Source organism: Coloeus monedula (assembly GCF_965178545.1).
Source record: "Coloeus monedula genome assembly, chromosome: 1".
NCBI classification, from domain to species: domain Eukaryota; kingdom Metazoa; phylum Chordata; class Aves; order Passeriformes; family Corvidae; genus Coloeus; species Coloeus monedula.
This window is the reverse complement of record NC_138781.1, coordinates 124130511-124267994: the sequence shown is the minus strand read 5'-3', so window position 1 is coordinate 124267994 and position 137484 is coordinate 124130511. Positions and strand designations below refer to the sequence as shown.

At 43.9% G+C, this 137484-nt stretch overlaps 3 protein-coding genes across 4 annotated transcripts; 1 reads left to right on the top strand and 2 right to left on the bottom strand.

Annotated features, from left to right (window-relative positions):
* The first annotated feature begins 15991 nt into the window (after window positions 1-15991).
* CRH (corticotropin releasing hormone) lies at window positions 15992-17203 on the top strand. Its single transcript, XM_082279481.1, has 2 exons — window positions 15992-16111; window positions 16659-17203. The coding sequence occupies exon 2, from the start codon at window positions 16674-16676 to the stop codon at window positions 17196-17198; it is 525 nt and encodes a 174-aa protein (XP_082135607.1). The 5' UTR covers window positions 15992-16111; window positions 16659-16673; the 3' UTR covers window positions 17199-17203.
* A 1616-nt stretch (window positions 17204-18819) lies between these two features.
* Window positions 18820-54982, bottom strand: TRIM55 (tripartite motif containing 55). 2 transcript variants are annotated; one of them, XM_082279460.1, is made up of 10 exons: window positions 54665-54982; window positions 54092-54264; window positions 45698-45863; window positions 43903-43998; window positions 39828-40061; window positions 38720-38742; window positions 38499-38623; window positions 37462-37685; window positions 35299-35586; window positions 18820-19927 (listed from the first exon to the last, which is right to left on the bottom strand). In XM_082279460.1, the coding sequence occupies exons 1-10, from the start codon at window positions 54851-54853 to the stop codon at window positions 19808-19810; spliced, it is 1638 nt and encodes a 545-aa protein (XP_082135586.1). In that variant the 5' UTR covers window positions 54854-54982; the 3' UTR covers window positions 18820-19807. The 2 variants fall into 2 exon arrangements, with proteins under 2 accessions (XP_082135586.1, XP_082135587.1); XM_082279461.1 differs by having other exon boundaries at window positions 35334-35586.
* Window positions 54983-76837: 21855 nt separating this feature from the next.
* On the bottom strand, window positions 76838-123266 carry DNAJC5B (DnaJ heat shock protein family (Hsp40) member C5 beta; the record flags this gene model as incomplete). The annotated part of the gene is made up of 4 exons (XM_082282022.1): window positions 76838-76932; window positions 82663-82837; window positions 87072-87285; window positions 123160-123266. The coding sequence occupies 4 exons, from the start codon at window positions 123264-123266 to the stop codon at window positions 76838-76840; spliced, it is 591 nt and encodes a 196-aa protein (XP_082138148.1).
* Window positions 123267-137484: the final 14218 nt, after the last annotated feature.

The following is a 137484-nucleotide window of genomic DNA, read 5'->3' as shown; positions in this document are numbered from 1 at the left end:
TCCTTGCTGTTTAAATGTTTATTTATTAGGCAACTCAAAGCATCCCTCTAGGTCTGACCTTGACCCACTAACGTCTGTTAAAATCATAGCTTACCTTATTTCCCTACTGAAAAACACCTGTTTCCCTACAGAACATCTCAACAAATGAATGGCTGTGCTCTAGCAATCTGACCTTGATTCTGTAGCTTTGTTTTCTGATCCTAAAATATTGTTATTGCTTGCTTCCTTTGCTAATTAGTTAGGGATTAATTTTCCACCTAATCTGCTTCTGTAGCTTTTTGAATATAAAGTGCTTATAAGTGCCAAATATTGCTGTTACTGCTGATTAGGTTATTAGGTAATAATCAGTAGCCGAAATAGGACTTCCCAGGATAAGAAGCAAGCATGGCACTCTTCCATCTTCTTTCCCATCTGTGGAACGGCTGACTCGCTCTGACACACCCCCACAACACTCTTGTGAACACCTTGTTGAGGTGTCTGTAGCTAAGTGACACAGATGAATTCACAGGTGCATTTTAATACCCCATCACAAAATTAACTTTTGGATGCAGTGGCAGCTATGGCTTTCAGTGGCTAGTCACATGTGCCACTCTATAGCTGTCCTTTAGGACAATAGTCCAGACATGTGAGAGCCCGAAAAGGGTTTGGTTCACATGGCCTGACTTTTGACCCACTTTCTGTGCCCAATATTTCCTTTTGGCTGGCTGTAGGGCTTCAGAGGTGCTAATTGAAAACACCAGGCAGGAGGAATTAGGTGGAAGCTGGACCGAGTGAACCTGGGCATGGGCTGTCTCCGGTAGCATGTGAACGTCAGAGAAATGTCTAATTACAAAAGCTGTCATCTTCCTCAGTAGTGATGGGCTGACAACTAGCATGGGCATGAGAGGAAATTCTTGTTCTGGATACATTTTGTATTGATTTTTCTGTCAGGATCTAAGTCAGGAAGTCATCCCCAACTCTACCCATCAAGACTGGGTCTGCAGCCTCTTTTATATCTGGGCTGATGTTACTCTGCTGAGCCGTGTGAGAGAAGAAGCTGGCTTTATGTTGTCAAGTGTAATAAACCCAAATGTTAGTATGAATTTGCTAACAAATGAAGGTAATTGGGCTCTTTAGGAGGGAATGAGATGACAGCTTTTACTGTACTTCAAATATCAGTCCCAATTACTGTAAATACGATCATGATGCAAAACATTAATTAGGAAAATCTGAACTGTTTGAAAAGTAGAGTCCCATATGAATGATTAACTACATGCAAAATATTGTGCCTGATTAGAGGCATTCTACTGAGACATCCATCTGTGAGCTCAGACAAACCTGGTAGAAGGCGAGGAGAGATCACAGTGCTCAGGGACTGCCATGGGTGAGATGACCTAGGAAGGGACTGTACCACATGTATCTCACGTAGGGTCATCAGGTTTCTGGGACAGGAACATCTGTGTACCCTCTATTCTTCACTGTAAGCAGAAAGAATATTTCAGGTTTAAATAAGGCACTGAAAGAGCACATGGCTTGCTCACTGTCACTTAGGACAACAGGACCAGAGAGGAAATGAGCATGGATCTTCTAAGTCTTAGCCTGAATCTGGTTCTTATTCCTTACACAAGAGTTGAAGTGGCTGTCCACAAAAAGATGGGAAATAAAACTTCTCAAAAAACACAATGGTGAGCAGAAAGCCCAGGAACTACAAAATTTCCCCTAGATCACCCCAAGTGCTCTTTCTGGAGCTGGTGGTTGGTTCTCGGGATCGTGCGTTAGCAAGCATGCATCAATTGCTGGTTAAAGAACTCACCTGGAAATGCTAGCTGAGGCATTTGTGATAGAATAAACACATCCACCAGTTGTCTCCACTTAGTCATGGGCAAACCCTAAATGGTGAAGGACAGTCTACTGTAATAATACCTTCTATATCTATATCTATATTTATATCAATATCATCTATATCTATATCTTTATCTATGGCCTTTCGGACATAGCTCAGTAACAGAATTAATTTAGGGAAAAAAAAGAAAGAAATAATCTCCTAATCTTGTGACTTAGTTTTATTCATGTGTTCTTTGGCAGAGAGAGGGACCATGAGAGCTCAAAACACTTTATCTGTTGTTTTGTGTCTTATTTGAAATGCATTGGTCTTCTCAGTTAATTAAAAATACTAAATAACTATGCTATTGCTGTTTTATTATGAAACTTGGGTATATGTTGCCAGATGGGCTATTTTAAGCAAAATATTCAGTTGTAGTCTAAATGTACTATTGTTCCCCATTTGGACAGGAGTCCATATCCAATGAAACATAAAAGCTGACAAAATGGTGTTTCTTTGTCAAAACCTTGGTGAAAGAATAAAGCAACAAAGGATAATTGTTCGTACTTTGGACTCCTTTTTCAGGCAGTTCTCAGTCTGAAAGTCCCCTCTCTTTTTTTGGTGATGGTGCCACATTTATTGCTGGTAGGACTGCTCACCACCAGATCACCCACTGATCCAGCTGGAGCATGAATATACGCTCCCATTTCTGTCAAATTACTCACATCACGTGCCTTGGTATTTATACTGCCTCCATCTTCTGTGCCAGCTTTTGGGGGAACAGATGATACCCAGCGCAGCACAAACCTCGCTGGTACAAAATTAACTTGCTTTTGAAGAATTTTGATCCAGCAGCACTTTGCACCAGGTGGCTGCAGCACTTTTGATCCAACACTGGCAGGCGCCAGGTCAGATTTGCAGTACTTGGAGCTGGGTGCCCAGAGCTTGCTCTGATCATGGCATGGGCTTTTCTGCTTTTCTTTCTGAGCAGCTTTAGTCTTCTCAGACTCTTTCAGAAGGATAGCCTTCCAAAACCAATGTCCAGTAAATTTCCCTTGCTTGTTTTACTGATGTACGGCATTATTGGTGAGCATTTTGGGGACAGAAAATAGTATCACTCATTGTCTGGTTCCCTAGAATACGATAAATGATGCTTACATTTATCCCAAAATGGAAGGTGGGCATTTGTCCCAAAGAAAATGGATCTAGTGCATAACAATGCAATATTGTACAAATGATATAAGACTATAATAATGACAAACTATGTAATTTCTTAGCATTTGGATTTGTATCTCAGTATGCTCTTTGTATGATGAAATGAAACCAGGTTTATTCATGAACAGCTTATGAAAATTTCACTTCAAGTGTTCTATCAGCTAGTTGTTTAGGAGCTCTTCAAGAAATTCCCTAACCATTGACCAAGATACTATATTTTATTAGCTACCTCTTGTTGATTCAGAAGTAAGTCTTTTGTGGTCTATTTTCGTAGATTAAAGTTGATGAAGGAGGCATAATTACCCAGATTTTAATGGAATTAAATAATGAAAACACACTGTGAGCTGCAAGAGGAGGGTTCTTTTGGGGGCCTTTTAAAATCAGTTGCTAAAGGGTGGTGCAGGTAACAAGTCATAAGTACTGTAAGTTGATAATAAAAATAGTTGTTCACTGCTCTCGTGGTCTCTTTGTTTGATTTGGAGAGGTCTGCGCTACGAACCTGCCACTGAAACCTCATTCTGTGGTTCTCTCAGACAAGATGTTCCTGCTCTTCCTGTCATTGCTCAGATTTCCACCACAGCACAGAAGTTTCCCTTTGAGGATGGTGCATAGAGGGACCAGTTCCCAGAGGATTGATTTCTCAGTTCAGCCATTCACCAGCAGGTCAAGAAAAGCCTCAGCTGTGGCAGATGCTCCCGTCAGTGATGCAGTAACTCACTCTGGCATTGTTCTTGCCATCTTACTCAAGGTCCTTATCCTGAAATATAGTGCAGTTCACTGTCACTGGAAGAGCTTCTGGTACTTCATCCCTAAAGTAGGACATTGTCACTGATGAAAGGCCTGGTGTTAGTTTTAGGCGCTATTTGACTCATGCATATTTGGTAGTGTGTGGATCTAGTGCTCAGTTTAGGGACAATGAGATGAGATTAACTCATGAATATTTGCATTTTGAGGTAGTTGTTCTCATTATATTGATAATGAGTGCTTCTGGATGTACAGCGTCAAGAACTTTTAGAAATGAGGAGGAAGAATTGAGGGTGATTGCTTTCCAGAACAGCTAGCCCCCAAAACTACAAAACAGGTTGTAGTCTTCCTAAAAGCACAGATAGGTGACAGAGACTAAAGCACAAGGACTCCAGCCATCTTCTACCTGAAAACCAGATGGAATAGATGTTTGCTGGGTACAAGACAGCTGAGTTCTAGCACCACCTCTTGGCTCCCACCTGCAGGTATGGGATGGTTCCAGCTAAATTAATGAAGAATGGGAAATCATGAAGCTTAGCCTTTTTTTTTTTTAATAAAAAAATTCCATTCCTCTCTTTTTGGAGAGATGTTATTTCCTCAGCTAGAGGCACAAAACAAGTAACCTACCAGCCTACAAACACTGCTGGAATTTCTGGTATTTTCAATGGAAATCTGAGCTGTGGATGATTGTCTGTATTGTTTATGTTGTGGAAGAATCAAGACTTCCACAATCACTTACAAAATCAGTTCCTTCCTTTTTCAATGTAAGGGCAGCAATGTCAGATGCAAAGATATCTTTCCTAGGAAAAAAGGGATCTTGCCAGTTTTACAGATGGGTTGTATAGTTTCAGTTCTCTTTTTCCTATCACAGTCATGTACGTGTTAGAATCTGGGGCTTGTTTATTTTTAATGCAGATGTCATTCACAGACAGAGCACTTCTCAATCAATCTTTGTTCACACAGGTTCACAAAACAACATTCTATACTATCCTATTAAAATTCTATTGTATTAAACACAAAACGTGTCTCTGGATTACCAAGTCCCTAAGCCGCAGACTGCTTCCCACCTGAGCCCCTGAGCACAGAGCTGCCTGATCAGGCCCTAGGACATGGAGTAGGAGGCAGAGAGAGATGTTTGATGGAAGGCTCTGGCAAGTAAATGACAGACCCATGCTGTATTTGTGAGATATGGTAAGCACTGTAATAGCTGTTATTTCTTCAGCACTCAGAAGCATGGTACACTTGAAGACACATCTAGTTTATGGCTATTAAATGAAGCATCTGTTAGATGCTTCATGCATCTAACATGCTCTGAGAGAAAATGCACTTGGGAGAGACAGTCTGACACTGGCATCCTGGGTAGTGAATGGCATGATACCGAAGCTGTGCTTGGCACACTGGAGAGGGCCAGGTTATTTAGAGTTATTTAAAATCTGTATGTGCCCCATCTGAAACTGTGCTATCAAAATATTTCTTTATTTCTCCAAAACCACTAGGAATTATACATGTCATGGTATCACAGCATTTACTGTCAGAAGAGAGAAGTCACTGGAAGATTTACTTCAGCTTAGATTCTTGAAAACATCTTAGTCTGTCTCAACCTACACCCTAGCCATAACTGAAGAATGAAGGATAAGTAGATAATTTGGTTTTGTTATTGAACAGAGGCAGGTTATCAGTAGGTGTCATTGGGCATGAAGAGATTCACCAGACTGTTGTCTGCAACTCCTTTGCAGTTGGCATCATTGCTGTCCAAATCTTGGAAGACTGAAGTCAAACTGAACAGGACCTTTGGGATGCTGTGGTGGAAGTATATGCAAAAAAATAGGAAAACCTATTTCTCATGGCTCCAGTCATAATGACAGATAGTGTGTAAAGATATCTAAGCTATGGCATTTGTTCTTTGGAGCATGAGGCACCCTCAAGCTCCATGTGTTACCTCAAGCAAAGTCATGCAGAGAGACAAGGTTGCACTTCAGGATGGTATTCAAGATTTAAAATCTGGCCTTGATCCCAAACTGGGATTTCGTTTTCATTCTCTACAAAAGAAGACTCAGATAATGCCTTGTTTTCCATCAGCACATTTGATTCTGCTAGGTGTTGACTTTAATGGATTTATTAAGGGACTATCATGTAGCTCATTTTTTGAAAAGAGGACCTGTTATGAGGGCACAAAAATGGGATATCTACCCCTTAGATAGGGGTAGATAGTATGTAGGACATGGTTTTTATTAGAAGTTTGGCCTCACATGTTGCTAAACAGCTGAAGGAGGGAGGATAGTCCTGCGTCTGCAGCAAGAGACATAATACCCAGTTATAACACAAAAAATCCCCCATGTGGAACAATTCCTTCTGTCTCAGAGTGGATAAACACCTTCTTTCCTTGCTCCCTGGAGGACCTACTTGAGTGTTTCCTGGGTCTAAATAGAGCTATGCTGGAAATGTCGGTTGGTTGTGAATCTCACAATATTTCTTCTTGTTAATTTCTTAAATTTGAGATTTATTTGTTAATAGAAATAGCAAAAGGATCCAGAGAGAAATCCTGCCTTTTAGACACAGTCACTGTAGTAGCGAAATTGAAGGGTATAGTGAATCACAGCTATGAGCCTACTGCATTGCTCCTGCTGACATGATAAAGACATGATGATGCAGTTCAATCACCTGTTGCCATTTAGAAGCCAGTTCATTTACTGCGGCCCTTGTTTTCCAGTTCACCAGTTTCTTCTTATTGGCATCTCCTTCCCATTGCTATTCTGCAACAGTCAGCCAGCCTCCATCACACAGCTCTGCCAAAAGCTCTGCCAAGACAAATAGGAGGAGAGCGTGTGCTTTTCACTTTGAGGCCAAAAAAAGTTTAATTACAGTCAGTGTCAAACCCCTAGGTTTCAGGATGCAAAATTTCACCCCATCTGAGTCAAAACCAGTACCATTTTCCCTTCAGGATCATTAATACAGACAAACAAGGAACTGAGATGAACTCCCTATACTATACCCAGGGATCCTGTTCCTTCCCCTACCAGCAAAGAGAGAGACCCTTCTCACTCTCAAGCCTAAGAGCAATCCTGACTAAGCTCCAAGTGCTTTTGTGACAACACTTTTACTGGATGTGTTTCCAGGTTCCTCGGAATCCAAGTCTCATGGCAGAGACATAGCTGAGCCCCGTCCTGGGGTGGCACCCCTTGGAGATTCAGACGAGCTGTCTTGTTGAACCACAAACTTTTTAAATGTTCTCTGGGGACAAGATGCTCATAGAAAACTGAAGAGAGACAACCTTAGGGAGTTTATTATTGTTATTCACGCTGCTGTCTTACAGCAACACTCAAAGGTCAATGGCACTCACTGTTAACACCTTAAATTTGGCTCCTCTAAAATTACATTTCACACAGCTTTCACTAAAGGAACTGAAAAAGCCTTATAGGGAGATTCCCAACCTTTGTATGCCCATATATGTGACTGACTCAAAAGATATACTATCAACTCAAGTACTGCCTAAAATTAGACTTTATTTACTGATACAGTTCTGAAGTTATTTTTTAAGTTTAAAAAAAGCTTTGGGCCCTCTGGTAGCAGTTATCTTCTCCTGTTTGAAAGCATCCTAGGAGAAGCTGTGAACTTGTAGCTCCTAATGTCTTTGAGGTCAACCTGTGACTCTCCCCTTTAGTAACTAACTCAAAGATTTCATCCTTTCTCTGTCCTTTAGGATGAGCTAGGTTGTGTCAGAGATGGGTGTTGAAGAGCTCTTGGCATTTACCCCAATAGTTTTAGCCAAGTTTCAGTTTAACTGGTGATCCCAGGGCATCACAGTGGGAGAGTGCTGAGCCACTGCTGCTCCAAACCCATGTACTTGCTCTTGCACAGAAATGTGAGGAGCCACCAGCCTTCAGCAAGACTCTTACACGAGATGCAGCACTACATTGTCAGAGCAGTGTGAAACAGACTTAGATAGTCCAAGCATCTCTGTGCCCATTACCTGGGCTAGGCTTGCCTGTAACACCCCTATCCTGCAGCCTTGCTTGGATGCAGGATTCAAACGTGTCCTGGTGCTAGTTCTAGCCCAGTCTGTGGGCCTAGATTCTGGGTAGTGCTGGACTGTCTCAGTACAGAAGGCATTTCATTGCTACACAAAATCTGTTGTATATGGCTATTCATTAACTTCAGTGGTAGTATTTGCAAAGCAGTTTGAGATCTGCTTCTTATCAAGTGGCTGGATATCAGGCCTGATGTCAGGCCACTGGCACCAGTGTATTCAGGTGAAAAAGAAGCCAAAAACTTAGCGCTTAGGAATATTAATAATCTATCTTACTTGATTTTCATATCCACTAGGATAGAACAGGAGGGTTTTTCATGACATCCTCAGGTCAAAGATATGCCTGCTTCTAAGCTTCTTGGAAAGTCCTAGTTGTAAAGAGGCAGCTACAACACCTCATTGCTACATGCCTTTGCTGTTCCAGTATCAGGAGTTAAGAATAAAGTCAGTATTTCCCTTCAGACTAAAACAGAATAATATATGGTGATGTGTGTGTGGCAGTGCCACCCATAGCCCCTGTCACGACATCTGTAATGATGAAAAAGCAGAAGAATGATGAAGGGAACCATCCAGTGAATAAATTCATTAAGTGCATTCTTTGCAATTACAGCAACCCACAGTGAGATGGGGAATGGCTGAGAAATCTGGGTATTTTGTCTGGTGGAGACTCATAATTTCTTCATTTATTGGCTGGCAGGATTTACATTTTTATTCTGTACTTTGATTCCTTCACCCAGTCTTTCATCTTGGCTGTATGAAAACCTACTCCAGACACTGCAGCCCTGAATTAGAGGGACCAGACAAAAAGTTCTGCCAAAATCCTAAGAGTAAACTGTAGCTTTGTATTAGCATTGTCTTCTCATAAAAATGAAGTGTTTTCAAATAAAACTCCATTGGCCTCTGGCTTAGAGAAATGTTTGTTGATCCTGTACACCAGAGATGCTGATGAAAACCAACTTCATGTTCCCAGCTAATTTAATACTACTATTTACTATAATGTACTGCTTGAATTGCAGTAGCACTTAGGATTCCTAGTCACAGACTAGGGCGCTGCTGTGCTAGACACCAGGCAGGCATGGTACAAAAAAGAAAGTCCCTTCCCTAAAGAATTTGCAGTCTCTGGTGTGAGTATGGTCATTATAAAGACAACAATCTTTTTTCCAAGAAACGCCTCATCTTGTTCATTATCCCTTGCAATTAGTCTCATGGGGCTCCACTTCCAGCAACATGCACCTGTTAAGTGCAGCCTAGTCAGAGCTTAAAGAGACTTTGATTCTTCCATTTTTTAATGAACAACAAATGGTGCATTAGAGATGTTTGCTACTTCAAATATTCAGACATCTGAATTTCTAATTGTTTAGCATTAGTCATAACTTAAGTAGGACAGAGCAGGTTCTATATATAGCTCGTTGCCCAGTCATTCAAGATAGATAGTGTTTGTATTTCTTCCCATATTTCCTCACTTGAAAGGAGTGAGAAGGCAGTTGCAACATCTCAAGTACTCCAAAATTGTTCTGCCCTCATCTCCTTTCCCCCCAGATATTGAGATGTTTTCAGAATCATAAGATTTTAAAAGAAGATTAATTCTCAGTTCTTCTGGTGTTTATTTGGGGATTCTCAGCCCTGATGATATGGCTGGATGATGTCTTCAAGCTTGAAAATTAATTTTTTTTTTTTTTAGCAACAGTTGAAGTCATAACAAGATTCCAGGAGCAGGAGTTGCCCTTGGTATCACAGAAGTCCTTTAGTTTCTCTGATCATTTCCCCCCTCTACTCAGTTTTCATTTTTCAGTCTCATTCCCATGTTGTATGTACTCTTACATGTGAATATATAAAGTGTTTTACATTGCTGCATCCAGCTCGGGAGTCCTCAGCACAGGAAAGATATGGACCTGTTGGAGTGGGTCCAGAGGAGGGACACAAAGCTGATTGAAGGGCTGGAAGAGCCCTCCTATGAGGAAAGGCTGAGAGAGTTGGGGTTGTTCAGCTTGGAGAAGAGAACGCTCTGGGGAAACCTTAGGGCACCTTCCAGTATCTAAAGGGGGCTGATGAGAAAGATGGGGAAAAACTTCTTCGCAGGGCCCGTTGCAATAGGACAAGGGGTAGTGGTTTTAAACTAAAAGAGGGTTGATTTAGATTAGATATATGGAAGAATTATTTTATGATGAGGGTGGTAGAACTGGAACAGGTTGCCCAGAGGGATGGATGCCCCCTCCATGCCTGGAAACCTTCAAGATCAGTTTGGATGGGGCTCTGATTCAGCTGAAGGTGTCCCTGCTTGTTGTGGGGTGGCTGGACTAGGTGACCTTTAAAGGTCCCTTCCAACCCAAACTATTCTGTGATTCTATGACTATGAAGAAGATCTTGGCTCACAACTAGCACACATGGTGGATGTTTTGCAGCTGAATGAGGGTTTCATTTCCTGCAAATTAAAACTTAAGCATTTATTTCATTACCTTCTTCTCCAACAGGAAAACAATGGGTTGGCCATTGAAAAGAACATTGATCCAGCAGTTTGCTCAAATGTCTTCTGCTTGGATGCTGGAAAATGCCACACCAGCCCAGCTGTGCTCAAATGTTTCTCTTGAATTTTCTGGTAGTGCTCAGATCTGTTACCCTGGCTGCCTGGTTCCCCCATGCTTGTGACACAGCTACAACTTCAGAGCAAACGGCACTAAATCTTGCTGCTGACACTAATGGCTGATGACAGGCCTGGTGCTGCACATGGTAAGATCAAGGCAGGGTCCCTGGTGTCAGTGGTGTGTCTGAAAGCTGAATCCATCGCTGGCCCAGTGGTCTTTCCCATAGGGACATCCTAGCTAGGCAGACAGGCTCTCATCTGCTCCTGGCCTTTGTGGACAGTTCCTCACAGACTTCCTGGAACAAAGCTGCCAACAGCCATCCATAATACGGTTAGAGCACTCTTGGCTCTCCTCTGTGCCCCTCTCCCAGCACCAAGTTAAGGGTCAGTTCTGGGCTCTAACCTCTCAGGACAGAGATGTTCCTGGTGAGAGGCACTGTGGAATTGCCCCCCTGCCCTTCCCTGAAGGTCCACCCTGATTTCCTCTACTTCCCCTTGGCCAGTGGTGTGCCCAGTGCCTGCCTTCCCCTGGCTCAGCATCCCCTGTTTTGCTCACTGCAGCCATACCCTGCTGTCCATCGTGTCTGCGTGTGTCCATATCTCTGCCGCTCTGAACTAGGGTGAACATGGCTATCTCAGCAGCTTGTTCCAGATGCATGCCAGATGCAAACCCAAATTCTTGTCCTTGCCTCAGTCTGTGCCAAGGACAGACAGGCAAATTGGATACTCAGCTAACCAGCAAAATTTCTTTCATGGCCAAATGTACCCAGACACCAAGACAACCAGGAACACCAATCACTCTGCACTCCTGGGGCATGCCTGCTTGATGGATTTCCTTGTTGCTACCAATAACTGCGAGATTAGTTCCTGCAGCTTTATCATTAACAGCATAGAGGGCTCATGCATGTGCCTGTGCAGCCTTCTCCAGCCCTTGTTTGAAAGCAAGAATAGCAGCTGACAAGTCTTGTGAGGTAAATATAAAGGTCAGCTGTTGTATCCCTGGATGAGGGCTGTCAGGAGGAGAGAGACACAGCACTTTGCCGCCTGCACACTTCTTCCAGCTTCTGCAACTCCCTTCCCTGCTCAGAAGAGAGCAATGCTGTGAGGCCTCCAGAAGTGCTTTTTGGTGTTGTCCAAGAGGGTATAGGAACAGCTCCTCCCTGTGTTACACTTGCTGGTGGGACTATCCCCATGAACAGGCAGGGATTTGGGCAAAGGGAAGGCTCTGGCTGGGGCAGTAGGTCCATGCTTGGGATTCCTGAGCAGAGCACACTGGCCCCTGCTCAACTGGGGATCAGGCTTTGGGATGAAAACTGTCCCTGCAAATCCACCTGTGTATGAGCTGCTGGGAACGGCTGTGTTCTTCCCAGACATGGTGGAACAAAGAGGATATTCCTCAGGATTTTTTCCTTCTGCTGGGACCCCCAAACCCATAAAATTATGTCTTGTGGGCAGATGTCTGGGATCAAGAGTATGAATATGAAGTGGTGAATGAAAATAGTCCTCTGGTCAAGCTAATGAACTTGGTCTCACATGGTGCAATATTCCCTCCTGCTTCTTACACAATTCCTGGAGGGATACCTGATAAATTTCTTCACCCTCTCATGCTGTTTTCCACACTAGAAAGTTTGGGAAATTAAGGTGCTTTCCTTTCTCTCTCACAGGACTGTAGGAAAATCTGTTACAAGTTATAGGTGGAGCTCTGCTATAAGACTGAAGTGTACCACAGAAAGTCTCTGTGACAGGAGCATGCGACTTCCTTCCTGGAGGAAGGTGATTGAAAAATGAAAGAGAAATTAAAAGTGAATGAGAGAATTTTGAAGACTTCTGTGGTCAGAAGCAAGGACAGATAGCTGAAATCCTTGTCAGTTTTGTTTTTCGTCCTGACCTACAACATACATTTTTGTATTTAATTGATTAGTTTTGATTGATTTTTATAACTCACTTTAATTGAGGTTCTCTGTGTGTATTCCAGCAAATTCAGTCTGCTGAGGAATAATAGGAAAAGGTAGTTTGTTCTTAAAGTGATTTATCACCTTCAGGCATAGTAAGATACCCTGATTTTTTCTTTACTTTTTCTCTCAGTGGTCCTAGAACCCATAATATTTATGACTATCAGATACAAAGTTCTTTGTATCAGGACTACAAAAAGGTGAAATGGAAGCGTGACATATACATGTGTCAGTGCATGACTGCTGGCATCTCAGAGTGGGCAAGATGAGCTGAGTTCACCTGAAATAGTCACTAACTGCAAGATCCCGTGTTAGAGAGCTGATCACAGGGATCAAGAATGATGGGGATAACGTGAAGGGTGTGGAGTACTGTGAGATGTGGAAATGTTTGCTGAACTCAGCAATGCAAAAAATCCTTACTGCCTTCTGACAAAGGCTGGAGGGGTAACGAAATATTGCACTGTGGTAGAAAGTTGATCTACATCTAGTGTGTGTCCTTCTATGTGTGTAGTTGGACTTCTTCAAAAATACCTGGGGTAAGAGCCATGCCCTCAGTTTAACATCACCCTCTCTGTATCACTATATTTAGAACTGTGTGATCTCTCTGCTATGGTCAATCAGTGGGGACGGGATTCTTCTCGCCTCACATTGCTGTCTAAGGATTCAGTGACCAGGCAAAGGTGGTTGTCTGCACTCCCTTTACAGACAAGGGAACAAGGTGAACTTCTCCAGAAACCTGAAGGTGCTCTTTTGCTGTGGGGTGCATCAGGCTCTGGGCACGCTTTTTCTTTCCCTTAGCTACCTCAGAGTAGCTGTAATTGCTTTTCAGTAGGTGCCTGAGTTTGAGATCACCAAGGCTAAAGGGCAGAAACACTCAACCCAAGTCAGAGGAGAGGAAATGGGCTTCAATAGTGCTTTTTGTTTCTAGACAATGTTATTTTGTGATTCACTAAAAATTCTGTTTGCTCCTGATGTTTGCAAAGTGAGTCAAATATGAACACTTTTCTTATGAAGGGTATGCTAATCTCAAACTATATCACAAAACAAAAATCTCTAATCCAGATGTACCTGATATCCTCCTAGTCTTTCACCCCTCTGGTGAGAAGCCAAGACTACTTCTGTTGCAATCTCCTTCAGGAGTGACAGCTGAGATTTCACTCAAAAACTAGTGATTCTGGAGAAAGGACTTTTATATTCCTAGGCAGTCAGTTCTGCATTTTAACTGCTGAGGGAAGTACTTTTTGGTTTATGTACCTGTGATATTTTATATTCCTCATTATCAAGAGATCCAACTGTCTCACAGTCTTCCTTGCACTGCTGCAAGCCCTCTCACACATCACTCAGGAGCTATGAGGAAAGTGGGGTAATAAGACCATGTTGGCTTAGAAACAAGCTTGTGTGAGACACTGCAGACCCTGCTCAGAGCCAAGGTGAGGAATAAAAAGGAGGAGAGGAAACTGGCAGGTTGTACAGCTCTTGTGAAAGCTTGAGGACCCTAGCCTGCTTCTATGTTGCATTTGCTATACCTGGATTTCCTCAAGGGACAAAACTATCTGCCTAAAGAGACCTAATTTAAATTTAATTTAAATTATTAAAAACATAACATAACCTGGGCCAGTTCTCACTGGCATCAATCTTTTGAAGAAAGGCAGCTCTGTCTTATCCAGATCTCAGCCCTAACACCAAAAAATATATATATTATTTGGATCAAAATTCTTCCTTCTTTACATTTATGGTCACATTATTTTAAGAGGTTTCTGTGTCTTTAAAGAGTATGTTAAACCTAAAAATGGAGACACTGTGATAAAATCCACCCCAGAGTGCATCTGAAGGGTTTGAGTTTAATAAGTGCCTCTTACATTTTCCATCAAATGATTGAATTTAGCTCCTGTTTCTTTGAACCTCTTGTTCTCACTGAAAGCTGTGCTGACATGCTTTAAAAGCGTACAAATAGCTGCTGCTGTGACTAGCTACACAACATATTCTGTTCTGTAATACACATTTCAGTTCATGAATGCCTGAGCAAAAAGTGGTAATGAAGAGCTAAACCTCTGGTATTATTATTTATTTTTCCATGTGTTCCTTCATGCTACACAAGATCTGATTTTTGGCACTTTGCCAAAAGCATCTGAGGCTGGAGCTAGGTATAACTAAAATTGAAGTGTAGAGCATCTCTAAGGAGATACTCAGAACTGGACTGGGGCCAACCTCATACATTAAGTGGGTTTAACTTTGTTATTTTATTAAGGAAATGGATTTCAGATTTATCACTTACTTCACCTCAATAGCATATGACCACCTGTTCTGTCCCAACTCCTCATTATGATGGGAGACACTCAGGTGCATGACCCCAGCAGTTTCTTGTCTAGGCAAGATAAAACCAGCAGGTTTTCTGTAAAGTTCTCCATTTTAAGGGGAGGGATATAACTGATGCTGCAACTGAGGCAGTGGAGAAGGAGGACTGAGAGGCAAAGATGATGGGATGCAAAAATGGAAGAACACACATTACACGTGGAATGGGTATTGGGCAGAAGTTATTTCTATAGCCAGCACTACCTCTTGAAGAGATAAAAGGGCAAGAAACCCAGGTGAAGACATTGGTGTAGTATGGTCTGGAGCCGGAAGACATAATGGTCATGGGAGAACACTTGGGAAAAAGCTCCACGTGGGATTGGGACAGGTTGGAGTGGAGTGCCTTAGCTGGGGAGGGCACAGGGAAAGCACACGGCCACGGCGTTGAAGAGGTGGGAACGATCAGCTAGTGGAGTCGAGAAGGGGAAAAAAGAGCAGTTGTTGCCTTCTCGGAAACAGTGGGAAAGCAATGGAGAGGAACACGGGCCGGACCGGGGGAGCGGGTGCCGGCAGCGCGGAGCCAGGACCGGGGCGAGCAGCAGGGGCAGGGGAGAAGGAGCGGGCGGAGCGCTGCCCGGGCGACGCTCCCTGCCCCGGCAGATGCTCCCGGGCGGCCCCGGCGGCTGTCCCGGGCTTCTCCGCCACCCCCGGGGGCTTTGCGCCCCCTCTCCCGCTGGCGGGGTCCCTGGCAGCGCCGGTGCCAGCGCTGCCGTGGGTCCCTCCTGGCAGTGGCACCTGCTCTGCCTCTTCCCCGCGGGCTCGGCTAGGTCGCGGAGCAAAGACGGGACCCACGCAAAACACGCGTCCCGCGGAGCCTCCTGCGCCGACCCGCCACTGTCGCCCCGTGCGGGCGGGCTCGGAGGCGGCGGAGGCCGGGGGGCCGGGAAAGAGCGGGGATAGAGGAGATCGCTCGGGATAGCAGTCCCGGCCCCGCTCGGGTCGGGTCCCTCCCCGCGGGCCGGCCCATGAGTGGAAAGTTTCCCCGGAGTGACCTCTCATAGTACGCGCCCGCTAGGAAATCTCATTCAAGTATTTTTGTCAATGGGGTGGGGGGGGCATCCTGCTCCCCGGCCCCCGGCCCGGCTGACGTCACTGCAGAGGCGATAAATATCTGTTGATATAATTGGACGTGAGATTTGGGGTTGCGATAGCGAAACTCGGCCCATCGCCGCTCCGACGGGCCCCCATGATTTATTCAGCAGTAGATCGGGGCACGCAATCGGGCTGTCAGGAGAGCGTCAGCTTATTAGGCAAGTTCTGCGTGATTCCAGGAGAGGGTCTAAGCTATAAAAATCCCGCGCCCCGGCTCTGATTACTACCAAATCTGATCCCAAGTTCGCCAGGAGCCGGCTCCGAGGGAGAGCGAGAGGAAGGGACGCCGGGCACCGCCAAGTCCCGCCGCCGCCCGCCCTGCCCCACCGCCGCCACCGCCGCCCCAGGTAGGTGCGGGGCCGCGCCCGGGTGCGCAGCGGATGCGCTGCCCTGCGCTGAGCGGGGCTGAGCGCGGTGTCCCGCGGGATACGGGGATCTGTCCTGGCCGGGCAAGGAGTGGGGAGGTGGGGAACGGGCGCTCGAACCCCGCAGCTCGTGGCGAGAGCCGCACCGCCAAAGGCCCCCCACGTTCCCCCTCGCCCCGGGTGGGTGAAGAGGCGCGGGTCGAGAACACGCGTGGACTCTCCGCAGGGGCTCAGCCCAGCCTGGTCCCCGGGAGCCGCTGCCGGGGCTGCCCGGAGCCGCCCCGCCGGGCTGTTCTGCGGGCTTGTTCTGCGGGGAGCGGCCGCCTCGACGGCGCGGGTGGACGGGCCGGGGTGAGCGTGGCCGGGGGTGGTGTGCGGAACGCGGAGCGGCGCGGAGGGGCGCGGAGCGGCGCGTTTCAGCACCGGGACAGCGGCGGCGGGGACGCCCCCTCCCCGGCTGCTCGCTGCCCTCCCCGCCGCCGCGACTCGGCTTTGTAACCCAAACCCCGTCTCCCGTCTGCCCCCGCAGGTTTGGGCCCCGATCATGAAGATCCCGCTGCTGGTCTCCACGGGAATCCTGCTGGTCGCCCTCCTGCCCTGCCAGGAGTGCAGAGCTCTCAGCAAGAGCCCGGCACCCGCCCCCGGGGCTCTGCACCAGCCAGATTTCTTCCAGCAACAACAGCAGCAGCAGCAGCAAACTCTGCCCGTCCTGCTCCGCATGGGAGAAGAGTATTTCCTGCGCCTGGGCAACCATCACAAGAGACCCGTTGGCTCTTTCTCCGCCTCCTCCAGCAGCACCAGCCACCTACACCCCGAAGCCTCCGCCAGCAACTTTTTCCGGGCGGCGGTTCAACAGCTGCAGCAGCTGCCCGAGCGCTCGCCGGGAAGCCGAGAGGAGGGCGAAGCCGAGGGTGAGGCCGTGGAGAGGGAGAAGCGATCCGAGGAGCCTCCTATTTCTCTGGATCTGACTTTCCACCTCCTGCGAGAAGTCTTGGAGATGGCCCGAGCCGAGCAGTTAGCGCAGCAAGCTCACAGCAACAGGAAACTGATGGAGATAATCGGGAAGTGAAACGGCCCCTCCCCGCCTTGCCAAAGAGATTCCGCAGTTAGCACAAGAATAATTACACCGTCCGATGTACCATAGTGCTGCTCTGATGTCATCTCTTTATTTTTATATAGCTTTAAACCTAGAAGGGTGTACTCCGAACAGCCTCTGTCCCTTGACTAGCATGCACAACCGTGTACCAAGTGCAGAAATACGAGTGTCGTTCGTAACCTCCCCTACCTTTATTTATTTCTCCATTTCCCAGTTATTCTAGTGCCATCGCTACGTAGGGATGTGTGAGCATTGGAAAAAATGGTGCCAAGAAGACAGAAAACTTTTCTGCTGGGGGCAGGGAGGTGGGAGGGGGAATCTCTGTAAGCTACTTTCAATCCACTTTTTTTCCTGTAAACATTTTCACAATAAAACATCTTTTCAGCGCTCGGTCGATTTGGTTGTGTAAGAGAATGTTTAATATTTATATTTTTAATAAAAGCTGCAAAGTAAAGATGACTTGATAGACTTTCTTGCCTAGACGCCTGAGGGCTGCTCCGCCTCCCTCAGAGCTTACCAGGGCGGGGAGGGCACCCGCGGCCGTGGACACCCAGAGCCGCGGGGAGCCCTGTATCTCCCCAGGGATGTTCCCCCCCCCGCCCCGGGGAGCCCGGTCTCCGCGGGCTCTCCCACAGGCGCGCCTCGACGCCGCCGGCCCTGCACGGGGGCTGCCCCACGCCGCCGCCCTCGGCGCAGGCTGCTCCCGGGAACGGGCTGTCGAGGTCAAATCGGTGCCCCCCAGCGCTGCCGAATCCCACCTCAGCAGCCCCCCGAAGGGGCTTCCTGGCTCCTGCCGCTGTGGCCGGGATCGGGCAGCCTCCTCCCGCCGGGGAGCGGCGGTGGGGAAGCGGTGAGGCGCTCCCGCATCTCTTTTGCGTTTTCGTTCTGGCTCTGCGTATTTTCCCCGCACCCCAAAAGGGCAGGTTCCTTCCTGCATCGGCTTCCCCCGTCCCGACGGCGGTGCCCAAGCGGGGTCCCCCCCAGGGGCTCTAGGGAGGCGGCAGTGGGTGTGGAAAAACTTTCCGGGAGGAGCTGGGGGAAATCTCCAGGACGACTGGGAGAAAATAGTAAATCCCTCACCCCGAACCAAAATCCTAGGGAAAAGCTGCTCCAGCAGCCGGAGGCGATGCGGTGGCGGTGCTGGGAGGCGCTCGTTCTGGGCTGTGACAGTTCCAAAGCTTTGCGCGGAGCTTGCCTGTGCAGCCCTCCAAAACTCTCGCAGGAGAGTTTTCCAGGGAACGTTCTCCAGGGAAAACAGATACCAGTGAGGGTTGATGTCACTCGGGCCGGTAGCGACGGGTGTCCAGGACGGGGGCTGACCCCACACAGCCTGCTAACCAGTCTGCACTGCCAGCTCACCAGTCCTGCTGGGGCACAGCGCAGCCTTATGGCCCCACGCAGGCTCCTGCCAAAACAGTGCATTGAGGGCCTGGCTCGGGGATTTGGGAAAGATCCACATGTAACCCAGTGCAGAGCTTGACACCTGGTCCCCTATGGCACCAAGCACTCCCGGCAGCCTGCCAGTCTCTCTTAAACACTACTGAGTGTTGACATCCTGCTCCCAGTGACAAAAATCACAGAGTGTCGCCTTCAGTACAACTTGTAAATCTTCTTTTAAGACACAAATTTGATTTCATTTGATGGCTCAACATCTGCAATGCACACGGAACAGGACAGACAGCATCTGCCTTTTCTACAGCACAGCACAGGGGCTTCAGATTAAACCTTGAGTGAATACCTGTGACCACCTAATCACACTCTGGTTTCATGTAAGAACATGTCCCCTTTTGTACACACACCGATGGCTGAGAAGACACAGACACAGGTTACGGCTGGACAGACTGGGCAGCACTTCAGCAACTGCCCGAGAGCCCTACTCAGAGCTGTGTGGGGGTCTTGGCCAGTGCTTTTGATGTGTGCATCTTCCTCATTCCTGCCACTGGGAATCTTCCTTACAAATAACGTGTTTCTGTAAGCGTCATCTGTTGTGGTTTAGTAGGAAGAGCAAGTGCAAAGGAAGAAATGGCAGCTTCCTTCTTCCCTCCCGTGTTCAGCCTCCGCAGCCTGGGAGGCACCAGTACTGTTAGACACAACCCTGACTCGGGGCTGCCAAGGACATGATAGTGTCACTGAAGTCACCAGCACCAACAAGCAGGGATGCAGGAGGATACTGAGGAGAAGCACTCTTTTGGCAAAGGATGCTACTAGAGAATATCATACCAGCATTTTAGCTAAGAACATTGGTGAAGTGTTTACACCTACATGGGGATGTGCCATCCAGTGAGTTACAAAACACTAGCAGTGCTCAGCCTAAAGCTGTAGTGATGCTTCTTTCCCCTTGGAAGCAAGAAATTATTGGAAAACACTCTGACTACAATACATATAGTAATCTGTCCCCATGCTCCCCTCCCTCTCAGGTCTGTCATCTCAAGGGTACGATGTGGAGGTCAGCTGAGTTCCTAGGAATGAAACCTGCGTGGATGTCCCTTTCCAGGCCAGTTTCTTTGCTGACTGCAGCCAGGCTGCCTGTGCTCACGGTCTTTCCGAGGAGAAGCACACCAGAAGCCAGCCAAAGTGAGTCATCATTCATTCAGTGAGTTCAACCAGGAGAAGGAGAAGACATGACGAGCCGGCTCGTCACCCCTCTCACTGCTCACGGGAGCTTCCTCCACTCGTCCTTGAGGGTATGGTTCAGAACCAGTCTGCAAAGGAAGGAAAGGTTGATAAATGGAAGAAGAAAATATGCATTGCATTAAGATCCATAAGATTTCACAACATGCAGGGAAACAGAATGAAGTGGGAAAGAAGGCAAAAGGCAGGGAGCATGGAAATTTGGGAAGCTAAGACAGACTTTTAACGCCAAAGAAGCCAGAGAGATTTTTGCCATGATCAGTGGCTGAGTAGGATTATGCTGGGTGAGCGTGTTGCATCTGTGGAAAGGGTTTAGTCCTGAATTGACCTCTGGAATATTATTGCACCGAAGGTGATAAATGCCGGTTCAGAAGGGATCCTGAGCCAGCTTGGCTTGTGTAGCTGGGCCTCCAGATTGATGTGAACCAGAGCCAAATGCTATTGCCAGTGCATTGCCACTCAAAATGATACTTGTTCTGCTGTTATGAAATCTGCCTTGGAAGTGTTTTCTTTTTTTTTTTTCTTTAAAGTCTTCTAATATTTATTTCACTTCAATTTAACTCAGATGAGGAACAGGAAATAAATAATACAGAGATATAAACTTCCGTTTATATCCCTCTTTTGTTTGCATAGGTATCCTACACTTAGAGTAGAAAAGGGAATCTGGACATGATATACTGTAGCTGCTAATAAAAGGAATTTCTAAAATTAGTTGAATATTTAACAGACCAGTGTAATAGGCAGAAATATTTTACTAGTTCCAGATCCCTTTGGCAAAGAATGAAGACTGCTTTGTGATAGTATCAGAAATCCTATTAAAGATAAAATATATAAAAATGGGTGATTTGCTAGCTAAGGAAAGCCTCGTGTCTTCATCATTAAAACCACAATTTAACTTGAAATATACAGGATATTTTTGCCCTCTATGCTCCTAGATGCACACACATTATTGTACATTCTTAAAATTAAACCAGCCTTGATGCCAGTCTTCTTTGTGCAGGGTTTTAGCTTACTTTGGAAACTTCAGCATGATCTCAGGTGAACTATTTGATGTCAACATACTACTCAATAGAGGGAAAATGACAAAGTAGTATACTCTGAATTTTAACATCTCAATCATTTGTAGAATTGTCCTAAAGCAGAAAGTTACCAAAGCAGTGTTGCTAATAGACACATCCAGCAACAAACATCGAAGCAGGGTTGCCTGTGAGGAACTGAAGCATGGGATGGATGATTTTCCTAAGCATTTTTGTAAGTACTTACTGTTAAATTGTACTACAGGAATAAGTAAGAACTAGTGGTGTGCTAAGCAGAAATTGGCTATTGGGCTTCATTCCAGTTACTACCTATTTAAGTGTCACCAACAAACAAGACAGCATGAAGGTATGAAGAGAAATTGATCCCAATTTCTTTATTTATATCTAATTAGAGTTCACAGTGCCATTTTAATCAAGATCCCTGGTTGCTCTAAATTGAAACAGCCCTATTTATTTCAGTGAAATATTACCTGAGAAATTGCTTTACTATTTGAAATGTGGACCAATCTTTGACTTAGATTCTTTGCTACTCACTGCAACATACAGGACCCAGAAAAAATTTTTATGGAGAGGGATCTTGCAGACAAAAATAGATTTGCTTGCTAACTTTATAATGTACTTTATTGAGAGCACAAGCATGGTGAAAATCATGGGAGAAACAGCTGCCTACTTGAATGCAAAAGTCCATTTCCAGCAATGCTGGTGAGAAGGGCTGTCTCCCAGGCTTATGCAAAAGTATGGTAAAGAATTGGGCCCAGGGGGCCAGATCTTCAGCTGAAAGGCAGGTAGCTAATTGAGTCCTGATTATAGAAGATCTGCCTCTCAGCCCTGGAAAGTGCTGATTGCAAATCTTTCAACCTGATTACAAAAGTCAGGTATCAGCAGTAAATACACAGCCAGACTTTCTGAGTTATAAGGCATTTGGCACTCTCTTGATCTTGGTAGATGCAGGAGCGTAGGTGGTTTATTAGCCTTTTGTGATGCTGAAAATTTTGCCTTTATTTTTGGAAGGGCAGTCAGAATGCCTGTACTAGCTTAGAGTAATTTTGAAACTGGTTGTGCAATTTTGTGCACCAAGCCCTCAGCAGTGTGTGTAAGCAGGCATGGGAAAACCCTCCTCACTTCTCACCCTGTAAAGGACTAGGACTGGCAAGAAGTTTAAAACACAATTCCTGCTTTTTTTTTTTTTTCCTTTTTTTTCTTTAACCCACACTGTTACCTTGTAATTTCTCTTCCTATGCAAGGCAGGCTTCCTTCAGCACTTCCACCTGCTCTTCCAACCAGCCACTATCCAGAAATTTACATTAAATCAAGATTAACTTTGAAGCAAAGAACTACCTACAAGTTTAAAGTTACGCTGGGTGCTTCATAGGCTTTGGAGCCAATATATAAGAAGAAAGAAAGCACAATGTAATGAGTTAGACTGGCAAGCTGACTACATTACCCTGTTAACCAGTGGTGCTGGTACTGCACTTCAAGCACAACAATCTTTGTCTGCATCACTGCCAAAACTGTATTTCATAATGTGTTAACTCCTTCATATTTTGTTGTGATGACATCTTTCTGTGTCAGCAAAACAATGCTGGAACGCCAACGCATTCCCACTGGGTTTGGCTGGATGAAGCATTTGCTCCCTGCACCTTGCTGGACTCAGCAGGCTGCCAGTCTGCAATACCTTGATGTGCCTTTCCACGACCAATCATTTTCCATCACACCCAGCCAGGAGTGAAGCAAGCACAAAACTGACAGTAGGGCCATTACTTGGCTCTTAGGCTTGTGTTTTCACACCTGTGACACTTTAGTGTTTGTCTCTGAATCATACAGTGACTGAGGTATGCTCTCTTCATGTAAGACAAGAAACCATCAAAAGGCGCCAGCAACAACTTTGTCCAGGTTATTAAATCCATTCTTCCCTTCCAACAGCAGCCCACACAACTCAGAGTTATACAGTGTGCTGGAATTGTCTGAGACAAAGATTTCAGCTGTAGATTTTACAGAAAAAGACCTGTTTGGAACCAGGCTGTGATTGTGAAAGACAGAATGCAGAAGCAGGTCTACTCAGTGTCACTGGGATTCAGGCATCTGACCGCTCTGTAGGTCCTCATAATCTCATGCTGGATTATCTTGATTTCCCTGTTACTGCAACCCTACTCTGCTGCCAGAGGAAAGCTCTGTGCTGAGCATGGCACAACCCTTGCCACATGCCTGTAAGACAGTCCAGATTCAACACTTTATTGTGTTTGTCCATTGCTATTAGGTAACTGTTGTCAAGCTTCTACCTGAGCTTTATCTTTGCCTTGGAGATCTCACGGATAGGGCTCGGTTTTCACATTACCTAAAATAACAAGTCCCAACCCTTTGGGTCCCTAAAAGTAATAAGGAATAACTAAAGTGTTTACCTCAGATTACATTAATTACATTAGGCCAATGCTGAGAGAGTGCTGAATACTTACACTTTGATTTATGTTTTCCCCTGTGGTGTTGAGTGACATCAGATGGTGCTTTCAATAAGCACCAGGAATTTTCACCAGGCCAGCTCATGAAGTGGGGAGGGAAGCACACTGTGCATGACTGATGGCTGGTTTTGTTTTTCCCATAAGCAAAGTCCAGGCTGGAGTTTACATGTCAATTATTTGGAGGTGCTGAGTAACCACAACTCCCACTGAGCAGCCATTCAGCACTCCTCAGCATCTGGCACACTAGAATTTGCATGAATAAACAGTATAAGGATCTCAGAGTTGAGCCTGATGAGTCGTTTCAAAGTTGCAGATATTCAGCATCTTTCATTTGCTTCCTTAAGCAGGACTCTGCTTAAATCTGTATAAAGTTCTTGTAAAAAGGTGTGGACATGAGGAAAGAGGTCAATGGGATGGTTTATCATAACATTTTCATTTATTAGGTCCCAGAAGTTATCCTATTTATGCTGGGGAAAAATAGGCAGTCTAGGCCCTTTAGGTATTTGAAATACAATGAAGTCTACACATTGTTTTCTGCTTTACCAGCACGAATCTCCATAGCTTTTAGGTACCAAGGCTGGGATCTATACTGATAAACTTTAGTCATCCAGAAACCAGATATCCACTCAAGCAAACTCTATTCATCCCCTCTAATGGGAGTGATTAGAGAAAGGCACAACCAGAGGGTGATTTGTGCCATCCTCAAAGAAGTGGATTGCCCTCTGGAGGTACTTGTTTCTTTCTACTGACTCTAGAGACACTCCAGGTGACTGGGTTAGACTAGATCTGGCTTTTAAGCAATTACACGAGAAAGATTCCAGCCAAGTATTTCAGGATATTCGAAAACTCCTGGATAGGAATTCAGAACTTTGCACTATTACTTTTACAAGATCACAAACTCTTAAATTTAGGAAGTGGGGAGGAAAGGTGAAGGGCTGAATGGCTTCATAATCTACTTTAACACAGATGGATGAGGCAGTTGGTTACAATTTATATGAATGTTTTCTGGAGCAATAATGCTAACCAAAGCAGGTTCTGCCCCTTGGGTCCCCATTTACCTCTTCCTGCTTTGGTTCCATGGTTCACTGCCCATTTGCATTGCTACAGCTCTTTGAAGGGCTGTGCTAAGAATGGGAATGTCACTGGAATGACATTAATTTTTTTTGTTGGTTTTTTTGAGGTGAAGGAAGATATTTTTAAACCTGGATCATTTGAATGATTTGATTTCAGCACAGCTCAACAAACAGCTGCCTCAGCACAAATGCCCTGTAAGTGATGGCATCTGGGCAGCAATAAGAAGCAGGGCCATTTGGCCAGAAACTCCTGAATCACCTTTGCTTCCAGAGGAAAAAATTGATCCCCACCCTTAGAGGCACATGAACTACCCAGTGCCTTCACTGCCTCCTCTTGATCCGGCAGGAGAGCAAGGGTGTGAATTTGTTAGGAAGTGTGGGTCTTGGAGAGAGAAGCTGTGAAAATACAGGTTCCTTGCTTCTAGGGTTTCTTTAGCCTCAGAAAATGAGCAAGAAATTAAATTTAATTCCCATTTTTAGCTGGCTTGTTTAGAAACAACCCCCAGTGTTGACAAGAACAGGCATGATTAAAAAATGCTAGCTGGTTGCAAAGCAATCACAGAATCTGTAGGCTATGTTTGTCTGCCTCAAATGTCAAGTGTTACACTTCTGGCACTCAACACTTCCAGGCAGCGGAAACAAAGGGAGCACAACAGGTTATTTTTAAATGGTTTAAACTTTAGTTCAAGCATTTTGTTTTCATATTTTTATGCAGTCTAGCTCCTTCAGCATAACACCTGGCAGCTGTCACGTATATCACAACAATATTGTGTCAAAGCTAAGAGGCTGCTTATTTTGCATGGATCTTTTTTATCAGTGGGAATCAACAGAGCATTCTCCAAAATAATTGCTACAATTACCTGCCACAGAAATACATAAGGTAGCAGACAAAATTATATGCACAGACAAGCTCCATCAGTCACAGAACGAGATATATCACTCTCTTAATTGTGGTCAGTAATGGACTTTAAAAGTCCATTGGGAAGAAATGCCTTTCTTCAATAGATCATCATTATACTACAATTAACATTATGTGGATAATGCCTAATGCAGAGTCTCTTACATAATGATCTCAAAGACATCAAATATATTTCAGAGGAAAACAGCACAACTGGCTTATTTTGGTATAGGTTCCACACACCTCTGATGGGACAGGGAGGTCCAGACACTTGAACCTGTGGTGGAAACTGCATTAGAGTATGGTGTGGGAAAGCAGCTTTCTTCTCAATATTACTTGGGACAAATGAAATACAGTTCCCTTATGTAAGTCACCTATTTTTTTCATGACTCGAAGAAAAGGCAGAAATAACATACTTGTGTAATATTTGACTGATTGCTGCACATCATTGGTCCAACTTTTTGTTGAGAGTAATTAACTACACATTTGCATAAAACCTAGTCCTGCCACTGTCCTGGAAAATGAAGGAAACCCAAGAGGAGAGTCTTAAAAACACGTGAATGTTAGGGCTGCATGATCAGACAGTCTGTCCTGCATCTATCCACATCATTCTTCATTCCTCTTGGAGTGAAGGTTTTTTGGGTCCTCCTGATCAATCAGCCTTCTACCCTTCTGCTCGCTCCCAGCCCTGCTGGAGAACTGTCTAGCAAAGGAAGGATCATACTGAGAGGCTGCAGGAGTAAGTGCTGGTCACGTGGTACCCGCTGGTCACCAGTGCCACTCATGGCTACCAGTTCTTCCCTCTTCCTCCTACTGCTGCTTTGTCAGACAAATAGATATGACTTCAGATTAACAAGTTAAAAGTGAAGTAAAGACCTTCCAAGAACTTCTCCATGGCAGTAACCAATCTAATCCATGTTCTAGAAAATTTGCTATTAGCTTTCAGGGAGAAGTGGCAAAAATAGTAATGGTTTAATGTCCTGTCTGTCTCTGTCAGGCAGTCTTTCCTTTGACTAATATGGACTTTTGTATATCAAAGTTTTTTCTTCCTCTGCAAATGGCACTTTTGTAAATCTAATGAATGACACAGAGTGATAGTTCAGACTGTGATTCACACTGGAGCTCCATTCATGGGATCAGATAACAGAGCCAGCATAGCTTTGAGGTGTGTAGACATGCACATCCCATGCTTGCAGGCTCATCCCGTGCCGCTCACATTGTGAGTGAGTGACTGACTTGGGCTCTTGTAAGTGTGCAAGGAGTGAGAGTGGTGTACGTGAGCTGTGGGCACAGCACAGCTCCTCTGAGAGACAAATCCAGTGGAGGTGCAGGACAAAAAGCTGGATTGTCAGCAAAAGCAACCTGTTGCCATTCCTTAAAGCCACCACATAACAGAAAAAGAAAGTCTCAGCCACGGTTACAACATTTTTTCTCTCATCAGCTGTTGCTGCTACCACTTTTCCTTTGTGTGCTCATTTTTCCATGTCTCCAGTTGTCTGAATCTTCTCCTTACTGCAACCACAGCAACTGAAGCTGTTATCCAAGCTACGACTCTGCTCCACAACTCCAAGATTGCTCAGTGAGTAGCCCCGTGACTTCCCAGATGGATGTCTGTCACGTCAAATCTCACACTGTAATCTCTGCTTGCCTGTTAGCAATGCCTGCCTGCTTGCACAGCACTCAGCCAAGTGATGGGCAAGATATTAATTCAATCTTCCTTCTGTCCATCTCACACTGTTCCCAGGTGAAGTCCAAGGAAGCTGTGATAAATTCTGCTTTTAGAGCTTTGGATTCAATTACAGTTATTGACCAGGTATTGACAGGGTATAGAGTACAGATTGCAGTCACTGTCACCAGAAGCAAGCTTGGAACTGACCTGCATTTTGGCAGGCACCAGCTCAATTTTTTTAAAAATAAAATTATTTATTTTATCAAATTAAATTTTGAAATTCTGCATAAATATAAAAATGAGTTTATTTTAAAAACAAATCTTTGCCAGACGTTGAAGAGGCTCATCAGCACTGATGGGGGAAATGACAGCTGTATTTTCTGGGTAAGGCATTTTGTAATAGAATAAGTCATACAGCAAGTGTTTCATCATGAACAAAAACCACTTCTGTGTACAGAAGTGCTGAGCCAGGAGTGCTCTGAGTGACTGATCTGTATTTCAATCACCACCTTCAGTGGCTGAGATAGACTCAGGCAGATTTTATAGGGTGCTCTCTAAATTGAAAAGGGCAATGAGAAATTCAGATCACGTATCCTTCAGGATTATGAGATCCCCATTCTCTGCTCAGTCAAAGGCATGATGTCTGTGTTGGACATCTGTAGCATGGTTTGAACATCGCAGCACCTCTGGGCTGGCAGCCAGGGATAACAGGCTTTTTTAATTAGTCACCGGTCTCTTACTTAATGACCTGAAGATTATTGCAAAGATGCCAGGAATACATATCACCTGGAAAGAGATATAAGACTGAACCATCATCATTTGATATGTCTGTCTCCCTTTTTTCCATTTAATTTTGGCTGCGCATGCAGCCCCCCTGGTCTTTATCTCTGTTTTAAATGTGCGGTAGGTGGGCACTGCAGGGTGCTGCAGTCCAGCCCCTCATCTGCTCACAAGCCTGGAAGGCCTGCAAGTGGAATGATACACTATCCAAACATAGGGGCTCAGGCCCAGTTAACTAATTACCACCACTGGGATTTTCAGTCAGATAGGCTGGCATTTAAATATTGATCCATCTCTAATGGTTACAGGACTACCAGTGCTGCTTTCCAGAGGGGAGTGAATGGCTACCCTGAAAACCTGGGCTGTCTCAAAGCAGTAAGATAACTAACCAAATATTCCACAAACAGATGGTTTGTGTAGTTATGACATACATCTATTGTAATGTGATGTAAACCAGCAACAGTTCATCCGTGATTAAGAAATATTTTTTGTTTACATTCTATTTTCCTTTCCAAACACCTTAACAATGAGCAGAATGAATGATGCTTGAAGGAGGAGGTTGAATGGAGGTAAAAGTCAGTGTTTAAATGAGCTAGTAACAGAAAGACAATGTCTAGGTGAGCCTGGCTTTGTATTAATTTCAACAGGAAAAATAATTTTGTCCAAACTGTCATTGTGGAGATCCTTTTACTAGTAATAGACTGAAAAAAAAGAAATATCCATAAATCAGATGGTATCTATGACTCACCAGACAAATAGCAGAGCAGACTATTTGAGGTAAAACTTCAGGTGAAGTATTTGCCACTCATATTAATTATGAGAAACTATTGTCTGAAAGCTGGTCTTAATGCATTGCCCTCACGACTCATCACGGCTGCCTCTGAATCACCCAGATAATTCTCAGAATTAAGGGAGACAGAGGTGTTAAAAAAGGAACAATCAAGACTTTCCTGATTTCCTCTGCATGTATTGCCAAACCAAGGGGAAAAAATGCACCTGAAGCACAAAGTCAAGATACAAAATGGAAATTTACAGGCAAAATTTGCCACCAACTGAACATCAGCCAGTGGCCACTGATGTAGCTGCTATCACTGAGTCCCAACTCTCTGAGTCTGACTACAGAGAAGCAAAGGCAGAATTTCTTGACTGTTAACTGAGTTTCTTACATCTAGTGTTTGCCCTATAGTTCAGGTACAGGCTGAACGCCTTTTTTTCCCCCAGGTGAAATTTAAGAGATGTTTAGGAAGAAGATTGAAACAGAGCTTGATTTGGGCTTCTGCACCAGCTGATTCAATGGTCTCCTACAAAAAGCTCAGCTTCATGAAGAATAGGTGACCCATTTTCATTCAGTCAAACCTTGCAGATCTTTTAATGGTACAGAAATAAACCTATCACTTTTCTATCTAAGGAAAGGTGAAATACAGGTATATCAAGACCTAGATTGCAAATATCAAGCTGATTTTTGCTGTCTACATTTCTGGATCCTTCATTAGCACTAAACACGCTTGTTGCAGGGAGCAGTGAGCCTTTGGAGCAGCAGCTGGTGTCTTGGAAGAGAGCTACCTGGGCCATGCCTGTGGCTGATGCTAACTTCCTGTTCTGCCCTGGGGAAACTGAGGGAAGGCTGAGTCGGATGCGCCAGAGGGAATGAAGACCCTTTCTTAGCACCATTCCTTCAAGATCCAGTCTTGAAAGACTGCCTTCTCTTGAGCAAGAAATCCCTCTTGGAACAGCTGGCTTAAAGTGGGTACTTGTCTTCCTTACCTGAGCAGATTGGCAATACTGAGTTTCCAATTTGGTGAAGAGAAAATTATTCATTTATGTTCTGGTGCCATGCCTGTGCAAACATTCCAGAGCAGTACTGTGCTAAAATGTGGGACCACGCCTTTTATACCCTGATGGAAAAGTGGAGGTATGTGGGCAAAGAGGACAGTGTAATCTCTTGGCCTTACTTTGGTTTTCAATGATCTTATTTTGTCCATGTTGTCTGCATATGGACATGAAAACCAATCAGCTAAAACTTAGCTAAATACTGACCTCTCTGATACGATTTAAAGCTGTCTTGTGGAAAAAAATTTGAAGGATCACCAGCTGAAATTAAAGTATTCAGCAGCAGGGCAAAGTGAACTACAGTACATGAATACAGAGAGGACTATCCTTATGGTAATTCTGGCAGATGGCATAAGGTTGCAAGCAAATAATAGAAAATTTTAAAACTAACGATACAAGATTAGCATAGGCCATTCCATTAGTATTTCCCCTCCCAAACAGTTCAGTCCTGATTATATTTTATATCCTCATGGAATTAAAGCACTGTACTTACTGGCTGCAAAGGGAAATTAGATCAGGCTACTGTTTGTGGATGATTAACTCGCACTTCCTTTTGGACTAAATGTATGCACTGGAGTCCTCTGGAGCCACAGACTGACTCTTTTCTTGTGGGGAATTTGAGCAATGGAATACAGGGTCCAGTACTTCGTCTTAGGTGAAATAAACTGGGTAACTACAGACACAGACAAACCAAGATTTTGATGAACTCTCACAAATTTATATGGTTTCACTGTATGAGAGATGTTGCCAACAAAACATGATTAGGGAAATTTGTGGGACTCCAAGACCTGTTTCTCCCATGCACTGGAAAGGCCTGCTTGCTAATGTCTGTGTCACCCTCCACTAATACATCCCTCCCCATGGTGACAAGGCAGTTCATTGACACTATTCCTGCTCCCCGTGTTGTAATCATTTGCTGCTGGTTGTCATCTCCAGAGGCTCAGATGCCCCCGACTTTAGACACAGAACAGAGGCAGTTGGGTTGGGAGCAATGTCACCTCACACTCAGCAGGCAGGTGGAAGAGGTGCCAAGTGAGAAGCAGCAGCAGCTGCTGAACTCTCTCTTGCTGGAGATGCCTCTCGTTCTCCGTCAGAGGCAGAAGCTGCCCGTGGTGACCACACTTCTGACTTAGGCACTCCCTGAAGAAGGATGAGGCTCTCTAATGCAGAGTTATCTATTTTGTTCCTGCTGAATCATCTTCTTCTGTCCCTTCTTACAGTAAGCAGTCTGTATACCTGTGGGCTGCAACTCTTGTTGCCTTATCCCTGCTGCTACACCTTCCTGCACTCTGGAGGAAATTTATAGATACATCAATACAATTTCTTAGAGTGAAACAACCCTTAAATAAAGGAAATATTTAGAATTAATAGGGGAACTTATCTCTTTTTGCTGCTGAAAAACAAGGAAATCCCTATTGGGAAATTCTATTAAAACAGCCTGAAAATAAATTATATGCTGCTCTTATTATGACAGTCATACAGATTTATACTATTATTGTAAATAATTATACAGTTATTCAGAGTAATTTTGTTATTTGACTTTCAGGGGCTTATCCCACAAAGGAACAAGGGCAGTGACCTGAGATCTCCCATGAAAGATAAAGACACATAAACTGTCTAACCAGCCAGTTCACTATGCATGGAGAATAAAACCATTTTTATGCAAATAGAATCTGAGACCAAAATGTCTTTTTCCTTCACCTCCTTTCTACTTCATTATTAAATAAATCATAAAGATGTCACTGGAGACCACATAGAGTAGAAATAAGAGCTTTCTGCATTTGTCTATTTTTAATTTCAAAAGGTATTCTGAATTAAAAACAAAAAGAGAGGGGGAAAAAAGCACAGTGCTCTTCAGATGCCTGATTTCCCAGGAGTACAAACAACCTCTATGTCTTATTGTAATAATACAACAAATTTTCAAAAACAAACACAAATAAATGAAAATTAAACCATGATCCATAAACTTAATTGAGATTCACAGTGTCCAGTGCTCTTCAAATTCAAATTACTGCCAGATAGTGAATCTTTTTGCCTAATTTATTCAACTAAAGTGTAGATGATAACTTCTTCCCTCTCCCTTTTTATTCTTTTAATGGAGAGATATTCTTCAGTCATAGTGCTGGAAGTTCTGCACATAAAAGCTGAATAATAATTTGCCATTTTCCATAGATGCTCCATATCATGTACAGTGCTGAGAGTACAGTGCAGGAAGTGAGCAGGGAAAACCAAGCATTTTTGTGTTGAGGAATACATCAAAATTGAATTTGTCTGTCATTTGAGCAAATACCCAAAGGTAACTACAGTTGTTTGGTGTCACAAGTTTTTAGTCTTCAGTAAATAACATTAAACATCCCAGTCGTAATACAGAATTCTCTGTAGGTCAGTCATATCACACTGAAAATTGAACACACATGTATGTCTTACCTAAGAGGACCATGAATTCAGAGCTGGAAGAACTAAGTAATGGATCTTGTCTACCAAGAAAGGGGTTACTCCAGAAGAGATGTTGTGGAATAGTTAAGGTTTAGATTACAGAGTTTGTATTTGGGACAACTTCACTTGGTAGTGAAGTTCTTAGTCCTTGATCTTGTGGATATTTCAGCTCTTAATGTGACCTAAGGAAAAAAGCCTTTGTCTAAACCGGTTGGGATTCCTGCAAATGCTGAATTTTAATGGCCATTATTGGTACTCCATGCTCACTGGGAATGTGGGAGGGATAGTTTTGAATGCCTGTGGGGACCTGAAGGGAATGTGGGGTGTGCTGTGTGAGCTGGGGTGTGAGGGGACCCCTTTCCACTATCTCTGTGGGGACCTCTGGGGAGTGGGGCTTGAGCCATCCACCCAAGGGGGCACAGGTGATTTGCTTGCCATAACAATCCTGGCAGCAGGATTATTCAATGGATTTGTTTTCCTGACCTTTACCCATCTGATGGCAATAATTACTCTCCAGCTCTTCCTCCCCTGCTTGTTGGACTGAACAAGCTTGGTGTTCTTCACATCTGTCAACCAACAGGTTCTCCATCCTGCTGGTCATCTGAACAGCAACTGAAATAAGAGCCCATATGTCTGCAAGAGTAAATGTCTCTTTTCATTTTGAACCAGGGAGATGCAATGTTTAACCATGCAGGAGTAAGCTGAAGGATGGCATTTGTGAGGAGGAAGAAATGTTTTAGGCAGCTCATATTGTGAACTAGCATGATGTTTTTGGATGGGAAGAAAGGAAAAAAAATCCTTTAAAGCTATGTAGGAACATCACCAGATGCACAATTTGAACTGTTAGTTAATGGTAAAATGAAGTATTTCCTACCCATGAAAGTACAAATCATGTATTGAATCAGATTCCAAAGACGGTGTAGTATGATAAGAAATGCCAAAAGTGTTAGGCAGAATGCTAACTCCTGTGAGAAAATAAGAAGAGTGCTTCACCAGTGTTGTCATCACATGAACTAGTCATTATCACTATGTTCTGTGAAAAAGTTCTGTTTCCACAGCACTTTTCCATGATATACTTTAATTAGAGGAATGGAGTAAATACAGTGGTGTGAAGAACATCAGCTGGGGTTTAAAGAAAAGTAAGGGAATACAGCATTTCAGAGTGGGTTGTGTAAAACCACATGCAGGAAAAAGACAAAGTTGAAGTTCACAGAGTTGAAAATAATCACTGCCACACAACAGCAGCCATTTCCTTTGTGACATAGACACATCTCAGCTCAGATCCTTAAACCTGACTACAGCATCATCTCACGGCATCACTCTCACTTGGTCACTCTGCTTTTCCTATTCTTCTGCAATTTACTGCTTCTTGAGCTTTCCTATCCTTTGCCCTGTCTCCAGCCCAGCAGCAATCCCATCCTCAGCTGTTTCCCCTGCTGCATTCTCCCACATCACCAGAACCATGAGCTACTCTTCTTGACAGCCTCCTCCTCCTCCCAAAATGTCAGTGTCACCTGTGATCTGGGAAAATACCAAGATGCAGCACCCCCAAACTCACATGCCAACAGGAACTGACATCTTTCCTATGTGCCTGTTTTTGCTCGTAGTACTCAATGAAGAAAGCTGGGTACCCAACTGCTGTTGTTTTTCAGACAGCTGCCCACATCAAATGCAAGTTTTGTTCCTTTTCTTGTTGTTGGGGCTGAGGGATGCAGACCACACTTAGGCAAGCTCCCAGGAAGTAAACCTAGTACAGAATTTACCTACCTATGGTGAAGTTAGGCTGCCTGGTCATCAGTGTAACTGATAAGAAGAAACAGCACCAATAAATTTCACTGTGAATTTACTTTTTGCCAGCTCATTTTGAATATACTTAAGAAGACAATGTCATAGTAGATTTGATAATTTTAAAGTACTTTGGTTTTTAATTCCACTCAAATATTCTCCAATCAAACCCTGACTTGAAAAATAGCCACTGAAATTTGGTGGTCAAATGTTGCTTTTGTTAAGAAAGCCAGAGAAGTCAGCCACCAAACTCAAGTGTCACTGACTGAGACCTGTAGTAGAAGATAAGAGCCCCTTTTATCACATCTCTGTGAACTCCTTCTCCTAACTTTGTGCCTGATTGTTTACCTATTGTCATACAGTCTGTAATTGTTGACTATATAGCTGCTTATGTATGCTATGTAGTCATCTCTAGACTTAAAGGAAAAAGCATGAAATACTTACTACCTCCTTGTGCTTTCTCTCACACACACACAGACACACACACAGATAATCTCCTCTCATTGCACACATACAGGTAATTGCTTTGTTAAAACATGCAGCTGGAACCTGTGAATTATGATGGTTTTATTTATGGAGTGCTGCTCATGGGCTGATCACCAGATACTGGAGCAGGAGTTGGTATAGTGTCCAAATCCTTGCACAGCTCTCTCAATTCTGTTTGTTGTATCTTTGGCCCATGTGGAGTTTGTATACACATGCTGAAGGAGGATTATTCAAATTCAGGTTATACCAACTCTAATATTGTAATTTTAAGGAAAACATCCTCCTGTACTCAACACATCAGTATCTGTTATCCCATCATGCTGCTGAGTGTCTAACACTGAACTGAAATGTATTATCTTCATGCTCTCTTTTAATCAAGTCTCAAGAATTGTTGGAGCAAACCCTCTGCCACAGATCTGAACCCAGGAAATCACACTGCTTACTGAGAGGCAATCAAACACACAAGAGGGCTCTGGGTGTTTGCATAGCTTCATGTTCACGTGGGGAAACACTCCAGGTGCAGCCATAGAGCTGCAGAAGGCAAAGCCAAGCCACAGCTGCTCAACCAGCCATGGTAGGACAGCACAAACACAGACTTTCAGCAGGTGATGAGAGTAATCTCATGCACAGGATTTCTCTTCCACTAACACATGCAAATATCTGATGTGCAGAGACATCACCATCCTTTCCACAACACCTCCTGTGCGTGAGTAATTTGAGTAACAGCTGGCACAAGCAAGGTACACTGGCAGGTAAGCACAAGCAACCACCAGCATGCTGCTCTGAAGCTATAGAGTCAGCCTGTCACATACTGAAACCATCTATAAATCCAGTGGCTTTGCTGAAATGAAAATTTGTGCTGTTTTCATATCTTTGAAATTATCCTTATTCTTTTGCATGCAGAGGAAAATGAAGTCACATTTTCCTTAACAATTGCTGTTCCCGCCTTGCTGCACGTCACAGCCCTCTGGGGTGACTTCGGAAGCACTGACCTTGGACGTTGCTGCAGTGGCATTGCTTTCCTTACCACTCCCTGGTGCACTCTCCTCGATTGTTGCTGCTTTCGGGGCTTCTGCCTTCTTTGCACTTGTTTCCAGAGAAACAGGAGTCCCTACTTTTCCCAGCCCACTCACTGGGGTTGAGCTCGGACTGCTTGGTTGCCGTGACTGGGACTTATACCAGCTAGGGTAAAACAAGGGATCGATGGTTTCTGCTGTGGCCGGCACTTGAGTGTCAGACTTGGGAGTCTGTTGAGAACCACTTGGTGTCACAACAACATCCTTAATCAGGACAGATAAAGAGAAGAACAAGCAGAGTGCACCACATTACCTTCCTGCTGTAGTCACATTGTGCTGCATGTTGTGTTTGTTACATATCACTGCAAGGCATAGATTTGTCCTACTATATGATCTGAAATAATTGCAATCAAAATGTGAAGCAAAAGCAACTATCCTTTGAATAACACAGACAAGAGAAAGAAAATAAATGAACCGAAAAATAGAACAGGAGGGTAGAACTAGCTGGGAAGGGAGAGCTAACTGAGAAAGGAGTGAGCAAGGGGTTCCTTAATTCAGATAAACCCTCAATTCAATTCAATTCTAAAAACTTAAGAAAATATGCATAAGAGCCTCGTGAACCCGTATCAGCCATGAATGACAGGTGTAGGTACCTTCAAATGGCTGGTTGGATTTTAGGTTAAGAACAACGCGTTTGCCAATGAGTCTGTTGATATGAGCAGTCAGAATAAGTAGAGAAGCATTTGCCCACCAGCCTTGCCATCAATGCTGTAAGCCAAGCACTGTTGCTCTGCCAAGAAGAGGAGCAGCCAGATGAACTGCACCTCTCTACCTGCATCAAGCTCTCGGGGTTCCTACACACACAACCTGCTATCACCACAGCATTTCTGCTTTGCCTTTTTACACCAGAAAGCAAAAACTGAAATACAGGTATCCCCCACACCACAGCACCCACATGCCATGTCTGACTCCATGCCTGACTATCTCCTAATGGCATTTTACAACTGCTAAAGCAGCATGCTGTACCTTCTCACTTTAGCCTTAAAAATTAGACAATTCATGTTGCTGGGCAGAATTGGTTATGTCTGGTTCTTGTTTGTATAAAACCCTACATCAGTTAGGGAACACAAGTTTAGTTAAGTCAGTGCAAATCTTCAAACTTTGATTAAATCAATAAAGCCTGATTTAAGAACATCTTCACATGACTGGTGAAAACTCACACATGTTTTTAGATCTATAAATTTATATTTATAGATTCATAAGGAATGAATCTATAGTATTTCTTTTCACTTGTTTTATGTGGGGAGCTTGCTACAATCAAAGATCCTTTGTGTGCTTTCTTGTTTTCACATAGGCCTCCTCAAATATATTCAGAGCAGCCTTAACCCCTCAGCAACTTCACTGAGTAGATTGTGTAAGAGGAGAATTTGCTAAGTTAATGGTATGCAAGGCAAACTAAAGTAGCACATGAAATATATTTTTTAATGTACATCTTTTAGAATATGAAGCAATTATGGTCTCATTTTAATCACATTCCCTGAGAAAAGTGTTGGCCTAAAATATTCACACCCTGAACCTATTTGCTGTTAGGTTGTAAGAGGCAGTTTCCTTTGCTGTTTGGTGTATGATACTCCTGCATCTACCTAGACATATCCAAGGATGATCAGAGCAGAAGGCAGCAAGCGCCATTCACAGAAAACTGATTAGAAGTATAATCTAAAAACTGGTGGTGGAAAGCTTCCTAAATCCAGAGGGAATACCAAATTCTCTTAGTATAAATATTTTAAGGATCATTTCATTTATAACAGTTAGTCTGAGTTAAATCACAGCAAGCAGAACATTCCTTTTAATGCACTTAACTCCCAAATGGAGTCTTTTTTATTTATAACTTACGTATCCCATAAATATCTTAATTTATCTAGCAGCTAATTTTTTCCTTATCAAGTGATACATGCACAGGTCAAAGTAAAGTTGCATATATGTGTACAAGGGCAATAAATAATTTTGCCCTCCAGTACATCAACTCCCTTAGCCCTTCTCCTGACTTATGGTGCCCACAGGACACAGGGGAGCATTTTCTGGCTCTGCCAGGTACACTCAGCATAGCTGGCAGGGCAGCAGGGCAGCAGAGGCATTTACCTGACCAGCTGGGGCAGCCAGCACTGGTGCTGGAGTGGGTTCAGCCAGAGGCTCTACCCCTGCACTCTGTGCTTCAGGCTCCTGCTGAGGTGGCTGTGGTGCACTCTCCATGCCTTCCTCTTCCACCTCTTCCTCTTCTTCCTCCTCTCCTGATGACTCTGTGTGGACTTCACCCAAGCCTTCGCCATCCTCTGTCTCCTCCTCTTCTTCTTCTCCCTCCTCCTCTGATAGGAAACGTGTAAAAGGACAGGTTGAGCACCATGTGAAGATGGCTTCAGCCTTTACATAATTAAAAAGCCATTTGCAATCGCATATCAAACTCACTGACAATCTGCTGTCTGGCAGAGAGGGTGTTGGTGAGGAGCCTGCTCCCACCAGCCTGGACTGGGCACTACCATGGAGCAGGAGCTTTGGGGCAGGGAAGACACTGAACACACATGCTGGTTAAAATCTTAAGCTGGCCCTTTTGATGGGAAGGAGGACAGAAAGTCCTGTCAATGCAGTTACCCTCATGAGGGATGTGCAGCACAGCCCTGCACATTTTGGGGAGAGGCTACCTGGGATCTGGCACAATCTGTCATGATTCAGCTCTAGGTATATGTTTGTTTTAATGCCATTGAAGCTGTCATTATAATTCTTTACCAGATCAGTGCTTTGCAGTGCATGACTGGAGGCTTGAGGTACCAACACGCCTAAACCAGACAGTCAGACTTGGTCACACCATTGCTTTTGTGCCATCTGACACATCCTGTGGTCTGGAGTCATGGTCCAGGTTGTTTCCAGAGGGAGGCCTCTAGCACTGGATTTTCTTTTGTATAATCACATTAGTTATACTAAGAAATGTTGGATGTTGTTCAGGGCCATCTTAGCACTTCAGAGAAATAAGCCTGGATTTGATTATAATTGATACATAATGCTCTGATTACATTTTGGGATAGAGAGAAATATCTGATTCAAGGTTTCCTACTCAGTATCATCATGTGAATCACACACAGCTGATATATAAGAAAGAAATTTTGGTGAAATAAATTACATACCTCTGTCAAAATCAATTTCTCGTATTATTTTTTCTTCTCTACTGAGGTTCACTGTGAATTGGTTCATATTTTCATACCCATCCTCTATTTTTTCCATTTGAAATCCTTTAGAAGCTTCAGTAATTCTAAAGTAGAGATGGGTTATTAGCACTGGATTTGAAGATAAATTTATAAATTGTAAGTGATTATAAAAAACAAGAGTCTCATGTTTAAATACTTACTTTTGTAGCAATGTTTTGGCATTCTGTGGAAACAAAAAATAAATAACTGACTTCTTAAATGATTCTATTTTTTCAGCGATTTTATGCATTGAGAAATAATTCTTACACAGGCAGCATCTAAAAGCACTAATAAGGATTTCATAAGTGACAGCCATGACATCTATGAATGAGATGAAATTTGGATGGTAATTAGTATACAGCTGAGTAAACCTTTCAGTTCTTCAAAGATGTTTTAATTAAAATGTGAATATGATGGGAAATATACACGGTTAAAAAAACCTGCAAATGGAAATATTTTTCCTCGTTTTTTTGGTTGTGTTTACGGTGAAAAGCATTTGGTCCGTTACCCCCTTTAGTCACAGTAATTACATCTTTGACTATCCATAAGGGCATCCTTTTGGAGAGACAAAATTCTCTTTGTCTCGGAAGAATATTGTACTCTTCAAAGGCAACTCTTTGATGAAAGTAAGTGGGGGTTGTTTTATTTTGTTTTTATTTATTTGTGGGGTTGTTTTGTTTTGTTTGGTAGAAAATGCCCTTCCAGCCTTTAGTATAGAGGAATTGTAAACTTGCAGGACAGAAATTCTACACCAGTGAATTCATTGGACAGGATGCTAATGGTTCCCTACTCATCTCTCTTAAATTTATAGTGAGAAAACAGAAGAAAAAAAATTAAGTAAAGGCATACAAATGTAACTTAGCACACAAATTATTGAAAAGTTAATAATTTTGTCAATTTGCAAGTGAAACCTATAATTCTCAGAAGTTCATGTATACATGAACATATTGTCCCACCATGATATTGGTGGGAAAATAAAGATTAGGTGGAATATGTTTAAATTCCTGTTTCTTCTATGGGGACCAGAAATTCATATACAGGATAGTATATTTTGGTGCAAATAGCAAATACTCATGTTCTTGATTTGGATACTATTCACAAGAAGAGTAGTTACTTGTCTGAGTTGATTCAAGTGTTTAAAAAATGAATTTGTATAAATGGTCACTTGAAGATAACCAAGCTCTGAATGGGCCTACAATTGAGAAATGCTTAAATAATATATCAATAAACCCATCATTCTTTTTCTATCTCTATTTACAGACTTTATACCTGCAAAAACACAGCCATTTCTGGTTCTTCCATGAACTGGATTCCTGATTCAACCAGTTTTGACACAGCTTCCAAGTGATCCGCATACTTCTTCATCAGGGAGCGGACATGTTCCAGTTTCTCCTCTTGGGTTCTAGTGATTATTTGTGTCATCTCATTTTTTCTTTCTTCCAGTACAGAATAGAGATAGTCAAATTTTTCACACAACTGTTCTTTCTGTCGTCTGCAGCATTCCTGTGAATCATTTGGTTTATGTTAAACATGTTATGTTCTTAAAAGGGTTTCTATTTTTACAGTTACTTGCAAGAATTTTCATCAAAGAAATTCCTCTTTCTGAACAGTGCAAAGGATTCTGAATGACCCCAGAGACTTTTATAATTTTCAAAGTCCAAGCTGTTGGAACAAAAGTTTAAAAACTTTTCTCAAATTCTGAGTTTCAAGCCACTGAAAGCCCCCAAACAGGTTATTGTATAACTTGTGAGTCTGCTAAAAAAAGTAAAAAGGTATTTATGATGTCTGTAGAGATACATCAAAGTCTGCAGAAAAAGTAAAAGCTCCCACCGTATTAGCAGCTGGGTTCATTTGCGTGAACAGAATGGTTTTAAAAGGAGTGAGCATCTCAAACAGCTCTGGAGAATTTTCTTTTTCTACCAGAGTACCTGGAACAATCCTGGCTGGGCTTGATTTTCACATACTCCCTCTTATACTCTATTTGGACAAGAGGTGTCCATTATATTCCACTTACTGTGCACTGAATGAGGTAGAGGTTCTGCAAAGAAAATGGTGTGTGACAGAAGCACAAAGACAAGAAGGAGGAATTAGATTCCAACCACACGTTCAGGCACTGATTTTCACATCGTTTTTTTAGACACTGCTATTGTCCCTCCAACCAGACAACAGCATCTTTTACTGACTTAGGAGGATGGGTTTGATGACTGCTGCATTGAGCGCTCTCTAAAAAGAACAAACTGCACTTGTAAAGGAGGATTTATGGGGAGGAAATGGAAGACAGATTATATATAATGTCTGAGGTCTACCAAATAGAAGTACTTGAGTCATCTGGGTGCCCCAGGGCATAACCTTATTGTGGTTAGACCTGGTTGTGGATGGTGGTGATTATTTAAATGTCTTTCCTAGGAACTGAGGCTGAATCAATTCCTCATCTTTGTTCCTTGAGGCACAGTGCTGAGATTCTGGCAGCACAGGATTATTAACAGTCCCACAGTACTTTTGGAAGTGATAAGACTTATTATTCACAGCACTTGGTCAGAGAGAATCCCACTTTTTTCTTGATTTCCAGCCAGAGCTCGTTCCTATGAGTGGTGATAGTCTGCTCTGTATAATTTAAAGGAGAAAGCCTTTCAAAGATGTACATTTGGCTAAAAATCACTGTCTACATGGGGGTGGAGAGGGGATTGAATGCACATCTCGATGCATTGACCCAAGTATCCACTTCTGCTACCCAATAAGGAGGGCTAGGCTGAACAGGCATTCCTAATTTAAATGTCCTTGCAGGGGGTGCAGGCATATCCTGCCCTTCTTGGGAGACCTTGTCAGTTCCCAGGAATTCCTGTTTAGGGCATTTACAGGGTCAGCTTAAGGAAGTTTTCAAACCAAGTGAGTCATGGTTTCTGGGTGTACTTATATTTTCAGACCTCAGATAATCTTCTTCCACTCCTCTCCTAGTTTTGCCCCCATGAAATGTCACTCAGAACACTTGTAAAACAACCTTAATTTCAAGACAGGTGCGTGCTATCTTTGTCATTTGACACAGGACAAGTGTTAGGGGAAGAAGAGCAAGCAAATGGTAGCAGGGTGCCCTGAGAAGTCCTTCCCCATCTTTAAGCACTCATAGATAGTATTTCCTGCCAGCAGATATTACAGAGTTGTGAATCTCAAGAGTGAGAGTGCAAAACAGGTTTCTAACTGCAAATGCTGGAATATTTCTGAAATATTCTCATTCTGCATAAAAAGTTCCCACATGAAGTCTCTGTCTGATGGAATTACTCTAATCAGATTCTGTGTAATGAAAAAGGTTAACAAATACATGACTTTGCATTCTAAAAAGATCTCAGCCTTTTTGTTTTTTAAAGCACAGCTACATCAAAAAGAAAGGAGTCCTTGCTACTGAGCATGAGTCTCATTGCTTGTTCCAAAGGACCTGTATTGACTGGCCTATGCTTTTAGCATTTGAAAAACCCCTGTAATTTTTCCTTTGTTATTAGACTCATTTACATAACTGAACAGAACTTAATTATTATAGTTTTCTGGTATTTAGCATTTTATATTACTTTCTCAATTTTCAGTATAATATGTGAATTAGGTCTACTTTTCAATCAGTTAAAAGCTTTTTTTTCCTTTTCTGGTTTTTAGGGTTGGATAGGAGCAGTGGCTAAACATAGAACTGTAGGCTATGACTTATTCCAGCTAAAAGGAAAATGATCATGTATTTTCTGCTAAAGCAGATATTTATTTTTCTCTGCAAAGTGTTAAGCAGAAAGAAGAGATAATCCTGGATTGTGTTATTTCCATGTGAACATTTCTGAGCTCCAGCTGTAGCTTCTCATCTTCAAGGACAAACTGATGTCAATTCACACAAAGCTATTGCATAGTAGGAAATGTGATTTGCTTGAATTGTAACATGGAAGAAGTACCAAGGTAAACTCTAAGATATATTTTCTGCAGTCTTTGACTTTAAAGGTGAAAAGCCTGATAAAACATCAGAAAGTAAAATGGCTGCACTTTCTTTGGGCTTTGACTTTAAAGGTTAGATTTTAAACTGAGTGAATGACTCTGAGAAAGCTAGTTTCAGAAAATGTTGTATTTATAAAGGTATTTTTAGCACAGTGCTTTCTCCATACTTCAGACTTGGTGTTTGAAGATGTGTTTCTGGTTCAGCTAGTTCAACTTAAATGAGTGTAAGCTTTTGCTTTTGTATAATTCAAATTTCTGCAGTTAACCTACTTGAAAGGCTTGTTTCTGTCTGCAAAGTCCTGATAGCAGACAATTTCATCCTTGCGGCATGAAGGCTTCCCAACTACAAAGTTCTGACTGCCATTAATGCGCTCTCTCTTTTACTTGGGCCAGTGGTTTTGTGTTCTTTGAAACAAACTTAGACTATTTTCTGTTTCTTCTTGCTCGGAATTGTGTACATAGATTGTGCATTTTTTTTTTTCTTACTAATTAGTGTCTACACATCTTGGGTTAACTTCTTTTTCCCTACCATTTCTCTTTTCTGCTCCAACTCTGAAGGGTCAATATAATTCTAATTGGGCTGAGAGGGATGCGACTCCTTCCCTAGATGCTTCATCAAACTCTGATCACAAAATCAATTCATATGAGCTCCTTTCAGCCTATTGCTCTGTGATGCTCAGATTGGTCAAAGCTGATGTTTCTATTTGCTTTGCTGATGCGAAGCTCTCAGAGGAAATGAAAGCCACTTCTACTATTGAATAACACAAAACTAATTCCAACTCTTTCAGAGCAAGGCCTTTACCAGAAAGTCCAGCAGAATCCGAAACTCTTCTCTCCCATGAGCAATAAAACTCCTTATAGGACAACACATTAAAACACTGCTTCTGTGGAGAAGGCAAACCAACCAAATACAGAGCAAATGCTGACATAGCTCTGAACCATGCTGTGCCTACCTTGTGGCTAAGACTAAGACTCTATTCACCAGACCTGTCAGACTTTAGACTGATACTGGTCTTTCACAGCTCTAGAATCTGATCTTAGATGTTAAATGAGCTGGGAGTTGATGGCATTTTGGTGGATCTGCTTTCAACTTCAGTAAGATCCTATTCCACCAAGAATATTGAGCAAGACTTGCTGATATGGATTATCCTTACTCTTTTATCCTCCACCATACAGCAAATGTCAGAGGTGCTGAGCAGGTTGTATCTTTTGGTTGAGGCAGTACATCTTGATAATGTACAAAACCACGAGGAATGGTTTAGTGAAATGATGTGGGAATGCATTTGGGTAAAGTGAGGTCTGTTAAAGAATGATCATTACCAGAAGTTTGAAAGACGCAACGTCACACTGAAATAATTGCATTTAAAGAGGTGGTACCTACCTCAACCATCTTGCAGGTCTCCTCCAGCTGTGTGACAATCCCTTGCACTCTGTCATTGCTCCCCACCAGGACTGCAATGCCATCACTCAGCTCAGACTAGGCAGTAAGAAGAGAGCACGCAGAAGGGTGTTAGGTGCTGTCATACTTCAGGGTAACACATTTAACAGTGGGGAGCAGGAGACAAATAAGCCATACCCAGGATAATACTTCATCTTTCCACCAGAACTGAGAAAATTAGGAGCTTTATGTGCCCACAAGATTATACTTTGACATTTGTTTCCTCCTGCAACACACTATGAAAACACTGACAGTTTGGAACCCTTAATGGAGAAGAAACTGTGGTTTGGAAAGAAGGAAGCACTTTGTTCTAGGAGGTTCTTCTAGACGCTTTTGTTTGAAGTGCTGTTTCAACAGGCCCCAAATATTTCCTTTGGGTTTGTTGAGAGAAAAGACTTTGTCTCTTGAGGGGTTGTTTTTTCAGTGTCTGGGTCTAGTCACACACTGTGGTATTTCCCTGAGGACTGTAGCTCTTGGCCTTGGAATGGAGAAGAGGTGGCCCATGGACCTGGACGGACCAAGGTGTTACAGAGTCCCTGGCATGTGGGCAGTGGGATTGTGGTTGTGGTGAGAGGGGCCAGGAGAAAAGGAGGAGATGAAGATGGAGGCTGAGCCACTGTCATGAGGGGAATGGGTGGAGGGAGAAATTACCCGACTGTGGGGATGGAGGTGATTGTGAGGTATCCCTAAGAGAGAGTAAGAAGCCAGTCCTAGGGAACTTGGGGAGGGTGCTGGGGAGTGCGAGGGGCCCTTGGCACACCGCTGTAGTAACAGAGACAACTGTGTTCATGACTCCACAGCTCTGTACAGGATCCTTTGAGGCTTTCACAGCTCTGTAAAGGCTCCTTTGAAGCATGCATCCTGCAGCCTCCAGGTTACGCCTCCTGTCTTGAGTATGACAGCCCCTTTCCACGAGCACTCTAGGAAGGAAAACACAGTTTGCAAATCTCCATGCAAAATGAGTGACTGGGGGCATGGATTCAGTCCAAAACACTTCTCCTCGTTCTCCCAACTTTTTTGATTGAAAAGGATGTTTGTAACTACTTTCCTAAAGTGACTCCTCATTTGTAATTTACACACACATGCGTCTGTGTGACAAAGTTGGAGGCTGGGATTGGAAACTTGGCCTGTCTGATTGCTTGCCCCACTGGGGCCCTCCAGAAAAATGAGCTGTTTATCTCAGGAGGATAACCCAGTGAGTCAGGTTTTAAATTAATACTGTATTAAAAATAAACAAGTCTTTTACTGGTGACAGCAAGGGCAGAAGATGTTAGGTACATCCTGTGCTGCCAACTATTGAATATTCCTTCATTCACTTGCAGGAGGAGGTTTTTCACTTAACTTTTCTTAAAAATGGGATGCTTAAATGTAAAAGTGCCTGATAGATAACTATTTGATTTGAAATGGTCTCTTTCCAGTTCCTAGTGTTAGAAATCCCACTTGTTTGTCTGATCTAGAAGCACTGAAAAAAAGGGATTAGGAACTCAAAAGAGAGATCCTCAACTCCACATCAAAACTGGGACACTGTAATATCTTTCTGTGCGATCTCTCATAAATTTATTTTCCTGTGTTTCTAAACATTTCCTACAGATTTATAAGAGCCTTTCAGTCACACACACAGGAGTGGCAAAGGCACCCCCAGACCTTTTTGGAAACTTGCAGGAGCTCATGGGAACACTTCCCTGTTGATGGTCCTGTCAGTTTCTTCAAGGACTTTGAGAAACAAGAAGATACTTACTTTCTGTTGCTGGTAAACATTTGTGAGAGGAGCAACCTGACAGTCTTTGTGGGCACCAAAAATTTTGCACAAGGAGCAGGTGGGCATTTCACAGTTCAAACAATAAATATTAATTCTCTCATCTTCGTGCTCCTCACACATTGGCTGGTCACACTTCCTTTCAGGTCTGCAAAAGAAAACAAGTTTAAAACAAACATGGTGCTCATGAGTTTCTGATAACAACACTTAGGGTATTAGCACGAAATATGGTACATTTGTATAGCAGCATCCAAGGCTGACTGAATACACAGCATAGACTTAAACCTGCCACATGGGAAGACTTAAAGAGACAGTGGTACAGCTGAATATCCTGACACAGTATGAAGGGATGACAATATAGCAACATGACTTCATATGGGGATTACCATATGAATGAGGAATGTGAGTGGGAGTGTGACGGAACCCTTGCTCATATTTAGAAATTTAAATAACCTTACTAAGCCTGGACTCAGACTACTCATGTATTTTAGTTAGCATGTTATCCAACATCTGTCTGAAATATGAAACATACGTAATTTCTTTCTGGTTCATCATGCAAATTGTTGTGCACTTGGCTTAATGCAGCAAAGCTCTTATGGAGGGGACTGATTTCAAGCAAGAGTTGTAGATACTGATGAATCTTTAAGCCTGTAACTCTAAATCTCTGCTGACGAGCTTTGTGAGGCCCTGGTCAGGACTGCCAATATTGAACAGCACTGGGTCCTTACATTAGGCCAGCAACTAAAACAAGGTGTTACACAAATTAATTTCAGTCAGGTGGCACATGTCTAACCTTACAGTGTCAAACCTTTTAGCAGTAGTTTACTCAGCTGTACCCAGAAGAAAGGGCATGGGCTACACAAGTGTTCCTTTCCTGTGCTAAGCCAGGAACTGTCGCCACACTATAGCTCAGTCTGATCTCCTCTTCACCAAAATGATTTAGCTGTACACACATATGTCTACACAACCTGCTATCTTAGGAACTAATTTAGTTGTAGCTTCCTTCAAATGAGCCACTTAACTGGCATTCCCAGTGCAAGTGACAGCTCTGGTCTAGTGTGTGTGGGCAGGGTGGCACTTTCCTGAGCCCAGACTTCAGGCTTAACATCTGTGGCAAACACATGAGTGTGTAAGGATGTGGTACAGAAGACAGGGACCAGTAGACCAATGGAAAGAGTGTGTCTGGGGTTCAAGCCTTCAAAAGCCACCACTGCTACTGTGGCAATGTTAAATATTTTCAGCATAAACCATTATCCCCTTCTGCTACTGTTTGGAAAGAGAACTATGACTTACCTGTACCAAGTGGAAAAATGGCATCATATAAACATATTTTTCATCATTAGAAACTATAGAATTTAATGGAATTACATGGGAACCTTTTCTTAAGCCATTCTATGGAACTCTGTAGCAAGGAGGCAAACAGTCATTCTATTAAAGCTTAAAATGTATGGAAACAATCATTATTTATATTATATTACAGTGGAGTTTTTCCATACAGTTTGGTAGAGTGGATATGGCATTTATTTTTTAATGACAAAGTACAGATTTTCTCTTCTGAAGGGTATGGAATATGATCAGTCAGATGCATTTATAAAAGAAATCTAGCAAGAAACAAAATGTCTCACACATTTGTGGTTTTTTTTAATTCCAGGGTGCCCTGGGATTTAAAGGGTTCATAAGGAAAATCTGTAATCTGCCATATAACATGATATACCAGAATAAAACAAGACAAACACTTCTGAAGAAAGCCTGTGTTATTTGGGTCAGATTTCCAGCATTCATTAACATCAGGCACTTTGTCAAATCCAGCACTGTTTCAGTGGTAGTCAAAAGAGGTGTGTCTCCACCATAAAAAATGGTTTACATTGTTTGCAGATTACTGCAAACAGCCCCTAATATATTCATGTTGTAGTGCACCAGTGGGAGGGCCCATGCGTGAGGGCAATACAATGAATTTCAAAGCCATTAATTAAGCCTGAGATAGCAGCTCTTCCTGCAGATATTTACAAGACCAGAGCCAGAAACTACTAGAATTTTATTGGACACTGGAATGGTGCCACTTGCATGAAAGACACATTGCATAGAGCAAAAAGGTGACGGTGTCAAGCAAGTTCAGCCAGAAGCAGCCAACCTTCAAAGGTGCCGCAAAGAGCTGGAAGAAACCTGGCAGAACTCCCTGAACTAGTGGGGCCCTGAAGACAGTGTCAGAAGACTAGAAATAAACACATTTACAGGCTCCTCCCCAGGCTGTACAAAAGGAGAGATTTTTAGCACACCATTCCCTGACTGCAGAAGGGATCCTCTAGATCTGTGTTGGGGTAGCAAAGGCCAAAGCACAACCTCTAAGTTTAAAATGGAGACTGCTTCTGAAACAGGAGATTAAAGAGTAGCTGATAGGAAAATAACTGCATGGCTTTAGTAACAGGAAAGATTCACCATAGCTGTGCTGGTGACCACAGAGATGTCAGGTTGCTGAAATGTCGTGATAACTTTGTGGTTTCATTCTTGGACTCTTCTCTTTGAGATGCTAAGCCTGTGTTTGACTGCTAGAGGCTTATTCTTCCCCATTGAAATTGTGTTTGAACCACACCTGAAGTACAGACTGGGTCCCATTCTGGACTGCCCAGTACATGAGAGACATCAACATACTGGAGAGAGTACAGCAAAGGGTCCTGAAGATAATTAAGGACAGCAGCTCTCCTGTGAGGAAAGGCTGAGAGAGCTGGAACTTTCAGCCTGGATCAGGGGAAGTTTAAGGGGAATCTTAACAATGACCTGATCTTATCAATACCTTCAGTTATCTAAATGCCTGAATGGAGGGTGTCATGAGGATGGAGTCAGGCCCTTTTCAATGCCAGGACCAGAGGCAATGGGCAAAAACTGAAACATGGGAGGTACACTCTGAACATCAGGAAACACTTTTTTACTGTGAGAGTGACTAAGCACTAACATAGGTTGCTCAGGATGGTTGTGGAGTTTCCATCGTTGAAGACACTCATAAGCCATCTGGACATGGTCATGGGCAACTGGCTCCAGGTGGTCCTGCTTGAGCAACCAGTGGTTGGACCAGGTGACCTTGAGAGGTTCTTTCCAATCTTAATCATTCAGTGACTGTGATTTGGTGAGGAAATGCAAAGTTGCTGGGCACATAAAGAAGCATACTTTAAATAAGAACATAGTAATACCTTAGGAAAACTGCTGTTAGAAAGCATGTTTTCTGTAGGATTTTTTCAAATCCAAAAAGGTCTCTACTGAAATCCTGAATTCAATTTTGATAGTGTTTTTACTGAGGATCCTAAGACAGCTGTAACCCTTCCTGTGCTATCACATCACCTGTTGTCTGCACCTGGCCAGGGGATGGAGAGGATCTGCATGACTCTATGAGGCACAGTCAGGTCATTAGTGAAGATATGAAACTGCATTTGCTGCAGTATCAGTCTTGGGCATACAGAGCCAATGACTGGCCTCCACTTGACTTCATGCTGCTCACCATGATTCTTTGAGTCTGGTAGTACAGCCAGTTTTTGGTCCAGTTCACTTTCCACTGTACACTCTAGATGTTATTTCAACAATTTATGAATAAGGATGTCAGAGGAGACAGTGTCTAAGTCTAGATAAACAGTATCTACTGCTCTCCTCTCACGCACTGAGTTAGTCATCTCACTATAAAAGGCTATCAGGTTGGTCATGCTGATTTCCTCTTCATAAATCCATGCTGACTATTTCTAATCACCTTCTTGTTGTTTATATATTTGGAAATGGTTTCCAGGAGGGTTTGCATGAAATACTTTCTAGGGATCAGTGTGCATGACCAGCCTGTAGCTCCCTGGATTCTCCTCCTTGCATTCCTTGAAGATTGGAGGAACATTTGCTTTCTTCCAGTCCAGTCCACAGGAAACTGTTCCAATTACCACAGCCTTTCAGAGTATTGAGAGTGACCTTGCAATAATATGTCAGCTCCCTCACCACTTATGGATGCCTCCCATCAGGATGTCCAATATTTTTTTTAATATTCTCTGACCTGATCCCCTTCCACCAAAGGTGAGTCTTCCTTGCTCTAGACTTTCCCACTGGTCTCAGGGTACTATGATTACTTAAAACTGAACTTTCTAGTTAAGTCTGAGGTGGAGGTGGTGTTGAGCACGTTGGCCTTTTCTATGTCCTGTGTTACATGAGGCCCTGCTCCATTTAGCAGTGAACTCGCACTTTCCCTAATCTTCCTTCTGCTGCTGATGCAGCTGCAGAAGCTCTCATTAGCCTTCATGTCCCTCATTAGATTCAGTTCCAGGTGGTCTTTGGCTTTTCTAACTTCATCTGCACGTGTTTGGAGAGTGTCTCAAAATCTTCCTGAATCACCTGCCCATCTTCCTTGTGCTTCTTTTATAATGTTTTCTTTTTATCGGGAGCTCTCTCTTAACCAATGCAGGTATTCTGTCACCATCGCTTCTTATATATGGGGATAGACCATTTTTGACCTTGGAGGAAGGTGGTCCTTGAAAATCAGCCACAATGAGGGACTCTCTCAAAAGCAGTGAAAAGGCCACCAACACCCAGGGTAGAAATGGGGCTTGAAAAATGAGAAGGCTATAGAAGTTCATATGGACATAAGGGTTCTTGTAGCTCTGTTACACTACTATCATGAATGCCCAGCCCAAGAACACTATTGGTGCAGGTGAGCTTGGGACTTTGTCTCATGGGGAGTTGGAGGAGAACCAGGTGACCTCACTTGTCATCTCTTTACTGCAGAGCCTGTGGGGCTCCTCCTTGCTTGGTGACCTGTGGCCAGGGAGCACATTTCCCTGGCCCAGCCTATCTGAGATCCCCAGACACCCCTGCACCCTGGGTTAGAGAGACACATCCTGCACTGGGAATTTGGGCTAAAACCTCAGAGGTGTCAGGGATAGAGGCTTCTGGCAGTGCTGGCTATGGGGCCCTGCAGCACGTCAGCACCATCACAGAGCCCATGCAGGCTGTTCTCAGCACAGCCTGGTCCCTGCTGCACACTCTGCTCCATCCATGCTCAGGGCTGCAGGGACAGCCTGTTCCTCAGGCTCTCCCTGGTAAGTGCAAGGCAGAAAGAGTGCTTGACCCGCCCTAATCAGGATTCAGCTGGTAACAAAGCCCAAAGCACCTTTTGATCTGGAATAGCCAGCTGAGATCATTAGAACCTGCCAGATCTTACAAAAAGTCACAACCTCCTGTTGCCACCCTTTCCTGGTGACAGCAGGCATCCCGATGTTCCTCAGATAGTTTAGGTGATCAGTGGCCTACAGATTTTCAAAGACTGGTTTAATTTTTAGCCAACTCAATTTCCACTGTTTTCAGTCCTTTGCTGTCTTTTAAAGCTTTGTATGAGCCACCTCCTGCTTGAAGAATTCTTCCCTTGTGTTGCTAACACATTCTAAATTGGGCAACAGGCTATGCTGCCATCAGCTGGAATTTGATGAGCAATGGGATAAAAGACCATATGATGTGATACTTAGTAATAGGAGGGGCTGCATATGAGGGCTCAGGCAGACTCTCCCAACCTCATAGTCCAGCTCCTGCCCCAGTTTTTATTAAAAAAAACCCAATTCATTAATTCAAATAGAAAATCCAATTACAAAAAAACCACCCCAATACTTTTGAAATAAGCTATTTTTGCCTAAGCAGGAGCCAAAGCTTGCTCCCTTGCTCTCTTTACTCTCTCTTTATTCTCCCTTTACTCTAAGTTCATGTGAAATGCAGATGGGAGCTGGCATCATTCTGGCACATGCAGTTACAGTGAATTATACCCACAGGAGAACTCGAGGGGAAGAGGTTCCTGTCTGGAAATCACAGGTGCTGCCAGTTTGAAGAGTTGTCTTGGGAAGAACAAGGAGGAAAAATCACATCTCACCCTTCTTCCTATGTATCTCTGCCAGACCCCTGTTGTCAGTATGGAAGAGACTGGTAGAAAAGGAAGAAGTGGGGAAGACTTGATTTCCCTTGACTTTTTGCTTTCAGTGGAACAGCACAGGGAAAAGCCATGAAAGATCTGCTCACACTCTCAGGGGACCCCGAGGAATGTTAGGCAGATGGAGATAAGCAGCTGAGGCCCACAAAGGGCCAAATAGTTTAGATAATGCTGCTATGCATTGCTGCTACTGCGTAACCCTGACAATGACTTTCATTCTAAGGACATATGTGAAGGTTAAATAAGCACCTTAACAGATTAAATAAACAAATCTTTTGGGCAAATATATAGGCAAATGTATGTTCATATTTTATTTTTTTCTATTCTCCTGTTTTATTCATTATGTGTTTTACTTTCATGGAATTAAAAGAAAAATCTACTGAATCTATTACATTTTTGTTTAACTGTATTTTGTTCCAAATTCCCATGAACTACATGAGGAAAAGGAGCTTTTTTTTTTTCGAGTTAAATACAACTGTGATCTAAAAAAACACAAAACCAAGGAAGACATGAGGCCATATATGTCCAGCTTATTTGGCCAAAAGCAAAGTCCACCATTGCAGCTTTGTTGATTCATTTCCTCTGAGATTTTCCTGACTAAAATAATATTTGAGTATCAATGACACACACAGGGGTAGCTGACCTCTACTTGGCACTGAGCGCAAAGGGCAGCAGAAAGGACAATTTTAAGCCAACTTTGGGCCCTCCAGTGCTTTGGAGCTCCAACCTATGCCCAGCTGCAGCAGTCCTCAGAGAAATTCAAACAGCTGAGAATAGCCAAAGTCACTGTCAGGGTCCAAAATGTTCTCTTTGCTGGTGACTGTCCTCCTCTGCTGGAGGAGGCATCCTCAGCCATCCCAGGGACTGGGTTCTGATGGTTGTGTCCACCTGCACCAGTGATGCTACCTCACTGTCCCTGGGGAACCCAGCTCCTTGTTGCAGTGGGATCAGAAGACTGTCGGGGAGCACGGCCAGAATTACACCTTCCAGGTGAACAAAACACCTTGCCATACAAAACCAACTCTAAGGATTCATGCTGGTGACAAAAAACAGCTTCCCTGGGTGAGAGCTCCTTGCTTGGTGGCCTGGGACCAGGTTAACTTCATGATAGAATCACAGAATTATTAGAATGGTTTGGGTTGGAAAGGACCTGAGAGATCATCTAGTTCCAATGTCCCTACCTTGGGCAGGGACAGGTTTCACTAGCCCAGCTTGTGTGAAGCCCCATCCATCCAGGATGCCAGGGACGGAGCATCCACAACCTCTCTGGGCAACCTGTGCGAGTGCCTCACCACCCTCAGAGTGAAGAATTTCTTTCTATATCTAATCTAAATATATTCTCTTTCAGTTTAAAGCCATTCACCCTTGTCCTATCACTACATGCCCTTGTCAAAAGTCCCTCTCTAGCTCTCTTGTAAGCCCTCTATAGGTACTAGAAGGTGCTCTAAGGTCTCTGAGAGCCTTCTCTTCTCCAGATTGAACAACCCCAACTCTTTCAGAGGAGAGATGCTCAAGCCCTCTGAGCATCTTTGCATCCCTTCTCTGGACTCACTCCAGCAGGTCCATGTCTTTCCTGTGCTAAGGACTCCAGAGCTGGATGCAGGACTCCAGGTGGGGTCTCATAAGAGCAGGTGGAGAAGATTATTTCCTTCACCTTCCCCCCTGCTGAGTTCTCCACAGTGGTACCATGTATCCAACCCATTCCAGGGAAATAGAGATGAGAAAACATTTTTCTGTTTCTGGATCAATTACACATCAAATGCAAGAAATTACCATTTAGGGGTAATCTTACTTTTTAGAATTAACCCATTTCTCTGCCCTGAGGTCTTGATTCTTGCACACAGCCACACAGCTCTGATACATATTGTTTCTGGCTGTTCCTTCTCTTTTATGGATTCCTAAATAAAACTTGATTTCATAAGTTCACATCCCAAGCTGACAGGAATGGAGATATTTTTAACGGAATTTTCATTTGGCATCATGATACATGGTACCTTTTGTGTGAAATTCAGTTTGCTTCTTGTTTGCACTGTCTGTACCTCAGGATTTTCTAACAAGATTTGAAATCCTTTCCCTTCTTTAGCATGAGAACACAGAGGTTAAAGACAAATAAGAATTATCAGAACCGCTTTTGCAAAAAATTATGTTAACTAAGATACTTTTCCCTTAATCATGTGAGTAGCTGTGCTGACCTCCAGGGCCTTGCTCGCACATGTAAGTGTTGCTTATGTGAATAAGCATGGCCCAATCCCCTGGTGTAAGTGGAAACAGGGAAGCTCAGCATCTATTTGAATGCAGTTTTCTGTCCTCAGTGAGAGCTGACTTCATTGTGCAGCAGACAGTCAGGCATGGCAGCATGATCCCTTTCTGCTTTTCTGAGAGACAAAATGACTAAATCAACCTCAACTATGCCCTCTGAAATACACACATTCCCTTGTTACCTTGTGGACTCCTGCTTGTAGATGTCGATGATGTTCTCCACCAGCAGGTTCCTCTGCAGCCCGTAGACGCCGTGTCGGTCCAGGACCACCTCATGCCTGCAGGAGGGACAGCGGAAGCGGCCTCCCGACGCCACAGTTGTACCTCCCCTGGTCGGCAGATAGGGGTTGGAGGCCTGTTTTTGCCAAGCAGCACAAGGAGAGGTGGGTACGGCCGTGAAAAACCATGAAAGCCTCTTCCAAAAGCACCAAATGGTAGGAAACCATTTGTCACTACACCCAGTGAGAGGGTAATTCCGAAAAGTCACCCCTGGGAAAGCACCTGGCGACTGCTGGGCGAGGGGCCAGTCCCTCAGCTCACACTTCACCATGTCACCACAGCCAACAGGTGGCACTTTCACCTGCTGTGAGCTCAGCCCTGGCCCCCGGACACATCAACTTTGGCCTTAAATCACTCCCCCCACCCTATCTCACCAACTGTGAAAATTAGTCTACCAAAACATGTAAAAAACCTACTTTGCCATTCATTCCAACCAGTGCTGCTTGGAAAGCAGACCTCTTTGGGAAGAAACCTACCTGGAAGATGTCACTGGCACACTTCCGACAGAGGTTGTGCTGGCAGGGCAGGATCACCACTGGCTTGGTGAACATCTCCAAGCAGATGGGGCAGATCAGCTGTTTCTCCAGGTTATCCATAGTTTGCTGCTCTTTGGAGAACGACTTGTAGCTCAGGGAGGTGCTCATCCCTAGCTTTTCCTGGAGCATACGCTCAGGGCCACGGCCTTGTGGAAAGGTTTCGGGGTTAATTTCCCTTGAAATAAGTCCAAGGCTGTGCTGCGATCAGAAGCTCTCTGGGTTGCTCGGGCCGGAGGACATTGTTTGAACGAGGGGCTGAGCACAGCCGGGGCTGTTTTTAGCAGCGCTGCGTCACGAGCTGCCGTCCTGCTGTGCCCATATATGCGCGTGAGAGCAGGACAGGCTGGGACAGGTGACGGCTGCCGGGGAGGGGGGGAGGCCGCAGAGGCCCTGGTTCTCCTCACTCACACATGGCAGCCTTCACCCCTTGAGGAGTTGGGGGAGTGATAAGCAAAGGCCTTCCACTCCCTTTCCTTATCTTTGCAGGTCAATGGAGAGTGAAGGGCTGCCCCAGCCTGCTCAGCCACATCCTGCAGCCTAAAAAATGCTCTGTTGTGAGCGAGCAGCAGATGTCATTTTGCCCATGTGTTTTGGCAGGCTCCAAGATCCTACCTTTCCAAGGTGTGAAGTACACGTGGTTACTGGGGAAGACAATAGGAGCGATGGCTGCTCTGGAGCTTGAACACTTCAGGGTGTAAACATCTCATCACCTTGAAATCCAGACAAAAAAAATTACCTGCCTATAACTGTGCTTTAAGTTTCTTCTGGTAAGATTTTAGTCTGTAACATAAAAATAATGGCATGACTATTCATGCCATTAACTCCATGAGCAGGTTAAATAGGCATGAAAAACATTATTTGAATTTCCTGATGAGCAGGAAACTGAAGAAATACTGTGTGAAAGGCTTTAATTTGTGCTGCTATAGAATAGGTACTAATTGTATATGCTCTCTCTCCGATAGTTTAATTCAAATATATTTTAGTTTTGGGCACTGCTGTGTTTATATCTGTTTATTAGACACTGATATCCCTTTCAGCTTGGCACTTGTTCCAGAGTTATTTTTAAAATGACAATTTCCCAGATAATTTGTGACATGTGATGCCTGATCTTAAGGGAAAGCCATCTGTGCTTCTACTTGCCAATAATTTATCACACAACTGTACAAGCAATAAATATCTCATCCTCAAATTTAAGCCAAAGTCCCTGCATTACTGTATAAAATCACTTTGCCACCATACTGTAATTACATTACATACATGTAATCGGAATATTTTCCTCTCTTTTAATCAATAACTACAATACTTTCTCAGTTAAGTTTCTTGTAGAAATCTCTAATGTTTATACTGCCTTAGGACTGTATAGGGCTTGCATCTGAGAAATGCAGGAGAGCAGCTGAGTGAGTGCCCTATGAATCCAAGGCCAGACCCCAATTCTAAAGCAGGGCCCACAGTCTGCATGCAACACCAGCCTGGAAACTGTGCACTTCAGGAAAATACAGAAGTGAAGGTTTTCAAGGATTTCTGCATGAAAATGAACACTATCCTCTGCATGCAATTGTAATTAATAACATTAAATTAACTGTATTATTGACTGTTTTGTTTTCAGTGCCTCACATGCTTCTTGAGTGTTTGAGTGAAATCCTGTATTCATTTGCAGCCTGCTGAGCTGGAAATTCCCCTGTGTAATCTTACACATATTTGTCAGCAGTCCCATAAAAACAAATCGATTTTTTAAAGTCTTGTATTCATGGGAAATTAGCGATAGCTAAGTTAAACCCATTTGAAATCACACCTTTGCTTCGACTGCCTGGTGTGGACAAGAGCCTGGAGTCCAGTGGGAGAAGCTGCTCTGGCAGCTGAGCTGCAGACAGCTGGGGCTTTTGGCAGGGCTGGCAGGGAGCCTTCCCTGGCAGCAGCAAGAAGATATTTCTCTTCTTTCCCTCCCCTCCATGGCTGGGTCAGAGGTGACTTTTGCATCTGGAGGAATGTGAATGCCTCATTCTTGCCCTCCTAACTTTGAGTCAGCTGCCCCTTGCACAGCAAAACCTGCTTCAATAAGGGGATCTGAATTAGATGAGGAAAGCCATCCTCATCTGGCAGGGCAGGAACTTCCACCTCATTGCACAGGCAGAAACAGAGAAACTCTGGAGGAAAAAGCTCAGGGCTAGAAATGCCAGCACACAAAAACACCTGCATATGCTGATGTAGGGAAGGAGGTGTTCATGGCATGAAAAAAAGATATGCTGGCTCTTTGGAGAATGAACCTCTCAGGGTGTAACGTGCCTCTGGGATGTGATTCTGGTGAGTTTATACCTACACGCGGTAACCCCCAGAAGCCTTTTGTTAACTGGCTGAGCAGGACATCTGATGCATCTGCAGGGGACATCTGGTGGCAACAAGGTGAGGGACAGTGTGCTGCGGGTTTTCCCCTTTCTGTGTGCTGAAGCATGCTAACATGGAACAGGTAATAAACAGCACAACCAAAAAAAGGAGTCAACAAAACAAAGACAAACACACCTTTTGCTACCAGGCCTGGGCTGAAATATTTTTCTGGCAGGAATACGTAGTCCAGACATGTGAAAAATTAGTACAGGTTTTTCTGACAAGGTATTATGAACCACAGCAATAAATTATAGGTAAAGAAATGCAGAGACTTGACCACACTTGCAAAGGCAGGGTGAGAAGTGCCAGGAAAGCCACACATTATACGACCACTCTGCAATAAGGAAGAAGAGAAGAGCCAAGTCCAAGACACTGAGGAGAAATGGGAAGATTCTGCAGATGGTCTTCAGCAGGGACTACTCAGGATGAGCTTCAAAGAACTTGCACTGAGAAAGAGCCTGGCACTCTCCTGTCTCTCCCTGGCAGCCCCACTCGCCTCCTCTTCCTCTCCTTCCACTCCTGCAGGGGAAGACCACCAGCACACACAGCTGTCCTCTAAGAGTCACCAAGTCAAGCCATCTCTCAAGGGACAAACAAAGAGCAAGAGGACTTGCTTTAACCCCCCTCCAGGACAGAAACTCTGGATGTCTCCCTGCCATCACCAAGAAGAAATCTTTTTTTTTTTCAGTATTGCCTGCCTGGAAGTGCTACCTGGCTTTGTTGACACAACCAGAACACTGATTCCTAAAGATAGGCTTGCTTTTACAGACATTACTTCTAACTCCTCTATTGTGCAGCCAAGTAACAGCTTGCAGCCCATAGACTGATGGCCTGGAACCTGGAAAGCTGGCTGCAAAGTGGTGGGTTTAGGAGAGGGATTTGGAGGAGGAAGGAGAGGTTAAGCGATGTCCAGGTTCAGGTTTCAATGCCATAATGACATCTCTGGGTTTTGCATTCACAGAATTCCGCTCTGCAGCCTCTTATCTTGTACCAGAGCTGTGAAGCTCTTGTGTATCACTCAGAAAATCAGTCCTGTAGCTCTCTTGCATGACTGGAAAACAAAGAGAAAAATCATATTTTGGCCAGAGGATGCTGTCAAAAATACGCTCCCACATGACTTGCTTCCCTAATGAGCCTGCAGAGACAAAGCGCACTCTGCAAGGAGCAGGCTCCTTGTCCAGGCATCCTGTCCTGGACATGGTGGGGGGTGAGAAGCATCCCGGTCCATGGGGTGACAGTGCCTTGGCCTGCTGCCACCTCACCTTCTGCCTGTCCTGGGGATGAGCAAGCACCCCGTCACCCAGCCCAGGGGTTGGCAGACCTCTACACTGGCAGCCGCCTAAAGCAGATGGGAGCTGCTCATCATTCCCTCGGCAGGGATCAACACCCACCCCCACCCCGCTGCCTCCAGCAGCTCCCCACACTGCTGAGGCTGGTGGGACTCCCCTGCAGGCTTTCCATAATAGCCCAGCTGCTGGAAGAGGACTGGGCTGGTGGGTGCCTGAGCAATACAACATCCTAACAAAAATGAGGTTGCTATCTCCAATTCTGCTCACCCAAATGTGAGACTTAGGGCAAGATGATGATGCATCCTTCACCTCTTCCCATACTGCTAACTCTGCTTGTTGCTCTGGCTGAAAAGATTTGCATTTTTAGCCAAGCATCCCTCGGGGAGGCTAGGGGAGGATCTCCATCCATCTCACCTTTTGTCTGTGCCCATTTACCCTGCCGTGAACGGTCCCTCAGGAGCAGGTGGCAAGCACCGGCATTCCCACCTACAGCCAGCATGTTGCAGAGACTCAGATTTCACTTACATTGGCAACAACGCACTGAGCCGACAAGCCAGCTATAAGATGAAGCCCTCCTACCTATACAAGTGAAAACTGCAAATGATATTTTGCATTTCATGCTTTTATTGTGATCGATATACACTCCATGATAAATACTGAGACTACCCTTGTGTGTGACTCAATTTATGCAGCCAAAGAGAAACTTTGCAACAGACACAAGTGCTTTCAAAAACAGTTGCCTTTTGAGACTGACATTTTTTCCACTCAACACATATCTATATATATATTTGTCTTTGTGTACTTCATATGTGATGACAGGCCATATGCGGTCAGTATTTGGAAACCTTCTAAAAACAGTCTGAGGGTTGGTTTCAGATCTCCAGAAAACAAAGACCACCACAGGAGATAATGACATCTTCAGAAAGTTCCTTTTGCACATATGAAATCACAGCAGAAGAGGAAAGCTCAAAGCATTTCCAAGGGTGAGTCACTGGGAGCACATCAAATGTACGGGACATGAGATTTCAGGGACAAGCTACAAAGACCAGAGGGATGATGTCTGCCCTTTTCTTTTGAATAGAAGATGGACACTGCCCTGAGCTGAACTGTGATCAAAAGCAGCCTTCTCCGGACTTATCCACACTCACAGACCCTCCACAGTTTGCAACAAACTGGGAGAAACATGAGATAAAAGGGCATATGATCTAGATAACAAATTCTGTTCCAAATTAATCAGTGGCACCAACATAAATTATAACAGACAAACCTCAGAGATTTGGATTAAAAGACCCTGAAACAGTGAGAGTCTGTTAACAAACTGCATCAAGGACTCATTCCTGCATGCTATGATTTTGCCATCATGACACCAAGACATGGGGTCACTGCCCCAGCTGTCTGCCTGGGAGAAGGAAGATCCTTTGGCTTCCTTCTGCCCTCCAGCAGTGCCAGCAAGCCAGCAAGCCAGCATGAACCTGCCACCCAGCTTTAGGGGACACAGGGAAACAAAGCCCTCCCGAAAGGAAGTCCTGGTTTCCTCAGAGTCCTCAAGATCAGGATGAGAAACGGTGGTCAAGTCAAACCCTTTAGGCAGGCAGGGTGACCCTGCAAGGTGATTAACATGAGGCATTTATCATCTTCCTTGCAATTATCTGTATTTTCTAAAGTCTCAAAATCAGTGAGCCTGAAAAGACCGGCTGTAGGATAACAAACATGAGATGAACAGTTCAGCATCTCCCCAAGCTACATTCAACTTTACAAACCCAGAGATTCTCAAACCCTTGCTTCCCTCCACACATCACTGCTAGAAAGAGATCCATATTTCACAGCCAAGGCATAAAAGTATGTCCAAAGGACTGGAGGAAGTATTGCATGTGGGAAAGGAATAGGGCTGCACTACTGCCTACCTAAAAATAGGTCTGATAACAGGAATGGGCTTGCTTTTCCACACCCCCAAACATACCCTGCAGTGAAAATGAGACAAGAAGGAAGAAAGGATGTCAGTTAAACAAAAGCAGTTAGAAGAAGGGGAGAGCACACCCGTTAGAAAAGTGGGAAAATCCCACCTCTTTTTGGAGAGTAAGCAACCAAGTACATTACTATTTTAACACAACCCTCTGCTATTCAAATGCACCCCTGACCCTTTCTCCTCTACTTTGCTATCACAGCATCCCATGAGAGCCTGTTTGCAAATCATGGCTAGATGTCTCCCTTACTAGCAGAAAGGTAGGAATGGTGGATCCTCCCCAGGCACCTGCATTTTGTGGAATAACAGGGATGTTTGATTCTGGGTTAGCAGTGCAGGAGTTGGTGCTGTGGTAGTGGGGATGAACAGAGGTGGCACAGCAGGGGCAGTGCTAGGGGGCCTCCTAAGCATATGAGAATTTAAGGAAAAGGGTATTGCAGAGATTTAACAACAGGAATTTTGACTGGGTGACAGATCTGATTTCTGCTCTGGACTTAACAGGCCATAGCTCTCCAAACCCCGCTGCTGCAGCCCCAGCTCTGTTGGTAGGAAAGGAGAGTGATGTTCAGTAGAGAGGGACTTGTGTTTCACAGCACAGATCCATCTCAGGCTTCCCAGCTGGCCTCAGCTCATCACTTCACAGCCCTGTCCCAGTGTCAGGTTTCTCCCTAGCCTTGGTCTGCTTGACATAAGCCACTCTTGATGCTATTTCAGTATGCTCTCCATTGCTCAGCTGGCAGAGCAGAGGACTGTGGATATCTTTTTTCCCAGGGCAATGCTCAGGTCTGTAGCTCAAAGGAGAGACTGATTTTAAGTTTATACTCAACACAGACTTCAGAGACCTGCTGAGACTCCATCCCAGCTCCCCAGGATGGTCTAGGTTATGTTTTCATCCACCCCCATCTTGAGGGTCATTCCTTCAGGATGGAATAGAGATTCAGTGCTTGAAGATAAAGGGTCAAATATTTCTGTATTACAGCTAAACAAAAATTCTGTGTGGGGGAAGGTTTTCACACAGTAAGTTGCTACCAGAACCAGTGAAGTGTCTGTTTATCAAGTGACTGGTGTCAGAGGTAACAAATGTTCTTTGGGTTTTTTTTTAAATTCTTCTGTTTTCCTTTTATATGTTCCTTTGCCCTGCAAATGCTCTCAAGGCATACAGCAAAACCAGCATGACTCTTCATTCCTGAGTACCAATGCCTTTTTTTTTCCTTTTCAAAGTCAAATAAGAAGAACAAGTTTCCCTTTTGGCCATTTTCCAGCCAAGTTCTTTCACCTACTCCTTCACATGAGATTTTTGTGAGCATAGGGGAGCACAACATACGATAGAAAGATGCAGGCATTTGCAAGGAAAACAACTGGAAAAGCCTTCAAGCCAGGCACTTTGAGCTATCAGGAATGCCATCCACTGTGACATTGTGTTTTATTGTACCAAGCAGCAGTTTACTACATTAACATCCTTTTGAATTATCACTTCAGGAAGCATCTCAAGCATGTTGGTCCATGTCCACACACGTGGTGTTGCATCACCCTCTCCCCACACCAGGCCGTATCCTAGGAGTCAGCCTTTCTGATTCTGGCGGAGTTTAGGGAATGAAAGGGAAAAAAGGGTGTACAGCAAGTCCTTTCACCATAGAATAACTTGTTGGGGAAGATGAAACAAGAAAGCCTTATAAATATGATTGCCTGACAAAAGATTTTGGGAATATGAAAACTATAAGCGACATCGAAATGAAGGCCACCTTTGAGATACCAAGTCTTAGTTACTGAACAACTGGAAAACAATGGTATGGCCAACTGAAGGTAATCCCCTCTTGATTGAACAATACCCTCTGCTTGCAGGCAGGTCCAAGGGTCAGAGCAGACCCTACTAGCTCAGCAGAAGGGGTCCAAAGAGTAGTTTTTAGGAGTTAAGATGTAACACTCTATGGTAATATAAGAACTCTTATAGGCTGTATGTAAATGCTATAGGATTTGTATCTTGTACTAGATTGGCTAGTGAAAATTAGAATATTCAGTACAGAAGATGATTTATTGTATTGTAACGAGAACTTCGGCCTTTTACTTACTACTCTCTTACTTACTTCCTCTCTGCTCACTCTTACTCCGCTCTTACCTACTTGCTCTTACTTTTACACTCCTGCTCTCTTGGGCCTGCTCCGAGCTGTGGCTGGCAGCTCTAAGCAGTGCCCCTGTACCCACGCCCTTTGCAATAAACCGCATGTTCCAAGATCTGACTACAGAGATCTCTCGTCTCCGTCCACCCTGTCCGCCAACCCACCCAAGCTCCTACAATAACTCAGATTTGTGTGTCTCTTAAACGCCCTTGACGTTGCCATGGAGGGTGCAGCTTTGCAGTAAGATCTGTGTTTTGCCTGTGCTGACTGAGCATGCATATCTCTCACTATGCAGTTCTACCCTCTGCAGTCAGGATTGGGCAATATGAACCAATAGTTCATGGCAATAGACAGCACCATAATAGTCTGATACCATGATCTGGGTGGGAGACAAAGAGTTGGGGCTGGCTGTCTTCCTCTCCTTCCAGAATTCTCCCCCTGACGCAGCCAACAGAGCCTGTCATCAGCCTGGAGGGTGACCCCCCGTGACTCCACCCATCAGCACTGAGGGAGGCTGCTCCAGCACTGGATATAAGGGAAGGGGTGCTGCTGTGGACCCGAATGTGCTCCTTTGTCCCACAGCTGTGGTCAAGAAGCTGGGAAAACAGGGTACCACTAACCCCACATCCCCTGTCACTGCCACCCTTTGGACCAGGAGAAGACAAGTCAGGGAGAGAACAGGCATATGCAGGGCACAAGGGAGGGCAGGGATGTGGTGGCAAAGCAGAGCATAGATCAGGACCAGGCTGCTGTGCATTTCTATTGTCACAGCATTTAGAGCTGCACTGCTAATGAAACCTGAAAGAAAGGAGAGGTGCTGTAAAGACAGAGCCTCTGATGGATCTGCTTATTGCAAGTTTTGCTTCCTCATGTCATTGTGTTGCTCTTTTTATAATGTTGAGGGGTCAGCTCCCCTCATCTCTATCCTGTTGCAGGTGTGCAGAGAGTCTTACTTCAGGGAATCCTTAGGTAAGAGGTGACAAGCTGGAGCAGTACACAGACTTGTTCTGCTGCTTCTGATAATTCCAAAGCATGTAATGCAAACATGAGAGGGGTGATAATAGATTTATGTAAGAGTAGACTGCAAATCACACCTCTTCCAGTTACCCATGTAGTATGGCCTTGGAAATAGCCAAGGAAATAGTGCTATAAAGCACTATTCAGTGCTATAAAGCACTTCACAGTGAGCCAACAGCTTTGCAGCAGCATTGTTTTGTGCAGAAATTTGTATTCAAGGCACCTTTTAGGCCTTGGTTCCCCATATCCCACAGTGATGCATCTGCTACTTGCCATCATGCTGCTGGGACTGGGGCTGCTGCAGGATTCTTCTGGGAGTTTCTCTCAGGTCTGCATCTCTCATCTTTTGATATCTCAGCTCCCAGGGTAGATAGCTGCAGTGCTTTCAGAGTAATCCTTAGTCACTGGTTCTAATTCCAGCTCAAAGGAGAGGGATTTTGGCACAGGGAGGAAGATTTCTACTCACCACTAAACTTCTTATTGGACCCCTGACAGACACTTTGGGGAACATCAGGAGTCATGCCCAGACTCCCATGTCCCATTTCACACCTGTGTCCACAGCTGCTTTTGCCAGCAGAAGATGCCTCTGCCATCCCTGACCTTCATCAGAGGTACTTACCAGGGACCTCATTCCTGTAGCCAAAATGGGGCAGGCATGGCTATTACTAACCTTTAGCACTCCAGAGAACATGGCAAGGAGCCTGACATGAGCTAGGTGGCCACAGGGTAACAGTTCACTGTCACCTTCAGCCAGCAACGTCAGTGGGCAATCAGTAACACTGAAATCCCACTTAATCCAAAAGAAATGAAGTAAGAATGGAAATAAAATAATTCATCCATGAAAAATCCATTAATATCCATCCAAAATAGATTATATTTATGGAATACTTTAAAAAAATTATACAGGCTCCTATCCTTGCTGATCTAAATTGGCAAGACCTCTCACCCATCATCAGGTATTCAAGCGATTGCCCTGAGGAGGGGCGATGCTTCCTTAGAAGCTTCCTCTGCATGTAATGTCTCAGATTGCATCCACTGGGCTACTCCTGATATGTCAGGTCTCGTAGACAGTTCCTTGGACTCCTGGAATGTGTCCAGACAGGTTGCTCATTCCCAGAACTGAAGTCATGCATCGTTCTCTTTCAGGGAAGCGTGTCTCTTTAACAAGCCAGGTGTCATCCAGTCAGGAAGGAGGAAGGCGCCAACTCTCTCATCCTTTCTCTGGTGGCTTGTTAACATGCTCCCATGTGAAATGTTCTTTACACCTGACCTCTCAAGATACATGGAGATGAAAATTGAAAAATAGGGCATCTCAAGGAGCCAGTGTGGACAGCAGGAAGCTCCACCTTTCTTCATCTTGGTGTTCTCATTTTCAGCCTTTCCCTCACTTTACAGCTTTCTGAGGAAAGCATGTCCAGCATGTGGGAGGCAGGAGTGCCTCTTGTCTCCAACCCCAGCCTGGTGTTGTCCCCACTCCTCCCTCCACCCCAAATACTGCAGGAGCCATGCAGGAGGGCAGAAAGGTGCTGAACCATTTCCTTCCAGTTTAGGGAGGAAACTGTGCTGGCAGCTGGCTAATGGGTATCTCAGCATGGTCCCTGTGTGAGGCCACTTTGTAAGACTGGCAGGAGAATGTTTGCGGAGGGAAGTGGAAGATGTAAAGGAAAAAAGACACCACAACAGGGTAAGGAAGGAGACTGCGTGCATGCACAGCAGTAAGTCTCAGGATGTCCTCTGCCTTGAACAAATCCTTTAAAAGTGAGTTCTCAAGCCCAGCACAATACCTCCACCTCCTCTGCTACTTTGCAGCACCACAGCCCACAGCAACCTGCTTCTCATCCTTCCCACATCAATCTTCATCTCCTTTATCCTCGTCCATGAAAGAGTGGTCTGTCTCACCCTCTCCCTGAAAAGACAAATCCCATCAACGAGGGAGCAGCCTCTGCTTGAGCAGGCAGGGACTGCACTCCTTGCTTCTACTCCCAGAACTGGCTTGAAGCAACACATCCCCTCCAAACCAAGGCTGACTAGGCTCAGACACTTCGCTGTATGCCCACCAGAATGACAGCAGGCAGGGAAGAGATGTTTACATTATTACAAAGAAAAAAAAAACAAAGAGAAAAAGAAAATGGTGGCATTGAGACATCAAGCCAGTGCCTTTCCCATGACAGCACTCAGGCTTAGCACTCGAGCCAAGGTATTGTTAGCTGGCCAGGTAATGCTAAAGGAATGAAATCATTCTTATTTTTGCCAAGAGGAAGGGCCATCCTGTCCCTTGAATAGGCAAGAAATAGGAAGAGCTTTATACCAAATTGGTGAAACTTCTAGGATTAGAAGAATCTGGGGGTTTAGCAGAAAGTTTTTTAGAACATGAGAAATGCTTTGCTCCCCCACAAGGAAAAGCTTCTTGGTCAACACAGCCTGAGGCATAAGGTGTGGAAGAAGGTAGGCTGTCTGCTCCTTACTGTGTCAGGAGGGCCTGCAGCAAAATGCCTGGATATGAGGGAATAGCCGTGCTGATTTAATCTTCAAAGCCAGTAACTGAAGCCTGGTTTTCTCTCATTTCCCCACCTACCTCTTTTATAAGTTTATCTGTCTTGGTAACTGTGAGTATATGTTTTTATTTTCTTTTTGTCTTAACCTGTCTTGCATTAAGTATGATTTCAGTGTAATTGGATACTAATGACTTGTTCATTGCCAAAGGATGTGGTAAAACTCCACGTAGAGCTTGGGGCACCTTACCAGCACTCTGGGTTGCCAGCTTGTTCTCTGTGATATCCACAGCATTGTGTGCAAATATCCAAAGCAATGTCCCTTCCTTTAGCTGCAGCCCCTTTGCTCTCCCCCGGACAATAGTCAGGAAAGGAGAAGTGTCTTCTGGAGATGCATTACCCCTTCTCATTTCTAGGTCTTACATGTATTCACTCCCTTATTGGTCCACTAGCCTGAATGCCCAGCTCTGGCTCCAGCTTTCTCCACATCACAGTGGAGCAATATCAAATATGGAGCTTGGACACAGATATTGGGATTTCCACTGTGCAACCTCTGTATTTTGGTGGTGCCAGGCATCAGTGGGGGTATCCCCTGGGTCCCTATGGGGGGACCCAGGACTGTGCTAACTTGTAGCCTCAGTGGTGCAATGGATAATGCATCTGACTACAGATCAGAAGATTGTAGGTTTGACTCCTATCTGGCTTGCTGCTATCAGTTTTATGCTCCTTCTTGCCTTCCTAACCCTGACCTTCCCTGAGGTTCCCACCTACCCCCCTGTGCATAGATGGAGGAAAAATTGGGAAGCTTGGATAATAAAAAAAAATTTTAAAAGCAAGTGGTTCAAAAGCTGGAGATGTGAATTTGTGTTCCTTTATGTTGATACCCACACATCCTGCTCAGCATCCTTGGGAATTTTCAATTGGGTCAACTCCACCTCCAAACAGACTTATTTCTGAAAAGATTTTATTACATGGATCTTTCCCAATCCCACTGGGAACCTCCAACATTCAAGTCTATTCTGAGCATCTTCCAGTTTTCCACTGTCATGCTCCAGCTTGGCTGACCGTGGAGGATGCTCATTTATCCAACTCCTCCTGCTGAAACGGGGAAGGGGAATGTCCTGAGGAGATAAGAATCATGTCTAAGTGCTCAGGATGAGAGCTGAGAGAGCTGCTGATAGCTGAGTGATAGCTGGGTGACCCTGAAATCCCACTTAGGTCACGTGAAGAGTAGGTACAAAAAGAAGCATGTGTTTACAATATTCGAAATAGATTCACCAACAAAGTGTACCTCAGTAAAGGAATAATAAAGTTTCAGGTACTAAAGAAATCAGGAAAATGTTCTCTTGTTTCCAGTGGTTTCCCATCTTTGCAATCAGCAGAACATCTTGTCTACGCATGTGCCACATATCTCAGACTGAATGCATCAGGAAGCACCTTGTTGTGCAGGAACATTTTCACCATCTTTCCTTTGAAATCCTTCATGCAGACTGAAACTTTTTACCCTCATACTCCCATGAGATTTATTCTGTTTTCGCTTTCTCCAGCAAAAGGGACAGCTTTTGTTTGAAACGCAAACGAACCTTTTCATACAAGACGGGACCTGAAAATTTCCTTTCTGTTGGAGCAGAAGTCCCCCCTGTACACATCAGGCTATTTAAAAACACCTCATCCCTCTGTTTGCCTGAGGTGCCCTACTCCAATAATCAACCCGGTGTATCAGAGTGAAATGCTGTATGATTGGGGTGTTTATAATCTCTGGCATCTTTCATTATTAAGTGATACAAATGATTGAATAGACTGTACCCACACAGCTCATTATTGGCCCTTGCTGGACACGAATATAATCATGCACTTGCAGGTGACTGTCACTAATAACCTGCACCTAAATGAAGTATTTCACAAGTTACACCATCAAGCAAACACTGAACAGTTTGCTACTGTAGTGAAAAACATTTAGTACCTTTAGATCCATGAGCATGTCCTAGAAGAGTGGGAAGCTGAGCCAGTCACACATGAATGTAACAGGCTGTAGCTCAAGAGGCAGAATAGTTGCTTAGCATAAAGTAAGTCCTGTAGGACCTGAGTCCTACATTTTGTGAGGGTTTTTGGGTTTGTTTTTTTTTCTTTCCTGGCTTTCATTCTCCCTCAGGGGTATTACACTCTTACACAGAAATGCACTCATGTCAAATCTTTCTGAGTGGGTGGGAAAGAAAAAAAGTCTTAGAGATGGATATAGAGGGAGAAAGGAGATTATCCCTTCTCTAGAAGAAAGTCTGTGTATGCTTTTATTTTTGAGCTATCCTTTAGGAGAAATGAAAAGAGTTGCCACTGAATCAGTGAAAAGGAACAAAGGAGTTTGGAAAAGTTTATATAGGAAGGGGTGAATTTTGGGAATAAAATAAATCTTTGGCCCTGGATAGAGTCTGTGCCCTGTCCCACACTGGGGAATTGCACAGGGATGTGCTTTTGGACTGTGGATTCAGATTTGAAAGCTAGTGAATACAAACTTGTGTGGATAACAGACAGCGAAGGAAATGGATGTCTTTTCTCAATTTGTCCTCACCAAGATGCCTCTGTTCCCTAAAAGGCAGGTTTTCATGCCTGGGTTCCTCATGGGACAACTCCTGAGAGGGATACACTGCACCATGATGGAAGAGAAGGGAGAAAAGGTTGTTGCTGGTATCTGTGTGTGTGTCCATACACATCAACAAAAGCATACTAATTAATAAAGAGGTATCTGTGGCCAGGGACGTAATGCACAAAGAGAAGCAGTGTGCAGGTCTGACTCCTGAACTTCATAAATCCGTTTCCCTGCTGATAATCTTGCTTGTACTATATTCCCACAGAGTGGGGTTCCTTGCTCTCATATCTGAAATCTACCTCAGAGAAACACTCCCACACAGAGAGAGGACTCACTCGGGGTTCTGTTGAAGGAGAAAACTTCACTTCCATTCTCCCCCTGCTATGCAGACAGATTTGGACACTTTCAGACACGTTTACTCTCTCCAAGCCAGGAGCTGTTGCCAAGCATGTTTTTCTGCACCCCACGTAGCACCTGTAATGGAAAAGAAGACTTGAAGGAAAAAGGAAACAATAGAACACAGGAGAGAAAAAAGCAGAGTATGAGTGTTGACTCTCCTATTAACTACGTCCTAAGCAAGCCTACATTTGCCTGCATTAAACCCCTTCTGTATAAGGACCTCTATGACCCCTCTCCCTCTGCTCCACATTCTGCTAGAACATCCCATGGCTCCCTTTTTGGCACATCCAAAGGACCAAACATCATATCTGCTGCCTTAAGTCAAGAGACTGTGGGGACTTCTATCCACTCATATCATCCAGGCTGCTCACAGCCCTCATTTATAAGGATTATCTGGCATCACAGTTAAGATGGATTGTTCGGTATCACATAAAGCAACATGCAAAACAAGGAGAGACTGTTCAGAGCTGAACACTAAGGATCACCAAGGAAAAAAAGATCTAACAAAACTAGGTAAAAGTGAGCTAAAAACGCTTTTTTTTTTTTTTGCTTCACATAGGAGAATGCCAAATATATATTATTAAATTGAGAGAGGACTCATTAAGGCATATAAGTATCTCAGAGGTGGGTGCCACGAGGATGGTGCCACACTCTTTTCAGCGGTGCCCAGTGACAGGACAAGGAGCAATGGCCATAAACTAAAGCACCAGAAATTCCAGCTCAGCATGAGGAAGAACTTCCTTACACTGAGGGTGGCAGAGCATTGGAACAGGCGGCCCAGGGAAGTCATGGAATCTCCGTCTCTGGAGACATTCAAAACTCACCTGGATGCATTCCTGTGGAACCTGCTCTAGGTGACTTGACCTCAGCAGGGGGGTCTCCAAAGGTCCCGTCCAATCCTAGCAATTCCGTGATTATGATAATATATTAGTTATTAAATCTCATTAAATAATAATTAATTATAGTTTTATTAAAAGTAATAACCAATACTATTATGGAAAACAACAAAGCATTCCAAAAGCATTGCTGCAACACGGATTTCAGTGTTTACTGCAGGGCAGCCACCTCTTTGAGTTATTTTCTTTTTTTTGTTTCCCCCCAGAAAAAAAAAAGAAAAAGAAAAAAAAAAAAGTGAATTGCTTGTGTACCACACGTGTTGGAAACGGCTCTAGGAGCGTACTCTTGAGAGGGAGCGAAGCCGCACTCGGGTCCCTCACCCAGAAAAATTTCAGCGTCTCCTTCGAGCCGGAATCGAACCAGCGACCTAAGGATTCCCGCGGGGCGCGGCCTCTACAGTCCTCCGCTCTACCAGCTGAGCTATCGAAGGGACCTGCCCGCTGCCCCCCAGCGGCCGCACAAGCCACCGCCCCGCCCCGCGCGCGGCTCTGCGCATGCTCCTGGCAGCGTCGGTCCTTGCGGCGGGGCGAGCGGCGGGAAAAGGGCTCGGTGATTGGGCGGCGGCCGGGCGGGATCTTCGTGTGGGGCCAGTGGCGCAATGGATAACGCGTCTGACTACGGATCAGAAGATTGTAGGTTCGACTCCTGCCTGGCTCGCTCGCTTTTTAGCGCAGCCCCGCATCGCGGAGCAAAAGCAGCGCCGTTCCCAGCAGCGTGCACACATCGCTTGCGAGTGTTGGCAGCACTCCTCAGCTACCGCAGTTATTTATTCATAACGCCAAGAGCCACCCTTTTTTGGGAAAATTGAATCCACAGACTGCTGTGTCCAGTTCTGCGGGCCTCCACACAGGAAAGACATGGAACTTTTGCAGCGAGTGCAGAGGAGGGACACAAAGTGCTCAGAGGTAGGAGCACTCTCTTGTGAAGTCAGGCTGAGAGAACGTGGGTTGTTCGGCCTAGAGGCGGCTCCAGGGAGACCTCAGAGCACTTTTCCAGTACCCAAAGGAGTTCCAAGAGAGCTGGAGACGGACTTTTTACAAGGGCACGAAGTAACAGGACAAAGGGTAACGACTTTAAACTGAAAGAGGGTGGCCTCAGGCTGGATATAAGGAAGAAATTTTTTACAGTGGGGTTCATGAAACCCCATGTTAATGAAGTGGTTGCCCAGAGAGGTGGTGAATGCCCCCTCCCTGAAAACATCCAGGGTCTGGGGCTCTGAGCAACCTGATTGAGTTGAAGATATCCAGTGTCCCTGCTCATTGCAGGAGGGTTGGAAGTAGACGACCTTTAAAGGTCCCTTCCAACCCAAACCATTCTGTGATTTGATAATTGGCTACTCTGAAGCTGTGGCACGCTCTCAAATCTAATCATTGGGAATGCCTTCCTCGCCTCTCCTGCTTGCAAGCTCTTCTTTATACATTGCATAGCATTTATGTACATGAAAAATGTTTGGGTTTTGTCGCAAAATCACATGCTTTTCATGCAACTGCACAACAAGGATGTTCTCACAGTTCTCAAGACTAAGGGATAATTAGAATGTAAACAACATTCCTAATCACAGCAGCGTTGCTTGCTGCCTTCAGAGACCTCCCGGTTGTTTTCTTTGATGTCGTCTGTGAGAGGAACCATAGTGTGTCAGGCCAATGTGGAGTACACTGCTCCTCTCCTAGGGCCAGGAGCTTTTGCACCCGTGTAATGTAATGGTGTGTTAATCGGGTTAATTTGGGAAAAAAATTGAAAAATTTAAGCCTACAGTGGTGTTTTGCTTTGGGAAACACAACACTTCCAGGCAGACAAACGGGGTTAAATCACAGAATCACAGAATTTTAAGGGGTTGGAAGGGACCTTACAGATCATCTGGTCCTAACCCCCCCGTCATGGATAAGGGACACCTCCCACTAGGAGGTGCTCGCCTTGATCAGGCCTTGCTCAAGGCCTGATGCAGCCTGACCTTGAACACTGTCAGGACTGGGACCCCCACAACCTCCCTGGAAAACCTGTTGCAGTGTCTCACCAGCCTCACAGCAAAGAATTTCTTCCGAATCTCTAACCTAAATTTCCCGTCTCATTTTGTACCTGTTACTCCTTGTCTTGTCACTACAGTTCCCGACGAAGTCAGGATGATGAGACCAGATGGGAGAGAGAAGAGAAAAAAGACGAGGAAAGAAGCCACGAGGTGAGATCAGATGGAAAACCATCCCCCCAACGCGTGACCCGGGCCGAGAACGGAAAACACGAAAAACAAGCACGAGCCAGGCAGGAGTCGAACCTACAATCTTCTGATCCGTAGTCAGACGCGTTATCCATTGCGCCACTGGCCCCGCACGCACACGGCCTCGCCCCGCTCTCCTCTATAGCCGAGAACGAGGGCGCCGCTCGCCCCGCACGGCCCGGGCCCCGTCCCGCCCCGCCGGCAGGGGGCGCTCCCGGCGTTCCCGCCCCGCCCCACGACCGGCGGTAAGGCCCGCCCGAAGGGGGTGCGTGCTGCGCATGCGCGAGGCGAGCCGGGTACGGTCTTGCTGCGCGGCGGCGCGGTGAGTGGCAGCTCCCTTCGATAGCTCAGCTGGTAGAGCGGAGGACTGTAGCGGTCAACGCCCCGCGGGAATCCTTAGGTCGCTGGTTCGATTCCGGCTCGAAGGAGACGCTGAAATTTTTCTCCCCCTCGTATGCAAACTACTTTTAGCAATTTCTCTTCAACCTTTTGCAGATACAGTTGCTTTTCTCGCAGAGTTCTCGCCGCTTCGCAAACCGAGACTGTGTGCTGTGTCTCGCTGGCTCTCAGGAGCGGCTGTTAGTGCGGCAGCAGGGAATGCTGTGCCTAATGCAGGACTGCCAACACCTTCTGAATTTCTAAAGGAAAACAATATGCGTGTTCATACTCCAGCGTGCCACAAACCCTCACAAAGCAAGTCATTGCAGGAGGATACCTGCTGAGATCCCTTTGTCTCATTGCAGTTAATTAGGATTTTGAAATTCTGAGGGTCATTTTTCCAGGTCTCCTCTCCTCTCTCCCAAATGTCTAGACATTGCTTTTGCAGGATAAGGCTTTATCTATACATACTGCCACAAAAGGAATACATTTTCCTATCCAGCCAACTGAAGTGGTCAAGTCCAGGCTAGACAGGGTGCATCCCTGCCCATGGCCGGGGCTTGGAACTCAATGGTATTTAAGGTCCCTTCCTACCCAACTCATTCTAAGATTAGCAGGTACTGACTGTCTCCCTTAGTGGAAAATTGCATGTCTTCACCAGTGTCTATCTACTATAGGTGTCGGCTACCATGCAGTTGTCCCATCTTACTGCCTTCCCAACCCTGGGATGGGTGAAACTGGCACAAAGGACTGAGTCCTCTTGACTAAAACTCTGTACCCATTCATCTCTCAAAGTGAAAGGAGAAGCCAGACCAGATGTCTCAGGATGTCTGCTGTTGTCCTCAGCAGCATCATGGTTCCACTCTCTGCACACACCTTTTGCTGGGGGAAATTGTTCCATATATATGTGATTCCAATAAAACCACCACGTTACATCACTTCATCACACTGATGATTTTTTTTACAAGCATTTAAAGGACTTGCAATGTGCGGCTATAGCTCTGGCTGCTTTGCATGGGCAGGCACACCTGCTGCAATCCAAGAGCCAGTTCCTCTTTGGGGAAACCCTGAGTTGCCATTTTACACTTGCCAGGGTGCAAAGCCATAAGTTTGGACAGCTGTCTCAACAGCTTCTCTAGCTGTTACCGGAATGAAGTTGTTGATAGTGTGGCAAGGTAAAGGGAGTGCTACATTTCATACATACAACCTTTATTAGTCAGAGTGGTTGACAGCCAAGGTAGATTGGAATACATGGTAGTTTACATATAAATAAATGTAGCAAAACAGAGAAAAACCCTGTGAATCTGTACAATTTGAGAAGATTTCTGGGTGTGCAATTGAACTGTACGCAAAACCAGATCATGTTAGCATACGTTCATGCTAGGAACTTTTCTGAAAAGCAAACAAAGGAGTAAAATCACATTGAAGAGCTAAGTCCTGAAATCCTTGTTCATCCTTTCTCCCCATGTCCTCAGAATACCTGATCTTCACATCAGTGAGAGACACAAATGCTCTGGTACTCTAAAAACTAAGTTTCCCATTTGAAATTAAACCATGAGTTCAGACACTCAGATGTTTAAGCTGCGAGTCCTGGACAACCGCCTCAGAGGCTTGGTCCCTGGTTTGTTCTGAGTTTTTTTTGCTGAGATAATATGTTGTGGCTCTTCTGTATCGAACCCTGTGTCTGTAAAAGCGATTTGCAAACATGAAGCAGCTTGTCCGTCTTTGCTTCACAGTGTGAGATCGAGTCATAAATCTTTCCCAAGAAAAAACTCTCATTTAGAAAGTGTAAGTAAGAACCACATGACTTGTGGTACATCTCAAGCCCATGGAGATAATTTCCTTGATTTTGGTGAACTTTGGCTCTGGCCCTCTACACCCCTCAGAGGTGTTGCATGTGAAAATATTCCCCAGTTGCTTTTGCTAATATGGGATTTAATTTTTCCTTCCTGGCTTTAGGCCTGCTCTGTAGCTGTTGTTGAAATCAAGGGTGCAATTCCTAGTGACTTTCATGGGAGCAGGAGGATGGATTTCACATGGGAAAGGATTCCATGTATAACATGTAGATTTACACCAGACTTTTCTCCCAGTGCCTCTTTCAGCTCCCTGATGGAAATAGTCACTAGGTAACATTTGGACATTTTCACACTAAACTTCTCTACCAGACAGTGAAACTTAGGAAATCACTTCACCTGCAGATTTATTATGTAGTATGTGCTCTCCCTACACCTTCATTTGGGGATAACATCCTATGCCAGAGGAAACACCTTGAAAAGGGGAATAGGGAAGAAAGCCAAAAGAGGAGTGTGTGTGCTGGTGTCCTCAGCACATACCCACTCTCTGTGCTCTGCCCATCTCACAGCACCCCAGTGCTGCCTGACCCATCCCCCCGGTGGGAAGATGTGAGGCTACCACTCAGCTACCACTGGAAAGACGTGCCTCTGGGGCCATGTCTCCTCAGTGGCAGGATGGTGTCACCAATCCCCTCTCCTGGGACCACGAGTTTGGATGGGCACATCCTCACTGGGCAGGCAGAATGTCAGTCTGGAGTTATGTACATAGGAGTGGTTTCCAAAATCATTGCAACTGAGGACAAAGAGGAGCCCGTGGGTAGGAGAGAAGCGAGTGCCTGTGCCCAGCTCTGGCCATGCCAGAATCTTCCCTCTTTTCTGAAGCAGAAAACCAGGGTGATTTCTGACTGCAAATGTGAGTCACTGTCCCCAGTGCCTGCACCCAGAGAACAAATGTATAACCTGAACAGGAAGTAATGGTCTTTAAAATACCCTTGTGTTATGGGACTTTTAAAGAAACATTGCAAATAGTATGTCTTGACTTTGGAGTTACAGCTGGTTCTATAAAACACATTCTTTTCCCATATATTTAGCTGCCACTGAATGACGTTTGATGTCAAAGGTGAGAATAGAAGGAAGGTAATAATGTTTCACAGCGGTGGGATCCAATTTTAAGTAAGGGAGTAACACTTTTGGCTAGTTATACATTCACCAGTCAGTATGGTTTAGTGGAACATTGTGACCCCCTTTAGACCACAGCATGCCAAAATAGCAAATACACAGAACTGACAATGATGTAAAATGATCAATAAGGAGAAATTCAGCTGCCTCAGGCTTAAACAACTATGTCAAATCAGTGAACTGCTAAGTTTAAGATCTAAGAGGTATTCCTTTAGCTCTTACAACTTAGCGGCCTAAGCTCTTCATGCTTCCTTTAGCCATACCCATATGTATCTCCACTGATTTGTACAGTGGTACACCTGAACATACACCTCATTCCTACCTCTTTATTTAAAATCATGCCATGTGCTCTTAAAGCCCCTGTGCCTGGCACAGAGGGGAGGATTCATTCTTACCCCAATGAGCTGGTGAGGAGGACGGTCACTCCTTTGCTGCTTGCCTTCCCTGCCAAGTCCTTGCTGCTCCCACAGCCCCAGTGCCTGTGCTGGTGTGATGGCTCCCAGCCCAGTGCCAGCAGGCCAGTAGGGCTAGAAGCCAAGGGCATGGTGGAATAAGCCAGCTGGCAGAAAGCTGTTGGCTGGGAACCAAAAGGAGGAGCTTTGCCACAGGCCTGTGGGAAGAGGAGAGAGGCTCTGGCACAGCCCAGAATCAGATTTCCACTCCCCATGGCCTTTGCCCACTGTCTTGCAGGCAGCAGCTTTGGTTTGCAGCTTTTGCAGGGGAAGACACAGAGACTATGCATACTTCTGGATCAGGCTCCTGGATTTGGAGTGACCTGCGCTGTAACAACCATCAGAAAAACCTCCTAGCACTTTGTCTTGGCTCAGGATTTATAATTTATAATTTATAATTTATAATTTATAATTGCCAGAGCTGGGTCCCAGCAAGCCACTAGCTGCCCTCCAAAGAGCACTTCTTCTCTGGGAAGGAGAGCCTCAGCTGTCTTGCCACCAACTTTCTCCCTGAGACCTGCTAAAGAGCACTTCTGAGGCTCCCTCACAGGAATGTTTCACATCCAGCAAAATTGCTGCATGCAAGGACTGTTCTTGGGGTAGGGAGAGGCAGACCCAGTGTGTCCATAAAGGGACTCAAGACTGTGTCTGGGAGGTGAAACTACAGCTGAGGGCAGGGAGGAGACCAACTATACCAAAGGGAATATTATTAGAGAAAAAGACAATTTGAAGCCGTGAGAGACCAGCATGCTCTGTACAGGCCATAGGTATTTCCATACGCAGTGCAGGTATCAACCTATTGGAGGTAGCATAGAGGGAGATTCTGCCTTGGTAGGAAATTGCTCTCAGGTTACTCTTGATTAGCTTAAAGACAACTATGGACACAGGCTGCAGAACTCATCACATGCTTTTTCTCACGGTGAGACTCAGTGAGAAGCACCAACAGTCGCTCGCCTGCTCTAGGACTCCGTGCGATAGCTCCGATGGCTGTCCCCAATCAGTTGTGTCTTCTCAGTTACGTTAGTTGGCTGAAGCATTATAGGAGTTTCTCCATCTAAATTGGAGAGGAGGACAAAAATTACTGTAAGAACCCTTCGCTTGCTACCAAAGTCAGATTTCTTGTTAGCACCACAACATTTCATTCGCTGTTCTGGTTGCAACTTAATCTGGTTTCACAGACAGCTGTGTGAGTACCAACAAGGTGGCACTGCCCACACGGAGTCTACAAATGCTCTTACTCCTTGTTTTCATATAATGGCAGATTTCTGGGTGGCTATTGCTGCTGCTGTTAAGCTGAACATTTGTTGTGCCTGGTGCTTTGCAGATCTTGCAGGCTAAAGGTTCCTGCCTGTTCTAATAGCAAGTGCTTTTTCCTACGAATGGCCGAATATAATGAACACTGTTGTGAGTCAGCAAGCACTAACCTTGAGGGTGTTTGTGAGAATGGGACAGAAATGAGTCTTGAAAAAAGCAGAGTTAACAGTAAAGAAAGAGGAGAGTTAAAAGGAAAAAATGCATGAGCAGTAATAGTAATACTCTTGAGAGGAGAGAAATCACATACATCCTGAAAGCCAGCTAGTTAAATAAAAATGTTAAATTAAACTTGAGGTCCTATGTAATGTATATGCAACAGGATTCTAGGAATTACTATTATAATGAATTTGGAAGTACCAAAACTTCATATTATCACTATATAAATCCTTACTGCTGTGTACTTTCTCACTCCATGAGATTTTGTGTTTGCTTTTCCAATATAGCTATAAAAAATGCATTTGTTGTAGAGTGGAGGAAAGTAGAAGTGAAGTCTTTACAGAGTTCCTTGATGGCTACTGTGTTCCATCTGATAAAGAACAATGTTTGGTTGCCCTTCTCCTGGGCCTGTTTCCAACCCTCAAGTTTTTTGGGCAGAGGGAAGTACTCAAGTCTCAGAAATTGACTTTTACATGTTCAGCCATCTTAGTGAAGTGTTTCATATGAAAACTCTGGACTATGTCTGTCTTGATACTACCACAGCCTTCACAGTAATTGAATACAAATTTTTACTTTTTTTGCCAAGTGACCAAATGTTCAGGAAAAAAATCTCATCTGACATTTCCTCCTGTTTACGTGACAGTTGATGGGATGAATCATGGGCAAAAGATGTAATGTACAGGAGTAACTTAACCCAGAGCAGCAATCTAATTGCATGCCATACGGCTTCCACTCAATGGGGGTAGAACAACTTTTACTCTGTCAAGGTGAAAAGCAAGAATGATTAAATGCCAAGCAACTTCTCTGTATGGGCAATTCCATATTTAGACACAAGGTCAAAGACAGACGTGTTTCATAACTTCTAAAAGTATATGAGTAATTAATGCTTGGAGCTCAGCTCAGGCTCATATTAGTTTGGCAGTTCCAATCCATTTTTAAGTTGCTGTGTGTTTTCTAGATTTCTGAGCAGCATTCTCTCCCACCCACTGCTGCCTCCAAGTTGTTCATTTGCTGGAAGATTGTTGATGGAGGGCAGAGATTAGCAGTTCTTTTTGCTGTGATACCCAGGTGTGCAATAGGAGAACAGGACCCACTGCAAATGTGTCGCATTGCCTCCAGCTGATCTGCAGACAGCTCTTAGCTGGCACCCTCACCAAACATTTTGCTGCTTGCACACTTCTAAGATTTATGATAGGGCTTTTTAGCAGAACAAGGACCCATGGCATAATAAACTGTACAAATATAGTCTGCTAATGGCAAGCTGCAGAATGGAGGTGAGGCAGAATTCACAGTTTAAACTGCTTTCTATAGATAGCTCCTGCTCACTGTTCGCCTACATTTGTATCATATGGAGTGTGGAGGAGACAATGAAGTGACAAAAACTTATTGCTTCTGAGTTGGGAAAGTATTTTGCTACTCAGGTTCTTTTATTCTTTTTTTTTCCCCCCCAGAATTCACTTTCTGTAAAATAAAAGTTGGTCTAGAAATGCCTTGCTTTGTTCTTACGATGATAACCGAACAGGAGGGAGCAGACCTGCCAAACTGCTTTGAGTGCATCATTACAGCTGAGGTACAAAGGCAATCCAAATTCCAATGCCACCTCCTCCGGGAACACAAAAGTTAACAAAAATTTTGCCATCAGCTTCAGTGGAAGCAAAATCTGTCAACCTGCCCCATGTGTGTGGGAAAGTGATGAAGTGTTGCACGTGTCTGTGCTGCAGACAAGCGAGTGATACTTCCCTCTGCCAGTGTATTTTGACAGGTTACCCATAACATCATGGCACAATACCACAGATTACCTTATTTAGCACCTTTCTAATGTCACGCTTGATCTGGAACACTAAAAAATGTCATGTTTAAAATGTAATAACTTATTATTCAATATGTTTAAATAATTAAACACAACGTTTAATTCTTAGTCTTCTGCTCTGCGTTAGGTCAGAGCCTTCTGGTACAAATCAATAGTTGTGAGGAGAAATCCTTGTAAGCTAAGTATGTGCCAGGGCTTGCAAACCCCTAATTCCCTTTAGTTCTTATGGTCATGTTACCCCTGGAAGTACATGCTGTAAAACAGTGCTGTCAAGGGAGACATGGAACTAGCTGAGCACTAGAACTAGTCAAATTTATTTGACTAAAACCTTCTAGAGGAATATAAATTCCCCTAGAAATTCTCTCTTTCTAGAGAAAAACCTTCTAGAGGAATATAAATTCCCCTAGAAATTCTCTCCTTCTAGAGAAAAACCTTCTAGAGGAATATAAATTCCCCTAGAAATTCTCTCTTTCTAGAGAAAAACCTTCTAGAGGAATATAAATTCCCCTAGAAATTCTCTCTTTCTAGAGAAATAGCATTTAAACAGAATTGCAGCCTTTGGCATAATTGTGTTGGTTTCAGTGACAACTAACTTTGCTCTTACATTTTAGGGAATGGGTCACTGAATCTTTGGCCTCACACCTCTTTCTTTTTCACTAATAATTATGTTTAATGGTACATTAGTTTGAGGAATGAAATTGACTGTGTAAAACCTTAATTTTGTTAATGAGAAATGTGAGGAACTGAAAAATTACTATGGTTGTGTCAGTTTGATAGTTGAAGTCTAAATCTGAACTCTTTTGAGCAGTACAGCCAGCATCAGGCAACTCCCACTGAGCACAGCTGCTAAGGACTCACTCTCAGAGGCTTTTAGCATCAGGAATTGTGATGCTTTATTGATGTTGCGTTCCTCAGAAAAGTGGCCTTAGCATGAAAATCTACATTTTGACCTCACCAAAAAGTTCTGGTTAGCAATAATGTAGATGCTGGGGATAGCAGGAAGCAAAGAAATTAATTACTGGCTAGAATGCTCAGTCTGTGCACAGAGGGCATGGAAAGAATTTGGATCCTAATAGAATCTCCTCTTCCAAAATGAAATCTGCTGCACAAGTGATTACAGTTTGTTTCGGAATTACATACAGGAGCATTTCTATTATTTACCTAAAGGAAGGCATGAGTATTAGTTTCTATGGCCCAACATTAAAAAATGCACAATCTTTGCTATTCTGAAAGTCAGCTGTGTCTTTCTGGCCAGCATGCCTGAAGTTGGGGTGACAAGGGAAGAAGGAAGAGAGGAAGCTCACTTTGATCTGGTTGTCACTCTTTTTTTAAATTTTTTTCCTAACTGCATTGTCTGTTTTCCTTTCAGCTGCAGAAAATATGCTCATGTTACCCTTTGTTGTAAAGCTTTTATTTTTATTTCTTATACATTGCTCTCTTTTAAAATAAAGTGAATTCTGCTTTACTGAGGCTTGCTGGTTTTGATTAGAAGGAAAACATAACAAGACTGAAGAGGAGAGTAGGAAAGGTATAAAGATCTAGTTTTCTTCAGACCCTACCTATATCATTAATATTGTTTTCCAAATACTTAAAACATGAAATTCCACATTATGTTAATTTTTCAGATTGGTACTTTGCTAAACATTTTAAATTTTTTTTTAAAAATTGGTCTCAGTGGGACTCAGTGGGAGTAAAGGGATGTCAAGGGGGCCTAAACTTAAAGAATACCAATACCTTCTGGTACCTGTGCCAGAAGAAGGGAGCAATTCTTTTTCTGCGACTGGGGAATTTTGTGCTGGATTTTAAGGGAGAACTAAAATTTAAAATAAGCCAAATTAAAAATAAAAAAACCAAATCAGGCAGGTATTAAGCATTCTGATTCTTCCAAGTTCCATCCGTCTACTTCAGACTTGGCTTTGGTATCATAGACTCATGAAGAGTAAGACCCATTTTAGATTTGCACTTTTCAGGTGCATAATGTGATAGAATTTTTTAGATTTGTCTCAAATAAGGCATTGTGGTTATAAAGTTTTCACTAATAGTTTTTATTGCCTTTGCAGAGACTGATAAGTATGATCAATTTTTAAGCTGTGTTTACCTTGATATGCCTCTAGGCAAAATCAATTTAAAAACACCACCAACACGTTGGCATAACAGTTATAAAAATAGCATTTGTTTCAACTGCTACAAGTGTTTTGTTACATATTTATGGAAGGGTAAATTTGTGTGAAAAGTTGGTGGGGAAAAATTTCTTACTGCTAAAGGAACATGACATTTGCAATCTGGCAGTGCTATTTTAAGCATAATAAACATAAGAATATAACAGTATAAGATCTTCCATAACAATGGAAGAGAAAAAGAGTGAACTGACTTCTTGGGTCCTTCCTCATATAAAACCATAATCTTAATCATAGTTTATATAAATTTGCAACTGAAAAGTGTCCTCAGTCTTTCCCTGGTACCTTGGGTTCTTATTGCTGGAGCAAGGGTCATTGCATCTCTCACCCTGTACATATTGATCCAGTTTGAGATGTTTCTACTTCCCCTGCATATGAACGCAAAACCTTCGAGCAGATTAGGACAGAGTTCTTTGTTCAAAGCATGTATCCCACACTAGTGCCAAATGAGGAAATCACCACCATCCTCCCTTGGCATAGCCAAAACCTGAATGTGCAGCTGGGGGAATGCAGCAAAGCCAAAGAAAGAGGGTGACCTGCTGCGAAGGTCATTGTGCTGCCACAGGCCCACGTTCCTGGCTCCTAAGTTCCCTGTTCCTCTTGTCCCTAAGTTAGCACTTGGCCTACTTCACCATGAAGTGCACCAGGGAATTAAATGGGCCAGGAACTTCACACATTTTTGAGAGTATTAGTTTACACCTGGATTTTATCCAAGGCCTGGGTAAGGTAGCAGTATTGCTACTGCCAGTGCAGAAGAGAGTGAGCAGCTTGAGGGCTGGATGGGAGAGGGACAGGACCATGGTAGCTCCCATGAGAGCTTACTCTCTTGGGTTACTGCACAACCTTACTGTTAGAAATTCTCGTCTTTTCTTGAAGCCTTTTCTTGAATGGATACAATATCCACCACAAGCAGGGATAAATTTTACAGAAGTCAAGTCTGAATGACAGCTTATTCAGGCAAATCAGACATGACAAGCACCAGTCCAGTAGAGGCTAATGTATGAGTACAGGATTTAGGAAATGAAGGAACATGGACATGGGGGCTACAGGGTGAACATTGCCTCTTAAAATAAGCCCTAAGACTTTTATTGTTCAAGTGTCTCATAAGCGATTCAGGAGATATTTAGTTGTAAGTGCCGTAAGTTTGGTTTTGCATTTGTACATAACTTGGGAAGTTCACTGGGCCGTGGTCTTAGCTAGAGTGAATTGGCACATCTCCACTGAAGCCTGGAAGCAGCCTCAGCATTGTGAGCAGAACATCTGGACTACAGGCTTTAAAGATTGTTTTGAACAGCTTTGCCACACGGTAAGCCCCTACAATACACACCTCTTTCCATGTCGTTCTTAATTTGCTCTTCCAAATCTTCTGGAGACACAAAAAACTCCTGCTGCTCCCCCTCGGGTGCCTTCGGTTTACACTTCCCACAGCAGCAGTTGAAGCAGCAGCAGAGGCAGCAGCAGAGGTAGCAGCCCGTCAGCAAACCACACACTGCAAACAGGCCCTGGGTTAAACACAGCGGGACGAAAATCCTGTCAGCAGTGACCTTCCTCAAACTTGTGGCTGTCTCTTACAGCTGAAGGAAGATTGTCAGAGGAACTCTGGTTCCTAAGTGCTTGCCACTCAGAGGAGTCTACCTGCTGTACCAGTGCCTGAACAAGGGCCAGATTTTCCAAAACCCTCCTCACCCACAAGCTCCTATTTGTCACTAAGGACCACATCCACAAAGAAGACACCAACCAACAGGCCCCCACATGCTCAACGTATTAAAGTCTGTTGTTTGGCTGATGGCCCTCAGAAAAACCCTCCAGGCAGTATGCAAAACCCCACCCACCTTAAAATGACTCATTTCCATCTTTAAATGACTCATTTGCCCAAGATCATTTTTGCAAACACTTATTTACTGGCAAACTCTTGTCAATAACAAAGCTGGGAGAAGAAGAAGCAGACCCAGCTGCATCCCACATAACTTTGGGTACTGAACTAAGGCATCCAGTTTAGGACTGTAGTCCCTGTGGACTCCCCACACAGTCAAAGAGAAGTTAAAAGCCCTTCCAGAGGGAGATTCAGCCATAAAAGTATTTGAATTGCGTAATGTGGGTGTCTCCCTCTCTCCCCATTAGCCTGTGCAGGACTACACAGGTGACATCTCCTAAATTATAGTCCTTGGACTACAGTTTCTTCATGTGGGGACTCAGGTAACAAGAAGTTCCCACCTTTGCTTACTCTTGTCCTCATGGCATAAAGCATAGAGGCTTCAGGAGAGCCAACACAATTGCCTAGGGCCAAGACCAGAGATTTCAGTCAGAGTCAAGAGCCAGAAAATTTAAATTTACAGAGCTTTCTTCCCTCAGACTAAGTTAGTGCCTGGGTTCACAGCACAGCTTCACAGACATTCAAGTGTGTGCTGCATCACAGCAATGGGACCTGTAGGAGGGGAGAAATTAGGGTGGCATTGCCAGTCTGTGCTCCATGGGGACATGCAGCAACCTGCCTCCTGACCCAAAGTAGTTCCAGGACTACATGGAGATGTTTGTGACACAGAAGAAAGCTCCATGGACATGTCTTCATGGATGTAGTGGTATAAGAGCAAAGGAAAGCCAGTGACATTCCTGGAAAGCAAATCAAAGCTGATATGTAGAAATAAATGGAAAGAGGGTATATTTAGATTAGATATTATGAACAAATTCTTCATTGTGGCGGTGGTGAGGCACTGAAACAGGTTGTCCTGAGAACTTGTGGGTGCCCCATCACTGGAGGTGTTCAAGACCAGGTTGAATCAATCTCTGATCTAGTGGGAGGTCTCACTGCACATGGCAGGAGGGTTGGAACTGGATGATCTTTAAGGTCCCTTCCAAACCAAACCATTCTATGATTCTCTGAATGTGTAGGTAAAAGCAGCACAGCTTTGTGGCCACCAGGTACATACGGATTGGAGGTACAGCCAGGCTTTAGCATTATAGTTATACAGTCTGCCCTTTACTAACTATTTGTTATATTCATAAGACAACACGCTGCTGAGGAAGAAAGTAAGCACAAATGTCAGGATATTGTCAAACTTAGACAATGGAGCTATGCAAATAATATTATTATGTATGCATGTCTGAACTAACATTAGTGGGAGCAGACTGGAGCATCTCTGAAGGTAATAAGACTATTTATATACCTAATATTAATATGAGATTGTATCCAGAGTGAGCAAGGTGGTTTTAAATGAAAAGAAGGACTCTGACTTTTTGTCTTAAAATGGTTTCTTTCTAACGGACACCCAAAACGGTGCCATAATCCCTAAAGTAAGTTATCTGACTGCTTATCATTTATGCCATAATGGAGAATAAATCACTGCAACATATAGAATGAAAAAAAAAGACAGAATAAAAGTATATAGAGGGGAAAACACATTGAGTTTATTCATGATACCTTTAATTTTCAACATTTCCTGTGCTTATATTATGATAGCTGGTAAATCAAAAATCTGTTTGTTGATATCATCAATAAACTGTCTTCATGGTAGAGGTTGAATTGGTTTTTTGCTAAAACAGTTAAACAAACAACCTCTATGCCTGCCAGTGGAGAAGCAGTTTGAGTTCCCATTACCCATGTCTCTATGTTCTCAGTTTAATATGCCTGCTGAAAAGTCTGGCACTCTGAAAAAGAACAGTAATTTTCATTTTGCATTTCTCCTTTTGTTTGAGTTTCCTTTCTGCTAATGATAAAACTCCTGGCAACTGTCAGATTTCCTCAATATGAATGTGCTGGGAAGAGGAATGTTTGCAATCAATGAGGAAGATAATAAGCGAAGGTTGTGGTCCCTACTCTCCTCCACCAGAATGGAGGAAATCAGGAGTCCAGAGGTCATCTGTAGCTGATTCCTCAGACTCAAATAGTATTATGATGACCAATACAAAAATTTCAAACTGACCCCACATTCATGCATGAATTAAAAAGAAATGAGAAATAGTGAGCTCAGCTTGCAAAAGAACCCCACTTAGTGGCCTCTTTATACTTTCGAGGTGGCAAGATTGTGGGTTGCGGGAGAGATAGAAGAGACCACCTGTGATAATCCTCAAATGAGTCTCTATATACATGTTTTGGATTTTTTTACAAAATTCTTGAAAACCAGGAAGCAATGATTACTTTGCTCTCAGCATAGTTTGTCTCACCTCTGGGATACAGCTTGCTTGAAGCAATCCTCACATTTGTCCTTTAGTTGTTAGGGACATATTAGCTTCTTTCTGTACTCCCCACTGCTCTCTTTATAAGTCAAAGCCACAGTTGTTATTTCTGTACCTGATTTTGTGACCCTAGAGGATTTTATACTACATAAAATCTCCATTAAAGATCACCAAGTAAAAGAAAAATAAAAGCTAAAAAAAAAAGAAATAGTGAAGAAAATCTTTTTTGTCAAAACTGTTAAAGGAGTCAACACTGTTGGCCTCCCAGTGCTAAGGCCACCTAACTGTGGCAAAGAGGCAGAAGGAGAGGGTGGACAGCAAAGACAAGGGGGAATGATCCATCAGGAGATGACAGCAGCTTTGGTGGGGTGTCTGGCCTGCAGCCGGAGTCAGCTACAGCAGCTGCAAGCAGGCAGCTTCCAACCAGCCTCTGAGGGGCAGCAGCTTTGCAAGTTAAATTTAAACACCGGTACTTTATTCCTTGGTTTCATGCACTGTTCTACATTTGAGGAGCTTCTGCCTCATCTTGTTTCAGAAGACAAATTATGGTTTCTCAGACCCCCAAAGTACCCAAGTGACTTCCCAGCTTAAAAGGGGAATGTGGGGCAATGCAACATGGGCCTGTTCCTTGCTGAACAGAGAAATCTGTGTTCCACAGTTCTCAGATAAAAACTGTCATGGAGTGCTTGCTTCAAATAGTACAGATCATCTTCCTATGTATTCCAGCACGGTCCAGCAGAGTGCTTTCCTGTGCTTCTGTGGCTGGAAACAGGTGGGGACTGCATGGATTTTGCACATTTGCGATTCTGTTTGTTGCATATCTGTAGCATTTCTGTATTTGAAGAAACACTGGAATTTGATATATGCAAACATCAGAGGACACCAATGTGATAAGGGAACAAATAAACCCAACTCCTTCCTTCGTGACTAGAACAGCCCATTTTGTGTTTTTCCTTGAGCAATATGCAGGGTTTTGATGTACGATTCTCTTCCTTTCCTACTCTCTTCCTCCATTCCACTCTTCTAACCTTTTCTTCAAGTTCCTTTCTCTCACTCCATCACCAGTGCACATGTATAATGCCATAATCACAGTGTTATGTATTATTATTGCTTACTTATGTTGTGGGCTATATATAGCAAAAAGGACAGCTAAATTTATACGGTAATAATTTATTAATTGGTTGTCACATAAAATGGGACTTCTTGTTTTTGAATAATGAGTCATTTTTATTTAGTCATTACAGAAAAGAAAGTCAAAATTAACCTGGAGCACTAGATTCAAATCTAATTAATGTCTGAAAGTGTTACAAAACATGTATTATGACTATATACCAGGTTAAAAAAAAGAGAAAACTTTCTATATTAGTGCTAGTCTGAACTTACATTACATTCTGCCACTGTCAATTTTCCAGATAATATTGTTTTATGAAGTTTTTAGTTTAGAGTCAGATCTTACTGTTTCTCAAGCCTGTGGAGAGATCATGTTTTTCAGGGGGTTCCTTGTGTATGTAATTGTCGGCGTGCATTGTAACATTTGATTTCCAAAAGAAAGTAACAGCTTACCTTTGCCCACCAGCTTGAGAGCATGAAGTAGGTGTTAACATTTTCCTCACCAAACTGTTCTGCCACATAGAGCCCTAATGATCCATACTTGTCATATATGTTTCGCTTGGACAGATCAGTCAGGGTTGCATGAGCATTGTTGATCTCTTTAAATTTTTCTGCGGCCTCTGGATTGTCTGGATTCTTGTCAGGATGATATTTCAGAGCCAATTTTCTTAAACATGAGACACAAACAAAAAAACCAGAGGGAAGATAAGTCATCTGTATGTGTGCATGTATACAGACACTTAACATTACAAAAAATATTTTCATAGAGTTATAATAATTCTGAACTGTGTGTTCAGCCTTCTTTTTTCCAGCTCTGATGTACTCAGTGGAAGAAAAGTGACACAAAGGAACCAAAGATGAATGTTTTGGTGAAAGAGGTGTGCCTATTACACTGAGAATGAACTTTGTGTATTGATACCTAGTCAGCTACTGTGTTAAAGTAGACAGTGATATATGATGAAAGCACAGATTGCAACATGATAATAAATCACAGGCATTTGTTGCATTATGATTGCCAGCTCATTTGCATCATTTAGCAGGTTTTAGCAAAGATAAAGATTTTTTAAAGGTTGTTTAGAAACATGATGATCACAGTGCTTATGCAGGCAACATTATATTCTTTATAGCAAAGGAAATTCTGTGTTCAATTGCCTATCAATAGTAGCTATATTAAAATGTTGTAAACACTGTCTGTGTTTGCAGAAGCCCAGACAGTGATGACTGAGAACACAGTTAGGAGTTGCAGTAGAAGGGAAGCATCTTTTTGAAGCACAAGGTGGGAAAGCATAATGAGTTAATCATAGTTTTTCAGTCCCTGTCTTTGGGCCTCATTCCCCACTGCTGCACTTCTGAGACAATCCTTAAAGAAGTGAAAGGGGATTGTCATAGGATCATAGAATGGTTATTTTCATAGGATCATGGAATGGTTAGGGTTGGAAGGAACCTCAAATCTAGGTCCGGCCCCCTCACCACGGGAACAGACAACTTTCACTAGACCAGTTTGCTCAAAGCCCCATTTAGCTTATCCTTGAAGACTTCCAGGGATGGGGCATCCACAACTTTCCTGAGCAAGCTGTTTCAGTGCCTCGTGACCATCACAGTAAAGAATATCTTCCTAACATCTAATCTAAACATAGTCCTTTTTAGTTTTAAGTCATTGCCCCTTGTCCTATCACTACATGTGGTAATAAAAAGTCCCTTTCCAGTGCTCTTACATGACTGCTTTAGGTACTAGAAGATGCTCTGAGGTCTCCCTGGAGCCTTCTCTTGCCAGGCCAAAGAACCCCAGCTCTCTCAGCCTGTTTTCATAGGAGAGGTGGTCCATATCTCTGATCACCCTCGTATCCCTCCTCTGGTCTTGCTCCAGCAGGTCCATGTCCTTCATATCTTGGGGTGCCCAGAGCTAATGCAGTAATCCCTGTGTGGTAGTGAGAGTGGAGTAGTGTCAATCAGTTTGGGCTGCTTATGCCGGTGGGAGCCTTTACTAGGACAGGGTTTGACACTGCCTTTCCCCCTGACTGTACTCAGGGCTATGGCATTTGAGGACAGGTACAGCTTGGAAAGTGCAGTGTGTGACTCTTGGCTCACAGCACAGGGAAGCACAGCATCAAGAAGAAAGGGTTTACGTCCAACTATGTTGAAGCACTGGTAGTGTGAGTTCACACACACTTGCAAAACAAGCATTGAAGTATATCTTTTCAAAAATCACCACTCCCTGTGAGGAACTTGCAACGTCTCCAGGACATTTATTTAATGACTAGTGCTGACCTCTAGTGGCATCAAAAGTGGTGTAGTAGTGTATGCAGCTGATTCAATCACAACCAAGCTATGTTGCATTTTGTAAATATTCTCTCCAAATATTTTGAGAGCTAGCCATAACTGCTATGACCAAAAATAGTATTTGTGGTGCGAAGGCAGTGTGCCTACACTTCCTCTAACAAATTTAACCTCAGAGTAGAGTCCTACTTGATTTCCTTATGAAGTCCCCAGTATAGGTTACTCCTCCAGCAAAAGATAACTGCTTTGTTCCTGATGACAGTTCCTGCCAGGAAGATATTCTGCCAATATCAAGACTGATATGAGTCTGGGAACAGCTTCTGCCAACGATCTCTTCAATTCTGTTGAACTCAAGTCACAGAATCGTAGGTCATAAATAACTCCTTAAATATATGTCCAATGGTATGAATAAGTGTCATATTTAATATACTGGGCATATTGCACCTTAAACGCAAAGTTTTGTTCATGTTTAACATGTGCCCTAAACACAATATAACATTAAATATGAGAACTGGAAAAACAAGATAAGTCTTGCATGACTAATAACATTATGTGCCATCCAAGTATTTAAGTAAATTCTGCTATCTATCCCTTTTCTTACCTGAAAACAAACCCCAACAATTAGGAAAAAAAAAAGAAAATAAAAGAAAGGGAGAAGTACTACTGTCAAAAACCCACGTGTGTTTGCAGGCATCGGACAATCAATCTCCAGCCTTTCTTTCTTTTCCCGGAGACCCGAAGACTTCTTCTGTCTGACCCACATCCCAAACAATCTCATAAAAAATAAGAATTTGAACAGAATGTAATTTTGAAAAGATGGAACACATTAGTTACACTCTTACTTCACCTAGTATTGTTTTAGACTACTAACAGGATTACTTTCAACAATTAACAAAAGATAATCTATGTTCTTATTTTGAATTTGGGACAACTGTTCTCTCTAAAAAGAGTACATTACCAAAACAGCTCTCTGCACACTGAGATGACATACACTAATTGGAGATGATTCAGCAATGGGAAAGAGATCTAGTTATTAGCAGTGCAGTTCATATGAGTGCGATAAAGGACACTGTTAAGTCCAACCCAAGAAAAAATTAAAGTAAGGACAAAAACTATGTGATATAACACAAAGTACCAGCTATATGGAAGCTTCCTTGTGGGTCCTGGAAAAGAGACATTTCCAGTTATGTAATAACCAGGGTTCATTATGAGCAAAAGGAAGAAGACAAAAAAGTAGAGAGTGAAATGAACAAAGGAGCTTGTTGGCTACTTCCTATGCCAAAACCATGGGTTTATGTCCATTCAAATTTTTCTCATGGTGAATGGCCTTCTCCTTCACCACTTTAGGATCACTGTCCACTGCAGCCGTCCACAGCAGCAAGCAAGTTTGGGAGAGAAAAGTGACATCAAACAGAGAAACAGCTATCCCACAAGATGGATAAGTGTGCCTTAGATGGACAAGGCATTCATGGAAATGAAGTCAGTGAAATAAGATATCTGTCAGTGGGAGGCTTAGGCTGAAAATTGAGATCAGGCCAGACTCTGATACAGGGGTGGGTCTGATGAGGGTGCATTTGGATTAAATTAGCAATATTTTGAAGGCAGGAAAATATGTTCTATAGTGTGAAATATGATAACACTATGAAGTACCAGAGGATCTCAGCAACATGTCCTCATGCTTCCTTCGATAGCTCAGCTGGTAGAGCGGAGGACTGTAGGCTCCCTTGCATGGCCATCCTTAGGTCGCTGGTTCAACTCCGGCTCGAAGGAGTGCTCTTTTGGCTCTGGCCCACATCCTGCACTGGCACTGCTGCCTTTTGGTCATACCCAGGAGGCTTCCCTTCAAAGGGCTGTCCAGCCATGAGCTCTTGCCTGACATTGGGAAGTTGACCAGACAAGGTATTTTTGGGTGAACCCTTGGGCAGGGCATGGTGGTTCTGAGCTCTGGAGTTGTCAGGGGTCACCTCCAACAGGAAGGTGAGCGAGTGTGAGAGCGAAGATCTTTGTGGGGGCTCAGGCTTTGGGTGCAGGGCATCCTGGGGCAGGGCTGGGAGCCTGGGAGGGGAGAGGACCTCAGGCAGTGGCTGCAGGGTGGGGAATTAGCTCAAGGGTAGAGCGCTCGCTTAGCATGTGAGAGGCAGCGGGATCGATGCCCGCATTCTCCAATGCTTTTCATTCCCCTTGCTTGGACACAGGGCCCTTTGTCAGGGATCCATCTATTCTCTGCAGGCTGTGGGAAGATTTATGGTGTGCCCTGGATTTGCAGAGAATGACATCCAGGGTTGTATCAAGAGTACCATGGGCATTTTGACAGAAGAATTGATCTTCTCCCTCTTTGACAGTTCTCAAGTACCAAGCCAAGTACAGAAAACGACATCAGTGGAATAGAGCAACTTCAGTGGAATCTCAAGGAATTCTCTTTAAGGATGGGCTGAGGAGAGTGGTGCTTTCAGTTTGCAGAAAGAGAGGTTCAGACGACTTACACATGACATTCCAGCACTCTGTTACAGAACAGAGGAATGGCTGTAATTTTGTTTTGTCTTATGCTTGAGCAGAGAGCAAAAGACAGCACAGTGAAAGGGAATCAAGGGAAAATGCAGCAGGATATGGATAAACTCTGTGTGGACATGAAGAGAATCCATCTGTAAAAGATGACATCCAAGGAGCTTATGGAGCCTTTCTGTGGTTTGCATGACTGATGGGTTGAACAAGGTGCTGTGGTGTTGGAGCTGAGGCTGTTTGAAGCAGGATGTGGCAATAGAGGCATGATGGTGCCCAGTGGCTTGGGAAAAGTGCTGTCTGAGTGTGTGCTGGGCGAGGTCCTGGGCATGTCCTCATGCTTCCTTCGATAGCTCAGCTGGTAGAGCGGAGGACTGTAGGCTCCCTTGCATGGCCATCCTTAGGTCGCTGGTTCAACTCCGGCTCGAAGGAGTGCTCTTTTGGCTCTGGCCCACACCCTGTGGCATCATTGCCTTTTTTTGGTCCTGCCCAGGCGATTCCCCACAATGAGTTGCGCAATCATGAGCTCTTGCCTAAGTTATGGGAGATAACCAGCCAAGGCATTTTTTGGTGAACCCTTGGGCATGGGAAGGTGATTCTGACCACTTGGCTTGTCTGCAGTCACCTCCAGCAGGAATGTGAGTGGATGAGTTGGTGGTGTGAGAGTGAGGCTGTTGGGCAGCCCAGGCTTTGGGTGCAGGGCATCCTGGGGCAGGGCTGGGAGCCTGGGAGGGGAGAGGACCTCAGGCAGTGGCTGCAGGGTGGGGAATTAGCTCAAGTGGTAGAGCGCTCGCTTAGCATGTGAGAGGCAGCGGGATCGATGCCCGCATTCTCCAACGCTTTTCATTGCCCATTGCTTGGACACGGGGCCCTTTGGTGGGGGTCCCTCTGCCCCTCAGCGTTATTAGGAGCTATTTGTAGCTGGCTGCACAGATAACTACAGCAACTGGGGCTGTACCACGAGCAGCAAGGGCTGTAGACTGGGGTATTTGAATCTTCCTACTTACTTGGAATTAGACCAATATCCTTGCCCAGCTTTACGCCTCCTGAAGTGAATTTCTCTATTATTGAGAAGAGCAAAATATCAAACTAATTTTTAAGTACAGTAAAAGAATGACTCTGGAACACCCAAGCAGTGAGAGTCACCCTGCTAAGATCACAGAACGGATCCTCCTGGGAGATATGTCTAGACATGTGAAGACAGACAGGTGTTTAGAGACAGCCAACATGGCTTCACCCAGCGCAAATCATGACTGACCAATCTAGTGGTCTTCTACAATAGACTGATTGCATCAGTGGACAAGGAATGAGCTATGGATGTCATCTACCTAGACTTTGCTAAAGCCTTTGACATCATCCAAGACAACATCCTTGTCACTAAGTTGGAGACACAGGGTTTTCATGGATGGACTGTTCAATGAATAAGGAATGGATTCGATGGCCACATCCAAAGAACTGTAGTCACCAGCTCAATATCCAAGTGGAACACAGTACAAAGTGGTGTCCCTCAAGGATCAGTAATGGGACTAATATTATTTAATATCTTCATCAATTATGTCATAGTGAGTAGGATTGAGTGCACCCTCAGCAAGTTTACAGATGACACAGGGTGCGGTGCAATTATATGCCTGAGGGAAGATATTCCATCCAGAGGGACCTCAAAAAAGCTCAAGGGGTGGGTCCATGTGAACTTCACTAAGCTAAACAAGCCCAAGTGCAAGGTCCTACACCTGAGTCAGGGCAATCACTGGTATCAGTACATGCTGAGGGATGAATGGATTGAGAGCAAATGTGTGAAGAAGACTTCAAGGTGCTGGTGGGTGAAAAACTTGACATAAGCTGGCAGTGTACCTTTGTAGCCCAGAAAGTCAACCATATGCTGGGCTACATCAGAAGTAGTGTGGCCAGCAGGTGGAGGGAGGTTATTCTGCCCCTCTATCACACTCTTGTGAGACCACACCTGGAGTGCTGTGTCCAGCCATGGGTTCCCCAGCATAAGAAAGACATGGTTAGAACTGGTCCAGAATAGGGACACAGAACTGACTGGGGGATGAAACACCTTTCCTGTTAAGACAGACTGAGAGAGTAGGACTGTTCAGCCTGGAGAAGAGAAGGCTCCAGGGAGACCTAATAGCAACCTTGCAATTCATAAAGAAGGCTTGTAAGAAGGACAAAAACACTTTAGCAGGCCTTATAGTGAGAGAACAAGCAGAAATGTTTTTTTTAAAAAAGGTAGATTTAGATTACGTAAAAAGAAATTCTTTATGATGATGGTGGTGAGGCACTGGAATAGGTGGCCCAGAGAACTTGAAGATACTCCAACACTGCAAAAGTTCATGTCTGGTTGAATGGGCCTTTAAGCTATCTGATCAAGTGAAAGAGGCTCTTGCCCACAGCAGAAAAGATGGACAACATGATGTTAAAAGTCCTTTTCAACCCAAAACATTCTATTGTAATATATGAAAGACAGATGGTCACAAACTGCAGTCTTTGGGTGAGATAAGCAGAAGCTTTCAAATGCTTGTCATGACATCATTGATTCAACTGTTAGGCCTTTTAGTGTTGTGATGGGAAGAGGAACGAGACACAGTGGGCCACAACTGAAGCAGGACAGATTCCAATTTTTCCCTCCTCGGGTCAGACAGGCAGGAGAAGAAGGGTGTCCTGGAGTGCTGTGCAGTCTCCATGCTGGGAGGTTGATGTAATATAAATGGCTGAACCTTTGAGTCAGCTGCAGTGATCCTTGAGCTCAGGCTGCTGATGCCTTTTCCTGGTCTTAAAATCAAGAGTCATACATGGTTAGAAGGGGAAAAGGGATTTTACCTTGGTATTTATTTTAAGGATCCTTAGGTGCACACGTCCAGGTCATATGCATCAAGATGCACCCCGCTGAGTATGCCCCAAAAGATCGAGTATAACATTATAGGTTTTACTAATTAGCATATCTATCAAAGATTCCCCAATGAGAGGCTCAAGTGAGCCCCCCTCCCCAAGGAACCTTCCTCTGGATGGTTCTATCTTAGTTAACAGAATGTGTTCTAGAGAGGACCTTGGGGTCTGGGGCACACTGATCCCTAGCTACGAAGTTTCTAAAATGTTTAGTCTCTTAGCTTGACAAACAAGTCCAAGAATGTAGGCAAAAAGCACTAAAAATACAGAAGCTGTAAAAAGGTATAACACCGGTATAAAAGAAAAGGCAAAAAATCTTCATGGCATCACTCCTGTAGGACATTTGAAAAGAGATGTCCTGAGGCCTCATCCAAGCTGATTGCTTTGACTGCTCTGTCACAGAGGAAGAGCTTGTTTGGGTCCCTCCATAGCTCTGCTGGTGGAGTCAAGGGCTGTAGGCTCCCTTCTGTGGCTACTCATCACATCTGTCTCAGTGCTGCCTGCCCTAATACATCTGAAAGGCCCTGAACTGACCTCGATCTTCACCCATGGGCCAAGGAGCTCTATTTACATTAATCTCTCTTTCCATGCTACACCACAAGAGTCTTGGTCACTAGCTAAGTTAGACCCATAGGTTTGGATATGTCCAGCCACAAAGACTCTTGATGCTTGTGCTGATGTGCAGATGGATGTTCTGGCTTGACCTCAACCCTCTCTTGTCAGTCTGGACCTGCCTGGCAATCACTGGACATGATCATCATTCTGACCTCTGCAGTGACTTCCTTGCTTGCAGTGCCTCATGGTGCCTTCTGCTCTTATCTGGAATGAGCCACGATGGTTGGGTCTGCCCTGGTTTGGTGTTGTGGACTTGAGATTTTCTGGGCAATGTGGGTCTAAGGCAAGTGTTACTTTTTTCCTCCTGGGCAGTATCATGCAGGTATATGTGAGGTGGTATGAAAGCTCAATGGTTGTCTGAGTGTGTGCTGGGTGAGGTCCTGGGCATGTCCCCACACTTCCTTCGATAGCTCAGCTGGTAGAGCGGAGGACTGTAGGCTCCCTTGCATGGCCATCCTGAGGTCACTGGTTCAACTCTGGCTCGAAGGAGTGCTCTTTTGGCTCTGGCCCACATCCTGCACTGGCACTGCTGCTTTTTGGTCCTGCCTGGGGGGACTCCCCATAATGAACTGCCCAGCCATGAGTTCTTGTCTGACCTTGGGAAGATGATGAGCCAAGGCATTTTTGGGTGAACCCTTGGTGACAGATGGTGATTCCAAGCCCTGGAGTTGTCCGTAGCCACCTTCAACAGGAAAGTGATTGGGTGGGTGGTATCGTGAAACTGAAGCTGATTAGGGGGGCTCAGGCTTTGGGTGCAGGGCATCCTGGGGCAGGGCTGGGAGCCTGGGAGGGGAGAGGACCTCAGGCAGTGGCTGCAGGGTGGGGAATTAGCTCAAGTGGTAGAGCGCTCGCTTAGCATGTGAGAGGCAGCGGGATCGATGCCCGCATTCTCCAATGCTTTTCATTCCTCTCACCTGGACTTGCGCTGCAAAGAGGAGAACAGCATCTAGGACTATGTCCATGGTAACCTGCACTGTGAATTTGAAGGAGTGGATTCTCTCACTTTGTTCTGAGCATGATGGAAAGGATCCAGAATATCGTGCCCATCCTTGGGCCTCCATGTATAAGACAGACGTTGACCAAGTGCAAAGAACTCAGAATGAGGCCTCCAGGATACTGGAAGCAGGTGCACTTGCCCTTTGAGGAGAAGCCATTGAGTGTGGCCTTGTGCAGATCCTGAAGAAGAAAGGGCTGTGTGAGAGATAAGCAAGCACTTATCATTTATCAGAATGCCTATCAGGAGGTTATTGATTCAACAGTTAGCCTTTTACTGTGGTGATTGATGGAGGAAAGAAAAGCAACAGGCCCCAACTGAAGCAGCAGAGGTTCCATTTCTTTCTCTTCTATGAGGGAATGAAAACCTAAAAAGAGTTAATGTCTCAAACCCTTGGTAGCAGAGGAAAGGACTGTTTCCATGCCAATGATATAGGGTGCAGTTAGAAAAGAGCATCTTTCAATGCAAGATAACACTTTCCTCGGACCAGCTTCCTTATCTAGGGTAACTATCTCCAAAACCAGGTATGAGGCAGCATTCCACTTGTCTGGTGCACAGGGGTGAAGGGGATTGAAACCACAAGGCCCCCTAACCCCCCTCTGAAAAGTTTGAGAATAACAAAATGTGCATGCATGAGGACTAGTTTATAAATAGCGCAACTGAGATGGATGAACCAGAGGCAGCACTGGAACCTTGGCTGGTGATCTGGATCTTTTCCTCTATGTCTACCTTGTTCTCTTTCTTCTCTTCTTCCTCTTCTTAAAAGTTTAAATTGCTGCTCCCATGGGCCGTTCAGAAAAGTTTAAATCATTGCTGCCATAGGCCATTCAACTTATAATAAGGTTTAAAGTTTAAATTGCTGCTGCCATAAATGAAATTTTCTAATTGATCGTTTGGCATCATTTTGCCTTAATTTAGCCCAAAGGTATGCTGAATGTTAGCTGTTTCCAGTACTGCCCTCTGGGGACCTGACGTTTTATGGCGATCCCAGAACAAATGGTCCAGGACCACTCTCTAGGGACCTGACACCTCCTCAGGTCAGCCAGGTGGGAGAAGAATGTTGCTCTGGAGTGCTGTGCAGTCTCCATGCTAGGAGGCTGGCATGATCTGAATGGCTGAAGTCTTGCACGAGATGATGAGATCCCTCATTTAGGGCTGCTTGGAGGAGAAGGTAGACAGAGACATGCCCTGAGGACTTATTCAAGATGACTGCTTTGAGAACACGATCATGGAGGCAGAGCAGAAAGAGGACCCTGACAGTCTATCAGTATCTGCTGGTGTAGTGGAGGATTGCTGGTTCTCTCACATGGTGACCATTACATCTTGTCTGGGCATCAAGTGCCTGAATAGGCCTGAATGGCCCTCACTGGCCTCATGTGGGTTTTCCACCTCCAACCATCAACACAGAAGTTCTCTTTATGTTCAATTCTGGGCCGTCAGTCTCTTTCTGTGTTAAAAAGCAGGAGTCCTGGTGTCTAGCTCAGTACAGGCCACAGCCATAGCACTATCACAGCACAGTGACCTTGGATCCAAACCTGCTGTTCAGATGAATGTCCTTTATTGACCTAAGCCCTGGCTTATCAGTCTGGGCCTGCCTGTCAGTCACTGGACATTATCATCACTCTGACCTCTGCAGTGACTTCCTTGCTTGCAGTTGTCCTTGCCTTGCCATGGTGATAGTGCCTTCTGTTCTGGATGATTGCTTTGAATGAGCCACCATGGTTGTATCTGTCCTGGCCAGGGGTTGTAGGCTTGAGAAGCAATGTGAAATAAGGTGAGTCTTTCTTATTTCCTGCAGAGCAGAGCTATGTAAATACAAGGGAGTGGTTGGATGAGTGTGTGATGAATGTCTGAGATGTCAGAATCATGGGGTTCCTTTGATAGCTCAGCTGGTAGAGCAGAGGACTGTAGGCTCCCTTGCATGGCCATCCTTAGGTCGCTGGTTCAACTCTGGCTTGAAGGAGTGCTCTTTTGGCTCTGGCCCACATCCTGCACTGGCACTGCTGCTTTTTGGTCCTGCCCAGGAGGCTCCCCATAATGATCTGCCAGTCATCAGCTCTTGTCTGAGATTGGGAAGATAAGTGTCCAAGGCATTTTTTGGTGAACCCTTGGGCATGGGAAGGTGATTCTGACCACTTGGCTTGTCTGCAGTCACCTCTAGCAGGAACATGAGTAGGTGAGTTGGTGGTATTACAGTGAGGTCATCGGGAGGCTCAGACTTTGCTGCAGGGCATCCTGGGGCAGGGCTGGGTGCCTGGGAGAGGAGAGGACCTCAGGCAGTGGCTGCAGGGTGGGGAATTAGCTCAAGTGGTAGAGCGCTCGCTTAGCATGTGAGAGGCAGCGGGATCGATGCCCGCATTCTCCAATGCTTTTCATTCCCCTTGCCTGGACACAGGGCCCTTTGTCAGGGTCTGTGGGTGCTCACAGTATACCCAGAATGCAAAGAGTAGGATGACACCCAGGTCTGTATGGCAATTTAACAGGGGTTTCTCCCTCTTTGCTTGATAGACATCAAATGTCATATAGAGTACTGTGTCCGGTTTTGAGATCTTCTATGCAGAAATGCAAAGAAATCGAGTAACCTCTGTAAGGCAACCAAGAATCTCAAGGAATGGAAAGATTTCTTTGTGTGGGTGGGCTGAGGAAAGTGGATATATTCAGCCTATAGAAAGAGAGGTTGACAGGGCTTACACATGACCTTTTGACTTAGAGTCAAAGTAGAGTTCAGAGTAGAACAGCTACATATATGTCATATGCTTGAGAAGAGAGCTGAAGACAGCACAGTGAAAGGGAATCAAGGGAAAATGCAGCAGGATATGGATAAACTCTGTGTGGACATGAAGAGAGTCCATCTGTAAAAGATGACATCCAAGGAGCTTATGGAGCCTTTCTGTGGTTTGCATGACTGATGGGTTGAACAAGGTGCTGTGGTGTTGGAGCTGAGGCTGTTTGAAGCAGGATGTGGCAATAGAGGCATGATGGTGCCCTGTGGCTTGGGAAAAGTGCTGTCTGAGTGTGTGCTGGGCGAGGTCCTGGGCATGTCCCCATGCTTCCTTCGATAGCTCAGCTGGTAGAGCGGAGGACTGTAGGCTCCCTTGCATGGCCATCCTTAGGTCGCTGGTTCAACTCCGGCTCGAAGGAGTGCTCTTTTGGCTCTGGCCCACACCCTGTGGCATCATTGCCTTTTTTTTGGTCCTGCCCAGGCGATTCCCCACAATGAGTTGCGCAGTCATGAGCTCTTGCCTAAGTTATGGGAGATAACCAGCCAAGGCATTTTTTGGTGAACCCTTGGGCATGGGAAGGTGATTCTGACCACTTGGCTTGTCTGCAGTCACCTCCAGCAGGAATGTGAGTGGATGAGTTGGTGGTGTGAGAGTGAGGCTGTTGGGCAGCCCAGGCTTTGGGTGCAGGGCATCCTGGGGCAGGGCTGGGAGCCTGGGAGGGGAGAGGACCTCAGGCAGTGGCTGCAGGGTGGGGAATTAGCTCAAGTGGTAGAGCGCTCGCTTAGCATGTGAGAGGCAGCGGGATCGATGCCCGCATTCTCCAACGCTTTTCATTGCCCATTGCTTGGACACGGGGCCCTTTGGTGGGGGTCCCTCTGCCCCTCAGCGTTATTAGGAGCTATTTGTAGCTGGCTGCACAGATAACTACAGCAACTGGGGCTGTACCACGAGCAGCAAGGGCTGTAGACTGGGGTATTTGAATCTTCCTACTTACTTGGAATTAGACCAATATCCTTGCCCAGCTTTACGCCTCCTGAAGTGAATTTCTCTATTATTGAGAAGAGCAAAATATCAAACTAATTTTTAAGTACAGTAAAAGAATGACTCTGGAACGCCCAAGCAGTGAGAGTCACCCTGCTAAGATCACAGAACGGATCCTCCTGGGAGATATGTCTAGACATGTGAAGACAGACAGGTGTTTAGAGACAGCCAACATGGCTTCACCCAGCGCAAATCATGACTGACCAATCTAGTGGTCTTCTACAATAGACTGATTGCATCAGTGGACAAGGAATGAGCTATGGATGTCATCTACCTAGACTTTGCTAAAGCTTTTGACATCATCCAAGACAACATCCTTGTCACTAAGTTGGAGACACAGGGTTTTCATGGATGGACGGTTCAATGAATAAGGAATGGATTGGATGGCCACATCCAAAGAACTGTAGTCACCAGCTCAATATCCAAGTGGAACACAGTACAAAGTGGTGTCCCTCAAGGATCAGTAATGGGACTAATATTATTTAATATCTTCATCAATTATGTCATAGTGAGTAGGATTGAGTGCACCCTCAGCAAGTTTACAGATGACACAGGGTGCGGTGCAATTATATGCCTGAGGGAAGATATTCCATCCAGAGGGACCTCAAAAAAGCTCAAGGGGTGGGTCCATGTGAACTTCACTAAGCTAAACAAGCCCAAGTGCAAGGTCCTACACCTGAGTCAGGGCAATCACTGGTATCAGTACATGCTGAGGGATGAATGGATTGAGAGCAAATGTGTGAAGAAGACTTCAAGGTGCTGGTGGGTGAAAAACTTGACATAAGCTGGCAGTGTACCTTTGTAGCCCAGAAAGTCAACCATATGCTGGGCTACATCAGAAGTAGTGTGGCCAGCAGGTGGAGGGAGGTTATTCTGCCCCTCTATCACACTCTTGTGAGACCACACCTGGAGTGCTGTGTCCAGCCATGGGTTCCCCAGCATAAGAAAGACATGGTTAGAACTGGTCCAGAATAGGGACACAGAACTGACTGGGGGATGAAACACCTTTCCTGTTAAGACAGACTGAGAGAGTAGGACTGTTCAGCCTGGAGAAGAGAAGGCTCCAGGGAGACCTAATAGCAACCTTGCAATTCATAAAGAAGGCTTGTAAGAAGGACAAAAACACTTTAGCAGGCCTTATAGTGAGAGAACAAGCAGAAATGTTTTTTTTAAAAAAGGTAGATTTAGATTACGTAAAAAGAAATTCTTTATGATGATGGTGGTGAGGCACTGGAATAGGTGGCCCAGAGAACTTGAAGATACTCCAACACTGCAAAAGTTCATGTCTGGTTGAATGGGCCTTTAAGCTATCTGATCAAGTGAAAGAGGCTCTTGCCCACAGCAGAAAAGATGGACAACATGATGTTAAAAGTCCTTTTCAACCCAAAACATTCTATTGTAATATATGAAAGACAGATGGTCACAAACTGCAGTCTTTGGGTGAGATAAGCAGAAGCTTTCAAATGCTTGTCATGACATCATTGATTCAACTGTTAGGCCTTTTAGTGTTGTGATGGGAAGAGGAACGAGACACAGTGGGCCACAACTGAAGCAGGACAGATTCCAATTTTTCCCTCCTCGGGTCAGACAGGCAGGAGAAGAAGGGTGTCCTGGAGTGCTGTGCAGTCTCCATGCTGGGAGGTTGATGTAATATAAATGGCTGAACCTTTGAGTCAGCTGCAGTGATCCTTGAGCTCAGGCTGCTGATGCCTTTTCCTGGTCTTAAAATCAAGAGTCATACATGGTTAGAAGGGGAAAAGGGATTTTACCTTGGTATTTATTTTAAGGATCCTTAGGTGCACACGTCCAGGTCATATGCATCAAGATGCACCCCGCTGAGTATGCCCCAAAAGATCGAGTATAACATTATAGGTTTTACTAATTAGCATATCTATCAAAGATTCCCCAATGAGAGGCTCAAGTGAGCCCCCCTCCCCAAGGAACCTTCCTCTGGATGGTTCTATCTTAGTTAACAGAATGTGTTCTAGAGAGGACCTTGGGGTCTGGGGCACACTGATCCCTAGCTACGAAGTTTCTAAAATGTTTAGTCTCTTAGCTTGACAAACAAGTCCAAGAATGTAGGCAAAAAGCACTAAAAATACAGAAGCTGTAAAAAGGTATAACACCGGTATAAAAGAAAAGGCAAAAAATCTTCATGGCATCACTCCTGTAGGACATTTGAAAAGAGATGTCCTGAGGCCTCATCCAAGCTGATTGCTTTGACTGCTCTGTCACAGAGGAAGAGCTTGTTTGGGTCCCTCCATAGCTCTGCTGGTGGAGTCAAGGGCTGTAGGCTCCCTTCTGTGGCTACTCATCACATCTGTCTCAGTGCTGCCTGCCCTAATACATCTGAAAGGCCCTGAACTGACCTCGATCTTCACCCATGGGCCAAGGAGCTCTATTTACATTAATCTCTCTTTCCATGCTACACCACAAGAGTCTTGGTCACTAGCTAAGTTAGACCCATAGGTTTGGATATGTCCAGCCACAAAGACTCTTGATGCTTGTGCTGATGTGCAGATGGATGTTCTGGCTTGACCTCAACCCTCTCTTGTCAGTCTGGACCTGCCTGGCAATCACTGGACATGATCATCATTCTGACCTCTGCAGTGACTTCCTTGCTTGCAGTGCCTCATGGTGCCTTCTGCTCTTATCTGGAATGAGCCACGATGGTTGGGTCTGCCCTGGTTTGGTGTTGTGGACTTGAGATTTTCTGGGCAATGTGGGTCTAAGGCAAGTGTTACTTTTTTCCTCCTGGGCAGTATCATGCAGGTATATGTGAGGTGGTATGAAAGCTCAATGGTTGTCTGAGTGTGTGCTGGGTGAGGTCCTGGGCATGTCCCCACACTTCCTTCGATAGCTCAGCTGGTAGAGCGGAGGACTGTAGGCTCCCTTGCATGGCCATCCTGAGGTCACTGGTTCAACTCTGGCTCGAAGGAGTGCTCTTTTGGCTCTGGCCCACATCCTGCACTGGCACTGCTGCTTTTTGGTCCTGCCTGGGGGGACTCCCCATAATGAACTGCCCAGCCATGAGTTCTTGTCTGACCTTGGGAAGATGATGAGCCAAGGCATTTTTGGGTGAACCCTTGGTGACAGATGGTGATTCCAAGCCCTGGAGTTGTCCGTAGCCACCTTCAACAGGAAAGTGATTGGGTGGGTGGTATCGTGAAACTGAAGCTGATTAGGGGGGCTCAGGCTTTGGGTGCAGGGCATCCTGGGGCAGGGCTGGGAGCCTGGGAGGGGAGAGGACCTCAGGCAGTGGCTGCAGGGTGGGGAATTAGCTCAAGTGGTAGAGCGCTCGCTTAGCATGTGAGAGGCAGCGGGATCGATGCCCGCATTCTCCAATGCTTTTCATTCCTCTCACCTGGACTTGCGCTGCAAAGAGGAGAACAGCATCTAGGACTATGTCCATGGTAACCTGCACTGTGAATTTGAAGGAGTGGATTCTCTCACTTTGTTCTGAGCATGATGGAAAGGATCCAGAATATCGTGCCCATCCTTGGGCCTCCATGTATAAGACAGACGTTGACCAAGTGCAAAGAACTCAGAATGAGGCCTCCAGGATACTGGAAGCAGGTGCACTTGCCCTTTGAGGAGAAGCCATTGAGTGTGGCCTTGTGCAGATCCTGAAGAAGAAAGGGCTGTGTGAGAGATAAGCAAGCACTTATCATTTATCAGAATGCCTATCAGGAGGTTATTGATTCAACAGTTAGCCTTTTACTGTGGTGATTGATGGAGGAAAGAAAAGCAACAGGCCCCAACTGAAGCAGCAGAGGTTCCATTTCTTTCTCTTCTATGAGGGAATGAAAACCTAAAAAGAGTTAATGTCTCAAACCCTTGGTAGCAGAGGAAAGGACTGTTTCCATGCCAATGATATAGGGTGCAGTTAGAAAAGAGCATCTTTCAATGCAAGATAACACTTTCCTCGGACCAGCTTCCTTATCTAGGGTAACTATCTCCAAAACCAGGTATGAGGCAGCATTCCACTTGTCTGGTGCACAGGGGTGAAGGGGATTGAAACCACAAGGCCCCCTAACCCCCCTCTGAAAAGTTTGAGAATAACAAAATGTGCATGCATGAGGACTAGTTTATAAATAGCGCAACTGAGATGGATGAACCAGAGGCAGCACTGGAACCTTGGCTGGTGATCTGGATCTTTTCCTCTATGTCTACCTTGTTCTCTTTCTTCTCTTCTTCCTCTTCTTAAAAGTTTAAATTGCTGCTCCCATGGGCCGTTCAGAAAAGTTTAAATCATTGCTGCCATAGGCCATTCAACTTATAATAAGGTTTAAAGTTTAAATTGCTGCTGCCATAAATGAAATTTTCTAATTGATCGTTTGGCATCATTTTGCCTTAATTTAGCCCAAAGGTATGCTGAATGTTAGCTGTTTCCAGTACTGCCCTCTGGGGACCTGACGTTTTATGGCGATCCCAGAACAAATGGTCCAGGACCACTCTCTAGGGACCTGACACCTCCTCAGGTCAGCCAGGTGGGAGAAGAATGTTGCTCTGGAGTGCTGTGCAGTCTCCATGCTAGGAGGCTGGCATGATCTGAATGGCTGAAGTCTTGCACGAGATGATGAGATCCCTCATTTAGGGCTGCTTGGAGGAGAAGGTAGACAGAGACATGCCCTGAGGACTTATTCAAGATGACTGCTTTGAGAACACGATCATGGAGGCAGAGCAGAAAGAGGACCCTGACAGTCTATCAGTATCTGCTGGTGTAGTGGAGGATTGCTGGTTCTCTCACATGGTGACCATTACATCTTGTCTGGGCATCAAGTGCCTGAATAGGCCTGAATGGCCCTCACTGGCCTCATGTGGGTTTTCCACCTCCAACCATCAACACAGAAGTTCTCTTTATGTTCAATTCTGGGCCGTCAGTCTCTTTCTGTGTTAAAAAGCAGGAGTCCTGGTGTCTAGCTCAGTACAGGCCACAGCCATAGCACTATCACAGCACAGTGACCTTGGATCCAAACCTGCTGTTCAGATGAATGTCCTTTATTGACCTAAGCCCTGGCTTATCAGTCTGGGCCTGCCTGTCAGTCACTGGACATTATCATCACTCTGACCTCTGCAGTGACTTCCTTGCTTGCAGTTGTCCTTGCCTTGCCATGGTGATAGTGCCTTCTGTTCTGGATGATTGCTTTGAATGAGCCACCATGGTTGTATCTGTCCTGGCCAGGGGTTGTAGGCTTGAGAAGCAATGTGAAATAAGGTGAGTCTTTCTTATTTCCTGCAGAGCAGAGCTATGTAAATACAAGGGAGTGGCTGGATGACTGTGTGATGAATGTCTGAGATGTCAGAATCATGGGGTTCCTTTGATAGCTCAGCTGGTAGAGCAGAGGACTGTAGGCTCCCTTGCATGGCCATCCTTAGGTCGCTGGTTCAACTCTGGCTTGAAGGAGTGCTCTTTTGGCTCTGGCCCACATCCTGCACTGGCACTGCTGCTTTTTGGTCCTGCCCAGGAGGCTCCCCATAATGATCTGCCAGTCATCAGCTCTTGTCTGAGATTGGGAAGATAAGTGTCCAAGGCATTTTTTGGTGAACCCTTGGGCATGGGAAGGTGATTCTGACCACTTGGCTTGTCTGCAGTCACCTCTAGCAGGAACATGAGTAGGTGAGTTGGTGGTATTACAGTGAGGTCATCGGGAGGCTCAGACTTTGCTGCAGGGCATCCTGGGGCAGGGCTGGGTGCCTGGGAGAGGAGAGGACCTCAGGCAGTGGCTGCAGGGTGGGGAATTAGCTCAAGTGGTAGAGCGCTCGCTTAGCATGTGAGAGGCAGCGGGATCGATGCCCGCATTCTCCAATGCTTTTCATTCCCCTTGCCTGGACACAGGGCCCTTTGTCAGGGTCTGTGGGTGCTCACAGTATACCCAGAATGCAAAGAGTAGGATGACACCCAGGTCTGTATGGCAATTTAACAGGGGTTTCTCCCTCTTTGCTTGATAGACATCAAATGTCATATAGAGTACTGTGTCCGGTTTTGAGATCTTCTATGCAGAAATGCAAAGAAATCGAGTAACCTCTGTAAGGCAACCAAGAATCTCAAGGAATGGAAAGATTTCTTTGTGTGGGTGGGCTGAGGAAAGTGGATATATTCAGCCTATAGAAAGAGAGGTTGACAGGGCTTACACATGACCTTTTGACTTAGAGTCAAAGTAGAGTTCAGAGTAGAACAGCTACATATATGTCATATGCTTGAGAAGAGAGCTGAAGACAGCACAGTGAAAGGGAATCAAGGGAAAATGCAGCAGGATATGGATAAACTCTGTGTGGACATGAAGAGAGTCCATCTGTAAAAGATGACATCCAAGGAGCTTATGGAGCCTTTCTGTGGTTTGCATGACTGATGGGTTGAACAAGGTGCTGTGGTGTTGGAGCTGAGGCTGTTTGAAGCAGGATGTGGCAATAGAGGCATGATGGTGCCCTGTGGCTTGGGAAAAGTGCTGTCTGAGTGTGTGCTGGGCGAGGTCCTGGGCATGTCCCCATGCTTCCTTCGATAGCTCAGCTGGTAGAGCGGAGGACTGTAGGCTCCCTTGCATGGCCATCCTTAGGTCGCTGGTTCAACTCCGGCTCGAAGGAGTGCTCTTTTGGCTCTGGCCCACACCCTGTGGCATCATTGCCTTTTTTTTGGTCCTGCCCAGGCGATTCCCCACAATGAGTTGCGCAATCATGAGCTCTTGCCTAAGTTATGGGAGATAACCAGCCAAGGCATTTTTTGGTGAACCCTTGGGCATGGGAAGGTGATTCTGACCACTTGGCTTGTCTGCAGTCACCTCCAGCAGGAATGTGAGTGGATGAGTTGGTGGTGTGAGAGTGAGGCTGTTGGGCAGCCCAGGCTTTGGGTGCAGGGCATCCTGGGGCAGGGCTGGGAGCCTGGGAGGGGAGAGGACCTCAGGCAGTGGCTGCAGGGTGGGGAATTAGCTCAAGTGGTAGAGCGCTCGCTTAGCATGTGAGAGGCAGCGGGATCGATGCCCGCATTCTCCAACGCTTTTCATTGCCCATTGCTTGGACACGGGGCCCTTTGGTGGGGGTCCCCCATCCTCTGAAGGGTATGCAAACCTGGGAAGCACAGTAGAGGATAGCATGCAGGACTTCTCCAAGAGTAGCAAGGCCTCTCAACTAAGGGAAGGCATTCTCTGACTTTCCTCTTCAGCGAATAGATGCCATTTAGAATAGTGTACCTGTTATACATAGGTTTATATAGGTTTTGGCTACAATAGAGTTAATTTTCTTTCTAATATCTGTGTTTTGGATTTAAGGTGTGAATAATGTTGGTTACACACTGCTGTTATAATTGCTGGTAAGAAGAGTTTAGGTAAAGCCAAGGACTTTTCAGTTTCTTGCACCATCCCATTAGGAAGGAGACTGAGAGCACAAGAAACTGGGAGGAGACACAGCTGGGACAGGTGATCCCAGCTGGCCAAAGGAATATTCCATACCATGTGACATAGGGCCCAGTATATACTAGGGAGAAAGATGGCTGGGGGCCACTGCTTATAAACTGGCTGTCTTGGCATTGTTCTGCAGGTGTTGAGCAGTTGTGTTGTGGGTCACTTTGTATAATCTAATTCTGTTATTATTACTGATATTTCTCCCTTTTCTGTCCTTTTGAACTGATTTTTTTTCAATCCACAAATTTGCTTTTCTCTCCCAGTTCTCTCCAAAAACCCTCTTGGAGCTGGGTTGTGTGAGCAGTTGTGTAGTGTTTAAATGCCTGCTGGGTTAAACCACAACAGCCCTTTTAGGTGCCCAGCATGGGGCTTGAAAGGTTGAGACAATGACAAATCTGACTAGAGTATGTTGAAACAAAATTCTTATAAGCATTCATTATATTAGTTTAATGGTTTCTGATCCTGATGTTGATTTACTTACTCTCAGAGTTGTTTGCTGTTCTCAGAGTTGTGTTATGTAACATCTTAACTTGCTCTTTATGTTTCTTGTTGTGCTGTTTATCACCTCTGAGGGTTGGGCTAAGGTTATCATGTTATCTAAGGTTATCATGTTGTCGTACTTTGTAACACTGGCATATGATGATATGATATGATATGATGGTCACAAGGTCTATTTGTAATCAAGTATTGGTATCTTCTCCATACTTCTAGAGCCATCTACTGGAAACTATTCCTAATTACATCCTTTATCTTTCCTAGAGCCAGTCTATGGGGCATACACTTCCCACATCTTCCCCTTCTTCTCTGGGGTATTTACAATAGCTCTTGACAATCCTGAATATAGTCAGGATCTTCAAACCAGCATGTTCCTATTGCTGTGTCTCTTGATTGTATTTCAGGCCTTGTTTAGACTTAACTGTCTAAGGATACCAGTCAGGTATCTGCCCTGAGCCTGAGCAGTTATAGTGGCAGGATGTGTGGGATAATACAGGCAAATGTGTAGGACAGTGGGCACCTCGAATATTTTGGGATTTCACCCTGGAACTAGTTCAGAATCCTGAAAAACTAGTAAAATATTTGGAAGAAGTATGCTGTCACCCTGGCAGTTCCAGAGAGAAACAAATCACGGCAACGTGCTGGGGCCTGGCCCATGCCTACCAAGTTCTGTTCAACACTATTCAGTACCCTCAAGGGGACAAGAAGGTTTTTGGATCTGATGACAAAATGTCAGGCACTTTGGCTACCCAAGTCCCAGCAATAGATACTGCATCTGAACCAAAGAACACACCTGTACTGATACCATCTTCACAAGAAGAAATGCTGGAAGCAGAAGTCAGCTCCTTTAGTAAGGGATGAAGGAGGCTCTTCTAAGGGTCAGCAGCAGGAAGAAGTGGACAAGGCAGTCTACTCCAAAGCAGGGCCATTATGAGAACAAGAGGAGGAAGAGAGGTGGCTGCAGACTGGGGTGGAAGAAGAGGAAGAACTTATAAATGAGGCAGTATCCACCTGAACCCCATATCACACCAACCAAGCCCCCCGATTCCCACGCATAAGCTGATTTGTCAGCTGGAAAGCCCTGGAGTGATCAGCAGGACTCCCTCACCCTGTAACAGTTTCATATGGCCACTGTGAAAATCTGATTGAGACTGGAGACCAGCAGTAGATTATAGTGCCTTGAATGAAGCTGTGCTGCTGCTGAGTGCTGCCATGCCAGCCTTTCTGGAACTTCAATTTGAACTAGAGGCAGTTTGTATCAAAAAGCAGCCAAGTGGCTTGCCACAATCAATATCACTAGCATGTTTTTCTCAATCCCTTTGGCAGCAGAGAATGCAGGCCACAATTTGCTCTCACTTGGAGGGATGTCCAGTACACCTGGAATCGACTGCCCTAGAGATGGAAACACAGCTCCAGCATTTTCCATGGACTTAACCAGACTGCACTAGAATGGGAACACCTGCAATACATTGATGACATCATCATATGGGGAAATACAGCAGACAAAGTTTTTGAGAATGGGAAGAAAATTGTCCAAATCTTCTGAAAGTCAGTTTTGCCATAAATCAAAGTAAGGTCAAGTCACCTGCACAGGAGATCCTGTTTTTAGGAATAAAATGGCAAAATGGATGTTGTTGTATCCCAATGAATGTGATCAACAAAATAATAGCTAGGTCTACACCAATTAGCAAAAGGAAAACAGAAGCTTTATTAGGCAATGTAGGTTTTTGGAGACTATTTATTCCAAATGATAGCCCATTCTATCAACTAACCTGGAAGAAGAATTGTTTCATTTGGGCCCCAAACAATGACAAATCTTTGAACAAACTGAAAAGCAAATAGTACATACAGTAGCCCTCAGGCCACTCTGGGCAGGACAAGATGTCAAAAATGTGCTGCATCTGGGGAGAATGGTCCTACTTGAAGCCACTGGCAAAAAGCATCAGGGAAGACTCAAGGTTGACTCTTAGGGTTTTGGCGTCAGGGACACTGAAGATTCAAGGCCCGCTATATTCCAACTGAAAAAGAAATATTGACATCATATGAAGGAGTTTGAGCTGCTTCAGGCATGATTAGTATTGAAGCACAGCTCCTCTTGGCACCCTGACTGCCAGTGCTCGGCAGGGTATTCAAAGGGAGAGCCTGTTCTACACATCATGAAACTGATGCTGTGTGGAATAAATGGGGCTCACTGGTCACACAATGCACTCGAATAGGAAATCCCAGTGGCCCAGGAATTTTGGAAGTTATCATTGACTGGCTGGAAGGCAAAGATTTTGGAATATTGCCAGAAAAGGAGGTGATGTAAGCTGAAGAATCCCCACTGTAAGTAAAATACCAGAAAATAAAAAACAATATGCCCTGGTGAGTCCTATGATATTTTGGGAAAACATCAAAGGTGTAAAGCTGCTGTGTGGAGTCCCACACATATCGCAGAAACTGCTGAATGACAATAGTCAGTTTTCAGAGGTGAAAGCTATCCATCTGGCTTTAGACAGTGCTCAGAGGGAAAATGCCCAGTACATTATCTCTATACAGGCTCATAGACAGTGGCAAATGCTCTGTGGGGGTGGCCATGGCAATGGAAGTAGGTCAACTGGCAGCACAGAGGTAAACCCTCCTGGACTGCTGGATTATGGCAAGATATTTCTGCTTGGGTAGAGAACTGTGTTGTAAAAGTACATCATGTAGTTACGTACCCAAGTGTTAAGTCACTGAGTAACATCAAAAATCCCAGCTGATGGGTCAGGATGCTAAGATTGAAGTGGATCAGGTGGATCTGGACTGTTAACATAAGAGTGAATTACTTATAACTTAATGGGCCCATGATATCTCAGGCCATTAAGGAAGAAATACAGCATATACATCACCTCCTTATTGAGGGGTGGACTTAATCATGAACACTATACATGATTATCCATGAATGTGAAACATGGCCTGAAATAAAGCAGGACAGACAGTTAAAGCCTCTCTCTAATGGAGGACAATGGCTGAAATATAAACATGGGGAGGTTTGGCAGATTGATGATATCACATTCCCACAAATCAGCCAATGCAAGCGCCAGGTGCTTACAATCACAGAACTGTAGAATCATTTAGGTTGAAAAAGACCTTGAAGATCATCAGATCCAAGCATTAACCCAGCACTGCCAATTCCACCACCAAACCATGTCCCTAAGGGCACACCTACCTATCTTTTAAATATCTCCAGAGATGGTGACTCAACCACTTTCCTGAGCAGCCTGTTCCAGTGCTTGCCTACTCTTCTTTTAAAGAAATTTTTACTAATATCAATGATAGAACCTACAACCAGATGGCTGGAAACATATTCTGTGCCTCATGCCACTGGCTGGAATACTATCCTGGGCCTTGAGAAACGAGGTAACAATGAACCCCAGAAAGAACTGAGTCAGACAATGGTACTTATTTCAAAGCCACCTCTTAGATATTTGTCTCAAACAGCGTTGCATTGAATGGGTATATCACACCCCCTGCCATGCACCAGCCTCCAGAAAATTGAACAAATGAACTGTTAAAGACTACACTGAGAGCAATGGGTGCTGGGACATTTCAACATTGGAATACACATTTAGCAGAAGTCAGGTGTTTAGTCAACACTAGAGGATCTTCTAATCAAACCGGCCCTGCCCAATCAAAACTTTGATGTACTTTTACAAAAGGGAGAAGTCCCTGTAGTGCACATAGAAATTATGCTGCAAAAGACAGGCTGGGTTATTCCTCCTTCAGGCAAAGGCAAACACATCCATGATACTGCTTTTGATCAAGAACCTGGGTGCACTTGGTGAGTAATGCAGAAGGATGGAGAAGTACGATGCCTTTGCCTCAAGGAGATTTGATTCTGTGTGAGGCAATGATTTGAATTGTATTATATTAATTGCTATATAATAATGTGTAGCATCTCTACTATGGTTGCTATATGCCATATCAAAATTATTACAATAAAAATTTAGATTTATTAATCTATGAGAAATGAATTTTGATTAGACCAGGATAAGTGGAGCAATGATAGAACCAGAACTGTCTTCAAAATGCAACAGTCCAACATCATACATCATCTCTCCTGCCCTGAAGGACTACTATTAAAGAGGAGTCCAAAGTCATGGATAAGTAGACTCAACTGACATTTTAGAGGGATGGTCTGTAAGCTAAGGGAATGATGTCTGCATACGTATATAAAAAAGACCAGAAAAGATGTACTGGAAAGTGTGGGACCTGGGCATGACATAAACAGTATAGAATAAGGCATAAATATTGACCTGGTTTCAGATGGGATTGAGTTAATTTTCTTACTACTAGCTGGTACCGTGCTGTGTTTTAGATCTAGGAGGAGAATAATATTGATAACACTCTAATGGTTTAGTTCTTGCTGAGCAGTACTCATCCTAAGTCAAGGACTTTTCATCTTCTCACACCACCCCACCAGCAAGGAGGCTGGGGGGCAAAAGGGGTTGGGAGGAGACACAGCCAGGACAGTTGACCCCAACTGGCCAAAGGAATATTCCATACCATACGGTGTCATGCTCAGTATATAAACTAGGAGGAAAGATGGCTGGGAGCTGCTGCTCAAGAACTCACTGGGCATCATTCATTGAGTGTAACGCAATTGTGTTGTGCATCACTTAATTTGTATATTTTAGATCTATTAATATTAGAGTTATTGTTGTTTTTGTTGTTGTTTTTGTTATTACTATTATTATTATTTCACTTTCCATTTCTTTTCTGCCCTATTAAACCACATTTTTCTCACCCTGTGAATTTTACTCCCACTGTGGGGAAGGGGTTGAGTGATCAGCTGTGTGATGTTTAACTTCCTGAAAAATAAAGCCATGTCAGTGCCCAGCTTTGTGCCTCTGTGTAGAAGACACACATGGACCATGTGCAGTGACCTCAGAACAAGGCCATCAGGATGCTTAGGAGCAGGTGATCCTGCACACAGGAAAGGACATCAATGAAATGGAGCAATCTCAGTGGAGGGCCACCAAGAACCTCACAGAGTGGAAGGATTCCTCTACATGGATGAACAAGAACAGTGAAACTGTTCAGACTGTTGAAGGATAGAATCAAAGAGCTTGGATATGACCTTCATGCTTGTAGGAGATTACAGAGTAGAGGAAATGCTGTCCTTTATGTGATGCTAGAGCAGAGGGCTGAAGACAGCAGAATGAAAGGGAATCAACAGAAAATGCAGCAGGATATAGGTAAGCTGTGTGGACATGAAGAGAGTCCATCTGTAAAAGAAGACACCCAAGGAGCTTATGGAACATATCTGTTTGAGTTTTGCATGACTGATGGGTTGAACAAGGTGCTGTGATGTTGGAGCTGAGGCTGTTTGAAGCAGGATGTGGTAACAGAGGCATGATGGTGCCCTGTGGCTCAGGAAGTAGTGCCTGAGTGTGTGCTGGGCGAGGTCCTGGGCATGTCCCCACACTTCCTTCGATAGCTCAGCTGGTAGAGCGGAGGACTGTAGGCTCCCTTGCATGGCCATCCTTAGGTCGCTGGTTCAACTCCGGCTCGAAGGAGTGCTCTTTTGGCTCTGGCCCACACCCTGTGGCATCACTGCCTTTTTTTGGTCCTGCCCAGGCGACTCCCCATAATGAGCTGCCCAATCATGAGCTCTTGCCTAAGTTGTGGGAGATAACCAGCCAAGGCATGTTTAGGTGAATCCTTGGTGACAGATGGTGGTTCCAAGCCCTGGAGTTGTCCACAGTCACCTCCAGCAGGAATGTGAGTGGATGAGTTGGTGGTGTGAGAGTGAGGCTGTTGGGCAGCCCAGGCTTTGGGTGCAGGGCATCCTGGGGCAGGGCTGGGAGCCTGGGAGGGGAGAGGACCTCAGGCAGTGGCTGCAGGGTGGGGAATTAGCTCAAGTGGTAGAGCGCTCGCTTAGCATGTGAGAGGCAGTGGGATCGATGCCCGCATTCTCCAATGCTTTTCATTCCCTTTGCCTGGACACAGGGCTCTTGGCCAGGAATCCATCTGACCTCTAGGGAGGCCGTGGCAAGGCCTATGGTGTGCCCTGGATTTACAAAGAAGGATGACATCAAGAGCACTATGGGCAGTTTAATGGATCAATCGGTTTTCTCCTTCTTTGCTTATGTCCTGGGTAACCCAAAATGTTATTGTATTCCATATCTATCAGTGCCCAAAATTGTTACTGTCTCTTGAAAACCTTGTGGCCGGAAATGGAACTGCAGGGTTGGGGCATTGCCAGGTCTCTTAAAAGCCAGGATCTCTCAGGCATAGTTCTCTATTACCTCTTAGCTTTTGCTTTTCTGTTTCATTCTCTCAGCGAGAGCCTTGAGGTAGCATAGGTGGAGGCTCCCCTTGGTTTTCTTTTGTTTTCTTTCCCAAGAGGGTTGCTTCAGGCAGGTTTCCAAGGAGCCACATTTTGTGTTCCTGGACTGCTTCAAAGCAAATTTCACAAATACCAGTCTACAGTCACAGCATCGCGCCAAGGGAAGTGGAACAGCCCCAGACTACATGGTTGCCCCAGCCTGCCAGCAGTGCCTAATGGAAGTGGGAAGGCATGGAGTCTGAGTCACCCCTGCTGGCTGCCTCCTCATGAAAAGGTGAAGCCTCTCTACGAGTTCCAGCTGGTGTGAGTTCCAGCTGCTGGAGTGCATTTTTTGACAGAGCCGATACCACCAGAGAGATAGGAGGAGCGTTTGTCTGCTTTGGACTCTAGGTTTTCTTTTTGTTTTGTCCTTGTTCTTTGTTGCTTGTTGTTTGGGGGCAGTTTTTGTGATCGTGGAGGTTTGGTATCTGGGTTGTTTTGGGGTTTTTTCTCTCTTTTAGTTCTCTCTGTCCACATGTAGTTGAAAGAAGGGGGAGAGCTGCCACCATCTTTGTCTCTCCACATGTGATTGTTCATGGAGGGCGCCATCTTGGGAGGGGGGTTTTCTCCGCCATTTTTTGTTTCTCTTTGTTCCCAGGGAGTCTGTAAGATTTAACAACTTTGTAACTAGTGGTTATTACTGTTATTTTTCTTGCCTGTTGCTATTTTGCTTCTTTGGTAAACTGTTATTTTTTACTTATATCTACTTGTGTTCATCTCTACTTATTGGTGGAAGGGGATTGGCTAAAAATAAATGGGAGGTAACTAATTTTAAAGTGTCTACCCCCTTGACTTAAACCAAGATGGCTTGACAGTTCTCAAATATCAAGCTCAGTACAGAAAAGGACATCAATGAAATGGAACAACCTCAGGCCACATCAGGCCACCAAGAATCTCAAGGAATCAATGGATTTCTCTATAAGGATGGGTTGAGGAGAGCGGGCACATTCAGTTTGCAGAAAGAGAGGTTTGGAGGACTTGAGGATGACCTTGTGGCACTTAGATGTAGCTTATAGAACAGAGGAATGGCTGTAATTTTGTTTTGTCTTGTGCTTGAGCAGAGAGCAAAAGACAGCACAGTGAAAGGGAATCAAGGGAAAATGCAGCAGGATATGGATAAACTCTGTGTGGACATGAAGAGAGTCCATCTGTAAAAGATGACATCCAAGGAACTTATGGAGCCTTCCTGTTTGTGTTTTGCATGATTGATGGGCTAAAGTGTTGAGCGAGGTGCTGTGGTGTTGGAGCTGAGGCTGTTTGAAGCAGGATGTGGCAATAGAGGCATGATGGTGCCCAGTGGCTTGGGAAAAGTGCTGTCTGAGTGTGTGCTGGGCGAGGTCCTGGGCATGTCCCCATGCTTCCTTCGATAGCTCAGCTGGTAGAGCGGAGGACTGTAGGCTCCCTTGCATGGCCATCCTTAGGTCGCTGGTTCAACTCCGGCTCGAAGGAGTGCTCTTTTGGCTCTGGCCCACATCCTGCACTGGCTCTGCTGCCTTTTGGTCCTGCCCAGGAGGCTCCCCATAATGAGCTGCCCAGTTGTGAGCTCTTGTCTGAATTGTGGAAGTTGACCAGCCAAGGCATTTTTAGGTGAACCCTTGGGCAGGGGATGTTGGTTCTGACCACTTGGCTTGTCCACAGTCACCTCCAGCAGGAATGTGAGTGGATGAGTTGGTGGTGTGAGAGTGAGGCTGTTGGGCAGCCCAGGCTTTGGGTGCAGGGCATCCTGGGGCAGGGCTGGGAGCCTGGGAGGGGAGAGGACCTCAGGCAGTGGCTGCAGGGTGGGGAATTAGCTCAAGTGGTAGAGCGCTCGCTTAGCATGTGAGAGGCAGCGGGATCGATGCCTGCATTCTCCAATGCTTTTCATTCCTCCTTGCTTGGACACAGGGCCCTTTGTCAGGGGTGTGTCCTTTCTTATGTTGTGGGTGTTCCAAGAGTAGCAAGAGCAGTTTAGCAGAGGACCTGCTATGTATGAATTTCCTTCACAGATGTCAAATATCTCAAGTAGTGTGCTCAGTTTTGAGATGCCCTACACAGATGGAGCAACCTCAGTTGCTCCATCAGGAGCATCAGGAGTCTCAGGGATTGGAGAGGTTCCTCTGTGTGCATGGGCTGAGAAAAATGGGAATGTTCATCCTGGATAAAGAGAGGTTCTGAGAGCTTATACATGACCTTCTGGCTTGCAGGTTATTACAGAGAAATGGCTATATTTTTGTCCGATTCTTGACCAGAAGGCAAAAGACTGTGAAAGCAAAGAGAATGCAAGCAGGATATAGATAAGCTCAGTGTGACAATAAGGAGACACCATCTTTAGCAGATATCATCCAGGGAGCTTGTGGAGTGTTTCTGTTTGTCGGATTTCCATGATTTGACAGGCAAAAGGGTTGAAGAAGGTGTCGTAATGTTGGAGCTGAGGCTGTTTGAAGCAGGATGTGGTAACAGAGGCATGATGGTGCACAGTGGCTCAGGAAGTAGTGTCTGAGTGTGTGCTGGCTGAGGTCCCCCTGGGCACATCCCCATGCTTCCTTCAATAGCTCAGCTGGTAGAGCAGAGGACTGTAGGCTCCCTTGCATGGCCATCCTTAGGTCACTGGTTCAACCCTGGCTTGAAGGAGTGACCTTTTGGCTCTGGCCCACACCCTGTTGGTACCACTGCTGCCTTTTGGTCCTGCCCAGGAGGGGGCCCTTTAAAGGGCTGTCCAACCAAGAATTCTTGTCTAGCTTTGGGTAGATGACCAGCCAAGGCATTTTTTGGTGAATCCTTGGTGACAGATGGTGGTTCCAAGCCCTGGAGTTGTCCACAGTCACCTCCAGCAGGAATGGAGTTGGTGGTATGAGAGTGAGGCCATTGGGCAGCCCAGGCTTTGGGTGCAGGGCATCCTGGGGCAGGGCTGGGAGCCTGGGAGGGGAGAGGAACTCAGGCAGTGGCTGCAGGGTGGGGAATTAGCTCAAGTGGTAGAGCGCTCGCTTAGCATGTGAGAGGCAGCGGGATCGATGCCCGCATTCTCCAATGCTTTTCATTCCCCTTGCTTGGACACAGGGCCCTTTGTCAGGGATCCATCTATTCTCTGCAGGCTGTGGGAAGATTTATGGTGTGCCCTGGATTTGCAGAGAATGACATCCAGGGTTGTATCAAGAGTACCATGGGCATTTTGACAGAAGAATTGATCTTCTCCCTCTTTGACAGTTCTCAAGTACCAAGCCAAGTACAGAAAACGACATCAGTGGAATAGAGCAACTTCAGTGGAATCTCAAGGAATTCTCTTTAAGGATGGGCTGAGGAGAGTGGTGCTTTCAGTTTGCAGAAAGAGAGGTTCAGACGACTTACACATGACATTCCAGCACTCTGTTACAGAACAGAGGAATGGCTGTAATTTTGTTTTGTCTTATGCTTGAGCAGAGAGCAAAAGACAGCACAGTGAAAGGGAATCAAGGGAAAATGCAGCAGGATATGGATAAACTCTGTGTGGACATGAAGAGAGTCCATCTGTAAAAGATGACATCCAAGGAACTTATGGAGCCTTCCTGTTTGTGTTTTGCATGATTGATGGGCTAAAGTGTTGAGCGAGGTGCTGTGGTGTTGGAGCTGAGGCTGTTTGAAGCAGGATGTGGCAATAGAGGCATGATGGTGCCCAGTGGCTTGGGAAAAGTGCTGTCTGAGTGTGTGCTGGGCGAGGTCCTGGGCATGTCCCCATGCTTCCTTCGATAGCTCAGCTGGTAGAGCGGAGGACTGTAGGCTCCCTTGCATGGCCATCCTTAGGTCGCTGGTTCAACTCCGGCTCGAAGGAGTGCTCTTTTGTCTCTGGCCCACATCCTGCACTGGCACTGCTGCCTTTTGGTCCTGCCCAGGAGGTTCCCCATAATCAGCTGCCTGGTCATGAGCTCTTGTCTGATTTCGGGAATCCCATTCCCCCAGCAGTTTTGAGTGAAAACTCCCTTGGGCAGGGGATGGTGATTCTGAGCATTGAAGTCGTCAGGGATCACCTCCAGCAGGAAAGTGAGTGAGGGGGTGGTGGTATGATAGTGAGGTCATTGGGAGGCCCAGACTTTGCTGCAGGGCATCCTGGGTCAGGGCTGGGTGCCTGGGAGGGGAGAGGACCTCAGGCAGAGGCTGTATGGTTGGCATTTAGCTCATGTGGTAGACCGCTCACTTAGCATGTGAGAGGCAGCGGGATCAATGCCTGCATTCTCCAATGCTTTTCATTCCCTTTCCTGGACCATAGGTGTTGTTGCCTCTTGTGGCTGTGGGGAGCCTTGGGTGGACCCTGAGGCTGTATCAGGAGTAGCACAGGCCATTGGCATAGGCATGAGTAAGCCATTATCCCTCCTTGCTTGGTAGTAATTAAGTAGCATTAAGAGCGCTGTACACATTTTCTAATAAAATTCTTAATTACCAATGTACTCTGTCACAGAGGTGTTGACCTTTTGGAGCAAGTCCAGAGGAGGGACACCATGATAATTAGCAGGATGGAGTGCCTTTCCTAAGAGGAAAGGCCAGAAGAATTTGGATTATTCACACTGGAAAGGAGAAATCTTTACTGTGACATAATTGGAGCCTTCCAGTACTTAGAGAGGGCCTACAGGAAAGCTGGAGCAGGGCTTTTTACATGGGTGTGTAGTGATAGGACAAGGGGCAATGGCTGTAAATTGAAAGAGGCAAAGTTTAGATTAGATATTAGGAAGAAATTCTTCACTGTGAGGGTGGTGATGCAATGGAATTGGTTGCTCAGAGAAGCTGTGGATGACCTATCCCCGGAACTGTTCAAGGCCAGATTGGATGAGGCTTTGAGCAACCTGCTCTAGTCTGAGGAACCCAGGGCAGAGGGTTGGAACTAGGTATCTTTAAGGTCTCTTCCAACACAAACCACTGGATGACTCCATGATTTTCTTGTAAGTAGTCTATCAAACAGGGTGTTTTGAAACTTCTGACAAAAACAAGAAATCCAGTATCTCTCTGCATATTAATTCACTGTCAGACAGGAAAGCAAAAGTCGAAGAACAGTGTAATTTATTATGCCAAAAAAAGGTTCTAAAATTATTTTTGTATTATATTGAAGATAAACAGATCTCCTTTGAAATTCTGCTGATTAGAAGCCCATTAGCTTTACTCCCTGATAAATTAGAGTGTGCCAAACTCCAAATAAAATCACAGTCATGTCTGTCATGTTTATTAAAAAGCAAATTTTGCCCTGGGCTGTGGTAGTATGATTAACAGTGACTTAATTAATAATGGCAGGAAGCTCAGAATCAGGTATGGCTGGTTTTACACCTTGTACTAAAGAATACCATTTCAGCAGCAGATTTTTGGATTAGCATAAATTAAATTATAATTAAAGCAATTCTATGAGACTGACTCATCATTTTATCTTGCAAATATTTACAGCTACTCCATTAAAAGTGAATCCCTCTGATATTTCCACTATAGTTACAAGCAGTCTTTTTTTTTTCTCTAATTACTAATAAAGATGGAGGAAGCACCACTGTCAGTTTTGCCATAGATCACTGTGTAAATCATCCATATTCATACTCAGCATTAAATAAAGTTAATTCCGTTCTACATTCTTCCATGACAACTTTCTCCTTTGGGGATTTCCAGAAAATTAAATGTAAAAGCAACCGGAAAACATTACATTTGGTACAGAAGATTGTTGACGTCCTCCCCCTGCCATGTAGCCCTGGGAGAGGGGCCCTGAGGGGACACACGGGGTTTCCCTGGCCCTGCTCAGCCTCGTTCCCCATTGGTTGTTTTGTGTTCCCCTGCGCGGGCAAGGACCCTCGGGTCCCGTGATTGCCTCAGTTCCTTGGCAGAGCCCCGGCCATGCGGCTGGAGAAATAAACATCTCTCTGAAACATCTAGCAAGAATTGGTCCATATATATTTCTTTTCCACGGGCCTTGTTGTTTGATACACGTGTTACAGAATCCCCACGGTAACAAATGGTGGATAATGTGAGCAGAGCGATCCCTGATCCCTAAGGACAGTGACTGATTTGTGAGTAAACTCTGAATTTCTCTTGTTGTTTTTGTTTTGCTGTTCCATCTCTAAATTATGGAGGAACTATGGAAAGACTCTTGGCTCTCAGAGCCGCATATGGACATTTATCTTAAACTTGAAAAGGTTCTTGAACAACGATTTGTAAATTTTAGCTTAATTCAAGCTCAAAAGGAACTGAAACACTTCCTGGCATGGTTGTTTAAGAACTTTTTCTGTTTCTTGGGATCTGATTCTTACCAAAGACTTTTGGAAGACCGTTTGGACATAGTTAATTTCTGAGTCAAAATATATGCCAATGGAAGAATATTATCTTGAATATTATCTGGTTACTGAGACTGTTGAGCAATGTCAGCTGTGTCTTGGTGAAGGGAAGCCTGCCTCAGAGTCCGTGTGACCCAGGCCATGTGGACCGAGTGCTCTGTGAGCAGCAGCGAGGCAGTTCCCGCACGCGGGTGGAGCGGTGCGAGCTGCAGTGTCGGCAGCGGAGCGAGGCGCTGCGGGAGCAGGGCAACCCGGCAGTGTCCGCCCAGCTCCGTGCAGTGCGTGGTGGAGCGAGCCCCGTGAACGCCCGACTGAGAGGGGCAGCGCGCAGGCGGCGGCTGGCGGTAGAGCAGAGCCGCACCCAGCTGAAACGTGCGCTGGAGCAGGGCACAGGGGGGTCACCTCTTGGGGGCCCGGCCGAGACGTGGGTGCGGCCCCAGGCAGCGGCAGCGCAGCTGAGAGCTGAGGTGACGGCGCGCAGGGAGCTGAGCGGCGCGGCCCAGCGCGGCCCGTGCGGTCCCGAATGCGACCCCGGGAAGAGCGCGCAGGCACGAGCAGCCCCAACGGCCCCAGCAGCCCTGACAATTCCAACACGGGAGCGAGTGAAAACAAAAGAGAAAGCAAAAACGCAGCGAGACAGAAAACAGCAGCCACTCGGAAAAAGGAAAAAATCATCATGGCCAAGGTTTTAGGAATAGTAAAATGGTATAATGTTAAACAAAATTATGGTTTTATAACGAGATGTGACAACCAGGAAGACATATTCATTCATAGAACTGCTATTAAAAAGAATAACCCTGAAAAATGCATCCCAGACTTGGGAGATGGAGAGGTGGTGGAGTTCAAAATTATACAAGGTAGAAAAGGGTTACAAGCATCAGAGGTCACTGGGCCTGATGGTGTTTCTGTAAAAGGCAGTATATATGCTAAAAATTGTAGTCATGTTAGACAATATCTCCATTATAAGCTCCCCCTACAGTCTCCCTTTCCTAATCCCACCTTTCCCTTTTACCCTATATCCTATTACCCCCATTGTATTCCTAATCCGTTTTACACCCCATGGTTTCCCTCACAAAACCATGCCTTTACCAATTGTTTCCCCAAAAATCCCTTTCCAATGCCTAGTGGAGAATGAAGAGGGGGAGGGAAGAAATTAACTAGTGTTGTTTAGAGTTCCAACAAGTACAAATGGAAGAAACCCTCTCCTGCCTCAGTTTCCCCACAAAGCATGCCCGGAGAGTCACATCTCCCTTCTGTCAGCCTTAAGATGTTCTGTGAATCTGTTTGGACATTTAAAGACTCAGGAGGGTGGCTTGTTTTGTTTTGAAACTGTCCTTGTTATCTCATGTTTATCCAGTTGTTTTCAATGTTAAGTTTTAAATCTCTTTTTGTTAAAAATAAACTGGTGAAATGTTGGGACCGTCCCCCTGCCATGTAGCCCTGGGAGAGGGGCCCTGAGGGGACACACGGGGTTTCCCTGCCCCTGCTCAGCCTCGTTCCCATCGGTTGTTTTGTGTTCCCCTGCCTGGGCAAGGACCCTCGGGTCCTGTGATTGCCTCAGTTCCTCGGCAGAGCCCCGGCCATGTGGCTGGAGAAATAAACACCTCTGAAACAGCTATCAAGAATCAGTCCATATATATGTTCTTTCCACGGGCCTCGTTGTTTGATATGCGTGTTGCAGTTTCCCCACTGTAACAGAAGATGATTTCTGCAGCCAGGCTATACTACAGGGACACAGAAGGTGCAAGTCAGAAGTGAATTTGATACCATAGCATGCTTTTTTCCCAGTGGTAATTATGCAAGACAACAGAACTGTGGGATGTCAACAGTTCTCCTTCTATGGTATGCAGAGTTTGGACATTCACTACTTCTGCCTCCATTGAACATGCGCCTTTAGGAACAGAACACAGGAGAAATGCAATTTGTTCAAAAACATGGAGGACAGAGTCCTGCCAAAATTCAAACTAAACAATGATGCAAGTAGATCCATTTCATAAACCCTTTTTGAGTTCAAATATATTCTTACATTTGATAGGAAAAGTGAGCTGTGTTAAAGTTTGCCTGGTAATACAGTGCAACCAACAACACCCAGATTGATCCTGTAATAAAAGTTTTACAATACTTATTAAACCTGCAAGTACATGTCTGACATATTTCAGTGTCAAGAACATCTACTTCGCACATGACATTTAAATTTCTTTCTCTTTCAATAGCAACTGAACAAATTTAAGGGCAAAATTATCCATAAAATCTTCTGGTCTTACTTCTAGGTCTTGTTACATTTCAACGAAAAAATATTTACCACCATTTTGATAACTTGTACTTGACTCAAACTAGTCTTAATGTCCTCTCTTCTTTTTCAATAGAGAAACTACCATTTCCTGTGCCAGTATTTTTCAGTAGTTGGTTACCCTCACAGTTAAAACCTCTTTGTCAGCTCAAATCATTTTCAGATTCCAAGCACTGCTTTTGGTTATGCTTGCCTTCATAAAGTGAACAACTATGTCACACCTAGCAATTTTCCCCTTCAAGGATATTAGGCACTATAATCAAATAATCTATCCTTTTCTTTTCTTCTAAATCTATCTCTTCTTCTAAATAATCTTTTTCTTTTCTGACAAGACAAACTGATTGAACTCCTTATGTCTCTTACTAAGTTTTCAAATTATCATTAAAGCATTGGCTTTGCTTTTCAACATACTTCAGGAAAGATGCTAACACAAGAACTGTGTGCAGTATTAAAATACCCCATGTTAGTTTATCCCAACAGTCTGACCTCTCATTCACTTAGATTAAAACATTTCAGATGAATCACAGACTGCTTGTGGGATGAAATTAGCAGATTCGTATTGCATCATCTCTGATTCTTTTCAGGCTCACAAATTAAAAAAAAGAAAGCATTGTCACAATGAATGTCTACAGTGCAGGTAACTCAAAAAGTTTTACCATCATAATCATGCCCGACAAATAAGCATTTTTAGACCTGTTGCAAAGCACATTTTACATACCTGTAGGACTTCTTAATCTCATCATGTGTTGCTCCCTTCTCTAGTGCCAGGATTTTATATAATGCTTCACCTGACGTTGACAAAGCACGTTGCCTTTGTTCAGCCATGATAGCAGTGCATTACCAAAGCTGCTAATGTAGAACATAATTTAAAATACCAGACATTGTAAGTATTTATAGATAGTATTTCTTATCGTTCATTTTAAAAAATTTGAATCAGGCAGCAAAAGGTTAAAATACATGAAAGTGAATCTAGAATAAAATCGCCTCTATGTTATCCTCTGTCCTGTAAGATATTTTACAATTAGGAAAAAAAGAGAAAATGGAAAAGCAAAAACCAAAGAACAGAAGCTTTTGTGTTGGGTAGCACTGACCATATTAAAGGCTTGATGTTGCTGTCACTGAAATGAAAAGGTAAATTTGCTATGGCATTATTACCCGAACATTATATTTCCACCTGGTTTTATTTGTGTTTGTTTACATTTGTCTTTTCTAAGTTGTAGGAAAATTATTCCACTATTTGTGGAGGTTACTGACTTCTTACAGTGGGGTAAGAGCTTTGTACCTCAGAGTATTACCTAATGCAACAAAGTGGAGAATTTTTGCTTTCTGAACACAAGGGTTCAGCCCAACCGATTTTAGGTGCCTAAGCTGCGACTAAATTTGACTCTGAATCAAACTAGACTCCTTATATTGTCAACAGACTCAGAGAACAACGGGCCAAACACTTTCTCCCTATTATCTCTATGGTGTACTCAGGATGACTGCAGCTCGAGTACTGTGTCCAGTTCTGGGCCATTCAATTCAGGAAGAACATTGAGGTGCTGAAACAAGTTCAGAAAAGAGCAACAGAGCTGGTGAAGGGTCTGGAGCACAAGTCTGATGAGGAGCAGCTGAGGGAGGTGGGGTGTTTACCCTGGAGAAAAGGAGGCACAAGGGTGACCTTATCACTCTCTACAACTCCTTGAAAGGAGGTTGTAGCCAAGTGGGGGTTGGCCTTTCCTCCCAGGCAACTAGTGACAGGACAAGAGGACACAGTCTTAAGGTGCACAAAGGGAGGTCTAAGTCAGACATTAGGAAGAATTTCTTCGCAAAAAGGATGATTAGATATTGGAATGGGCTGCTGGGGAGGTGGTGGAGTCATTATCCCCAGAGGTGTTTAAAGGAAAGACTGGATGTGGCACTTTGTGCCATGGTTTAGTTGACATGGTGGTGTTCAGTCATAGATTGAACTTGATGATGTCAGAGATCTTTTCCATCCTGATTGATTCTGTGACTCCCAGCTCATGACCCCGAGATGGTGGAGCGAATCTGGACCTCCATGGTGAGAGTACATACCAAGAATTGACCTCAGTATTATAAAAGTAAATTTATTGAAAAATTCTTCATGGGAAATACTGACATCTATCAGGGTCCTATCTTATTTGAGATACAAGACTTTGGATTGAATTAATGAGCTTCTGATAAATTTAACATGGTACCCTCACAGTATAGTGCAAGAGTGACACAGTGCACAGACTGACAGATTTAATCCACTTCAGATCTAACATTTGTTCTTCCCTTCATCACAGAAGAAAAGTAGACAAACTAGTGATTCTTCATTGAGTGGTTTGACTGCCTCCTTACAGTGTGCAGCTCATCCTTTTGGATTTGAAGAACTAAACATTTTTAAACCAGACCTAGATAATGCTAAGCAATGACACAAATAAACTCAAACAGCAGAAACTCCTTCTACCAGCTTTCTGGTACTTCAAGAGGGCCTATAAGAGAGCTGGAGAGGGACTTTTCACAAGTACATGTAGTAATAGGACAAGAGGCAATGGCATTAAACTGAAAGAGGCTAAATTTAGATTAGATATTAGGAAGAAATTCTTCACTGTGAGGGTGGTGAAGCACTGGAATAGGTTGCCCAGAGAAGCTGTGGCTGCCCTATCCCTGGAGGCTAGATGAGGCTCTGAGCAACCTGATCTAATGAAAGGTGCCCCTCTCCAGGGTAAGGGGTTGGAACTAGATGACCTTTAAGGTCCCTTCCAACTCAAACCATTCTAGGATTCCATATAAACCGTAACGTAAACCACAAGATAAAAATACCTATGATTCATAAGAGAAAGCTACAGCTCATTGATGGCAGACTTGCCACAACAGAACTTGCACCACAGCTTGCTTTCTTTGAATGTTGCACCCCTCTCCAAATGTTGAAAAGTGATCATAGAAAAAGTCTAAAAGAGAACTGTAAGCCCAGCCATAAGAAAAATTTCTGTAAATCTGTTTAGTTAGGTAAGACTACCCTCTCTTTTATTATATCCTTGTCATTGCTGAGCTAGAAACACTATCATGACATTATTCATATATTATTTACTAAGCCACATTTTAGTTCAGAACCAACCATGTAACACTTGTAAGTTCTTTGGCATTATTCAGTGTGGAAAAAAAAAATCAAATACCATGTAAGTACACAGAGAAACATAATCCACATAGTAATTCTGGCACATAGCATTTACTTTGATGTTTTCTTTTTCTAATCAGCTAACTCACAATTTAGGGTCCTGTGATCTGCTGAAAAAAAATTCCTTTCTACTTTCAAGTGTTGTAAATAATCCCTCAATTAAATGTACTGAACTTTTGGTTTTAAGTTAACAATTAGAAAATAAAATTGCATGTGAGTATCTAGATATCACTTTACCACCTGCAGTAGTCACCATGATTTTAGTTCATGATGGTATGCCTAGAGCATATTTAACATAATCCTGGCACTGGAATCATGCAAGGCACATGAAACCTGTTAATGCACAAGATCATGGTAGTAACCATGTGAAGTCACAGATATACAGCATTAGTTAAAAAATCTGTTACATAATGCTGATCAGCTACAGGGAAGCATTGAAGCATAAACCAAAATTAAAGTTATAATGGATTTAATTCTGAAGAACTACAAAGTCATGTAATTTGTACTTTCTCATAAAATAATTTTAATAACCTAGTCAGCTATGGAAATTTAGACTCACTAGCCTGTTCATTCTTCTAGTGATTAATCTACTTTAAGGTTTAGCTATTCAAAATTATTTCTTACTTATTTAAAGCAGTCCCATAAAATACTAAAAGTGCAATGAGACAATACTTTTCTAGAAAAAGTTAAACTCTGCTTATTACGGAAGTTGTAACAGTCACAATTTTAGTACTAGATATATTCCTGATAGCTGAAATTACATTAGAATCCTATTTTTGAGCTATGTATTTTTGTTCAAGTAGAACAAAGTCAAGAAAATGTTGTTTTCTTTCTTGAATGACAATAAAATTATTAAAAGACAATCCAAATTCTGGTAACAATTCCACATCTCCTAAGACAATGGGACCCCAGTTAACTTCAGCTCTTTCTGCACCCATTTTATACTACCCAGCATTAAGTATCTTACACAGGGGTTGTAATAATATGCCTTTTTTTCTTACAATGCCCATAGTTCATTTATATTAGTGCTGAAAAATAAGGCAAAGTTATTCAAAGAACATACCTGCTTCAAAAAGTGATGGAACACAGTCTGGTGTGTATAAACTCACAACATTTTGAGTTCAATATCTGGATGTCTTTATGCCAATACCATCCCAAAGGAAAGAAGCAAGTGCCACCAGAAGCCCTGTTCCACAGAAAGCAGCTGCTACTTTTCATCCTTCACAATCAGGGTTAAACAGGTCAGTGGAGTCTGATTACTTCTTTTGTTGTGCAGTATCCAATTGGTTATCTCTCAGGAAGATCTATGAAAGAGCAAATAAAACATTCATGAGTCTAAAAGCTGATATATCCAAGAGTTAAGGACACAAAAAAATTTGGGACAACTGTGTATTGAGTTAGTTGCCCTTCTCTGCTTTACTCTTGATGGGGTGTGGAGTTTGTCTTTTTTTCCCATGAAAATATATTAAATTGTTTTAAATATACAACAATCTTGCTCTATTTCACTTCTTTAAGACCAGCCATGGCTTAGGTTTACAACATAATCTCTTCCAAAACAGGATTAATTGAAGAAATCCCTTTAGGACTTGTCCTGAGTTCTTGTAAAGTTTTATAGCAAAACAGAAGATGTAGAATATTTTCTTTCATTCTGATGGAGTTTCTCCTCTTACACCATGAAAACCTAGAGAGCCATTCCTTTCCATTTGAAATAATGGAAAGGAATAATAATAGGAAATATATTATAAATAATAGGAAACTATAAATGCTAGAGACTTAAAAACCCCAATTTTTCTTGGTATATCATCCTTAGAACCAAATAGTTCATCCTTTGTACTCAAAAAGTTCCTAGACACCCAATTCCAAACTATAGCCTTTGTACTATGTTGACTTTGGCTGGCTGCCAGAACCCTCCTGGCTCACACCATCCACTATCCCCCCTTCAACAGAATGGGAAGAGTGGATAAGCTGAAAATCTCATAGATCAAGACAAAGATAGGGTGATCCCTTACCCATTACTGTCATGGGCAAAACAGACATAACTTGGGGAAAATGAATTTAATTTATAGCTAATTAAAATAGATTTGGATGGTAAGAAACAAAAACAAAAATTAAAACAACATCTTCCCCTTGCCACCCTGTTTCCAGGCTCAAATTCACTCCTTCATTCACATCTATCCCCCACCAACCATGAGCAGAGCCAGGAGGATGGGAATGGTGGGTTGTACAGTTATGATCATACAAAGTATGCTTATAAAGTATGATCATAAAGTATATTTATGACCATATATATATGGTATTATGATATCATAAAGCTATGTTATGGTCAAATCTATAATAAAGTATGTTCATGATCACATATATATAAAGTATATTTATGATTATATGAAGTATAATTATGACCATATAAAGACACTATTTATAAAAAAACAAAACAACAACATGAGAGCTGATAAAATTGTTAAGTGGATGCTTTTTAATGTGAAGCATATGATTTTAACATTTCTCTTGTTCTTAGGTATATTCTTAATTTTAAACATTCCCTCAAATTTCAGCTTTGTACGGGGACAAGGCAAGGCACATTTCAATCTAAAATGTGTGTGTTTTTCATAGTTATAAGAAGTCAAAATAGCACAGTCAAAGTATCTTTCCCAGGACAGTAGCAACAGACTAGGTATAGCTAATTCTATTACAGTGCATGGATACAATAAACCAGATTATTCAATCAGCATGCTTGATCTCTGTCTTTGAAATGACTTTATCCTTCTTTCACTACAAACCAAACCAACATGTACTCTTTTTAATGGTAAGAAGACATTAAGGGGAAAAATAGAAACAGGCAGAAAATAAAATCACTTCCAGGTTATCCAAATCCCTTGTATTTCTATTCATCCTATTACAAGATCCCTGCTCCGCATTCCTGGCACACACCGGGACTTGCAGTTTTGTGTGGATACAGCTCCATCTGGCGCGCAGAGCTGGGACCGCTCTGCAACCTCCCTTGCTTTTCAAGCGCTCCTTATTTCTTAGAAGGAAACGAACAAAATCCAAGCAAATCTAGGAAGCTTTTTTCCTTTTGGGGCTCTGTATCTTTAACACATTCTAAAGGATCTTTAAAAGACTCGAACTTTGCTGATTTGTCATAACTCTTTTGTCAGATCAGCCATGCAATTTAGAAGAGTAGCCAGATAACTTAGTATCTGTTCACTCTTCTCATTAATTTTTATTTTTTTGTATTGAAACACCTAACAGTGCACCACAACACCACTGTGACAGGCAATGCAAAACTAAAAGACAGTTCTAGTCCCAAAGGCTCTTCTATCTAAAAAGTCTTGTTTATACATTACATTTCATTTATATATTGCATGTATTTCAAAACAGGCAAATCAGAACATGCCTGGAAATTCAAGGCTGAATATCAGACTATAAAAAAATTGAAACATGGCCCAGACAGAACAGGAGGTCTGGGGTTGCTTCAGAAGCCTCCAGTTACACATAACCAGAGCTAAGGACTGAAGAACTCTGAGTCACTCCAGTCCTTCCTCCTACCACTCCCTCCTTTTCCGGGCTCACAGTGAGTTCAAGAACTTAAAGCCTGGAGCTGAGAGATCTACATGCATAAAGGTACTGGCGTCATTGCTTAACAGCAGTGTGAATTTTAACTTCTGAGGCAAGAAAAGACAATTTTTAAAAGCTAAATTATATTCTTTGTTGAATATGGTAGGGTTAATACTGACAACATCAAAGCCTGTAGGAGATACAAGCGATCAGATAAAGCACTCCTGACCTTTGTGGAGAACCTACAGCTTTTGACTCTATCTTCCAGTTGTGGCAGGGGAAGAAAATGTCAGATTTTACTTTGAGGAACTTGGCAATTGAAATAAATTGTCTTGCTGACATGATTCAGTAAAGCCAGCAGATTAAGGGAGATAATCCTTACTGTCTACTCAGCACTGGTGGTGTCACATATGGAGTGCTGGGTCCAGATAAGGGCGTCCAAGTATAAAAGAGACATGGACATACTGAAGAGTCCAAAAAAGGCCCACAAGGATGATGAAGACACTGGAGCATCTGTGCTATGAGAAAAAGCTGAGCGAGCTGGGAGGAATGAAGAAGGCTCGGGGGGTGGGAACTCAGCAATGTATACAAATATCTGAAGGGAGAGTGCAATGAGGACAGAGCCAGGCTCTTTTCAGTGGTGCCCAGAGCCAGGGCCAGAGGCAGTGGGCCCAGGCTCCAAACTCTCAAAAATAAGAGGTTCCTTCCGAACATCAGTACACACTTCTTCACTGTGAGGGTGACTGAGCACTGGCACAAGTTGCCCAGAGAGGTTTGGAGTCTCCATGCTTGGAGTTACTCAAAAGCCATTTTGACATGGTTCTGGGCAACTGGATCTAGGTGTCCCTGCTTGCTTTCCCCAAAACCTCCTTCCTATGATTGCTATTATCGCTAATTTCTGTGCCTTGTTCTGCAAAAAGGTAGTAAGACAAATTTCAAAGGATGTTGAAATTTATATTGGTGACTAACTAGACATGACAAGAGAAAAAAGGCAGGTGAGGATACTGCAACAAGAGCTCTTGCTAGCTGATGACTTTTCACAGGTGAATGAATGGGAGTCTGGAAAAAGAAGACCCAACACAAGTAAAGCATGAGGATATAAATAAAGTATGGCAGGCTGATGAGATAATATGTGAATTGAAAAAGGGTGTATACAGTGGTTTAGTTTTCCACTCTCCGGGCAGGATTTTTCTTTTGTTTTATATTTTATTATTATGCTATGGTGATGTCAATATTAATAACATCCAGCTAAGCAAGATAATCAAAGGTCAAAGGACTGAGCAAGTGAAAAAGAATGCTTCTGCCAACATGTGCTGGGCCTCTGGCTAAGGCATGGGGACTGATTTTTGCTAAGAAGGGAAGAGTACTTCTGAATTGCTATGTCCCAAAATGCTCTTCTTGTAATTTCTTTTTATCCCGTTCTGTTTCACATGCTCCTGGACGTCTAGTGCGCTGTCTGAACTTTACTGCATGCTGTTAGATATTCAAACAATCTCCTAAAAAAAAGAGCATTGGTTTAAGGTCCCTTCTTCAGAGAGAGACTTTTTAGATCTCAGTCAAGCCCAACAATTCTACAGCAAGAAATTACATTCCTCTTGCCACATTTCTCTGTTACAGAATAGTTATTGTCATTATGGCTTCAAAAGCAATAACAGAATTGATTTAAATAATATGATTGCATTGCATCCATTTTTAAATACATGTAACTATATTGGAAGGAAGGTATTCCATCTGGCAACCCATCTGCAACTCCATCTATACAAGAAGTAAGTATTCATAAGAGAACATTCATGTATTTGAATTCTCTGAACATATTGTGACCTTCTGTTACTATTCACATAGAATATCTCAATTTAAAAATATCTTGGGTTTTTAATATCTTTAACTGAAGTACTGGAAAAAGTAGCAAACTCAAGAAGCAGGAGCCTTAAATGAACAGTCACTTGCATATTTAAATTGCTCATGCCTTTACATGGTCAGTTTGACACAAAGAAGCAATCCAGACCTACAACTTCCTAGTTCATTCCAGTAAATCCAATTCAAAGCCTTAGCAGACTACTTAAATGACATGATATAAACATTTTTTTTCCCTGCAATTTAAATTAGAGACCCCCAAAATGATGTTTTAAGTAAAACTAATACACTTAACTTTTCCAAGTTACTCAGGGAACACCAGGAATTTTATTTTCATCTGTGGTTTGAGAAATATCTGTCTATCCTCCCTCATTTGAAGTGGGTTATGGAGGTAGCCTTAACTAAGATGTAAACCACAATAATCTAACTTTAAATTTAATTACTTTCTGAAAAGAGAAGGCTAGGAAGTTTATTTAGCTTTGACATCTCAGAGCTGAGTTTTCTAGGACTTCAAGTAAAAGTGAAGTAAGAGAGTTCCCTAATTCTTTATTTAGGCGGTGTCTTGGTAATTTACTTCGCAAGCAGCTGTAGTGCTTTAAGGCAGTATTCTACTACTTGTTACAGTAAATTTACAAATCCATAGTTCTGGTAGCAAGCTTATTCATTTTAGCATGGCCTAATCAGCTACAGCTAAGAATCAGGAAGATTACCTTGAACAGTATAAATAAGTGCTTTGACCTATTTCTAAGGCTATTTCACCAGAAACAGATTAGGAAACAGCAGTAACACATCTTCTCAGTACCTGCTCTTTGGGAATTAATGCTTGCTTTTTGTCCTCCCCACCAGATACAACCTTTCTCCAGCACCAAACAGTTCACTCCATTTGTTCCTCCTTCACATAGTTTTCATAATTCACCCTCTGACAACTCCTGCAGTCTTTGTCTATGCAAGCTCTTTCTTGAAATCCCCACATAGTCCTCAGTTCTACTCTGCACCTACCGATCAGCTATTCTCTCCAAAATTCCTGCTAGCTGACTGCTTACCTACATAGTTCCCAGGAGGGAGGGGATGCAGCAGGGGAGATAGCAGTCAGTAGCCATTTCTTTTTAAAGCTTAATTAATCCCCCATCGGATTTATTGCCCTGTTTTAGAAATGCTCACTTAATTGATGGCTGAGAAAGGTAAATTCTTTCTAAAGTGCTGATGAGTAACTACCTTATCTAGAACCAGAAAGGAATGCCTGTTCAGTGGTTGAGTTACAAATCAAAGAATTGAAGCAAAATGCAATCCCAGTAATTACAGATTAACAGATGAGAAGACAGAAGTCTAAGATATTTTTCTTTTCTGAATGTTACTTAGAAAAGCAAAAATTCAAAAAATTTATTTCATTAACATAAAGATTTCACCAATAAAGTAAATAAGCAAAATGCTATTATGAATGCTATTATGCACATAGCCACTGGAAATATTTCGCAATGATTCAGAAGACTAACATTTAAGTAAATTAGTAGCTTTGTTTTTAACCATTTATCACAGCTGTTCTTAAGGTTTTTTCCTCACCTTGTTATGACAAGACCTTTCAGCTGGAAAATAGTCAGAGCTGAAACTCAAAGTCTGAACCTTACAGTTGGCTCAAGTTAATCTTCGGGCTGCCAGCAAAGGAGCAGTCCAAACTTTCACTGATTTTCTTTCTTACTTTTATTTTTTTTTCTTAGTTTTCAGCAAAATCAGCTTTCTAGTCTGACTCACTCCACAACTGGCATCGTTACTAGAGCTGATGCAATGGAAGTGGTGACATCACACCTTTTCAGCAGCAGTAAAGCCTTACATTGTTTTCAGCTCACCACAGAGCTGCACCTTAAAAAGTATATAGGGGCCAGAACACCATACAAGCACGAAGCACAAGTAAATTCTGTGGAAAATAGTATGAATAAGGAGAATTAAGACTCCTCTGGACTAGTCTGTGGCTAAAGGATAGGCCAATATTTAACTACATATTAAACACATTGGAGGCCTCTGCTGCCAGCTTGACACTGCCATGGGTACGTGACACAAAGTGCTGTTCCAGTTGAAATGCTCTCTGCCAATTCAGTTTGTCCCAACAAAACTGTGGCAGGTTACCTTTGCCCCAGCAGGATTAGTGCTGCAACAGGTTTCAGTTGCCCACACGGCCCTAACCCTCTGTGGTTCCAGCATAGTGCATTTCCTCTGCAACCAGGAAAAAAGCACACAGGCGGCATAAAATCCTCACCCAAGCGCTCTGCTAATTTGACAGAAATGTAATCATGTGCCCAAACCTGATCCAGATCAAATTTGTACTGCTGGGTGATGTGGCATGGCCCAGAGCCAGCGGTAATGATTGTGGAACCACAGCACTCGGCTAAGGCTTCTCCTGCAGAAGAATTACCCGTACGGGAGACTGCAAACACAGCGTGTGGCCTATCACTGTGGAAACAGCTTGTGCAGGCTCCCTCGAACATGCCCCGATCCGCACAAAAGAGACATAGCATAACCCCGTGCCAAACCACCTTTCTTTCTACCCTCAGAGGCAGGGTGCTGGGTTAGCCTCTGACTGAGAGCATTAAGCAGGGGAGGAGAAAAAAAAAAAAAAGGAAATTACATGTCTGAGGTTTTTCTTTCAGGCAAGTCTCTTATAAAAATAAAGGAGTGTACAAATGTCTTTGTTTCCCTGCCAACTTTTATAAGAACTAATTAAGACCAAGAAGAGCTTAATTTTCCTGTTTATTTCATAGAGAGAACAGCTAATGAATTTAACCTATTGATGAATTTGCAGCTGCCTGCTTTAATTTGCTTATGATTGGGAAACAAAAAGTTAGTGTAACAGCAACGAGCAGCCAAAGCCGTGGAGCGGTCACTGGTGCGTGACCAGTGATCCAGCTGTGTGATCAAATTTCAATTAGGCAGCTGTGACAACAGAGCGGGGGCTGTCCTTCTGAGCAAGAAAGCAGTATTAAAATTATGGCCACTGCTTAGTGCTTGCTTATTTTCAAGTTGGCTGATTTGCCTATAATAAGGTCAATGTAACCATAAAGGTAGAGACTGCTGGCATTTATTCTCTGCTAAAGAACATCTTGAATTTTTCAACTTTATGATTTATCTATCGATTGCAATAGAAAATTCAGGCCACAAAATGCAGCGGCAATTGCTATCAATAAATGAGAAATTACACTTTACCTGAAAACAATTTTCAGAGGGAAATATTCACAGGCTCCTATTTCTTAGTTCAGACAAATGGATTATAAGACATTTATTATATCAGGGAGTCCTAAGGACTTCATGGAAATTACACAGAATTCAATAAAGATTTTTATGATTACTATTAACTCTACAAAATAATTTTTAATGTCCTTTTGATTCTGAAGGTGAGCTCCCAGCCCTCTATAAATCAGTAACAGAACTCCCAATCGAGATTGGCAGAAAATGAGCACCCAATAATTTGCAACTCTTATTTATAAAATTTTCCATAAATTACTGTACATGACTGAGGAACCTTATGCGTTTTACTCACATTAAATTTTACAGTGTGGGGTTTTTTTTCCAAAAGTGGGGGGGAGGATGATTCATTTCAGGGGAAGTGAGATACTTTATTTTTTTGCTTTCCTTAAAAAAACAGCTCTTCAAACTTTTACATGTTACTTCAAAATATTATTTCAAAACAGTTTGCAAATATTAGATAGGGATTCCCAAACTCTGGTATCCTAGCAGCAGACTACCTAAGCCACTTAAGAAGGCATGGGAACTACTGCTGCCCTGCTGCACAATCAGTCCCCAGCCAAGGTTAACCCTGAATCAGCTTCTGCATGAAGCTTTGTACAATTCTAACAATGGGAAATCAGACTATCAAATAACAACTAACTCTCCAGATTTCCACTGTTTATTTTATTCCAAAATCACAAATCTGAAGATGTGAAGCTTTTCTAGGAAAGCAGAGCAAAAGCCCTTCTTTAGAGCAAGTAGAAATTGGTTGGAATGTAGCAGTATTATAAAGACTTACAGGGTGTGCGTGGACTCTGTGCCATAGAAAGGGGAAATGGGGTGCTGCAGAATGCATGTCAAAACCGAGCAGAACAGGATCCCTATTATGTACTACTTGGTAACAGTCAGTATATGCTGCTACTGTTGATTCACATCGCAATCCCCTTTGCTGGTGCCAGGCAATAGCACATTTCACCGATTTTCCTTTTCCTATTTTATTTGAAAGTCACATGAAATTTAAATTAATGTATTGTTACAAATTGCATACATGACAATGTTTGTTCCTACATTTGATAAGTAGCAATTATGAATAAGTTTGTAGGATGAACATTTGTTTTTTTCCAAGTAGTGTTTAGAAAGATCTATTTCATCAGTTTTTTCCACAAATGGACATTCATGCATACAGATGTGATAAAGTGTCAAGAAAACAAAACTATAACTGAAAACTGAATTATAAAGCAATTTATGCTTTGAATTTATACGCTGTTCGGGAGCATAGCTTCACACTGTACATTTTTTTCTGCATCTTGCCATAAACCTGGCACTTGTAATGCAAATGGTATTGACTTGCAGTGTATTAGTATCAATTCTGACTTCTAACAAATGAAAGTAAATTCTCCCATTATCTGGGAATTGATTATTTTGGTTACAGATGCAATGACATGTCATTTGCCCACAGATCATCTATTTCAAGATCACAGCAAGATAAGCAATCTTTCGCCAAATTAAACTTTTTGGGCCTGTTCTCAGTTCTTTGTGGTCTGCAGTAATGTCAGCATTTCTTTTGGGGGTTTTACTCTTTCTGTCTTTTTAGACAGGGCTTTCTACTTATTTTGTGTAGTCAGGAGCTGGGTGTGTAAGTAAAACCTCCTTCATAGAACTAAGCAGACGTCATGGTTTTTCCTGGTTTTAGGTATTCTATAAAACACTCAGCCTTGCAGGTTTTGAACCATTTGCAGACTAGTACATTTATTCAGATTTTATACATTGTAGTATGAAATTTCTTACTAAAGAATTATATTAACAAACATTCAGAGTCCAAGGTAAGATGAAACATTTAAAAAGCTGCTTATTTTCTTAGGCCTACACTTGTATAAAGTAGTCTACAAATTCCTAGTCATGTAATTTAATCTAGAAAACTGCTGACATGGTATTGATTTATGTAGATTTAACTGATGTTCTGACATGACTAGAGGGTGCTCTCCATAATCCCAGCTCAGCAAAGCATGTAAGAACACGCAGAAAATTAAGTATATGCTTTGTACCACTAACACTTTATGCCAATTAACCTATATTTTCACCACAATTTCTGCTATGTCTATCTTGTATCATAAATATATTACATAAATATTAGACATGTTATATATTCCATATATACATTACATATCACTCTTATCTGTTATATATTTAATTATGTTACTCATATATTCCAATGAATATATTTCTGTGAGATTTTAAAACTAGATTTTCTAAAATGAACCACTTTTTGAATTATAGAGTATCTGAGTAATTCCTTACATAATGCTGATTTACAACATGTAGGTGAGTTTTTATGATACAAATGATGAGGTCTAATGACTCCAAAAGGGGCATCCCCATTGCGAGTTACATACCTGCACCTTGTACCAGCTGTGCTGTTTGGCTGGCAGAAGCAAATAGGCAGGAGGAGTGAGATGGAGGGGCATGGCCTCTCTGCACAGCAGGATCTAGTTTAGCACAACGTGTATTAGCAAAATGTGTATTTTAAAACCAGATTTCCAGTGTGCTCCACACCATTACGGGGCTCAGCCTCTGTGTTTTAGTGTACTACTCCCTCCTTCCCCACCCCCTCCCCCATTCAGCTTTTAAAACACGAGACTTGTCTCTAATTAAATGCAAAGCTGCTTTTAAGAAATTGATCAAAATATGTTCTCCTAGTACCCAGGCTGTCTTTTAGCTGAACATAAAAGTTTATCAGAGCTAATCCTTTTAGTATGCACTTGTCTTAAAAGAACAATTTTCTTTCATTTGGTCAAGACAAAGTTGAGTTCAGGAATTTCTGTAAACTAGCCCTCACATCACTTCATTGCATTTTTGTTGACATGTTGGCAGTATTCCTTCCAGTATTAATTGCATTAAGCACATAGAAATTTAGTGAGCTGTAAATGTGACAGCATGCCAGTTACCTTTTCGCAGTTGTAAAAAACAAAAGGTCTAGCAAAGAATAAACCTAAATAAAAGCAGAGCTAGTCTCTTGAAAGTAATGAAATCTTCTCGCTGCATTTGCTCAGGTAGTTAATGGGAAGACTGGCAGAATGACAGATGTTTTTCCAGACTTGCAGGAGAAGTCATGCTAATGCTAACCGTGACACATTCTTTCCTTCACAAAGAAATGTCAGGGTGCTACATGGTGGAAAAACAAGAGTAGCTGCAAATATTTAATCCTCACACTTCTATTCATCTGAATAGGATTAGGTAATCTACCTACTGCTGTAG

What these genes read in the sequence shown, in the direction of transcription:
- TRIM55 (XM_082279460.1), bottom strand. Translation starts at nt 54,853, where the DNA reads ATGCTCCAGGAAAAGCTAGGGATGAGCACCTCCCTGAGCTACAAGTCG. An exon ending in AGACCTGCAAGATGGTTGAG is followed by an intron (nt 40,062 to 43,902) that starts GTAGGTACCACC and finishes AATGATTCACAG; the next exon opens with GAATGCTGCAGACGACAGAA. An exon ending in AGAAATTGATTTTGACAGAG is followed by an intron (nt 37,686 to 38,498) that starts GTATGTAATTTA and finishes GTTTCCTATCAG; the next exon opens with AGGAGGAGGGAGAAGAAGAA.
- CRH (XM_082279481.1), top strand. Translation starts at nt 16,674, where the DNA reads ATGAAGATCCCGCTGCTGGTCTCCACGGGAATCCTGCTGGTCGCCCTC.